Consider the following 144,179-nt stretch of genomic DNA (forward strand, 5'->3'; position numbering starts at 1 on the left):
CACATGGGCGACGCGACCAATCACAAGCCGTGACGTCACGGGAGGCAGGAAACGCGCGCATTTTAAAATTACGTCACATGCCTAATTCTGCATTCAGGACCTGAAAATTACATCACGGCTTGCTGTGATTGGTCGCATCGCGGTCACATGGGCGGCACGCAACCAATCACAAGCCGTGACGTAATTTTAAAATGCGCGCGCTTCCTGCCTCCCGTGACGTCACGGCTTGTGATTGGTCGCGTCGCCCATGTGACCGCGACGCGACCAATCACAAGCCGGAACGTAATTTTAAAATCCTGAATGCCTAGAATTAGGCATTCAGGACCTGAAAATTACGTCACGGCTTGCTGTGATTGGTCGCGTCGCGGCCACATGGGCGGCACGCGACCAATCACAAGCTGTGACGTCATTGAAGGAAGTAAACGCGCGCATTTTAAGCAAAGAACGCTGCCGGTTCCCTCGGTGAGGTCCAGGCTGCGTCGGAGAGGTGAGTATAGCAATATTTTTTATTTTAATTCTTTATTTTACACATAAATATGGATCCCAGGGCCTGAAGGAGAGTTTCCTTTCCTTCAGACCCTGGGAACCATCAGGGATACCGTCCGATACTTGAGTCCCATTGACTTGTATTGGTATTGGGTATCGGTATTGGATTAGATCCGATACTTTGCCGGTATCGGCCGATACTTTCCGATACCGATACTTTCAAGTATCGGACGGTATCGCTCAACACTAGTTAGAAGCAGTCTTTTCAAAACTTCTTTGTAAAACCAGTAAGAAGCACCTTTAAGAAGATGCAAACTATTTACACGACAGTTTGTGAATCATTCACCATCCATGACTCAAATGTCTTTAAAGCAAAATGCAAATCTGTAAACAGAGGAGCCCTTTAAGCGAGGGACCCCTTGAAGTAGAAACCTGGTCAGGTTTATTTAATTATTAAGCGGTAGCAGTCATTTTTGAAGCTTGCAGCAATGGGTAAACTTTTAACTATTTACAGTTATGTTTGAATTTTCACTTTACTTTAGCTGTGGCATTGTCCAAGGTAGCCCCTACGGATGTGGGTGGCTACTGGGTACCACACAGAGTGCATCCACGCTCCGAAAAGGAGTCTGAGTACTCACGGACTTTGGGTCAATGGTGACTTGGGTGGATCTTGGACCAATGGTGACGGGTGCTCTATCATACATGGGTGTGATTATCACCTGGCCAGGTGGAGGTGCTGGTGCGCAAGGCTCAGCTGCTTGGGATGGTGGTTTAAGGTCACGGGCTTGCGGTTTGGTGACCTTTGATGTACACTTATGGACATGCAAAGCATACCACCCTTTATCTCTCCAGTGCCTGGTATAGGTGACGCGGTCACCGGGAAAGAGGTCCCTGTCTGGGTGTCCCTCCTTCAGGTAGGCCTCCACATCACACCTAGTGACAAATACCTCTGGATAAAGATCAGGTTCTTTGATAAAGCCCCAGCCGGAGTTGAGGCGGAATGCCACCACAGTCCCACACCTCCACGGGCCCCTGTCCTCATGACCCACTTTCCTGGTCCGGGCTTTGGCCTGTAAGTCTCTCTCTCTTGCAGCCTGGCATTGGAGCTCCTGCCCCCTGTCTTCCCGTTCTTGTTGGTGTGCCTGCTGCCAACAGTACTCCTCCTGGCTAACAGTTTCCACCTGCTCCCCTTCAGCTTGGGCCTCCCTGGGGAACCCAATCAGGTTGGTGCTGGTGTGCTTCCACCGGGAGGTCACCCACTCCCCTTGCACGTCCAGGCCCTTCTGTGTCGGTTGCAGCGGGGCATCAGTGGTCTGTAGGGTCTCCCAGGGCCATTCCCATTCGGGGCTACACACCCGGCCAGGTGGTAGCGGTGGCCGGGAGTCTATGGGCACTAGCAGGGTGTCCTCAGCGATCGGGGCAGGTTTGGTTTGCTTACTTGCCGCCGCGGCGTCTCCGGTGCCAGTCTCCTCTGCTGCAGACTTGGGTTCCAGGAATTAGCTGTGCTGCTGCTCTCTGACATTGGCAGCTGTGTGGTACCATGACCGCCGGAGCTGATGGCATAGCTCCTCCACCTCTGCGCCCAAGAGCCTCCGGGTCCATCAGTGACGACCGGGTCCTTTGCTCCTCCAATTGGTCGGAATAGCTGCGGGCTTCCTCCCACTCCTCTGGTTGACCTCCGCTCACCATCTTGCCAACCAGGTTTGCTTCGGCGTCTTCCTGTTCTGGGCGGTCTCTTCTTATTCCCCCTCCATCCCCGTTTTTCCAAGCTCTGCCCACGACAACACGCCCCACTCCTCGTGCACGCCACATTGTGCTGTAATGGCGGCGGTTTTGGCGGTATTTCACAATACACCGTCTTTCATTAAAGCACAGTTCAGGCACAGTCTTTTAGGCGCACAAGATCTGATTTGCTGGGTCAGTCCATCCTGTTCGTGACGCCAAGATGAGTCACCCGCCAGGGCTGTGGGGTACTCGGTACCGGGTCCGGTGGTGTTCACAGGGGGATGTCATGGTGGTGACCTGGTCCGTGGCCCTGGGCGCCCACGTAAAGGGGAAAGGTCTTTAAAGGGAATAAAGTTTATGTTCGTGACGCCACCTGTGGTATTCGGTCAGTGGGGACCGACGCTGCTTTAAGGGGTCTTCTGGGGTAATGTTATGGCAGCTTGTGATTGGTCGCGTGCCGCCCATGTGACCGCGACGCAACCAGTCACAAGCCGTGACGTAATTTTCAAATCCTGAATGCCTGGAATTAGGCATCAGGACCTGAAAATTACGTCATGGCTTGTTGTGATTGGTCGCGTCGCGGTCACATGGGCGGCACGCGACCAATCAGAAGCCGTGACGTCATTGAAGGAAGTAAACGCGCACGCATTTTAAGCAAAGAAGGCTGCCGGTTCCCTCGGTAAGGTGCAGGCTGCGTCGGAGAGGTGAGTATATCAATATTTTTTATTTTAATTCTTTATTTTACACATTAATATGGATCCCAGGGCCTGAAGGAGAGTTTTCTCTCCTTCAGACCCTGGGAACCATCAGGGATACCGTCCGATACTTGAGTCCCATTGACTTGTATTGGTATCGGTATCGGATTAGATCCGATACTTTGCCGGTATCGGCCGATACTTTCCGATACCGATACTTTCAAGTATCAGACGGTATCGCTCAACACTACTCTCCACTCTACTCTCAAAATCGCATCTCACCACCTGTGCACTTGACCCGCTCCCATCCCACTTCATCCCAAACCTCACCACAGTCTTCATCCTAACCCTAACCCATTTCTTCAACCTATCACTAACAACTGGTGTTTTCCCCTCAAGCTTTAAACATGCCTCCATCACACCTATCCTCAAAAATCCCTCTCTAGACCCATACTCTGTATCTAGCTATTGCCCTATATCATTTCTCCCTTATGCCTCCAAACTACTGGGACAACACGTCTACCTTGAACTGTCCTCCCATCTCTCTTCATGCTCCCTCTTTGACCGCTTACAATCTGGCTTCCGGTCATACCATTCCACTGAAACTGCCCTAACTAAGGTCACCAACGACCTCTTAACTGCCACGAGCAAGCGACACTACTCTGTCCTCCTTCTCCTCGACCTGTCGGCTGCCTTTGACACAGTGGACCAATCCCTATTATTACAGACCATCTCATCCCTTGGCATCACAGACTTGGCCCTATCCTGGATCTCATCATACCTAACAGACCGGACATTCAGCATCTCCCACTCACACACCAACTCCTCACCTTGCCCCCTATCTGTCGGAGTCCCACAAGGTTCAGTCCTTGGGCCCCTGCTCTTCTCCATTTACACCTTTGGCCTGTTACAGCTCATAGAATCTCATGGCTTTCAGTATCACCTCTATGCTTACGAGACACAGATCTACATCTCTGGACCAGATATCACCTCCCTACAAACCAGAATCCCTCAATGTCTGTCCACTATTTCATCCTTCTTCTCCGCTAGATTTCTGAAACTTAACATGGACAAAACAGAATTCATCATCTTTCCCCCATCTCACACGACCCCCCAACGAACCTATCCATTACAGTAAACGGCTGCCCACTCTCCCCAGTCACACAAGCTCGCTGCCTCGGGGTAATCCTTGACGCTGATCTCTCCTTCAAACCACATATCCAAGCCCTTTCCACTTCCTGCCGACTTCAACTCAAAAATATTTCACAAATCCGTACATTCCTCAACCAAGAATCTGCAAAAACCCTAGTCCATGCCCTCATCATCTGTCACCTTGACTACTGCAACCTCTTGCTCCATGGCCTCCCCTCTAACACTCTCGCACCCCTCCAATCTATTCTAAACTCTGCTGCCCGACTAATCCACCTGTCCCCCCGCTATTCCCCGGCCTCTCCCCTCTGTCAATCCCTTCACTGGCTCGCCATTGCCCAGAGACTCCACTACAAAACGCTAATAATGACGTACAAAGCCATCCACAACCTGTCTCCTCCATACATCTGTGACCTCGTCTCCCAGTACTTACCTACACGCAACCTCCGATCCTCACAAGATCTCCTTCTCTACTCCCCTCTTATCTCCTCTTCCCACAATCGTATACAAGATTTCTCTCGCGTATCACCCCTACTCTGGAACCCTCTACCACAACACATCAGACTCTCGCCTACCATCGAAATCTTCAAAAAGAACCTGAAGACCCACCTCTTCCGACAAGCCTACAACCTGCAGTAACCACCGATTGACCAAACCGCTGCATGACCAGCTCTATCCTCACCTACTGTATTCTCACCCATCCCTTGTAGATTGTGAGCCTTCGCGGGCAGGGTCCTCTCTCCTCCTGTACCAGTTGTGACTTGTATTGTTTAAGATTATTGTACTTGTTTTTATTATGTATACCCCTCCTCTCTTGTAAAGCGCCATGGAATAAATGGTGCTATAACAATAAATAATAATAATAATAATAATCCTAATAACACACTGAGCTATTAGAGAATGTGAGAACATGTATTTTGTAGTAATCAGGAAGAAAAAGATTTTTTCACCACCTGGAGCAACACAGTAAGGGTACCGTCACACAGTGGCATTTTTATCGCTACGACGGCACGAATCGTGACGTTCTAGCGATATAGTTACGATCTCGCAGTGTCTGACACGCTACTGCGATCAGGCACCCAGCTGAGAATCGTACGTCGTAGCACATCGTTTGAAACTTTCTTTCGTCGCTGGATCTCCCGCTGTCATCGCTGGATCGTTGTGTGTGACAGCGATCCAGCGATGCGTACGCTGGTAACCAGGGTAAACATCAGGTTACTAAGCGCAGGGCCGCGCTTAGTAACCCGATGTTTACCGTGGTTACCAGCGTAAAAGTAAAAAAAAAAAAAACGTACATACTCACCATCTGATGTCCGTCAGGTCCCTTGCCGTCTGCTTTCCGCTCTGACTGTCTGCCAGCCGGAAAGTGAGAGCAGATCACAGCGGTGACGTCGCCGCTGTGATCTGCTTTCACTTTATGGCGGCACTCAGTCACAGCAGGAAGCAGACGGCAAGGGACCTGAAGGACATCAGATGGTGAGTATGTACGGTTTTTTTTTTTTTACTTTTACGCTGGTAACCACGGTAAACATCGGGTTACTAAGCGTGGCCCTGCGCTTAGTAACCCGATGTTTACCCTGGTTACCAGCGAACCTCGGCATCGTTGGTCGCTGGAGAGCGGTCTGTGTGACAGCTCCCCAGCGACCACACAACGACTTACCAACGATCACGGCCAGGTCGTATCGCTGGTCGTGATCGTTGGTAAATCGTTATGTGAGACGGTACCCTAACAATGCAGTGACACCACAAGAATCTGTATAATTAATGATATGCTAAATAGCTGCAAGTCACATTTATATATATGAGATATCCAAGATGATTGTCTATAAAATAATGGTGGTCTCACATTCAAAACTGTACTGGATGGTGAGATATGGAGCCTGAAAGTCAGAAATTCAAAACATTACCCTTTTGCTAGTCAGTATATCTAATACCTTGGAAATGATTTTTACTCTTCTGCTGATTGGTAGCATGTTGAAAAAGTAATCCAAAGGGTAAGAGTCTGGTCATGTATAGTGATTCAGGCTAACATCAAGACTCCACCCTATCCTGGATCTTCTCATACTTCACCAGCCGCACATTTAGCGTTTCCTACTCCCATACTACCTCTTCATCTCGCCCCCTCTCTGTTGGTCTCCCTCAAGGCTCTGTCCTAGGACCTCTTCTTTTCTCAATCTATACCCTTGGCCTGGGACAACTCATAAAGTTCTATGGCTTCCAGTATCACCTACACTCACTGGCCACTTTATTAGGTACACCTGTCCATCTTCTTGTTAACACTTAATTTCTAATCAGCCAATCACATGGCGGCAACTCAGTGCATTTAGGCATGTAGACATGGTCAAGACAATCTCCTGCAGTTCAAACCGAGCATCAGTATGGGGAAGAAAAGTGATTTGAGTGCCTTTGAACGTGGCATGGTTGTTGGTGCCAGAAGGGCTGGTCTGAGTATTTCAGAAACTGCTGATCTACTGGGATTTTCACGCACAACCATCTCTAGGGTTCACAGAGAATGGTCCGAAAAAGAAAAAAAATCCAGTGAGCGGCAGTTCTGTGGGCGGAAATGCCTTGTTTATGCCAGAGGTCAGAGGAGAATGGGCAGACTGGTTCGAGCTGATAGAAAGGCAACAGTGACTCAAATCGCCACCCGTTACAACCAAGGTAGGCCTAAGAGCATCTCTGAATGCACAGTGCGTCGAACTTTGAGGCAGATGGGCTACAGCAGCAGAAGACCACACCGGGTACCACTCCTTTCAGCTAAGAACAGGAAACTGAGGCTACAATTTGTACAAGCTCATCGAAATTGGACAGTAGAAGATTGGAAAAACGTTGCTTGGTCTGATGAGTCTCGATTTCTGCTGCGACATTCGGATGGTAGGGTCAGAGGGTCAGAATTTGGCGTAAACAACATGAAAGCATGGATCCATCCTGCCTTGTATGGAGCATCTTTGGGATGTGCAGCCGACAAATCTGCGGCAACTGCGTGATGCCATCATGTCAATATGGACCAATATCTCTGAGGAATGCTTCCAGCACCTTGTTGAATCTATGCCACGAAGAATTGAGGCAGTTCTGAAGGCAAAAGGGGGTCCAACCCGTTACTAGCATGGTGTACCTAATAAAGTGGCCGGTGAGTGTATATGCTGATGACACTCAGATCTACCTCTCTGGCCCAGATGTCACCTCTCTGCTCTCCAGAATCTCAGAGTGTCTATCAGCCATATCCTCCTTCTTCTTCGCTTGCTTCCTCAAACTCAATGTGGACAAAACCGAACTAATTATCTTTCCTCCATCTCGCACACCTTCCCTACCTGATCTATCTATCACAATAAATGAATTCACACTCTCCCCCGTCCCAGTAATCTGGTGCCTCGGAGTAACCCTTGACTCTGCCCTGTCCTTTAAACCGCACATCCAAGCTCTCACCACATACTGTCGCCTCCAACTCAAAAACATTTCCAGAATCTGTCCTTTCCTCAACCGTCACTCTACCAAAATCCTTGTGCATGCCCTAATCATCTCTCGCCTCGACTACTGCAACATCCTCCTTTGTGGCTTACCCTCTAACACTCTTGCACCTTTCCAGTCCATCCTTAATTTTGCTGCCCGATTAATTTATCTCTCTCCTCGCTACACTCCTGCTTCCCCTTTTTGCAAATCCCTTCACAGGCTCCCAATTTCCCAGCGTATCCAGTGTAAACTACTAACACTGACCTACAAAGCCATCCATAACCTTTCTCCTCCGTATATTTCCATACTAGTCTCTCAATATCTTCCCTCACGTAATCTCCGGTCCTCCCAAGACCTCCTCCTCTCCTCCACGCTTATTCGCTCCTCACCCAACTGCCTCCAAGACTTCTACCGAATATCCCCCATCATCTGGAATTCTGTGCCCCAACATGTCCGGTTATCCACCACATTTGGATCCTTCAAACGGAACCTGAAAACCCATCTCTTCAAAGAGGCTTACAGCCTGTAATATTCACATGACCACCTCAACACCATCGGAGCTAACGCAACCACTAACCTACTGTCTCCTTCACAACTATCCTGTAGAATGTAAGCCTGCAAGGGCAGGGTCATCTCCTCTCTGTATCAGTCTGTCATTGTTAGTTTTGTTTACTGTAAGTGATATTTGTATTTTGATGTAACCCCGTCTCATGTACAGCACCATGGAATTAATGGTGCTATATAAATAAGTAATAATAATAATAACATCTCCAACATTCACCTAGGATACGATGGCTGTGTACAATGACCTTAGAACATAGGCCTCTCAACCAATGTATAGAAAAAAAAACTGAGTCTAATTTCGGTGTTATCCATCTGTTATCAATATGAAGATTCCACCACAGGAATAAAATATTGATTTTGTATTATAACTGCATATTACTAATATCTTCTGTCCTTATAGCATGTCAAGCACTGATCTGACCCAGAAAAATAAGCCATATATTTAATCCAAATATACAATGCACACAAAATCCCACCACTGTGGAACATTCTTTAGAATGAGCATTAGTTATCTATCTTTGGTAAAATACAATTATTTTTTTTCATAGCTTCATCTGTTCAACTTTTCTCTCTTCCAGGGAATAATCAAGAGACATTGGTTAATGTTCTGTGCCAGGGAGAAATTTTACATGTCCCTTTACATTGGTCGAAATACACTGGAGGCAAACTGAACCTTTTGCCAAGATGACATAAATCCTAGCCATGCTTTGTATTTTTCTTCAAGAGAAATTCTCTAGAGTTCATCTTAGGTTTGAGCAATATGATGTAACATTTTGGAAAAAACATACAGATGACCAAAGCCCAACTGGAGGACAAGATGGCAAAGATCTCCATAGCCACTGTGTACTTGCCCTGAGCACTGAGCGAGGCAGGGACATAAGATATCCAGACACTAAGGAAGGCCAACATACTGAATGTAATGAACTGGGCTTCATTGAAGCTATCGGGAAGTCTTCGAGCCAGGAAGGCTACAACGAAACTGATTGTGGCCAGAAGAAAGAGATAACCCAACATCATCCAGAAGGTAATGGGTGAACCCTCATTACACTCAACAATTATTACACTAGGGTTTGCATGAGCATTATTTTGGGGAAAAGGAGGTGATTTAAACAACCAACTAATGCATAAAATGAACTGCAAAAAAGTACATAGCAGTATAATAATATAGGATATTTTAGGATTGGTCCATCTTCTTAAATTGCTTCCTGGCTTTGTCGCCATAAACGCTAATACCACCATGATAGTTTTTGCCAAGACACAAGAGATACAGAGGGTAAAAGCCAAACCAAATACAGCTTGACGCAGAAGACATGTCTCAAATTTTGGAAATCCTATAAAAAGCAAGGAGCAAAGGAAACAAAGGGACAAGGACACTAGTAAAAGGCAACTCAGGTAGTAGTTATTGGCTTTCACTATGGGAGTCATTTTAAACTTAATGTAGAGCTGCAAAATAAGAACAGGAATGAGGACAGATGCGGAATTTGTTGAAGCCAAAGTTACACCCAAGGTTTCCTCGTAGGACAGATATTCTAAGGGCTTCAGGAGACACTGGTCTTTTTGAATATTTGGCCATTGATTCCATGGACACTGAATGCAGTCAACTGAGTCTACAATATAAAATCTTCAATTAATATTACATTTCAAGTAAAAATATGCCCACATTTCTAAAATGAACTTTCTCTTTGAGTTCCAGCATTGAATCTTCTCTCTTGGCCATTTGAACTATGAGTCTAAAAATGGTGAATTTGGTAGAGTTGCCAGGCAGCACATCGTAAATGTGTGCATCAAAACAGCTATCCGAGTAAGTATTTCACTCAGCTCCTTACTGGTCTTTTTTCTTGTTTTTGTTTTGTTATATTGTTTTCATCCACAATTATAGCTTCTGATTTTGAACTGACCTATTGTGACCCTGTCCACTCTTTGGCTTTTCCATTCTACTGCCTGACCGCCGTTTGCTGACCCTAGGCTCAATTGACTACATTTACCTCTGTTTCCACTTGACCTCCATTATTGCCTAGCAGAGTTCAGTACATTTATCAGCTTGGAAATTAATTCTGCTCAAATGTTATAAAAATAAATTTTCTCTGGAATGCAGATATGTTTTGTTATTTGCTCCACACAAATTCAGCAAAATGGAATGAGGCTGGTTGTCATTTTGGTGAGCTGTAGAGGGCTGACTAAAGGTTAAAAAAACAAAAATAGCTAATAACTCATCGCCCTTCTACTCTGCTTACTTTCCCCTGTACAGCCCTTGGCATCTCTACTTGACTTCGCTGTGAACTGAAACCCCAGGCATCTTCACGCTACACAAGAACTTCCAGCCATGACTAGTCTCGGGATAGCCTTGCACATTCACGGTCTAGAGAGCTTGTTGTAAGGCCGTGGTGCACGCTGTGATGTCCTGGGATTAGTAGCATTTGGAAGTCTCTGCCTAGCATGAAGATGCTCAGAGTAGTCTCGAAAGCTTGCAATTTGTTAACATCTTTTCAGTTAGCCATTAAAAGGTATCACCCACTGAGAACTCTCAATGCTAAATATTTTTCCGAGGTACAGGACATTCTTCTGTGTGCATAGGGATGTCCCTGGTCAAGATACAGTTGGAGGTCCAGGCCTAGCATCTGGATGCCCAGAGTTCCAGTACATGGTTGTATTTAGAAGATACACCAAGGGGACATTGAGCAGCAGAGGTGAGTGATAAAGTGACTATTAGTTTTTTTTTATGCTTCTTACATTTATTAGTTTTTTTTTTCAGACCACAGAGCATAATAAGGAACATTCAATTTGCTGCAAATCATTTCACAGTAAAATCTGCATGATTTAGCTTATTGAAATTTTGCCGTTTCTACTGACCAGTGCTCTTTCAACTATAGTCATTTTTCTTTGACTCTTTCTGTATTCCCCACGGGTGGCTTGTGAAATTAACTGTCTTATGTAATTCCAACCCAAGTAAGTTGTGTCTGTCTGTGCATCTGCTAGATGTTACCTAAGGATTCACTATTTAAGACATTTTAAAGCCTCATGATCCCCCCAAAAAGTCTCAAAATGCAATTGTGGGAAAATAGAGATTGTTTTTTTCCGTTGACATCCAGGTACAGTATGTACTTTGCAATTGCAGTAAGTAGGTTGGATGAAAAATATTGGCTGCTGTATGATTTTAAAGTCTTTTTTTCTTTATGTATTGTGGTGATAATCAAATACGATTCCATAAATATGATCACAAGTGGAGATGACCACCATGGTTATTCATGGTCCATTCATGGAAGTTCTTATAGAGAATTACCATCTATAATGTAAATGTAGGTCATGTGAATTTCAGAAGATTACTAAATTCTTCTTGCCAAAGACAAGATCCTTCAGGAAACCTAGAATCTCTTAGTGATTCAATATCTATAGACAATGTTGGGCAGCAAATAATTTCGATTTCATGGTCAGTAGTTCCTGGGTAATTGGGAAATTCTGAATGTTACATGATGTTCTTTCCTTACCTGTTTGATTGGAGATCTCTCCTTGAGGACAAAGAATACATTGAAAACAGCAAATGGGTTGACCTCGTACAGGAGCTTTCCTGAAGCCTCTAGGACAGCTCTCACTGCAGATGGAAACCGGTGGCTGTAGGAAAAATAGAAAATCCTCCCTATAAACAATTTGATTAATAGAAAGCTATAGCAATGAATAACTTTTTGTTTCCTGTCCTGGCACAAACACCTGGCCTTTCTCTCTTCTCATACCTTTCTTTGCACTAGTACATGTCAGATTTCTCAGGTAACCCAATAAACTCCCTTGATATCATCACCCTATTCCTTTAAAGGGTAGCTTTGGCTGAGGCCAGGTGCTTGGGTATTAATTAGCATTGTTTCAGTAGCCTCACATTTATCAGGAGTGTGCTGCTTGTTCACCTTGTCCATGCTCAGCCAGGCGTCTGTCATCTTTTCAGCTTATCCTGAGATACCTCCAAATTCATTAGAGTTTACTTAGGTTTTGTCCACACAAACCTCTCATCAAGTTACCAATTTAACACAACTGTTCATACCTGGTCTCGGTAATCAAGGGAATACACCTCGTTAAGCAAATTTTCAGCTTTCCTATACTATATTGAATTCCTGCAATTAACCCCTTACTGACATCAGACGTACTAATTCACTGATGTCAGTATCCCCCGACTTGATGTGGGCTCCGGCGGTGAGCCCACATAAAAGCCAGGATATGTCAGCTGTTTTGAACAGCTGACATGTGCTCGCAATAGGCACAGGTGGTATTGCGATCCACCCGTGCCTATTGACTAGTTAAATGCCGCTGTCAAACTCTGACATTTAACAAGTGCTTCTGGCCATCCGGCTGGGAAATACGCACCGCGGTGACCTGCGTCACGTGATTGAGAGTCACCGGAGTGTTGGCATGAGAACCTGAAGTTTCTTTGAGACCTCTATGGTTGTTGATGCCGGATTTCTATGAGCACCACCCTGTGGTTGGCACTCATAGTAAATCTTTAATTCTACTACATAGAGGCGATCTGATCATCACCTCTATGCAGAAGAGCCCATTGAGCTATGGCAGCTTCTAGTCTCCCATGGAAGCTATTGAAGCATGCCAAAAGTAAAAAAGAAGTTTTTAAAAATATGAAAAAAATAAAAATAACATAAAAGTTCAAATCACCCCCACAAACCACAACCCACAAATCACCCCCACAAATCACAATAAAAAAAAAAGAAACATACACATACTTGGTATTGCCGCATTCAGAATCACCCGATCTATCAGTAAGAAAAAGGATTAACCTGATCGCTAAACGGCGTAGCGAAAAAAAAACAAAATGCCAGAATTACTTTTTTTTCGTCACCGTGACATTGCATTAAAATACAATAATGGGCGATCAAAAGAACGTGTCTGCATAAAAGTGGTATTAAAAAACGTCAGATCGGCACACAAAAAATAAGCCTTCACCCAACCCGAGATCACGAAAAATGGACACTATGGGTCTTGCAAAATGGCACAGTTTTTTTATTTATTTTTTTAGCAACTTTTAGAATTTTTTTCCCCACTCAGAAAAAAAAGAACCTAGACATGTTTGGTGTCTATGAACTCATAATGACCTGTAGAATCATAATGGCAGGCCAGTTTTAGCATTTAATGAGCCTAGCAGAAAAGCCAAACAAAAAACAAGTGTGAGATTGCACTTTTTTTCTGCAATTTTGGAATTTATTTCCTGTTTTCTAGTACATGATATAGTAAAACTAATGATATCATTCAAAAGTACAACTCGTCCCGTAAAAAATAAGCCCTCACATGGCCATATTGATGGAAAAATAAAAAAGTTATGGCTCTGGGAAGGAGTTTTTAACAATTGATCTGTGGGACGATGCTAGACTTCCTTAAGGCTAAGTTCACACGTTGCAGAATTTCCGCAGAAATCCGCGGGTATATCGCATGCAGAATTAGCATGCATATACCCGCAGAAAACTAGCATTTTGCAAGCATAATTAGCTTGCAGAATGCTAGAGTTTTCCAAGCGATCTGTAGCAACGCTTGGAAAACTGACTGACAGGTTGGTCACACTTGTCAAACATAGTGTTTGACAAGTGTGACCAACTTTTTACTATAGATGCAGCCTATGCAGCATCTATAGTAAAAGATAGAATGTTAAAAATAATAAAAAAAAATGGTTATACTCACCTGCAGACCTCAGCGGCGTCCGTTCCTATAGTTGTTGTGCGCTGAAGGGCCTGAGATGACGTCATTGGTCGCGTGAGCGGTCACATGCGGTCTCGCGACCAATCACAAGACACTGACGTCATTGCAGGTAATTCACCGCCCAGCAGCTATAGGAACCGAAGCGGCAGCATGCAGCGGAGAGGCCAGAAGACTGCGGGGGACATTGAGGGTGAGTATATCGCTATTTTTTATTTTTATTCTTTTATTTTTTACCAATTATATGGTGCCCAGTCCGTGGAGGAGAGTCTCCTCTCCTCCACCCTGGGTACCAACCGCACATGATCTGCTTGCTTCCCGCATGGTGTGCACAGCCCCGTGCGGGAAGTAAGCAGATCAATGCACTCCTATGGGTGCAGAATCGCCGCGATTCCGCAATTTTAATGAACATGCTGCGTTTTTTTCTGGAATGCGATTCCGCTCAGGAAAAAAATGCAGCATGTGCACAAAAAATGCGGAATGCATTCTATTACATAGGATGCTTAATGGTAGTGTTTTTTTTGCGGTTTTATCGCGTTTTTATAGCGAAAAACCGCGAAAAAAACGCGAAAAATATGCTACGTGTACACACAGCCTTACTTCTTGATCACTCTTGTGCTTATCTATTGTACTGCAGGAAGATACATGTGATTGACTGGCTCTTTTCTGAAAGAAATAATCTCCCTATACTTTGACTGTTACTGTTTATATTGACACACCCAGTTCTGCTTCATTCTGACTACTTACTCCTATTGTTTGATAACCTGGAGATCAGGTCATCATCACTGATGCATGAATTATCCATCAAGACCCGCTTCGCAGCATTTTCACCTCTGATCCATATTAGTCACCCTGACCTATTGTTTAGAGTACATGCCGCTTTTGTTTGTTATGTCATAGCAAATCTCTAATTTAAACATAATAGTCTAATCTCCTTTGTTGAAGGGAACCTGTCACCCCCAAAATTGTATGAGCTACAGCCACCAGCATCAGGGGCTTATCTACAGCATTCTGTAATGGTGTAGATAAGCCCCCGATGTATCCTGAAGGATGAGAAATAAGGCAGGATTCAGCTCTGCTCGCTGATTCCAACAGTCATCACATGGACACTTCACTCATATGCAACTTACTGTCACGTGACAACGAGTTTCTCTTCTGCTTCTCTCAGTTTTTCACAGAACATTGAAAGAATTAGGAAGAGCAGCTCCTCAGCACGTGACTAAGTGTGCAAACTGCATATGTGCTTGTGTGGGGTGTGCCAAACTGAATTCTTGCCCCTCACTGCCATGTTCCACAATACCCACAGAAAAAACTAGCTGCCTCCACCAATCATTTATTACAGACCGATTAGTCAGCCATTAGTCATAACGTTGAGCCTCACGAGGCTACAGGGATGCGGTTTATAGAGCAAGAGGAACAAAGCGATCACATTTTATTAAACTGAATCCAACAATAAGGCCATGCTTATAAAAATATACAAGAGATGTTACAAAAGGGACAAGATAACACAGTATGCACAGTCACATAATAAATTAAAGGAATAAACAAAAGAAAGTTACTGTTGGCATAGGAATGGCGCAGGACTGGCAAATGGGAGCACTCCATTTATAAAATGGTATGTCTTTACAGCACGCTATATCTCCCAGCACTGAACATGGGTTCTAGGCCAAAACATACTTATATCAGGTACCAGCCACTCCCACCTATCATCCCCCATTGACCTCAGAAGTGGACAGTAAATAAGATGCTGACTTACTTACAAAAAATTTTTGAGATTCTCAATCATAGGAATATCTGCCCTCCTGAAGCTCCCAGGTGGAAGATATTAATGTCATATTTCCTATAATAATTTTAGCTTTCTATAGATACAAGATATGGCACATACAACTTTATCAATCTGGCCGATATTAATTCTGACCTAATGGGCAGGCCCATCAGCAACGCAAGTAAAGGATTGTATTCGGCTTAGCGCAATGATGCAGAAATATGTCTCCCATATCTATAGAACCTACACCTGTCATTAAAACGCCAATATTCATGTGGCCCCGCAATGTCTGAGACAATGACCTTGTGGCTTTACTATTGCTTTGAAGTCAGGAAGAGCCGAATTACAAAGGGACTAAAAATTGTCACCACACAAACTTGATGTTTCATATTCTTACTCACCATGTCAAAGGAGGTGGCGAAATCACAGACCCTCTGCTCAGCGGTGGGTCATAGAACAAATGGAAGGAATAGATTAGCAGCTCTTTTTCCCATGGCCATTATTAACAATTCATATTGAAGCCTTCCTCCTACTCTCAACATGAATGTGATAAATAAGTTAAAGAAGTTAATTAGTTAATGAAGTTTAGAGTCTACTTACTGCTTCAGTTCCAACACTCCAAACTATAGCGCTTGTGTTGACGGTAAAGACTTTACCAAGAGAAGCTGTGGTATCGTAGCTGCCAATCTTAATATGTTGCATGACGCCCTCTGGGTTTAATTGCCAGTTTACAATGTCATAGACTGCCGGAGGATCTCCATTCTCATCAAAATAAAAGTTTCTCCCATCGCTTAAGGTGACCCTTGCCTTCTTCATATAGTACAGGAGCTGGAACGTGTTGGATAACATCAGTGTTATTGGGTGGGATTTTATCTACAGTAAGCCTATTAGCCCCTTCCATGGTGCTTAATTTAAGTCCAACCAGTTATAACACCAAGTCCTCTGGGAAAGGTGGTGTAATCTTTGGAAATACTTGAGGAAGAACTGCAGGTCCAAAGTTGGGTTGCCAGGTGGTGAACTGTTTAATAAGTTTCTTCAAAATTAAAATTGAAAAAAGTGACCACTTAAATTATGGCTCAATGAAAATATTTCACTTCCTATTGCAATTTAGGCTTATTAATAAAATGTACAAACTTTCTGCCATTTGCAATAAACCAATCAAGCAAGGACAATCTAAATAGTTAAGCCCAACTAATATAACAAGTGGTTTCTCTAAAGTCAACACAATATTTCACTTTTACTGACCACAGCAGTCTCAGAATTACTTACCCCTTAATAGATTCTCTTGTAAGAGTACACATTTATTAAATCAGACATTGACTGAAGCATGTCTGATGTACTGTAAATAATGAAGAAACTAATTAATCATAAGAAAAAATGCATCAAATACCTTGACTGGCTCAGCCTTTGTAACCAGTATTGATCAGCAGTGGGCAGGAATCCCTGGGACTAAGTCCTGCTTTTCTTCTTCTGAGCATGCCCAAGGGACAACCTATCATTGGAGGTCGGGGGTCACATGCTCAGGCCCTGTAGCAGCTCCTATTGAACCACTAAGAAGGTCCTGGAGAGCTTCCGCTATAAAAGGTTCATGTGCTGGTATAAACGTATTAATGTGTGTGTGTGGATGTATGCCTGTCGATGGATGAAAGCTCCAAATCATTCCCATCCGTAGTGTTGTTGACTGTTAGCGAATGGTGGAAGCTACCTAGCACCTGACAGTGCTATCCCGCACAGCTAGCACACGATACTGCGCCTGATAGCAGTGTCCACCAGTGCGGCGCCATGCGCTAATAGAGCGCTTTCCTGGCCCAAGTCTGGGTGGTTAGTGGCGTCCGCCAGAGCGGCACTGCATGCACTCTTGTGCATTAAATTATTTCTATTAATCTCTGACACCCCTGTAGTAGTGTCAAGCGCAAGAGGTCTAGAGGAACTCTTTCCCTGAGTCTTGGCACGGAGTTCTTTGACTCTTTGCTTGCGCTCTTTGTGCGGTACTGCGGCCCTGTGATGCAACAGGGTTCACTTCCTTCATACCGGGTGAAGCTAACCCATGTGTGTATCCACATTATACCACCTTATAGTCCGTCATTACTCAGCAGCAGGTTCCATCTCTGCACGGTGGACCCTGGGCTGTGAACGCACCTTATACCATCCTTCTAATTATTTGGTGCGTTCCACTAGCCCTAACAATTAGTGAACTAGAGGCCATTGAATAGTCAAAGGTACCTCAGGAACGCTGCAAGATGTTGGACTCTAGCTATTTATCACTATTGTAGTAAGTTTTTACAATCAAGGAAGCTCTACTAAGTAGTGAAGGCATTTGTCATGAAGGAGGTGAATAACTCTGAGACTGCAGCAGTCAGTAAATGTGGCATTTTGTTTTATTAGTCGCGTCAAGCTATTTCGATTAGTCACTTGATTGGTTTACTGCAAACAGCAGAAAGTTGATAAATTTTACTAATAATCCTAATTTGCAATGAAGGGGTGAATAATTGTGAGTTAAGCTGTATGGTTTAACAGTAAGATAATTAAGACAAACATTATGCAAAAGTCAATATGGCTATCATCAAACAAATGCTGGTTTCGAGATGCACATGAACCCATTACCAACATATGACTTAATAATGGTATGTCATATATCAGCGTCTTGTCTTTGATGTAAGCTCAGGAACTGAGCCCGCATCTGTGTCAGCAGATTATGGCTGTGTTATTCAGCCATCATCTGTGTGTGAGGTGGAGCTCAGTCCATGGATGCTAACCTACTAAATGCTGCTTTAAATCTTCGACATTGGCATGTACACTGTGGCACACTGTTCTAACCTCCCATCGCACAGTGATCGTGGTGTGCCGATACATCTCCATAATGGCTGGGTCTCCTGAAGGCCCCCAAACTTGTCATGACAGAACGCCTATGAAAGTTACCCCGTGACTAGAGTTCACAGGAGACTGAGATTTTTCCTATATGTAGCAATACTGTGTACTGTGTTACTGCTGAAAATAGCAAAAGTGATCAGATGATTGCAGATTCAAGTCCCCTAAGGAAACTGTAAAATACAATAAAACTAAAAAAAAATAAAAATCTGAAAAATCTAAAAAATATAAGAGCAAATCACCCACTCTTCCCCCGTTAAAAATAAAGAAATGTTTGTTTTTTAAAAAAACACATGTGTGGTATGTCTGCTTCTATAAAGGTCTGATCAATCAAAATATAAAATTAATACCCCATTACTAAATGCTGCCATAAAAGAAAAAAATGAGAATTGTGCCTCAGCACCAGAAAAAAATGCAATAAGAGACAATAAAAATATTGCATCCACCCCAATATTGTACAAATAAAATTGTTGGCTCAGGACCTCAATAAAAGACAAAACGATGCATGGTTTCTATCACCAAAATTGCATCATTTTTACCGTATAATGGATGCTGTAAAGACAAAACTACAAAAACTATTGTGAATTGAGTTTTTTTATGAAATTTTTCAGCACTTGGAATTTTTTTTCCTATTTTCTGGTATATCACATGATAAAATAGATGATGTTATTCCAAAGTACAACTTGTTGCAGACAAAAAAAGCCCTCTCATGGCTATATTGACGGAAACATAAAAAATTTTTATGTCTCTTGGAAGAAGGGGAAGAATAAGATAAAATGGAAAAGCATCTGGTCAGAATGAGGGTAAATTTGACTAGTGAACCAGTTATATGTCATACGTGTTCAGGGCCGTCAAATAATTATCGTAGAATCATAGAATGTTAGAGTTGGAAGGGACCTCCAGGGTCATTGTGTCCCACTCCCTGCTCAACTTTGAGTTATATTTTAGAAATATCCATCATCAAAGATATAGAAAAGTACCAGAACCTACTCACACAATGTTTTAGCTGACAAATATTTTTAGAGTTTCACATTTTGAATTTTTGACTAAAGAGAGTTCACAATATACTGGACCCCCTTATGCCACAAGATACAATTTAATATGACTTAAAGGGACAGCATTGATATTTTTGAAGGAATCCCGAGTCAACATGAAACATGAAAACCTTCCATAATGCCACATAGTATTGGACCCATCAAACCCTATAGTATGACAGACTTGTCAAAGGTAGAAAAATAAAAAAAAGAATCTAACATACATGCGACCCAATTCCTGATCCACTTCTCTTGTCACCGTGGATCTGTTTGGCCCTACATTGATACTGTATTTATAGCTCGATTTGGCCACATTATCTAATTACTGGTGTACGTTGTGATGGAACGTGATAGCAGAAGTTTGGTGGTAAGTATATTAGCAATGTAGAAAGGTCTCTAATGGAATTATAGACATTTTGTGCCTGAAATATTAATGAGATTCCAAACAAGGACTACGAGAAGAAAATTATCACATCTACAAATACTTGACATTCACTGGTCAAAAAGTTGATATAGATTCATACTACCTGCCAAGGTGTAAAAGTCGTAATGTTAGCACATGCTCCATGTAAAAAATGGGCTCCTTTTCCATTTGCACAGTCTTTTAAATTTTCTAAAGCTTTAGCCACAACATGAACTGCAATATAGACATTGTACGTTGCCCTTAAGTTGTAGACATCATTAAAGCTGTTCGTGATACTTTGCAGGTCTTCAGATCCATCACATTCTCTCACTGAAGCGTTTGAGGACCTTGCGGTATCTCCATCCAAAAACACGCAATTAAATGTCTGTTCCCATAGCAGATTTACCCATTCCCTTCCCAGTGTCACAGAAGGGCTGATCTTATTTAGGAATTCTCTAAATTTTGGAATAGTTCCACTATAGAAAGCGAATCCTATTGTCCCTGATAGTGACTCTGAAAACCTTCCCGTGGAGAAGAGGCTAGAAGTGGACCAAGCTTCACTTGCTACAAATATTTTCTTTGTTATGTTCTGTCTTAACATTTCATCCAAGATGGGAATCAAATTAATGGCTGGTGAAAAGACAACCACAATTCTAGCTGTTGAGGTCTTCAAAACTTTAACGATATGTGGAGCATTGTGGTCTGGCTGGCTTTTAATAATGGTCTCAGTGAAGGCCACACATGCTCCAGCTTTAACTAACTCTTGTTTCACCAAATTAATTCCTTGTTGTCCATAGTCATTATCGACAGCTAATAACCCTACCCATGTCCAGCCAAAATGTAACACCAGACGGGCAAGTCCACGGGACTGGAAAACATCATTAGATACAGTTCGGAAAAATGATGGAAACATAATCCGATCACTCAGTAGAGGACTTGTTGAAAAGTGGCTTATCTGTTGGAAAAAGACAGATTCATGACAATATATTAATGTCCTTCACATCTTTGTATCATTGGTTATAGTGCTACTGTATTTAAAACCCATAGAAAGTCTTTACCTGAGGGTACTTATATAGGCCCAAGATATGTGCTACAAGGATAGAGTGTGTAGAAATTGATGGACCGATGATAGCACTGAGTGGCACATTTTGAAGGCACCGGTAGTTGGGCAGAACTTTGTTGGACCCAGTCAGTATTTGCAAAGCTCCCTGAAGGTCCTGATGCAGAACATCACAGGAATCATAGGCTTGGAAACCTAATGTGACATTTGCAAGAATATTGGAATTTTCATTGATTTCTTTAACTGCAAAAATCATGGACTGAAGTTGTTGATAATTTTCTAGGTGGAATCTTTTGAGAAGAAAGGAAAAAAGCATAGTGTTCTACTTTTACATTTTACAATCATTGAAATCAGTGACATACAAAAAAATAAGATGACTCGGTAGCCTAAAATTAAACTTTCACCTCATTATAGTATCAAATTTATACAATCATTGACCACTGAGCCAAGAATCTTACCCTCTAGATCAAGAAGGAGAATTTTGGCTTATTCACCCAGGAAGAAGAGATAATTCTGTATTTACTCCTCCACCCCATTTCCAAGACTTATTGCAATATCTTGATATCTTGCAATGCTGGAAACAGGAAGTCCTACACAAATTTTCACCTACCAAGTCTAGACCACGATATAGCACCTGCAAGAATTTCATCCAGGTTATGTAGACCCTTGAAATAATTAGCCCAAAATTTAACTTTTCTATAACTAGAGTCTAGAGTCTGTGTAATGAGCTAAAGTGGCGGTGTTATCAACCAATGTGAATTTAAGTTTTCAAAATATATGAGAAATAAACATAAAACTCTTTATTATCACTAAGAATATTCACTCACGTTGAACAAAGAGTCTTACGTGGTCTTTCAGTGAAGGAAAGTTTTTGATACACAGTGTCCAAATGAAGAGGCAAAACGACTCCTAACATGATATTTCCAGGCTCAGTTATACCTTGAAGCTCTGGAACATGAAGGTGACAGGTCAAATCCGAGGAATGTAACACAACAATAAGGTCAGGCAGAAGGAGAATCCAGATCACTGTGTACAGGGTTTTCATTGTGCATTCATCTACCAGAGTGACTCTGCTGTTAATGACACAGAGAAATAACATTTAATATTATATATTATCACATCTATGAATTATAATGAATTCCAGACATGGCACCATTACAAATGTGAACCCTTCCTTCACAAATTCTGAAAATTAATCTCCTACAATATTCAGACCCTGGTCCTCTGGCTGTGTAATTCTATCTTTATGACCTTCATTTGTCTCCCTCATATCATGACAAAGCCTTTTCCTTACTAAAGGTGTCACATGAGTTGACAGGTCCGTTCCTCCTACAAGATCAATACATTCCTTTCCTGAAATTCTCTGTGCTATTAGCAAACTTTCTTTCTGTAATTTTCACATTGTGACCTTCATTGGTCTCTATGGTTCCCCTAACATCATTACAGTACATGACAAAACCTTTTCCTGACTACCAACATCACTTGATTTTGTAAGTCATTTTCACCTCCAAGATCAATGTATTCTTCTCTTTAAATTCAGCTCCTTTCACTATTTAACTCTTACTCTTTGACCTTCATTGTCCCCATGGTCCTCACTATGTGCATCCATTTTCACACGTCCAGTATCACATAAGTTGACATGTCATTTTTGCCATCAAGAACAACATATTCCATTTCTGAAATGCTTTGTTCTGCTAGGAACAATTCCAAGCCTATTACAAATTAATGAACAGGTCACTGTCCACTCAAAAGTAGAACCCGTCATGTACCGTTTTGCAACATTCCACATATCCGACGCTCTAGCTATAGGCTGTTCTAACTATGAAGAGAAAAATCATTTTCATGTCAAAAAATGTAGAAACTAAACTAACATGGCGTGATCCATCATAATTGTCCACTATACCTTATAGCTACTGATGTAGAAGAGGTAACATGGATTGAATAAAATAATTAAAACATAATGTCCTTGTAGTCAGATGCATCTTAAAGGAACATTATGAAAAGCCTTAAAAGTGTTGCCCTTGTTCACCCTTATCATGTTATTTATGATCCATCCTTTGCCTCCTTGGTTTATAAAGGGTTCCCATAGCTGTCCCTAATCAACAGGAATGGGTTAAAGTGACTAATGTTTCCTGTGGGGCCGTTCGGTCTACGCTGAGAGACTGGATGCTGCTACAGAACAATTATAGTAATAATTAAGAGATCCAGATGTTCTCCATAGACTCTGCAATGAAGAAATCTCTAAATCGAGAGGCACAAGGGTCACCTGAGAAAATATCCTGATAGACTTGAAGGTTTTAAACATATACAGCGCAGGTTTCAAACTCAAGTAAGTATGCAAGAATCTTTAAGACTGGAAAATGCCATGTCAGCATGGATCCATAAATCTTCCATATGATGATATATCCCAGACCTCCAGACAATAATTGGTGTTTTAGACAGAGATATAGGCCTTCTCTTATTCTGATAATTTCTAGCCCTAATCTAATAATCATAATTAGACAAGTCACTACTTCCCCCAAAGGCAGCACATTCCTCTTCTGGAATACTCTTTATAATTTGGGCATACTGGCCAACTGTTATGCCAACAGGGTGTGATAAAGTATAGTGGACTCGCTAGACCGACCACTGATGGTGCAGTTGCGGCTGTATACCCGATACTCAAAAGAAAGGAGAGAGAGGATCTCATAAACCAAAAGATATTTATTAACAAGGTTAAACAAACAGGGAAAAAGTGTCAGAGGGAAGGAACCTCTGGATCATGACACTGTACCATGTAGTAGAGCACCGGGCAAGGTGTACCCCTGTACAGGGATTTCCCCATCACAACACCAGGCGGTCTGAATGCAGCAAATCCAGGACCAGAGCACGACCCATATTCACAGACTAAAAACACTGTGGAATGCTTGGCTCTGCTGGTGGAGAGAATCCCGGAAACTCCATAAAATCCCAGAAAGGCTGATCCCGCTGATAGCAGTATCTGGAGGGTTCTGTGAGGAGAGGCTAAGTCAGCTTAGAGTGGGAACTGGAGAGACCAGAGGGATCCAGGATAGGAATTGCCAAAGAGGACTCTGTGAAAACAGAGATGTCAGTATGGTGCAGAGCACAGCAAAGCATGGCCTGAAGCTGAGGCAACAATCCCAGAGAATGAACACGTTGCCCAGGCACCTCCCTTAAGGGGAGGATGCCTTTCATGCACAGAGCATCATAGCGCAGACAGCCCTAATAGAGAACAGGTGACCTGCTGTTTTAAGTATGAGCAGGAAGCAGGGTGCTCCTCCTAAGAGCATTTCCAGGAGGCCTGCCAAGGGGATGCAGGTTCTTAGCAGAGAAAGGAGCAGCTGATCGTCTGGAGCCATGGAGAGGGTGAGTAAGGCTGTGTGATAGGCGCCGGTCTCCCTGCGCAGCGGAGACCGGGCCTGTGCCTGAGAGCATGACACCAACTCTCTTTAGGTGTCCAAGAAACTCCTATACACATGTGGTCAAAATTGTTGGTCGCCCTCATTTAACGACAGAAAAACCCACAATTGTCACAGAAATAACTTGAATCTGACAAAAGTAATAATAAATAAAAGATCTATGAAAATGAACAAATGAAAGTCAGACATTGCTTTTCAACCATGCTTCCACAGAATTAAAAAAAATAAAACTCATGAAATATGTGTGGACAGAAATGATGGTACCCTTAATATTTTATTGCACAACCTTTTGAGGCAATCAGTGCAATCAGACGATTCCTGTAACTGTCATTGAGACTTCAGCACCTCTCGACGGGTATTTTGGCCCACTCCTCAAGAGCAAACTGCTCCAGTTGTCTGGTGTTTGAAGGTTGCCTTTTCCAGAAGGCATGTTTCAGCTCTTCCAAAGATGCTCAATAGGATTTAGGTCAGGGCCAGGGCCGTATTTAGAGTTTCTGCTGCCCTAGGCACTTTTAGTGCTGCCTCCCCCATTGGTGAGTATGACACTATCTGCATAGACTTTTGGCAAGAATCGCTGTTGTGAAAGTCGCCTTTTGCAGCAGATTGGGCAGTTTTTCTGCATCTGCTGTGTAATGGATCACTTACGGCAAGACTGTGTTTGGTTTTGTTCATTCCCTATGGGATTTGCAGCACTTGCTGTGATCTGGGAACTGCGGTACCATACCTCCCAACTTTTGAAGAAGGGAAAAAGGACTAAAGGTTGCGGCGCACTACGTGCGCCACGGCAAATTTTAGGCCACGCCTATGACCACGCCCATTTCACAACTAATCACACCCATATCCAAGTCGCAACCACAGCCATTTAGCACTTCTGATCACACTGTTTCATATACAATAATTAAAACCCCCCAAAAATATGGCTACGCAGTGCTCCATACTGTATAATAGCTACGCAGGGCTCCACATACTGTATAATGGCCCTACATGATGTTCCATACTGTATAATGGCCACACAGTGCTCCATACTGTATAATGGCCACACATGATGCTCCATACTGTATAATGGCCACACATGATGCTCCATACTGTATAAGGGCCACACATGATGCTCAATACTGTATAATGGCCATTGGCCCCACATGATACTCCATACTCACCAGTGACGTCTCTAGGTGAAGTCCTTCATCTTTCATCCAGCACAGACTGCCATCATTTCTTCCAGCCAGGGCTCATTTCTGCAGAAAATAACACAGTTATCTCAAGCTCTGCTTGTAGAACACATTACTTAATTTTTCACAACTTCTACATTACACCACATGAAGAAAAAAAGGCGACATAGTGTCACTCTACACAGTAACAGGACGCCCCCCCCAATTTAAAACAGTATACTCAAAAAATAAAATAAATACATCACTGCAGTAATAATATCCCTTATTTAGCCCCTATGGTAAAAATATTCCCCATCCTGGCCCCGTTTATCTCATTCCTGGCTCCAGCCGTATGTTCTCGCATCCTGCCCTCATGAGTATCCATTCTAACCCATATGATCTCCCCATCCTGCCCCATCTGTCTCTATCATATCCATCCTGCCCCATGTCTTTCATTCTGCCCCGTGTCTCCAATCATGCCCCGTATCTACATTCTGTCCATGCCTCCAGTCCTGCCCCCAGTGTGTCCAGCAACCTGCCCCAGTATGTCAAGCATATTACCCCCAGTGTGTCCAGCAATCTGCCCCAGTATGTCCAGCATTGCCCCCAGACAGTGTGTCCAATCTGCCCCAGTATGTCAAGCATATTGCCCCAGTGTGTCCAGCAATCTGCCCCAGTGTGCAGCATTGCCCCCAGTGTGTCCAGCAATCTGCCCCAGTGTGCAGCATTGACCCAGTGTGTCCAGCAATCTGCCCCAGTGTGCATCATTGCCCCCAGTGTGTCCAGCATATTGCCCCCAGTATGTCCAGCATATTGCCCCCAGTGTGTCCAGCATATTGCCCCCAGTGTGTCCAGCATATTGCCCCCAGTGTGTCCAGCATATTGCCCCCAGTGTGTCCAGCATTCTGCCCCAGTGTGTCCAGCATATTGCCCCCAGTGTGTCCAGCATTCTGCCCCAGTGTGTCCAGCATATTGCCCCCAGTGTGTCCAGCATTCTGCCCCAGTGTGTCCAGCATATTGCCCCCAGTGTGTCCAGCATTCTGCCCCAGTGTGTCCAGCATATTGCCCCCAGTGTGTCCAGCAACCTGCCCCAGTATGTCAAGCATATTACCCCCAGTGTGTCCAGCAATCTGCCCCAGTATGTCCAGCATTGCCCCCAGACAGTGTGTCCAATCTGCCCCAGTATGTCAAGCATATTGCCCCAGTGTGTCCAGCAATCTGCCCCAGTGTGCAGCATTGCCCCCAGTGTGTCCAGCAATCTGCCCCAGTGTGCATCATTGCCCCCAGTGTGTCCAGCATATTGCCCCCAGTGTGTCCAGCATATTGCCCCCAGTGTGTCCAGCATATTGCCCCCAGTGTGTCCAGCATATTGCCCCCAGTGTGTCCAGCATTCTGCCCCAGTGTGTCCAGCATATTGCCCCCAGTGTGTCCAGCATTCTGCCCCAGTGTGTCCAGCATATTGCCCCCAGTGTGTCCAGCATTCTGCCCCAGTGTGTCCAGCATATTGCCCCCAGTGTGTCCAGCATTCTGCCCCAGTGTGTCCAGCATATTGCCCCCCAGTGTGTCCAGCATTCTGCCCCAGTGTGTCCAGCATATTGCCCCCAGTGTGTCCAGCAATCTGCCCCAGTGTGTCCAGCATTGCCCCAGTGTGTCCAGCAATCTGCCCCAGTGTCCAGCATTGCCCCAGGGTCTGTCAGACATAAAGAAAAAAAAAAGTAAAATCCTCACCTCTCCCATTCCCAGCGCAGGTCCGGTGGACTCAGCGTCTCTCCGGCTTTGCAACGCTCAGGACATAGAGGCTGAGTGCGCAGTGATGACGTCATCGCACCCTCTGCTCTGAGACGTTGCAGAGTCAGAGAGCGGTGAAGACGCTGCAGCTGCTGCAGGAACCAGGAGAGGTGAGTATTAGAAGGGGGGGCCCATACTCACCTGTCAGCTGTCCCACACACCGCGCGGCCGCGCCGACATCCCTCTGTCTCTGTCCCGCCGCAGCGCCATCTTCCTGAGTGAGTTGTCAGGTGGTATCGCTAATTAAAGGTCATGAATATGCACATATTCATGACCTTAATCAGCGGTGCCACATGACCGCTCACTCAGGACGCGCTACAGACGCTGAGACCAGGCACCACTGGAGCAGGGTGAGTATCGTCTTCAAGGAGGGTGGGACTCGGAGGCGGGGGGGGGGGGGCGGGGCGGTCGGTCGCGTTTTTTGACCTGGGACTTAAAAAAAAACCTTGCTCAGGTGCCACCCCCCGCAATGTCGCCGCCCTAGGCACCTGCCCTCGGGTGCCTAGTGGCAAATACGGCCCTGGTCAGGGCTCATTGAAGGCCACTTCAGAACAGTCCAATGCTTTCCTTTTAGCCATTCTTGGGTGTTTTTACCTGTGTGTTTTGGGTCATTATTATCCTGTTGCAAGACGGAGGACCTGCGACTGAGACTTTCTGACACTGGGCAGCACATTTCCCTTTAGAATCCCTTGATAGTCTTGAGATTTCATTGTACCCTGCACAGATTCTTGACACCTTGTGCCAGAATCAGCAAAGCAGCCCCAGAATCTAACAGAGCCTTCTCTGTAGGGACAGAGTTCGTTTCTTGATATGCTTCATTTTTCCATTTGTGAATATAGAGCTGATGAGCCTTGCTAAAAAGTTCCATTTTTGACTCATCTGTCCATATGACAGTCTCCCAGAAGCTGTGTGGTTTGTCAACATGTAGTTTTGCAAATTCCAGTCTGGCTTTTTTATGATTTTTTTCAACAATGGTGTCCCCTTTGGTCGTCTCCCACGAAGGCCACTTTGGCTCAGACAACGACGGATGGTGCGATCTGACACTGATGTTCCTAGAGCTTGAAGTTCACCTTTAATCTGTTTGGAAGTTTTTCTGGGCTCTTTTGTTACTATTCGTATTATCCGTCTCTTTGATTTGTCATCAATTTTCCTCCTGCGGCCACGTCCAGGGAGGTTGGCTACAGTCCCATGGATCTTACATTTCTGAATAATATGTGCAGTAGTGTTGAGCATTCCGATAACGCAAGTATCGGGTATCGGCCGATACTTGCGGGTATTGGAATTCCGATACCGAGATCCGATACTTTTGTGGTATCGGGTATCGGTATTGAAACAACATTAATGTAATAATGTGTAAAAGAGAGAATTAAAATAAAAAATATTGCTATACTCACCTCTCCGACGCAGCCTGGACCTCACCGAGGGAACCGGCAGCGTTGTTTGCTTAAAATTCGTTTACTTCCTTACGTGAAGTCCCAGCTTGTGATTGGTCACGTGCCGCCCATGTGGCCACGACGCGACCAATCACAGCAAGCCGTGACGTAATTTCAGGTCCTTCAGGATTTTAAAATTATGTTCTGGCTTGTGATTGGTCGCGTCGCGGTCACATGGGCGACGCGACCAATCACAAGCCGTGACGTCACGGGAGGCAGGACACACGCGCATTTTAAAATGCGCGCGTGTCCTGCCTCCCGTGACATCCCGGCTTGTGATTGGTCGCGTCGCCCATGTGGCCGCGACGCGACCAATCACAGCAAGCCGTGACGTAATTTCAGGTCCTTCAGGATTTTAAAATTACGTTTGGCTTGTGATTGGTCGCGTCGCGGTCACATGGTTCTGAGCCTCCTATATAAGTAGGCTTTATCCTGTTATTAGCCATAGGTAAGTGTTCACATTAGGCAGTCAGCTCAGATACCATAGGTAAGTGTTCACACCAGGCAGTCAGTGTAGTTACCCATTCGATCTGAGATTACCTTGACGTTTTGGTGAATGGGCTCACAACGTTTGCAAATCTTGTGCTAAAAATCTCATGTGTTTTTTCATAAAGTTCATAAGCCATTATGCTATTCACATTTCACATATTTCACATTTCCTTATTTTTAGCACAGATGAGTGCGGCCATTGATCTATTTTGTTTTGGACCTGAAATTACGTCACGGCTTGCTGTGATTGGTCGCGTCGCGGCCACATGGGCGGCACGCGACCAATCACAAGCCGGGACTTCACGTAAGGAAGTAAACGTGCGAATTTTAAGCAAACAACGCTGCCGGTTCCCTCGGTGAGGTGAGTATAGCAATATTTTTTATTTTAATTCTTTCTTTTACACATTAATATGGATCCCAGGGCCTGAAGGAGAGTTTCCTCTCCTTCAGACCCTGGGAACCATCAGGAATACCGTCCGATACTTGAGTCCCATTGACTTGTATTGGTATCGGGTATCGGTATCGGATTGGATCCGATACTTTGCCGGTATCGGCCGATACTTTCCGATACCGATACTTTCAAGTATCGGACGGTATCGCTCAACACTAATGTGCAGCTGTAGTCACAGGAACATCAAGCTGCTTGGAGATGGTCTTATAACTTTTACCTTTAACCTGTTTGTCTATCATTTTCTTTCTAATTTCCTGAGACAACTCTTTCCTTCGCTTCCTCTGGTCCATGTTGAGTGTGATACACACCATGTCACCACACAGCACAGTGAGTATCTGTAGCCCTATATACCGGCCACTTACTGATTCCAAGATTGTAGACACCTGTGATGATAGTTAGTGGACACACCGCAATTTAACACGTCCCTATTGTCATATTATTTTCAGGGGAACCATCATTTCTGTCCAGGCCGATTTCATGAGTTTTATTTTATTTTTTTTTAATTCTATGGAAGCATGGTTGAAAAGCAACGTCAGATTTTCATTTGTTCATTTACATAGATCTTTCATTAATTATTACTTTTGTCAGATTCAAGTTATTTCTGTGACCATTGTGAGTTTTTCTGTCATTAAACGAGGGGTCCCAACAATTTTGATCCCATGTGTACATTTATCAAAGCACACATATATTATATATGTATATACACTACCGTTCAAAAGTTTAGGGTCACCCAGACAATTTTGTGTTTTCCATGATAACTCATACTTTTATTAATCAAAAGAGTTGCCAAATGAATTTAAAATCTAGTCCAGACATTGAAGAGGTTCGAAAAAAAGATTTTTTTTTAATTAATAATTTTCTCCTTCAATCTTTGCTCCCTTTGCAGCAATTCCAGCATTGCTGCCCTTTGGCATTCTAGCAGTTCATTGGCTGAGATAATCTGGGGAAATTTCCCCCCATGCTTCCAGAAGCCCCTCCACAAGTGGATTTGGCTTGATGGGCACTTTTTTCCACCATACGGTCAGGCTGCTCCCACAACAGCTCAATGGGGCTGAGATCTGGTGACTGCGCTGGCCGCTCCATTACAGATAGAATACCAGCTGCTGCTTCTTCCCTAAAGAGTTCTTGCATAATTTGGAGGTATGTTTTGGGTCATTGTCCTGCTGTAGGATGAAATTGGCTCCAATCAAGCGCTGTCCACAAGGTATGGCATTGCAAAATGGAGTGATGGCCTTCCTTATTCAAAATCCCTATTACCTTGTACAAATCTCCCAATTTACCAGCACCAAAGCAACCCCAGACCCTCACATTACCTCCACCATGCTTGACAGATGGCGTCAGGCACTCTTGCAGCATCTTTTCAGTTGTTGTTCTGTGTGATCCAAACACTTCAAACTTGGATTCATCTGTCCATATCACTTTTTTCCAATCTTCCTCTGTCCAATGTCTGTGTTCTTTTGCCCATATTAAAATTTTCCTTTTATTAGCCAGTCTCAGATACGGCTTTTTCTTTGCCACTTTGCCCTGAAGGCCAGCATCCCGAAGTCGCCTCTTCACTGTAGACATTGACACTGGCGTTTTGCGTGTACTATTTAATGAAGCTGCCAGTTGAGGACCTGTGAGGCATCGATTTCTCAAACTACAGACTCTAATGTACTTGTTGCTCAGTTGGGCAGCGCGGCCTCCCACTTCTCTTTCTACTCTGGTTGGAGCCTGTTTGTGCTCTCCTCTGAAGGGAGTAGGACACACCATTGTAGGAAATCTTCAAGTTTCTTGGCAATTTCTCTCATGGAATAGCCTTCATTTCTAAGAACAAGAATAGACTGTCGAGTTTTACATGAAAGTTCTTTTTTTCTTGCCATTTTGAGAGTTTAATGGAACTAACAAATGTAATGCTCCAGATTCTCAACTAGCACAAAGGAAGGTCAGGTTTATAGCTTCTCTAATCAGCCAAACTGCTTTCAGCTGTGCTAACATACTTGCACAAGGGTTTTCAAGGGTATTCTAACCATCCATTAGCCTTCTTACACAGTTAGCAAACACAAAGTACCATAAGAACACTGGAGTGATGGTTGCTGGAAATGGGCCTCCAAACACCTGTGAAGATATTGCATTACAAACCAGACATTTGCAGCAAGAATAGTCATTTACCACATTAACAATGTATACAGTGTGTTCCTGAATCATTTCATGTTAGCTTGATTGGAAAACACTGCGCTTTGCTTTTAAAAATAAGGACATTTCTAAGTGACCCTAAACTTTTGAATGGTAGCGTAAATTTACAATCTACTATATAATTGTCTAAGGGGTTCTTCCGTCTTTCTGTCTGTCCTTCTGTCTGTCTGTCTTTCTTTCTGTCTGTCATGGATATTCATTGGTCGCGGCCTCTGTCTGTCATGGAATCTAAGTCGCTGATTGGTCTCGCCAGCTGCCTGTCATGGCTGCCACGACCAATCAGCGACGGGCACAGTCTGATTAGTCCCTCCCTACTCCCCTGCAGTCAGTGCCCGGCGTCCGCTCCATACTCCCCGCAGTCACCGCTCACACAGGGTTAATGCCAGCAGTAATGGACCCCGTTATGCCGTGGGTAACTCACTCCGTTACCGCCGCTATTAACCGTGTGTGACCACGTTTTTACTATTGATGTTGCCTACTATGCAGCGTCAATAGTAAAAACATCTAATGTTAAAAATAATTAAAAAAATAAAAAATCATATACTCACCATTTGCCACTTTTCCCGCTCCTCACGGTGCTCTGGTGACCGCTCCATGCAAGTGGCAGGTTCCGGTGGCAAGGATGGTCCGCAAGAAGGACCTGCGATGACGTCACAGTCATGTGACCGCAACATCATCACAGGTCCTGCGCGCCTGCGCGAGAAGGACCTGCCATGACGTAACGGTCATGTGACCGCGACATCATCACACCCTGGGACCGGAAGCTGCCACCTGCACCGCACACAGGTGACAGAACTACTACAAGGCGCCCTTTGGAAGGTGAGTATATGTTTATTTTTTATTTTTTAACCTGTGACATACGTGGCTGGGCAATATACTACGTAGCTGGGCAATATACTATGTGACTGGCCAGTATACTATGTGGCGGGGCAATATACTACGTGGCTCTGTGCTGTATACTACGTAACTGGGCACTATACTACGTGACTGGGAAATATACTATGTGGCTGGGCAATATACTACGTCACTGGGCAATATACTATGTAACTGGGCAATATATAACGTAACTGGGCAATATATAATGTAACTGGGCAATATATAACGTAACTGGGCAATATACTACGTGGCTGGGCAATATACTACGTAACTGGACAATATACTATGTGGCTGGGCAATATACTACGTAGGCTGTGCAATATACTACGTGGACATACATATTCTAGAATACCCGATTCGTTAGAATCGGGCCACCATCTAGTATATACTGTATATATACACTTTACAGTAATATTGATGTCAAAGAAGACTGGTGGTTTATGTTACATTGTTTATATATTTTAAATATTAAGAGCTTTATCAGTTTCAGAGAGAATAACTTAATGAAAGTTTTGTGAAGTATGTTTGATCCAAGGTTCCCATCTTTTATAATAAGTTTCATAATAATTATTGGAGATAGCTTGTCTTGTTTCATAAGAGTTGTGGAATGTGAATTTTTCTGTAATATCAGTAATGACAGGGATGGCATGTCCTTTCCAACATGTCAAAATGGCATTCTTTGTAAATATATGAACGATGATTGGTTTTTATATCGGAATAACAATGTCTAGTTCTAAAATTAGCAAAGTCATTTGTGGAGGCAAAATTATATTCTGTTGAGTTATTTGATTAAACTAATTTAGATATTTCCCTCCAACGAGAGTGTCATTTCTGGCACTTCTAAAACATGTGCAGTAAGTCGTTTTTGAGGCCACAACCTCTCCAGCAGATTGGGGATTTGTCTGAATCTGTTTTAGCCAATTTTGTGGTGGTGAAGTGCCATCTGGAAATTATTTCATAAAAAAGATTCATCCAAGGAGGTACATATATTTGAAGAATATGTTGATTTAAGGCAAGATCGCCATTCTTTTGAGGTGAAAGATTTTTTTAAGTCTTTTTCCCTTTTTGTCATGAATAAAATATTTTCAAAATCCAGATCCTGGTCTAGTAAACTCTAGCTGTTTATCCTATCGGACACGCCAAATAGACAAGCTGAAGGAAGTCCTACCTAACCCTGTAACAGATGAGAGGGATAGGATCACTTAACGTCTATCAGAGGGCAGTCACTATTTTTGTTGTAAAGTGATGGATGCCAATAGAAAGTGATGGATGATGTGAGAGCCAGGAGCATGGAAGATAAATATATAGTATAGTCTGCATCTGAATTAAGATGAGCGGCTTTTATATATGCTACTTACTTTGAAAAAGAACCAGAAACACATGGGCCACTTGCACATTGAACAAGTCTGTAGGAACCTGTTCACACCACCAGAAAACTTGAAGACACAAAAGAGCACAATGAGGTCAAAAATACTCTGTTGTAAAAAAAAAAAAAAAAAAAAAAAAAATCACAATAATCAGCAAGTGCTAGTCAAAAGATGTAAAGAAAACAGGGTATTTAGTTGATACGTTTTTTGCAAAAAAATGTATACTAAGCTGCTCCACCAAATCGTCAAGGTATACCCTTATAGAGCAGTCCTAACTAATGTATAGAATCCCTATCTGATGTATTTAAAACCTGATCATCTGTATAGTACCTGTATAAGCAGGGTTCAGAGAAGGACTATCCATGTGGACATGCAGGATGGAACAGCTTAAATGCAAATGACCCACTTACTTTGAAAAAGCCTACTTTGATAAAGCCACTCCAATTTTTGCTGGTGCTTGTATACCATCTGTCATGCTCCATTTTTGGATTTGTAACAGCTCTGGCTCTGATTTAATTTAAATATTGTTTTTGATTTTGTGCCAGCAAGAGTTAATGTCAGTTTCCTTGCTGGCAGCTTGCTGTGCTGCTAGGTCAGCTGATGTGGGTGATGACCACTCCCACCATCCTTTAAAGAGTCACATGACGCATCAGCTGACTGTTGGTAATAGAGTTTTCTATGTGTGCCAGCCTTGGAGTTGCAGCTCTCTGGTGTCAGCACTGAATCTGCTACTTCTGTGGAGTTTGCGGTCCTGTTTCCTTATCCTGTGCTTTGTGGAGCTTGGCAGGAGTAGCTTCATTATATACCTTGTCTGTCTCATGCTAGTCACAATCCCCTGTGGTTGTACTGTCTGCAGTGGTGAGGCTAGCATCCTTGCCATCAATTGCACTAGCCAGGGTTTAGTGAGGTGACAGCTAGGGACCAGATACGTGATGGCGGTGGGGACAAGGACCTGCATAGGGCATTATAGGAGCTTAGGGATAGGCACAAGCTGAGTTAGGAGGTCCCCATCCCTCATTCTCTACTATTAGGGCCTCTCTCCCCCTTTTCCCATCCCGCTGTTGGTGTTTGTTGTGCCATCCGCTGGACTGACCCTTGTGGTCATGACATCATTTTCCAATTTTCTGTAATCAGTAAAACAAGAGGTGGACAAATACGGTGTCAACCCAGATCTTTACACACTGTAATGTAGTCCTTATTGTGAACAATCCCACCTGAAAATGGTGGCAGACTTTACTTCTACTCCAGTAAGGTTGCGTTACTGCTTCCTCACAAGATCAGCACTCTCCTCTTCTGAAATACTGTATTCTGCCTGCACATACTTGAAATCTTTCTTGAAAAAAGTGATCTACCGGAATCGTGGAAGAGTAGGGATAGTCTTCCGTTTCCTGAAAAATGTTGTGCTATTTGAAGATCCTGCCTCTATTATTTCCAGTGTAGGGACCTTAATCTGTCTACATTGCGCTCCTTATATTACAACCTCTTTCACTTCCCAATATAAATTAACAGTTCATGGAAATCTGGTACTGGGAAACTATAAAGTATTTGATTGCCTGGTAGACACCAACTACAAAGCTTTATTGCGATAACATAGGCAATGAGATTTGCAGCACAAGTGAGTAAAGTTGCTTTACTTGTGCATTATTGTATTTTATAAATTTTTTCAAATTCTTTTTGCATGTGAGCCATCAGCATGGGGAACCTTCATGCATTAAATGTCTAAAGATACTGCATACAGATTTGGGTATATATACAGTATATATATATTTTTGTACAGAATTATCCTTATTTAAAGGAGTACTATGTCTAGCCCATTAACTGCATCTATTCGTAAGTAGCAAAACAGCACTATCAAGTATGATGAAGGACTATTTAGTCCAAAAAATTGTTTCATGCGACCTATAACAAGACTTGACTTAAAGAGAGCCTTGTCACCAGTGGACAATGTTTTGTCTTACGGTACTTTATTTAGCAATGAATTTAGCTTGGATGCTATTGCATATTGATATACATTATTACTTATTACATTTTGATTTGGGATTTTATGCAACTATCGTGGCTTGACTCTAGTGCTTGTTCCGGTGACCTCTGGTTTTGTGGTCATTTCCCTCTCTGTTGGACCACAGCCTGTGTTGTCTATGTCCAACTGCTGATAATGATCTTGTTTTTGCTTTGCTGTATAGCTTCTTTGCAGGTGTTTTCACTTAATCTGGTTTCCCCTATCACACCTTGGGATGGGCTACATATACTCTTCTGGCACATGTAGTCTTTGGTAACTCTATTTGAAGTTAGGTGGATGTCTGGAATCCCAGCTCCCTAGTCAAAGATTATCTTGCACAGGTTCAACATCTCCCGTGGTTTGTTCATTCCCGTATGAGTGTTAGGTCACAATCGTAACAGCAACGTTATTAATTGGAAATTCCAATATGAATACATTTTCCCTTTCTGAACTTCTAATTGAGTATTATTAATGGCCAGGGATGGGGTCAGACCTGAACAGATAACATGTGTGTCGGTCAAAAGAGAGGAGAAAAAGAAGGTCAACGATGACTGTGGCTCGAGAGCCTTCATGCAAAAATAGAAAAGTAGTTCCTGGTTCATTTACATTTTCTCACTAAAATAAATATATTTTTTTAAATATATATTTTATTTATTTATTATTTAGAGGCAATAGCCACATTTTTTTTCCATGCGTATATTTCAGATATGTATAAGTACACAGTTTTTGGATTAACACTAGGTTTCCATTTTAAGGGTATGATGCCTGGACCTTACCTGATCTGATGATTCTAATATTTTTGGTTAAAACTCATGTTCTTAGAGGGAATGTGTAATAGAAAATGGCCTACTGTGGAAATCAGGTTTTATGTAACATGTTTTAATTTTTCCTAATACAATCTATATTTCATAAATCCCCCATGTACACAGATGATCCTTTTCTGCCTGCACATTCCCTTTAAAGGGGCTGCTAAAACTTAGTAACTCCTGCACATATCAAGTTGAGTCTATCCCATGATACCACCCTCTTGGAACCAGAATAGATAGCCACAAACAACAAATCTACAGAGTGACTATCTATTCTTCCTCATAGATGAGGATGTCTATCCACTCTATAGTTTCTGATATGGCATATAGTGTGTAGTTGGTCTCATGGGACAAGCAATTTAAGCATTTATGCGTTATCAATGGTAAATTCTTTATCATTCTTTGTCTCTTCTCATTAGATGTCCTTTCGAGTTCATATCAGGCCTGAGCAGTATAATGAAGCACTTTGGAAAAAACATGCAGACCACTAAAGCCCAACTGGATATCAATATAGCAAAGATCTCCATGGCCACCTTATACTTGCCCTGAGCACTGAGGGAGGCAGGGATATATGAAATCCAGACACTGAGAAAGGCTAACATGCTGAATGTAATAAATTGGGCTTCATTGAAGCTGTCAGGAAGTTTTCGAGCCAGGAAGGCCACAATAAAACTGGTCATCGCCAGAAGGAAGAGGTAACCCAACATAGTCCAGAAGGCAATGGGTGAACCTTCATTGCATTCAATAATGATTAGTGTGGGCTGGCTTTTTATGTTATACTGTGGAAATGGAGGCGCTAAGGACAACCATGAGATACATAAGATAAATTGTAGCAAGGTACAACTAAAAATGATTGTGTAGGACACACGAGGATGAGTCCATTTCCTAATAACACTGCCTGGTCTTGTGGCCATAAAGGCAAACATAACCATGATAGTTTTAGCCAAAATGCATGAAACACAGATGGTGAAGACCAGTCCAAAAGTAGCTTGACGTAGCAGACACTTCTCAGTTTGGGGATAGCCAATAAAAGCGAGAGAACTTAGGAAGCAAAAAGACAAGGAGATGAGAAGAAGACAACTTAAGACATAGTTGTTTGCTTTTACTATGGGAGTTGATTTATGTTGGATAAAAAGCCTTAGCATGAGGTTAGGAATGAAAGACGAAAAGATTGTGGTGCCAGCTAAAGTTGCACCCAGTGGATCTTCATAGGAAAGGAAGTCTATGTGTTTTTGAAGGCATCTGGTTTTCTGGAAATTTGACCATTCGTTCCACTGACATTTGAGACAATCGTTAGAATCTGAAATTGAAGAGAATGGTAGAAATAATTTACAAGCTCAAGGGGCTGTCCACTATTGGGAAACAATTAATAATGAGCCTAGACAGATGAGAAGAGAAAGAAATTGTACTACACACACACTTTGTCCTCCATTCGTCTGTTGGTATCAACATCCAGTGGGCAAGTCAAATGATAGCTGATGCCAAACAGTGGCTGCTGGGTATGTCTGAATCACCAGTAAAACTGTGAAAAAGGCTTTGGAAAACTGTCAACGAGGCAGCTGATCAGTAGCCACTGATCTTCTGCAGAGCTCATATGACTTCTCTGATGGATGTTGATATGAGCAGACCAACAGGGACCGCAGCTCTGATTATGGGGGAAAGTCTTGAATTACTTATTGTATACAGATACATATACAATTGTGCTCAAAAGTTTTCATACCCCTGCAGAATTTTTGGTTTCTTGGCCTTTTTTCAGAGAATATAAATGATAACACCAAACCTTTTTCTTCACTCATGGTTAGTGATTGAGTGAAGCAATTTACAATCAACCTTCTGTGTTTTCTCTTTTTAAATCATAATGACAATGCAAAACATCCAAATGACCCTGATCAAAAGTTCACATACCCCATTTCTTAATACTGTGTATTGCCCCCTCTAACATCAATGACAGGTTGAGGTCTTTTGTGGTAGTTGTGGATGAGGTTCTTTATTTTCTCAGATGGTAAAGCTGTCCATTATTCTTGGCAAAAAGCCTCCAGTTCCTGTAAATTCCTGGGCTTTATAGCATGAACTGCACATTTGAGATCTCCCCAGAGTGGCTCAACAATATTGAGGTTAGGAGACTGAGATGGAAACTCCAGAACATTCACTTTGTTCTGATGTAGCCAATGACAGGTCAACTTGACCTTGCGTTTTGGATCATTGTCATGTTGGAACATCCAAGTACATCCCATGCGCAGATTCCGTACTGATGAGGGAAAATTTGCCTCTAGTATTTGCTGATAACGTGCTGCATTTATCTTTCCTTCAACTTTGACCAAGTTTCCTGTTGGTCTACCTGACCGTGGTTTTGTTTTTACAGAGCCCCTGATTTTCCATTTGTTAATCACAGTGTGAAAGCTGCTGACTGGCATTATCAGTTCCTTGGATATCTTTATGTATCCCTTTCCTGTTTTATACAGTTTAAGTACCTTATCCTGTAGATTCGTTGACAATTCTTTTGCTTTCCCGATGACTCACAATCCAGAAATATCAGTGGCTGGATGAAAGATGCAAGAGTCTGTCTGGATCCCAGAAACACACTCAGCTTTTATGCACACACACTGATTACAAGCAAACAGGTCACATGTGAGGATGTTACCTTTAGTTGCCATTCAAATCCATTTGTGTCAACTTCTGTGCATGTTATCAGGTCAAAATTACGAGGATTAGTAAACTTTTGATCAGGGTCATTTGGATGTTTTGGGTTGTCATTATGATTTCTGTTGCACTAGAAGAACCTCCATGAACATTATGACATCATTCTCTTGAATTTTTGTGACCCAAGAAATTGACCATTCAAATCCAATAATATGAAACAAACTCGGCTAAAGAAATCTGTGCCTCACAGCTGCTCATCTCACCAAACAGGGGAAATGTAACATATTAGACAGAAAACATAGCCTCCACAGCTCAGCTAATGTGCTCTGTCCCAATGAGGAGACAAAAATAAATGCAGTACAGTCAAAAAGCTAGAAAAAAAAATCAACTTTAATTTATTTGCTTTTTAATTTTAAAAATATGCTTGTAGGTGTATGAGCTGTTTTTGTCCTACAGAGAGCTCTACAGTATACCATCCTCTTCCCTTCTTACTGTGGTGCTTATAACTAGCACATAAGCACTTTTTCTTGAATGAAAACTTGCCAGTAATAGTCTAACATTTTAGCTGATTTCTCACCAGCTCTACATATTTCAAAACTTTATTCATCGGCAGCTGTATCATGTGATTTCCTGTCTGACCACCAATCCAGTACATATTGTTTTCTATGTTTTCAGGAAGTCAGTCTCTGATTTCATTTGAACTACAAGATGACATTATCATCTATCAAATTCCTCCTAGCAGGTCTCAGACCTCTTAATTCTTAGTACCTGTGTGATTAGATATTTCTCCTTGAGGACAGGTGACACATTGGAAGCAGCAGGAAGGTTGTCCTCTAATAGATGCCTTCCAAAATCCTGGAGGACAACTTTCCGAACAAGCTGAAGTAGGTACCTGCAATTAAAAGATACTCGAGTCATGAAAGAATCAGTATATAAAATGTGTATATCATTAAATATATGGAGAGCTTTATACTGAAGCTATTACAGTTCTGTTGACACAACGTCACTTTGCATCTGCTATGTATTGAATTGAATTAGAAAATGGGGAGGGAATGTTTAACATTTCTGTCAAATTCCTTTCCCTTGACTTTTATAGGGGCTTAAATAGAATATTGGTCCTGAAAACACAGATGACCTTACATAAATAACTCACAAGTCACAACTTCTTCCAACAGAATCCAATGGACTCAGCAACACAGTGTGTGTAAGAAAGTTTCCTCAAACGCCATCAGACTATTCAGAAAATGGTGATAACAAAAGCAAAGAATCCAACAAACAAAGAAGTAGTATTGATTAGACTCACGTCAACAGAAACAATGGAAAATCACCCAATAACACCCTAATCAATGTGGTCACAACAGCATCACGAGGAGTCACAAAGCTGATGAGATGAATGATTTACATAGAATTGATAATTGATACTGTTAGGTGTCGAGTTCCCACCTCTGCATCTGGGGAATTCTTTACCCCTTGATACTGTTAGGTGTCGCGTTCCCACCTCTGCATCAGGGGAATCTCGAATCAGCTCCACTGTGGTTTCCCATTCTTCTCCAGCCGCAGTGGAGCCTGCTCAGTAGAGATGTTGGTCGCAGGATCTAGCTCAGGCTGATACTGGGTGACTGGTCACTGCTGTTCTTCCAGGATATGCTCTAGTCTCCACCTCAGTTGTAGTCTATCTGAATGATATTCTCATCTACTCTCCAGATATTGACTACCATCGGAGAGATGTTTACAGAGTCCTTACCTTTCCTGGGCTATATCATCTCCACTCAGGGATTGGCTATGGATCCTACCAAACTACAGGCTGTGATGAACTGGCAAGAACCCCATTCTCTTAAAGTGGTGCAGCGCTTTATGGGGTTCATTAACTATTATCGCCAGTTCATCCCTCATTTCTCAACTTTGGTAGCTCCCTTGGTAGCCCTCAACAAGAAGGGAACAAATCCCAAATTGTGGTCTGAGGAGGTCTCCAAGGCCTTCACTTCTATTAAGTCTCATTTTGCTTGCGCTCCCATCCTACATCGCCCCGATGTAGATAAGCCGTTTATAATGGAGGTGGATGTCTCATCCATTGGTGCTGGAGCAGTCCTCTTTCAAACAGGATGCTCAAGGTCGGAAGCATCCTTGCTTCTTCTTTTCCAAGGTCTTCACACCAACGGAGAGGAATTATTCCATCGGGGACAGGGAGTTACTAGCAATGAAGTTGGCTTTCTCAGAGTGGAGACATCTTTTGGAGGGGGCTCGCTTTCCCTTCCAAGTTTTCACAGACCACAAAAATCTGGTCTACTTACAGACAGCCCAGCAGCTAAATTCTCTCCAGGTCAGATGGTCCCTGTTCTTCTCCCAGTTCCATTTCACCCTCCATTTTCTCTCTGGAGAGAAGAACATTCCTGCCGATGCTCTTTCTCGCTCCGTTGTATCATCTGAGGAGGAGGAAGAGGAGCCTCAGCTTATTGTCCCTTCTGAGAGCCTGAGAACTGTGGCTCTGGTTTCGCTATAGTCTCTGCCCCCAGCAAAGACTTTTCTACCAACTAATTTGCGTCCGTAGGTTCTCTCTTGGGCTCACTCATCCAGGGTGGGTGGACATTTTGGGACCAAAAGGACATCTGAGCTGCTGGCGAGGACATACTGGTGGCCGCATATGGCCCGTGATGTCAGAGACTATTTTCGGGCATGTGTCTCCTGCGCCACTAACAAGTTCCCTCGACAGCGGCCCTGGGAGATGGTCAGGATGGATTTTGTGGTGGGCCTACCCAAATCTCGCAGCTGCACCATTATTTGGGTGATCACAGACCATTTTTCCAAAATGGTGCACTTGGTGCCTCTTCCACGGTTACCTTCTGCATGGGCTCTGGCAGCGTTGTTTATTAAACATATCTTTCACTTACATGGTATGCCAGACAAAATTGTCAGTGACCGGGGTCCCCAGTTTGCGTCTCGGTTCTAAAGAGCGCTTTGTCGTCTATTAAGCATTGAGTTGAATCTCTCTTCAACATATCATCTGGAGATGAATGGGTTGGTAGAGAGGGCCAGCCAGACTCTGGTCACATATCTGCAACATTTTGTTTCAGCCAGGCAGGATGACTGGGCATCCTTGTTACCGTGGGTGGAGTTTGAGCTAAACAACGCCGTAGCTGACTCCACTGGTCAGACCCCATTCCTCCTTAATTACGGCCAGCATCCACGGGTTCCTGTGCCTATGCCCATGTCTTCTGCTTACTCCATGGTGGCAGACTGGGCTGTGGAGGCACGGGACATTTGGGACCGCACTCAGGATGCCATCCGAGCCTCCAAGGAGAGAATGAGGTCCTCCACCAATGCACATCGGCACCCTGCTCTGACCTTTGCTCCTGGCGACTTAGTGTGGCTCTCCGCCCATAACATCAGGCTGCGAGTTAAGTCCACTAAGTTTGCACCTCGCTACTTGGGTCCCTTCAAGGTCCTCAAACAGGTTAACCCTGTGCTCTACCGTCTGGCCCTGCCTCCTCGCCTTGGTATCACCGACACCTTTCATGTGTCCCTCTTAAAGCCCATACACATGTCGCGGTTTTCCGAGTCATCTGCCGGAACATCGGGTTTGTCTAAGGAAGATTATGATGTGAATGCTTTCTTGGGGTGTAAGGTGGTACGTCGTAAAAAATTTTATTTGGTAGGTTGATGGACAGGTCCTGGGAGGCTGCTGAGCACATTCAAGCTCCACAGCTCATTGCTGCCTTCAAGCATAGCGAGGTCCAAGTACGGGGGTAATGTTAGGTGTCGAGTTCCCGCCTCTGCACAGGGGGAATCTAGAACCAGCTCCACTTTGGTCTCCCATTTTTCTCCAGCCACAGTAGAGCCTGTTCAGCGGAGACGTCGGTCCCAGCATCTAGCTCAGGCTGATACTGGGCGAATGGTTACTACTGTCCTTCCAGGCTCTGCATTTGTAGCCAGCAGTGATCAGCAGCGAGCAGATCTTTCTGGGACTAAGTCCTGCTTTTCCCATACTGAGCATGCCCACGGGACGACCTCCCATTGGAGGTCGAGGGTCACATGCTCAGGTCCTGTTGTGAATCCTATTGGACCATCTGGAAGGTCTTGTAGCACTGCCGCTATAAAAAGTTAGCATGGCCGCTCGGCCGTGCGCTAGTGTACATTTGAAAATGTGTGTGTGTTGATGAGTGCAAGTCATTCTTTAATCATCCCCTCCCTTGTGTATGACTGCTCGCGTAAGGTTGATGTCTGCTATCTAGCGCCCGGCTGAGCTGTCAGCACAAAAACACACAAAACAGGCCCAGGGAACCACGATACTTTGTGGCGATTCTAACTGTATACTCAAACCTAATTTGTATAGGTCAATTAACGCACAATCCCCTGCTACCCCATCGCTGCCTACATCAGTGGACTCGACCTCCCTTAATAAACTCCTTTCCCAATATCACTGGGTGGACCTGTGGAGGGACTTGCACTCTTCATTTAGAGACTATACGTATTTTTCCCCAAGACATTTAGTCCATACTAGAATAGACCATATATTTGCCCACCCATCCTTTATTCCTAACATCTCTAATATTTCCATCCTTTCCACCCCATGGTCTGATCACTCCCCAATCATACTTATGTGTTCCACGCTACATCCTAAACCTCAATCATACAATTATATCTTGAACGACTCTCTGCTCTCCTACCCTGACATCGCTCTAAAATTAAAAAACCACCTCGAAGAATATTTTTCTTTAAATCTTCAATCAGCTTCTTCTCCAATTTCTTTATGGGAAGCTCATAAGGCAGTGATGAGAGGTCTTTGTATTCAAGTGGCCTCCCGCAAGAAGAAAGAAAGATGTGCGAGGGTGGCTGAATTGGAGGACAGGGTATCAGTGCTCGAGACTCAGTTGAAGAATTCGCATCCCCAGATATATACAAAAACCTCGCTCATGCTCGAACTGAACTCGATCTTTGCCTATCCGAAAATGCAGACCGAGCCCTACACTGGTCACAGAAACGGTTTTACGCCCTCAATAATAAAAACAATTCTAACCTGGCACGATGGTTAAAATGTTTACCCCAGCCCTGCCCCCCAGTAAGATTACATACTCCTTCAGGAATCACGTCCAACCCGCAAAGAATTACTCAACTGTTCCAACAGAAATTAAAACTATTATATAGCGCTAATACATCTGTGGATCCTGAGGAGCTAGACGCTTTTTTAGATTCCGTTCCTCTCCCAGCGTTGGGCCCAAATTTGATTGAATCACTAAACCAACCTATTTCCTCTAATGATATAGAGTTGGCTATCCAGCAATTGAAAGAGTCAATAAAAAGCCTGGCCCGGATGGATTTACAGCCCTATATTATAAAAAATATGCCCCACATCTGATTCCCCATCTTACCAATTACTTTAATTCCTTGAGGGACGGTAATAAACCTGGAGAGGCATCATTGATAGCGGCAGTGTCTATGATACCAAAGCCTAATTCTGATCAGTTAGTATGGTCCAATTATAGACCAATATCCCTAATCAATGTAGATCTTAAGATATTAGCTAAAATTGTATCTCAGCGCTTAAACTCGGGTCTGGGGACGTTGATATATAAAGATCAGGTGGGTTTTGTTCCTAGAAGACAAGCTTCCGATAATATAAGAAGGGTCTCTCATCTGTTGCATCACTGCAAACAGCGCAATATACCAAGCATGTTACTGTCGCTAGACATTAAAAAAGCCTTAGACTCCATTTCGTGGTTTGCGGTTTTGCGGAGATGGGGTTTCCCTGATCACTTCCTTACATGGATTCACGCCCTCTATAGCTCCCCTTCAGCATATGTACGATACAATGGCTTCTCTTCTACACGCTTTCCCATTCATAGAGGCACCCGCCAAGGCTGTCCCTTATCGCCCTTATTATTCCTTTTAGCTTTTGAGCCTCTGGCGATACATCTTCGACTCAACTCATCCATCCAAGGAGTTACCATAGCATCAGTCCCCAATAAACTTTTCTTATTCGCAGACGATATGCTGCTCCTCCTAATGTCTCCTCTGTCATCCCTCCCAGCCCTACTTCAGACTCTTAACAGTTTTGAGTACATTTCAGGTCTTCAACTTAATCCTTCTAAATCCTATGCCATGAATATAACGCTCCCTCCCTCTACTATTGCAATACTAAAACAAGATTTTCCGTTCCAGTGGACCTCCAACCACTTGGACTACTTGGGAGTGAAACTCACTCCAGAGTACAATGCATTATACGCAGCTAATTACCCTCATATGCTTCGTAAAATTAGATTAATGCTCCAGTCATGGAGCAAACTTCATCTTTCCTGGCTCGGCCGAGTGCGTGCATTAAAAATGACTATACTCCCTAAACTACTTTACCTATTTCGGGTTCTGCCAGTCTCGGTTCCTACTCAATACCTTAAAATAGCCCAGTGAGCGATTAATACCTTTGTTTGGAGGGGCAGTCTTCCCAGGGTTAATAGAGCCACTCTTTATCGTCACCGCCTAAAGGGTGGGTTGGGGGTCCCAAATCTCTCGAAATACTATCAAGCAGCCCAACTAGGCCAACTGACGTTATACCATGCCTACTCGGAATCCCCCTTGTGGCTAGCTCTAGAGGCCTCTGAACTCCATTCGAATACCCTTGATACAATACTCTGGACTCTCCCTTCGCAGCGTAGAGAAATTACGTACCCCATCATGATACATTCTCTTAGAATTTGGGACTCTTTAAAATATTCTGCACACTTAATATCACCATTTCTGCCTTTGGCCCCCCTGTGGAGTAATACCCAGTTCCTCCCGGGCGTGGAATCCCTCAGGGATTTCCGTCTATGGGTGGCAGCGGAAATAACGAGAGTCCACCATCTTTTCAACGAGGATGGGATAATCCCATTCTCTGTTTTGAGCGAAAAACACCATCTTCCACCTAGAGAAATATTTCGCTACCTACAACTTAAAAATTTTGTTCAATCTCTGCTAAGAAATTTCACCCCCTTACTCTTTCACCCCTTTTGAACAGAGATGCCGTCAAAATCCACATGCCCCAGGCATCATATCTCTTCTCTATTCACACATCAACTCACCAACTCACAGGTGGTGCCAAGGCTACACCTCTCGCTGGGAGTCCGATATTGGTTCTTCTCTGACGGACTCAGAGTGGGCTCAGATTTGGTCTTCCTCCACTGGTGGTATATTAAACACCCTCATGCTGGAAACTAATTATAAAGTACTAACCAGATGGTACCTGACCCCAGCCAGGGTAGCAAAGGCAGTCGCTAACTACTCCCCAAACTGTTTTCGTGGATGCAAATCCATAGGTGATATGATTCATATCTGGTGGCTATGCCCAATTGTACGAAGGTTCTGGACCAGGGTATACTTCTTAATTCTCTCTATAACGAATATCAATCTTTGGAAAAACCCCTGGGAAGCTCTACTAAATAAGCGTATCCCTAATTTGCCCAGACATTCCCGAGCCCTTATTGCAATGATATTTTTAGCAGCTAAACAAACTATAGCTTCGGCTTGGAAAAAAACAAACTTGGACCTCTCTGGAGTTAAATCTCGTCTATCGTGGTACATGGTAAACGAAAAACTATCTGCCATACTTACCGATAAGGTGGACAGATTTTAACTTATTTGGCTCCCATGGGCGGAGTATGCTTGCCATACTCCCTTCGCTATTCCGGTATCTCGGCTGTCCAACTCTAGTCCTCAGGCTTCTGATTAAATTACCCAATTATGTAAGGATTTAACATAATCTTTCCTCGGGTCTCCCATACCTTCCCTTCCCCCCAGACCCTCGACTCCCACCTTGATGTTTTTTTTTCTTTCTTTCTCTCTGTTGTTCCTGTGTTAAGATTACTGTTAGTTTTCTGGAACATAATTGAAGGACAGTTACCCCTTCTTCATGGTGCAATGTAATTGACGAAAATATCATTGTTCCTTCTTTTTTCTGTACTGTATTTGTGAATTTCAATAAAAATTTATTGTTCAAAAAAAAACCCCACACAAAACAGGGTGTAATTGCTGTGACCGCCAGCGCGGCACCGTACGCTATTAGAGCGTTTTCCTGACCCAAGTCTGGGTGGTTAGTGGCGTCCGCCAGAGTGGCACAGTACGCACTCTTGTGCATAAGTTACTTTTTCAGTTACTCTGATACCCCAATTGTGGTGTCGAGCGCAAGAGGTCTACACGAACTCTAATCCTGTGTACTGGGATAGAGTTCTCTGACTCCTTGCTTGCGCTCTTTGTGCAGTAATGCGACCCTGTGACGCCACAGGGTTCACTTCCTTCATACAGGGTGAAGTTAACCCATGTGTGTATCCACATTGTACCGCCATATTGTCCGTCTTTACTCAGCAGCAGGTTCCATCTCTGCACGGTGGACCCCGGGCTGCGAACACACCTCATACCTAGTGTTGAGAGATACCTTCCGATATCGGAAAGTATCGGTATCGGAAAGTATTGGCCGATACCGTCAAAGTATCAGATCTAATCCGATACCGATACCCGATCCCAATGCAAGTCAATGGGACGAAAATATCGGAATTAAAATAAACCCTTTCTTTCCTTGTAGGTTAATTCCACATGAAGGAAAACAACTAAGAAGGAGACATTAAAGGCACAGAGGTTTAGCCCAATCAAATAGAATAGCATGATTTTTATTTTTTTTTATGACGTTCGGCGTTAGAAAGATTTTGACTATGTTATTTTTTTTTTTATTTTGTCAGATATTGATGTTTCACTACTTCCACGCCCTTCACCTTCTTTTTTACTTCTCCCACACTTTCTTCTTCATTATCCTCATCATCAGCTTCTTTGACATCAACTTCTTCACCTTATTCATCTTCTTCTTCATCTTCTACCTATTATTTTTTTTCTTACATTGTTCATATTCTTTTTATTTAACTATTATCTTCTTCGTATTCAACTTCTTCATCATATTCTTATTTGTGACAGGCATTCCCGTAGTTGTTATCTATAAAAGTTTGAAGATTACACCTTCCGTTCTGCCTGTCACAAAAGAGTTACATTTGTCCGCGTTCAGTTTGGCCTGCAGCATCAGGCTTTATCCAGGGGCACCACGAGGAGGAACGGACTCACCCCCATACACTGCTTAGTCTTCTTCTGCTTATAATTTAGATAATATCTTTTGCTCTGATATTTAGTCTTATGCTTAATGTTCTTCTGCTCTTTGTTCTGCAGCCTCTTGTTCTTCTGCTTCTCGGTCTTCCAGGTCGTCGTAGTCTCCAGGGTCGTCGTCTCCGGGGTCGTCGTCATCGGGGTGGTCTTCAGGGTCATCGTCTCCAGGGTCGTCGTCATCTCAGTGGTTGTCGTCTCTGGTGTCGTCGTCATCTTAGGGGTGGTCTTCCGGGTCATCGTCTTTAGTCTCTTGAACTTGGAAATGTAGCAAAAGGTACAAGAGGGCTGAGAAAATGCCGAGAAACAGCTGATGGAACTGGAACTCGGATGGCTACCCGAAGGTCCAAGAGCCAATGGAACTACCGAGGACCAGCTGACGTTACTGGAACCCGGTTACTAAGCAGGAGGTACCCGTGCCTGAAAGCACTACCAAGGACCACCTGACGTTGGTGGAACTCGGATACCCAGAGGGAGGCACCTAAGCCAAAGGCTCTGCCCGGAACCAGCTGACGGTACTGGAACCAGGATGGGGAGCAGAAGGTACAAGAGCAAAAGACACTGCCGAGAACCAGCTGACGGTACTGGAACCCGGATGGGTAGCCGAAGGTCCAAGAGCCAATGGAACTACCGAGGACCAGCTGACGTTACTGGAACCCGGTTACTAAGCAGGAGGTACCCGTGCCTGAAAGCACTACCAAGGACCACCTGAAGTTGGTGGAACTCGGATACCCAGAAGGAGGCACCTAAGCCAAAGGCTCTACCCGGAACCAGCTGACGGTGCTGGAACCAGGATGGGGACCTATTCAAGCTTGTCTTCCTAGAGCCCCAACTAGTGTTGTTGGAGCAAAGGGTCAGCAGGGGGAGCAGAGTGTAGGCCGAAGCCTGCACTGGCGGCAGCTTTGGGTCTGTTGTGTCTGCGTGGCTGTTGCAGGACACGTTGCCGGCTACACAGCAGGGGAACAGCTGGCGGTGCTGAACCCCACTGACACATTGGCGAGGTGTTTGACTCTGTGCAGCTAGCACATCTGGGCCCCAACTGGCGTTGTTAGAGCCCAGGGTCAGCAGGAGGAGTAGAGGGAGCAGAGTGTAGGCCGAAGCCTGCACTGGCAGCAGCTTTGGGTCTGTTGTGTCTGCGTGGCTGTTGCAGGACACGTTGCCGGCTACACAGCAGGGGAACAGCTGGCGGTGCTGAACCCCACTGACACATTGGCGAGGTGTTTGGCTCTGTGCAGCCAGCACATCTGGGCGCCAACTGGCATTGTTAGAGCCCAGGGTCAGCAGGAGGAGTAGAGGGAGCGGAGTGTAGGCCGAAGCCTGCACTGGTGGCAGCTTTGTGTCTGCGTGGCTGTTGCAGGACACGATGCCGGCTACACAGCAGGGGAACAGCTGGCGGTGCTGAACCCCACTGACAGAGTGGCGGGTGTTTTGCTCTGTGCAGCCAGCACAGCACTAGCGTTGTTGGAGCCCGGGCTCTGCAGGTGGAGCAGAGTGTAGTCCGAAGCCTAATTGAACCGATTTCAAAGGTAACCTTTAACCCCCCCTCAGGGGTTACAAACTACAAGAGCCACAGCTTGGGCAGCAGTAATCCTGCACAAGTCTAAGGTTGCTCTTTTAATTTTGCTCCTTGCACACGCAGAAAGAAACACGTCTAACATTTAGGCCCTTAAGCAGTCAAACTGTTTTGGAGGCGTGAGTTCCCTTCGTAATGAGATGCAGCACAGCTGTCAAAAATCCCACCTTGGTGCTGGGCGCAGCCTCCTGAGCATCGTTATTTGCTGCACAGGAGTCTGCGCTGTCGTGTTATCCCTTGGCCTTGCGCTGTAAGCGCTGCCTATCTTCTGACATCACTTAATGTCGGCCGGTGCGGTTCACGATGACCATGAATCCCAGCCCCGCAGTGTCTTAACATTGTTAAAACACTGTGGGGCTGGGATTCATGGCCTGGCGCAGTACATATGTTCGCCTCTCACACTCGGGTCCTTACACCTGCTTCAGACTGTGCGGCGTCAGCTGATCCCTTATCGCATGCCACGGCCATGAAGCCGCACAGTCTGAAGAAGGCGGAAGGAGATGAGGGACAGGCGAACATATGCACTGCTCATGCCCATCAATCACACCCTCGCAGTCAAAATAAATAAGACACCGAGGGGCGTTGTGTGGGGCAGGGTGGCCGCAGAGGCGCAGCCAGCCAAACAATGATGCCAGAAGACAGGCAGCGCTACCAAGGGGGTTGCAGCGTGTCATTACAAAGGAAAGTCACACCTCAGGGACGGTTTAATGGTCACAGAGGACACATTTTAGACGTGTTCAGTTCCACATGTGCAAGGGGAATAAGTTTATGAGCCACCTTGCACACATGCAGCATTACTGCTGTACAAGGTGGCTGTAAAACATACAAACGCCTGGGGGAGGGGGGACAGGTTCCCTTCAATTTCAGTTCTTGTGTCTGCGTGGCTGTTGCAGGACACGTTGCCGGCTACACAGCAGGGGAACAGCTGGTGGTGCTGAACCCCACTGACACATTGGCGGGTGTTTTTCTCTGTGCAGCTAGCACATCTGGGCCCCAACTGGCGTTGTTAGAGCCCAGGGTCAGCAGGAGGAGCAGGGGGAGCAGAGTGTAGGCCGAAGCCTGCACTGGTGGCAGCTTTAGGTTTGTTGTGTCTGCGTGGCTGTTGCAGGACACGTTGCCGGCTACACAGCAGGGGAACAGCTGGCGGTGCTGAACACCACTGACACATTGGCGAGGTGTTTGGCTCTGTGCAGCCAGCACATCTGGGCGCCAACTGGCGTTGTTAGAGCCCAGGGTCAGCAGGAGGAGTAGAGGGAGCGGAGTGTAGGCCGAAGCCTGCACTGGTGGCAGCTTTGTGTCTGCGTGGCTGTTGCAGGACACGATGCCGGCTACACAGCAGGAGAACAGCTGGCGGTGCTGAACCCCACTGACAGAGTGGCGGGTGTTTTGCTCTGTGCAGCCAGCACTTCCGGACAGCAACTAGCGTTGTTGGAGCCCGGGCTCTGCAGGTGGAGCAGAGTGTAGGCCAAAGCCTAATTGAACCGATTTCAAAGGTAACCTTTAACCCCCCCTCAGGGGTTACAAACTACAAGAGCCACAGCTTGGGCAGCAGTAATGCTGCACAAGTCTAATGTTGCTCTTTTAATTTTGCTCCTTGCACACGCAGAAAGAAACACGTCTAACATTTAGGCCCTTAAGCAGTCAAACTGTTTTGGAGGCGTGAGTTCCCTTCGTAATGAGATGCAGCACAGCTGTCAAAAATCCCACCTTGGTGCTGGGCGCGGCCTCCTGAGCGTCGTTATTTGCTGCACAGGAGTCTGCGCTGTCGTGTTATCTCTTGGACTTGCGCTGTAAGCACTGCCCATCTTCTGACATCATTTAATGTCGGCCGGTGTGGTTCACGATGACCATGAATCCCAGCCCCGCAGTGTCTTAACATTGTTAAAACACTGCGGGGCTGGGATTCATGGCCTGGCGCAGTACATATGTTCGCCTCTCACACTCGGGTCCTTACACCTGCTTCAGACTGTGCGGCGTCAGCTGATCCCTTATCGCATGCCATGGCCATGAAGCCGCACAGTCTGAAGAAGGCGGAAGGAGATTAGGGACAGGCGAACATACAGGTCCTTCTCAAAAAATTAGCATATAGTGTTAAATTTCATTATTTACCATAATGTAATGATTACAATTAAACTTTCATATATTATAGATTCATTATCCACCAACTGAAATTTGTCAGGTCTTTTATTGTTTTAATACTGATGATTTTGGCCTACAACTCCTGATAACCCAAAAAACCTGTCTCAATAAATTAGCATATCAAGAAAAGGTTCTCTAAACGACCTATTACCCTAATCTTCTGAATCAACTAATTAACTCTAAACACATGCAAAAGATACCTGAGGCTTTTAAAAACTCCCTGCCTGGTTCATTACTCAAAACCCCCATCATGGGTAAGAGTAGCGACCTGACAGATGTCAAGAAGGCCATCATTGACACCCTCAAGCAAGAGGGTAAGACCCAGAAAGAAATTTCTCAACAAATAGGCTGTTCCCAGAGTGCTGTATCAAGGCACCTCAATGGTAAGTCTGTTGGAAGGAAACAATGTGGCAGAAAACGCTGTACAACGAGAAGAGGTGACCGGACCCTGAGGAAGATTGTGGAGAAGGACCGATTCCAGGCCTTGGGGAACCTGAGGAAGCAGTGGACTGAGTCTGGTGTGGAAACATCCAGAGCCACCGTGCACAGGCGTGTGCAGGAAATGGGCTACAGGTGCCGCATTCCCCAGGTAAACAGCGGCAGAAGCGCCTGACCTGGGCTACAGAGAAGCAGCACTGGACTGTTGCTAAGTGGTCCCAAGTACTTTTTTCTGATGAAAGCAAATTTTGCATGTCATTCGGAAATCAAGGTGCCAGAGTCTGGAGGAAGACTGGGGAGAAGGAAATGCCAAAATGCCTGAAGTCCAGTGTCAAGTACCCACAGTCAGTGGTGTGGGGTGCCATGTCAGCTGCTGGTGTTGGTCCACTGTGTTTCATCAAGGGCAGGGTCAATGCAGCTAGCTATCAGGAGATTTTGGAGCACTTCATGCTTCCTGGCACCTGCTCACAGTGCCAAAACCACTGGTAAATGGTTTACTGACCATGGTATTACTGTGCTCAATTGGCCTGCCAGCTCTCCTGACCTGAACCCCATAGAGAATCTGTGGGATATTGTGAAGAGAAAGTTGAGAGACGCAAGACCCAACACTCTGGATGAGCTTAAGGCCGCTATTGAAGCATCCTGGGCCTCCATAACATCTCAGCAGTGTCACAGGCTGATTGCCTCCATGCCACGCCGCATTGAAGCAGTCATTTCTGCCAAAGGATTCCCGACCAAGTATTGAGTGCATAAATGAACATTATTATTTGATGGTTTTTTTGTTTGTTATTAAAAAACACTTTTATTTGATTGGACGGGTGAAATATGCTAATTTATTGAGACAGGTTTTTTGGGTTATCAGGAGTTGTATGCCAAAATCATCAGTATTAAAACAATAAAAGACCTGACAAATTTCAGTTGGTGGATAATGAATCTATAATATATGAAAGTTTAATTGTAATCATTACATTATGGTAAATAATGAAATTTAACACTATATGCTAATTTTTTGAGAAGGACCTGTATGCACTGCTCATGCCCATCAATCACACCCTCGCAGTCAAAATAAATAAGACACCGAGGGGCGTTGTGTGGGTCAGGGTGGCCGCAGAGGCGCAGCCAGCCAAACAATGATGCCAGAAGACAGGCAGCGCTACCAAGGGGGTTGCAGCGTGTCATTACAAAGGAAAGTCACACCTCAGGGACGGTTTAATGGTCACAGAGGACACATTTTAGACGTGTTCAGTTCCACATGTGCAAGGGGAATAAGTTTCCGAGCCACCTTGCACACATGCAGCATTACTGCTGTAAGGTGGCTGTAAAACATACAAACGCCTGGGGGAGGGGGGACAGGTTCCCTTCAATTTCAGTTCTTGTGTCTGCGTGGCTGTTGCAGGACACGTTGCCGGCTACACAGCAGGGGAACAGCTGGCGGTGCTGAACCCCACTGACACATTGGCTGGTGTTTTTCTCTGTGCAGCCAGCACTTCCGGACAGCAACTAGCGTTGTTGGAGCCCGGGCTCTGCAGTTGGAGCAGAGTGTAGGCCGCAGCCTGCACTGTAGCAAGTTGAAAGGGAACCTTTAACCCCCCCCCAGGCGCTTGTAGCTGAAAGAGCCATCTTGTACAGCACTAATGCTGGAAAAGGTAAACTTAGCTCTTTTAATTATGGTCCTTGCACATGCTGAACCTAACACTTTTGAAATGTGTCCCCTCACACGGTTAAACTGTCCGGTCGGTGGAACTTTCCTTTGTCATATGACGCAGCACAGCCGTCATTCTTACCCCCTTTGCGCCGTGCGCCTCCTCCTCAGCGTTGTTTGAATCTGTCCCGGAGTCTGCGCTGTTATGTTATCCCTTGGCCAGGCACACTTAGCGCTGCCCGTCTTCTGACATCATTTGGTGTCAGGCTGGCTGCGCCTGTGCGGCCGCGCTGGGCAAGATCCCGCCTCGCTGTGTCATCTAATGTAATCACTCTGCGGACCTGTGATCCATGGGCATGAGCAGTGCATATCCTCGCCTCTCACTCCCCTCCCTACGGCTTCTTCAGACTGTGCGGCGTCACGGCCGTGGCATGCTATTAGGGATCAGCTGACGGCGCACAGTCTGAAGAAGGCGTAGGGAGATGAGTGAGAGGCGGAGGTTAAGATATGCACTGCTCATGTCCATGGATCACAGGTCCGCAGTGGGATTAAATCAGAAGACACTACGAGGCGGGATCTCGTCCAGCGCGGCCGCACAGGCGCAGCCATCCTGACACCAAATGATGTCAGAAGACGGGCAGCGCTAAGTGTGCCTGGCCAAGGGATAACATAACAGCGCAGACTCCGGGACTGATTCAAACAACGCTGAGGAGGAGGCGCACGGCGCCAAGGGGGTAAGAATGACGGCTGTGCTGCGTCACATGACAAAGGAAAGTTCCACCGACCGGACGGTTTAACCGTGTGAGGGGACACATGTCATAAGTGTTAGGTTCAGCATGTGCAAGCAGCACCACGAAAAGAGGCACTTTTTCCCTTTGCATCATTACTGCTGCACAAGGTGGCTCCTTCAGTAACAAACGCCTGGGGGGGGGGACAGGTTCCCTTTAATTTAACTTGTTGTGCCTGCGTGGCGGTCGCAGGACACGTTGCCGTATACACAGCAGGGGAGCAGCAGGCATTACTGAACCCCAATAACACATTGGCGAGGTGTTTGGCTCTGTGCGGACAGCACTTCTGGATGGCAACTAGCGGTGTTGGAGCCCAGGGACAGCAGCAGGAGGAGGAGGTGGAGGAGATAGGAGGGATTTCCACACACACAGCTGGGGAACAGCTGACGTTACTGAACCCCAATAACAGAGGAGCGACTGTTGGGACTGTGCGGACAGCACTTCTGGACGGCAAATAGCGGTGTTGGAGCCCAGGGACAGCAGCAGGAGGAGGAGGTGGAGGAGATAGGAGGGATTGCCACACACACAGCTGGGGAACAGCTGACGTTACTGAACCCCAATAACAGAGGAGCGACTGTTGGGACTGTGCGGACAGCACTTCTGGACGGCAACTAGCGGTGTTGGAGCCCAGAGACAGCAGCAGGAGGAGGAGGTGGAGGAGATAGGAGGGATTGCCACACACACAGCTGGGGAACAGCTGACGTTACTGAACCCCAATAACAGAAGAGGGACTGTTGGGACTGTGCGGACAGCACTTCTGGATGGCAACTAGCGGTGTTGGAGCCCAGGGACAGCAGCAGGAGGAGGAGGTGGAGGAGATAGGAGGGATTGCCACACACACAGCTGGGGAACAGCTGACGTTACTGAACCCCAATAACAGAGGAGGGACTGTTGGGACTGTGCGGACAGCACTTCTGGACGGCATCTAGTGGTGTTGGAGCCCAGGGACAGCAATAGGAGGAGGAGGTGGAGGAGATAGGAGGGATTGCCACACACACAGCTGGGGAACAGCTGACGTTACTGAACCCCAATAACAGAGGAGCGACTGTTGGGACTGTGCGGACAGCACTTCTGGATGGCAACTAGCGGTGTTGGAGCCCAGGGACAGCAGCAGGAGGAGGAGGTGGAGGAGATAGGAGGGATTGCCACACACACAGCTGGGGAACAGCTGACGTTACTGAACCCCAATAACAGAGGAGGGACTGTTGGGACTGTGCGGACGGCACTTCTGGATGGCAACTAGCGGTGTTGGAGCCCAGGGACAGCAGCAGGAGGAGGAGGTGGAGGAGATAGGAGGGATTGCCACACACACAGCTGGGGAACAGCTGACGTTACTGAACCCCAATAACAGAGGAGCGACTGTTGGGACTGTGCGGACAGCACTTCTGGACGGCAAGTAGCGGTGTTGGAGCCCAGGGACAGCAGCAGGAGGAGGAGGTGAACACAGTGTAGGCCGAAGCCTGATTGGAGAAAGTCTAAAGGGAACCTTTAACCCCCCCCCCAAGGCGTTTGTAGCTGAAAGAGCCAGCTTGTGCAGCACAAAGGATGCAAAAGGAAAAGGTGGCTCTTTTCATTATGCTCCTTGCAAACACAGAACTAACACTTATAAAATGTGTCCCCTGATACCGTGAGACCATCCCGGAGGTGGGACATTCCTTCGTAATATGACGCAGCACAGCCGTCATTCTTACCCCCCGGCGCCGTGCCCAGGGTCCTCAGCGTTGTTTGATTCTGTCTCGAAGCCTGTGCTGTTATGTTATCCCTTGGCCAGGCACACTTAGCGCTGCCCATCTTCTGACATCATTTGGTGTCAGGCTGGCTGCGCCTGTGCGGCCGCGCTGGCCGAGAGCCCGCCTCGCAGTGTCATCTAATGTAATCCCACCGTGGGCCTGGGATCCGTGGCCATGCGCAGTGCATATCCTCGCCTCTCACTCCCCTCCCTACGGCTTCTTCAGACCGTGCGGCGTCACAGCCGTGGCATGCTATTAGGGATCAGCTGACGGCGCACAGTCTGAAGAAGGCGTAGGGAGATGAGTGAGAGGCGGAGGTTGAGATATGCACTGCGCATGTCCATGGATCTCAGGCCCGCAGTGGGATTAAATCAGAAGACACTGCGAGGCGGGCTCTCGGCCAGCGCGGCCGCACAGGCGCAGCCAGCCTGACACCAAATGATGTCAGAAGAGGGGCAGCGCTAAGTGTGCCTGGCCAAGGGATAACATAACAGCACAGGCTTCGAGACAGAATCAAACAACGCTGAGGAGCCGGCGCACGGCGCCGGGGGGGTAAGAATGACGGCTGTGCTGCGTCACATTACGAAGGAAAGTCCCACCTCCGGGACGGTTTTACGGTATCAGTGGACACATTTTATAAGTGTTAAGTTCTGCGTGTGCAAGGAGCTAAACAAAAATAGCTACCTTTTCCTTGTGCATCATTACTGCTGCACAAGGTGGCTCTTTCAGTAACAAACGCCTTGGGGGGGGGACAGGTTCCCTTACATTTCAGTTGTTGTGTCAGCGTGGCGGTCGCAGGACACATTGCCGGCTACACAGCTGGGGATCAGCTGACGTTACTGAAACCCAATAACACTGGGTCGTATGTTTTGACTGTGCAGACGGCACTTCTGAGCCTCAACTGGTGGTGTTGGAGCCCAGGAATTAAAGTTCAGGTGGTAGAAAGATGAACACAACAGGAGACCTGGATACTGTAGACAGTCACCTAATTATTTAATCAGGAAGAGGAGTGGCAAATTCCTGCGAGATCCAGGCCTTGTTCATTTTCAGGAAAGTAAGCCGGTCAACATTATCGGAGGATAGTCGCATGCGACGGTCAGTTAGTACACCACCTGCAGCACTAAAGACGCGTTCCGATAATACACTAGCCGCAGGGCAAGCCAGCACCTCCAATGCATACTGGCTTAGCTCTGGCCATGTATCCAGCTTTGAGACCCAAAACTTGAAAGGGGAAGAGCCGTCTGGGAGTACAGCAAGAGGGCAAGACATGTAGTCTGTCACCATCTGACGGAACCGTTGCCTCCTGCTGACTGGAGCCGTCTGTGATGGTGTAGACTTTTGTGGCGGGCACAAAAAACTGTGCCACAGTTGGGCCATACTGGTCTTGCCTTGGGCAGAGGCACTGCTTCTGCTCCCTCTTTGTGCAGAGCCTCCTCCACTGCCTGGACGCACTGAGCTGCTTTGTAATGCACTAGCAGCACTTCCCTCAGTTGGAATGGAGAAGATGATGGAATTCACCAGTGTGTCTTGGTACTCCCGCATTTTTCGCTCCTGGTTCAACGGTGTGATGAGGCTTTCTACGTTGTCCCGGTAGCGAGGATCGAGGAGGGTGAACACCCAATAATCAGACATGTTGAGAATGTGGGCGATGCGGCGGTCGTTTCTCAGGCACTGCAGCATGTAATCCACCATGTGCTGCAGACTGCCAACTGGCCAAGAAACGCTGTCCCTTGCTGGAGGCGTGATCTCTGCCCGCTCGTCATCACCCCACCCTCGCTGTACACACTGAGTACTGGACAATTGTGTAACTCCCTCCTCTGGACGGATGTCTTCCTCCTCCATTGACTCCTCCTCATCCTCCTCACAAACTGTCCCCTGCCTGCGCGTTTGTGAGGAACCACGTGGCGCTGACTGTCCAGAAGGTGATGGAAATGGTGAATCCTCATCCTCCACCGCTTCCATAACATCATCCCTTAGCCCTTGCAGTGATTTTTCAAGCAGGCAGATAAGGGGGACAGTCATGCTGACTAGTGCATCATCTGCACTCGCCATCCGCGTGGAATAATCGAAGGGACGCAAAACCTGGCAGACGTCCTTCATAGTGGCCCACTCTGTGGTTGTGAACGGCTCGGAGTGCGACTTCTTTGCGCATGATGCAGCTGGTACTCCATTACAGCTTGCTGCTGCTCACACAACCGCTCCAACATATGTAACGTGGAATTCCACCTGGTAGGTAGGTCACATATGATGCGATGTTCCGGCAGGTGGTGTCGGCGCTGCAGAGCCGCAATGCGCGCTTTTGCCGTGCTGGAACGCCGCAAGTGAGCACACTCTAGGCGGACCTTGTGCAGCAGTGCATCAAGATCCGGATAGTCTTTCAAAAAACTCTGCAGGACCAAATTGAGCACATGTGCCAGACATGGGATGTGAGTGAGGTTGCCGAGGCCCAGAGCTGCCACCAGATTTCGGCCATTATCACACACTACCATGCCTGGCTGGAGATTCGCTGGCACAAACCACACATCGCTCTCCTGCTTGATGGCATTCCAGAGCTCCTGCGCTGTGTGGCTTCGATTCCCCAAAGAAATTAATTTCAAGACGGCCTGTTGACGTTTGGCCACGGCTGTGCTCATGTCGGTCGTAACAGGTAAACGTTCATCACGGGTCCATGTGGAGGTGGACTGTGACGGCTCCTGCAGCGATGATTCTGAGGAACTGGTGTAAGAGGAGGAGTCAATGCGTACAGAATGGATTCCTGCAATCCTTGGAGTGGGCAGGACACGTCCTGCGCCACTCGCACGATCTGTACCCGGCTCAACAACATTAACCCACTGGGCAATGAGGGAAAGGTATCGCCCCTGTCCATGTTGACTGGTCCACGCATCGGTGGTGAGGTGGACCTTGCTACTGACGGCATTCAGTAGTGCGTGTTTTATGTGTCCCTCCACATGCTTGTGTAGGGCAGGGACAGCTTGCCTGCTGAAGTAAAAGCGGCTGGGCACATTGTACTGTGGGACTGCCAATGACATCAAGTCACGGAAGCTGTCAGTCTCCACCAGCCTGAATGACAGCATTTCCAGTGACAGAAGTTTGGCAATGCCTGCAGTCAGAGCCTGTGCTCATGGGTGGTTTGACGAGAAAGGCCGCCTTTTCTCCCATGCCTGTACTACCGATGGCTGTAGACTGGGCTGGGAGTGTGTGGATGACTGGGAAAGTGGTGCTGCGGGTGGAATTACAGCGGGTCTCTGGACAACAGGGCCAGAGGTTCTTCCACGGCGATCCTGGGAGGAAGCCGAACCAGCTGCGTGTGAGCTGGAGGAAGAGGCAACACGAGCTGAAGAGGTGGTAGCTGCTACTGTTGGGTGGCCTAGCTCTTCAGTGTGTTTTTCTAACTCCGCCGCGTGCCTGTTGCGCACATGTTTCCACATGTTGGAGGTATTGAGGTTGCTGACATTTCGACCTCTTTTGACTTTGTGATGACACACCTTGCATTTGACATAGCAAATGTCATCTGCAACTGTGTCAAAAAAGGGCCAGACACTGCAAGTCTTGGGAGCGCCCTTTTTGGCTTTTGGAACAGACATGCTCCTAACGGGTGCCAAAGTGGAGGCTACAGGCTGCGCAGTCTTCCCCCTCCCTCTACCTCTTTGGCCCGTTCTAGGAATCTCTTCCTCGGAGCTGCTCCCACCACCTTCCTGTCCCTCACGCCACGATGGGTCAAGGACCTCATCATCTACACTACCCTCTGCCACCAACTGCTCCTCCTGGGTAGTCTCAGCAGCAGAGCACGCACCAGAAAGTGGCACCTGAGTGTCATCATCAGCGGATGCGGCCTGCGATGTGGTGACCGGAGGCACTGGCCCACCCGCCCCTTCAGAGGAAGAGAGAAAAAGCTGTTGGGCATCACTGCACCCTGCCTCTTCTTCCATTTCTCCAATGCTGCTTGGCTGGCCCCCTGTTTCCAAGCCAAGAGATTCAGAGAACAGAAGTAGAGACGGCTCCTGTCCTGGGCTCTCTGTCTGCCTGGGCAATTTGGCAGGTGGTGAAGAGACAGATGGCTGCTCTCCAGTGCTCTGTGTCTGAGAGGATGTGGCACTAATTAAAGTCGATGCGTTAGCTGCCATCCAACCGACAACGGCTTCAATTTGTTCTTCACGCAGCAGCGGTGTACGGCGCTCTACGACAAAGCTGCGCATGAAGGACTGTTCCCTGGTGAAACTGGGTGCTGGTGAGTCACCGGTGCCCGCAGCAGGCACAGAATCCCCACGTCCTCTCCCTGCTCCGCGCCCACGCCCACGTGCCTTACTCACTGCCTTCTTCATCTTGGTTGACTGATAAAGATAAGCAGAAAAGTACTAACGGCTTTGTGTGCTTATTCCTGAACAGCTCCTAACAGGTATAAGAAACACTAATTTTCTAAAGTGTGGACTAGACTTTGATATGAGCTAATGTGGCCTACACAAATGTAAAGTGGTGTCACTGGTGTGTTTGGTGAACTTTATTATTTATTTATTTTTTGGGGGCTGAACTGACAACAGAGAGAGCTGCAGTCACACGGAGACCGTGCAGACAGCCGTAAACGGCGCTGCAAGGCCCAAAAACCCTCCTCTACGTTATCCTATGTAGTGTTTTTCCACAAGTTAGCTGGAGACGGGTGGAAAGACACTAATAGGAATTTTTTGAAAAAATGTGCAGCAGCCTGCACTACTTAAAACAAAAGGAAAATTGATTTTACGGTATGACGCAGTGAAGAACCCTGAGCTGGAGACAGCCAGGCTTTGGCTGCTCACAGACTACAGGGCGAGCTGCAGTCACACGGAGACCGTGCAGACAGCCGTAAACGGCGCTGCAAGGCCCAAAAACACTCCTCTACGTTATCCTATGTAGTGTTTTTCCACAAGTTAGCTGGATACGGGTGGAAAGACACTAATAGGATTTTTTTGAAAAAATGAGCAGCATACTACACTACTTGAAAAAAAAAAAAAAAGAACAGTATGAGGCAATGAACCACCCTCCCTGAACTGAATACAACCAGCTATGGATGGCCTATGGCTGCACTCAGACTAGAGAGTGGGCTGCACTCACACACACACACACACAGACCTTGCAGATCGCTGTGAAAACAGCGCTACAAGGCAAAAGCAAGGTGATTAGTAGGTGAACACAGCGGTTGCTAAATTAGCCTTTGAAAAGCACAAAGAAGCAAATCGCTATCTCTAAACTGGCCCTCAGTCAGCACACAGCGTCCTGTCACTAACTGAATTCACAGCAGAGTGAGCGCAAAATGGCGCCAGCGACTTTTAAACTGCATCATGACATCATTTCAGCAGCCAATCACAGCCTTGCCAGTAGTTTCAGGCCCTCCATGCTGAACAGGATGTGCCCACACTTGGAATCATTCTCATTGGCTGATTTCGTACAAATTTGTGCAGTTTGAATCCTGGGAAGTTCCGATTCCGGTATCCGATACGCGGCAAGTATCGGATCTCGGTATCGGAATTCCTATACCGCTAAGTATCGGCCGATACCCGATACTTGCGGTATCGGAATGCTCAACACTACTCATACCTTCTTTCTAATTATTTGGTGCGTTCCGCTAGCCCTAACAGATACATTTTACTTTGTTGTGTTACACTTTGCATTTTTTGTAAAAAAATTCTAGATTTTTACCTACACTTTTTTTAACAGGATTTTAGCTTCAGTTTTAAACCTTAATTTATTTTCGTATATCATATGAAAAAAAAAAGCCTTAAGGGTCTGAAAACGGTTTTTGCCAAGGACATTTACTGTTTAGTATATCCATTGCATATTTAGTGGAGTCTTCCACTCTACTTCTAGGTGTTGAAGACCCAAAAACTCATGGAATGGTATGAATTCTAATAGGACTTCATAATTACATAATGGCGATTTTTAGGATTCCTCCCACACTCAGATATGAAGTTATCACACTTTGAATACGTTTGTCACATAGGAATGGTAGATCATACCCTCGGTCATTGGTCGCATAATATATACATCTTTTTTCCCCATGATCTACAAAAAAATAATAGTATAGTTGTATGAAATCTAGCTGTGAGAAGAGTCTTGGGACACAAACTGTTCTTCCTTGTGCACTTCTGGTAATGGATAATATTGTAACTTGTTTTTAGAACCGTACCTTGTTGTTTTCAGTAGCCCAAAGCAGTAGGCTTGAGTTGATGGTAAAAAGTTGCCCATCAGGAACTGTGGTATCGTAACTCCCAAATTTGACGTGACGTATAGTATTGTTTAAACTTAGTTGCCAATTAACAATATCGTAGACTGCAGGCGGATCTCCATTTTTATCAAAGTATATTTCTCTCTCATCATTTACAGGGACCCTTACCGCCTTCATGTAGTGCAAGATCTATGGTGAAGAGATGATTGAAGCATGAAAATATAGGAAGTTAATTTACGCACATTCCATCTCAATGCTTTGCCTCAAATCTTACATTACTTCATTTCTCAAAAAGAAACAGATAGAAAGAATTAAGGAACTTGCTGGTGTTCATACTGCTTTACGCAACAAATCATTGCTCTCAATTACTTGGGTGAGTCTAGAACTAGTATTGTAAGACAGCACAAAGTGATCATCATTCACTGACAAGTACAATAATAATTTCTCTATGTACAAGAATATAACTACTATAATACTGCTCCTATGTACAAGAATATAACTACTATAATACTGCTCCTATGTACAAGAATATAACTACTATAATACTGCCCCTATGCACAAGAATATAACTACTATAATACTGCTCCTATGTACAAGAATATAGCTACTATAATACTGCTCCTATGTACAAGAATATAACTACTATAATACTCATCCTATGTACAAAAATATAACTACTATAATACTGTCCCTATGTACAAGAATATAACTACTATAACACTGCTCCTATGTACAAGAATATAACCACTATAATACTGCCCCTATGTACAAGAATATAACTACTATAATACTGCTCCTATGTACAAGAATATAACTATGATAATACTGCCACTATGTACAAGAATATAGCTACTATAATACTGCTCCTATGTACAAGAATATAACCACTATAATACTGCCTCCTATGTACAAGAATATAACTACTATAATACTGCTCCTATGTACAAGAATATAACCACTATAATACTGCCTCCTATGTACAAGAATATAACCACTATAATACTGCCTCCTATGTACAAGAATATAACTACTATAATACTGCTCCTATGTACAAGAATATAACTATGATAATACTGCCACTATGTACAAGAATATAGCTACTATAATACTGCTCCTATGTACAAGAATATAACCACTATAATACTGCCTCCTATGTACAAGAATATAACTACTATAATACTGCTCCTATGTACAAGAATATAACTACTATAATACTGCTCCTATGTACAAGAATATAACTACTATAATACTCCTCCTATGTACAAGAATATAACTACTATAATACTGTCCCTATGTACAAGAATATAACTACTATAACACTGCTCCTATGTGCAAGAATATAACCACTATAATACTGCCCCTATGTACAAGAATATAACTACTATAATACTGCTCCTATGTACAAGAATATAACTATGATAATACTGCCACTATGTACAAGAATATAGCTACTATAATACTGCTCCTATGTACAAGAATATAACCACTATAATACTGCCTCCTATGTACAAGAATATAACTACTATAATACTGCTCCTATGTACAAGAATATAACCACTATAATACTGCCTCCTATGTACAAGAATATAACTACTATAATACTGCCCCCTATGTACAAGAATATAACTACTATAATACTGCTCCTATGTGCAAGAATATAACTACTATAATACTGCCCTCTATGTACAAGAATATACTATAATACTGCCCCCTATGTACAAGAATATAACTACTATAATACTGCCCCCTATGTACAAGAATATAACTACTATAATACTGCACCTATGTACAAGAATATAACTACTATAATACTGCTCCTATGTACAAGAATATAACTACCATAATACTGCCCACTATGTAGAAGAATATACTATAATACTGCCCCCTATGTACAAGAATATAACTACTATAATACTGCCCCTATGTACAAGAATATAACTACTATAATGCTGCCCCCTATGTACAAGAATATAACTACTATAATACTGCTCCTATGTACAAGAATGTAACTACTATAGTACTGCTCCAATGTACAAGAATATAACTACTATAATACTGCCCCTATGAACAAGAATATAACTACTATAATACTGCCTCCTATGTACAAGAATATAAATACTATAATACTGCTCCTATGTACAAGAATATAACTACTATAATACTGCACCTATGTACAAGAATATAACTACTATAATACTGCCCCCTATATACAAGAATATAACTACTATAATATTGCCCCATGCACAAGAATATAACTACTATAATACTGCCCCTATGTACAAGAATATAACTACTATAATACTGCCCCCTATGTACAAGAATATAACTACTATAATACTGCACCTATGTACAAGAATATAACTACTATAATACTGCCCCTATGTACAAGAATATACCTACTATAATACTGCCCCTATGTACAAGAATATAACTACTATAATACTGCCCCTATGTACAAGAATATACCTACTATAATACTGCCCCCTATGTACAAGAATATAACTACTATAATACTGCCCCTATGTACAAGAATATACCTACTATAATACTGCCCCTATGTACAAGAATATACCTACTATAATACTGCCCCTATGTACAAGAATATAACTACTATAATACTGCCCCTATGTACAAGAATATACCTACTATAATACTGCCCCTATGTACAAGAATATAACTACTATAATACTGCCCCTATGTACAAGAATATACCTACTATAATACTGCCCCCTATGTACAAGAATATAACTACTATAATACTGCCCCTATGTACAAGAATATAACTACTATAATACTGCCCCCTATATATAAGAATATAACTACTATAATATTGCCCTATGTACAAGAATATAACTACTATAATGCTGCCCCCTATGTACAAGAATATAACTACTATAATACTGCTCCTATGTACAAGAATGTAACTACTATAGTACTACTCCAATGTACAAGAATATAACTACTATAATACTGCCCCTATGAACAAGAATATAACTACTATAATACTGCCTCCTATGTACAAGAATATAAATACTATAATACTGCTCCTATGTACAAGAATATAACTACTATAATACTGCACCTATGTACAAGAATATAACTACTATAATACTGCCCCCTATATACAAGAATATAACTACTATAATATTGCCCCATGTACAAGAATATAACTACTATAATACTGCCCCTATGTACAAGAATATACCTACTATAATACTGCCCCCTATGTACAAGAATATAACTACTATAATACTGCACCTATGTACAAGAATATAACTACTATGATATTGCTTCCATGTCCAAGAAAATAACCTCTTTAGTATTGTCTCTTTTGTACATGGATATTCCCTCCAGAAGTAAAAAGTATGGTAGCACTCACTGGTCAGTAAAATAATACATTTTTAGATCATGTTAAAAACATCATATACTAAATGGATTTATATGAGGAACTGCCAATTTATAACAGCTAGAGACAGAAAAAAGCCCCTGAAAAGGGAGTTGTAAATCTGGAACTGTTTTTTTTTTATGTGGTTGACCAACACCAAATGTCTGATGCCCACATACTAGGGTGTAGGCCTTGTCTGGAATGACCACCAATTACAGTAACAATATATAGAAGAAAACAGCTACTACTGCATTGCCCTTTATCTACAAGACTGATTTTATTTTACCTGCCACGGAGAGAAATTTTGAATTCGTGCACATCTTCCATAAAGAAATGGACCATTGTTCTCAATGCATTTTCTAAGATCTTCCAAAGCTTTGGCGAGAACATGTACTGCAGTGTAGATGTTGTAAGACACCCTTAAATTGGAGACATCATTGTAGCTGTTCCGTATTCCGTCCAGCCTCTCTTCCCCTGTGCACACCTTTCCTTGGGGACCCAAATACCCCACAGTTAGAAACGTACAATTAAAGGCTTCTTCCCAAAACGTCATCACTAAGTTGTCTGGTAAAGTCATGTTTGGATGGAGCTTGTTGAGGAATTCTTGAAATCCCGGTATTATCCCGTTGAAGAAAGCTAAACCAACTGTGCCAAATAAGAGATGTGAAAAGCTAGCCATCTTTTGCAGACTAGTCACAGACCATCCTTCACTAGCCACAAATACTTTATCTCTGATATTCTCTCTCATCATCTCAGTCATTATAGGGACCAAGTCGAGCCCAGTAGCGAAAGTGATTACCACTCTTGCTGTTGACTTTTTCATGACTTTAATTATTTTTGGAGCGTTCCGATCTTGTCTGCTTGTCAAAATATTCTCGGTGAAGGCTACACAGGCCCCAGCCCTGACAATCTCTTGTTTGACCAACTGAATCCCTTGTTGTCCATAGTCATTGTCCACTCCAAGTAGCCCGACCCATGACCAATTAAAGTGTAGAACAAGCTTTGCAAGTCCTTTAGACTGGAAGGCATCACTGGGAACAGTCCTGAAGAAGGAAGGAAACTTATTCCGGTCACTCAAGACAGAACTGGTAGAGTAATAACTGACCTGATTGTAAAAAAAAAATGTAAACAGAAAAGAACGTTTTATAAAAAAAAGATGTTTACTTATGTCCAGCCTTCCATTATAAAGTATAATTACTATCTTCACCATCAATGTTTCCTTTTTATGAATTGTAAAATTAATTTGTAATTTCTGCTAATTACCGTTTTACATTTAAAGTCATATGTTTGTTTATAGTTTCACAGTGGTTCACTAGTAAGTGGATAGACAGTTTATCTGTTTTTTCTATGGACAAACAATTTTTATGCCATATAAGGTTTTGTGAACTAATTAAGGAATCCATAGTTATAATAACCTACATTGCCTACAATAGAAAAGCATTATAGCAATATCCTCTTTTACTTCCTCCATTTTTTCTTTTCCATTTTCTTCTTTTCCATTTTTTTCCCGCTTTATTTTTTAAAATTTTTCCCCTTTCCTTCCCTTTGCTGTTTTTTCTCTGCGTTCTTACTTTTTACCCTTGTCTCTTTTCCTTCCAATGCTTTGATCATCGCTTCCTTACTTCCTTTTCTAACTTTCTTTCTTTCCTTTATTTTCTTTTTGCTCTTTTCTTTAATTTTTACCTTATTCCCTTTTCCTTCCTCTCTTCCCTTCCTTTATAATTTGTTTCCTGTTCATTTTACAGTTTCCCTCTCCCATTTTTCCTTCCTTTCTTCATTCCCTTTATATTCTACTCTCTTTCATAGTTTCTCTTGCTCTTCACTCTTTCTTTCTTCCTTTCTACTTTCTACTTTGCCCTTACTCCAGTCCTTTTTTCCCTTTGTTCTGCTTCTCTCCCTTCCTTCCTTATTCCATCTTTCTCGTTCTTTCTTTCTTGTTTTCTTTCAATCCTCCCTCCATCCCTTCCATCTTCCTTCCCTCATGCTCTTCTTTTCTTCTTCCTTTATTTCCTTTTCTCCTTCAGCTAAAATAGTACTTAAAAGGGTCACTCTTTATTTATATATGGGAAAATAGGCACAATGTGGGTCTTGGTGCTAGGACACTAATTTCAGGAATAAGGGGATGGGGGTCACAACTTCCATTAGCATTACTTGGTTCACTCTGAACTCATTGGGTGAGAATTATACTGTTTATCCCTCAAATGCAACTGTGTAGAGATCTCAAATGAGGCAAAAAAGCATGATACTGTCACGCAGTGAGTGTACATGATTAGGGAAAGGGGCCCTGAACCGTCCCTAGGACTGGAGCCTAACTATCCCTGCTCCCAAAAGTACCTCTAAAGGTGAGGAGGTTTGGGCCACCAGACTCACTGTTCTCCTGTTATTCCCTAAGCTGTCCCCTTTCCCAGGAGGTCTGGGACAGAAATGCTAGTGTTAACACATAAGACAGACAGGGATAACAAAAAGCAGCAAACATACAAAAACACTCACCAAAGGTTGAGAGGTATATAGGGAGGAATAGGAATGTACCAACCAAATGGAAATAGGACAATAAAAATCAGCATGCAAAAATCTCCAGAAGCAACGATCTCCAATTCAGCACAGTGTCTCCAAGGAGCTAGGAAGCAAAGCTTTGAATTGCATGGAAGAGAAGGTCTGACCAAATTTTATAGTGAGAAGAAATGACCAGGTTAGGAACAGTTGTGAGATGCAGCTGCAAGTTTCTAACCAGCATAGAAAGGGTCCATTTAATATGAAGCACAAACATATCAGCTAAGTAGAACATCAACGATTCACAATAAGTAGTGACTTTCTAAACCCTAATCCACCAGGAGGATATGACCCACTCGTGAAAGTACTCCCCCTTCTACGAGGGGCCTCAGGACCCTCTGAACCAAGTTTATCCAGATGGGCCAAATGAAAGAACCATATCAACCTACCAGCATTAACATCAGATGCCGGCACCCACATCATCTTCTCTGTATCATACACATGCCAATGCACCAGGTACTGTACAGAGCAATGAACCATATGGGAATCAATGATTTTCACTGCCTGAAATTCTAACTTGCCATCAATAATACTGGGTGGCGGTGGTAACAGTGATGGTTCCACAGGTGCAAAAAATTTTTGGAGCAAAGACCTGTAGAAAACATTATGAATCTTGAAGGTCAGAGGAAGCTTCAAGATAAAAAACTACCTTACAAGGGCCAAGAAACTTAGGACCTAATTTCCAAGAAGGAACTTTCAGTTTAATATTTTTGGTGGACAGCCATACTAACTCATTCATCCCCAGGCCCAAACCTGACAATTGTTTCTTATCAGGATTTTGTATTTGTACCCCAAAATATTTAAATTATTCTGAACACCTTCCCACATATATGTGAGTGAATAAGAAAATTCTTCCACCCCAGGAACCCCTGAAGACTCATCTTTAGTGAAGGTACAGAATTGTGGATGGCAGCCATATGCATAAAAAAATTGCTGCTTACAAGTGGACTCACTATGACGATTGTTTAAAGAAAACTGAGCCAGTGGTAAAAAAGAAGACAAAATCCTCCTGGTTATCTGACACAAAACATTAAAGGTATGTCTCTAAACTTTGGTTTAGGCGTTCAGTCTGACCATTACTTTAAGGATGGAACGCCGAGGAAAAGGATAGATGCATCCCTAAATGGGAACAAAACACCCTCCAAAGTTTAAATACAAATTTGGTCCCACGATCTGACACCACATCGGCAGGAACCTGTGAAGCTTCACGCGTAAGTGAGAGCAGGTAAGGCAATAAAGTGTGCCATTTTGCTAAACTTGTGCACAACAACTAAGATAACCTTTTAATCAGAAATTGATATAAGATCCATAATGGATAAATGAGCCCATGGATGGTCAGGAATGGTTGATGGTCAAAGAGCTCCAGACAGACAAGTATGCAGGGTCTTGGAACATGCACAGACACTACAAGAGGACACAAAGTCAACTACACACTTACGCAACCTTGGCCACCAAGATCGACAAGAAAGGAGGTCCAAGGTCATTTTACTCTCTGGGTGACCAGCTAGAGCCGAGTTATGATGTGCTTCCAAAATCTTAAGATGCAGATGTACAGGTACAAACAATTTCCCTGAAGAACTAGCAGGGACATCCCCCTGAGCCTTCAGTACCTCACCCTCAAGTTCAGAACACACTGCAGAGACCACCACCCATTTTTATAAAATAGGGACAGCATAATCAGTATTCCCATCCCTAGGAAAACTCAGAGACAAAGTATCCACTTTGGCATTCTTAATCCCAGGCTGGTAAGTGACCACAAAATTACACCTGGTGAAAAACAAAGAACATCTAGCTTGCTTCTCTAGGGAGAGGAAATGACCAGCTCAGTAACAGCTGTGAGATGGAGCGGCAATTTTTTAACCAACATATAAAGGATTGTTAACCTCTTCAGCACCAAAGGAAACTAAATCCATTAAATATAAAATACAAACACATCAGCTAAATGGAAGATCTTCGACTTACAATACATAGTGACTTTCTAACCCCAGATCTCCCAAGAGGGCATGACCCGCTCAATAAAGATACTCAACAGATCAGCATATCTCCACTATTCTAGGAAATGGTTAGGATTTCAGCTGAGATGTCCAACTGAAATCACCTTATGATACATTTTTTGAGAGTAGGTCTGTGATTTACTAAAGATAGTGGTGGATTAATTACCTGAGGGTACTTGTAAAGCCCAAGGATGTGTGCAACTGCAATAGACAATGTGGATGATGAAGAGCCTATGAATCCACTTAGAGGAACATTGTGAAGGCATCGATAATTAGGGATGGCGATCTTATCTCCTGATAAAACTTGTAACATTGCGGCTATGTTTAAAGAAATTATCCCACAAGAATCATACCAGTGAAATCCCAGGGTAATGTTGGGTAAGAAGTTCTCATTTCTGTTGATCTCTTCTACAGCAAATAAGAGAGCTTGAAGTTGCTGAAAGTAACCAAAGTGGAGCCTTGAAGAGACAGAAAATGTCTTAGTCAAAGAACACCGCAGATCTGACAATCTATAAGCCCAATTTAACTAATCCATGCCTTTGAAGCTTATGAGAAGGTTTCAATGATCTTCTAAATGGCCTTCGAAAAGACCATCCACATTGTTATCAATGCTAACCAAGTATGGTCTCTTTCATAAGAAAAATGAAAATTGACGCTTTCTATACTCAATTCTGCTTTACTCCTGTCACGAGGGCCTCTTCCCCATGTTTAGGTTTTTAGAAAGATGGGCTATCATTTATTCTTAGAGATAAACAAATATCATGGAGATGCATACACCCTACACGACCCCCTGTACAGATCCTAATATATATATATATATATATTTATATATATACATATATATATATATATATATATATATATATATATGGAAAATTTGGATTGAACACAACATCTTGTAGACATATTCACTTACGTTGTGCAAGTTGTTCTTGGGGGTGGTTCAGTAAAAGAAATTTCTTTGAAATTATCCACCACACGCACTGGTAGCACTGCCCCAATAATTATATCTCCAGGATGTTGAATCCCCTCAAGTGATATAGATGCCAATTTACATTGGTTGTCGTCATTGTAGGATGTTGGTACGAGGGAGGTAAGGATGAAAATCCAGATCAGGCAGTAGAGTGTTAGCATTATGGATGTGAAAACTAAACGTGGCAGAAAAATACGTGATAAGATATAATAATATACGATATACTGTAAACATTACAATAAGGCCATAGATCACTGAAAAAAAACATACAGAATACATGAATTCAAGAATGGGTAACAGCTGTATGTATCAGGGAAGAGCAAACCGAGATGTCGAAGTCAAGACCTACACAGGAGCTAGTCTACTCTATCTATCTATCTATCTATCTATCTATCTATCTATCTATCTATCTATCTATCTATCTATCTATCCGTTCATCCATAATAATCAGGGCAGCCATCTGAGCCACTCTGTTTACTGCATTCACAGGTATATGCTAAAGACAAGCTGATGGACAACAGTATCGTGGAGATGACTCGTTGACTTCTTTGGGATGGTGGGATGGTGTTGTGAGCATGGTGTGTGATCTGTGCTAAGAATGTTTTGTAGGAAGATGGAAGAGGTAATCTGTGACCTTTGTCTATTGTGAACCGTGTATCCTGAGTTATCTATATACTGTATAGGTGATGCCATCCATTGCAGTGATTATGACTACTGAGAGAAGATCTCTGCAGAACAGCAAATGCCTATTATAAGTAAAAATTGCAAACTTTGAGGATTTTTTTTTTAAATAAATTGATCCAATGGGTAAACGGCATAATGAGAAAAGAAATCGAAACTCCAGAATTATTTTTTGTTTTTTGGGTCTCCACAACATTGTAATAAATGCAATAAGAGGCGATCAAAACAGCGTATCTACCTCAAAATGGTATAATAAAAATATCAACCCAGGGCACAAAAAAATATCCCTGACACAGCCCCATATCCCAAAAATGTAAAATGTCACGGAACTTGAAAAAATGGTGACACAAGGAAAATGTTATTTTGTTTTTTACAATTTTGAGATTTGTTTTTCATCACTTAAAACCAAACTATACATATGTGGTATCTGTGCAATCGTACTGACCTGGAGGATCATATTTCTAGGTCACTTTTACCGCATAGTGAACATGATAAATATAAAACCCCAAAAACAATTGCAAAATTACCCTATTTTTTGCAATTTCAGCGCCCTTGAATTTTTTTCCCATTTCCAGTACATTACATGACAAAATGAATGGTGTCATTCAAAAGTACAACTTTTCCCACAAAAAAATGTGGACAGAAAAAAGTGGTATGGCTCTTGGACGAAGGGGACGAAAAAACAAAATAGAAAAAAAACGGAAATGATCTGCGGCGTGAAGGGTAAAGATACATCTGGTCTTCCTCAAATGGAATTCTATAGTTACTTGTGCTCAGTGCATCAGAACTACAGGGGGTCGCCATTATAATTTAATTTGGACATTAGATACCTGTAGGTATCTTACATATATTTTGTGCAATCTTTATTTTTTAAGTAAAAATACTACAGATTAGAAAAAAATTAATTAACCATAAAAATATTATTCCAAAATTTTTGAGAAGAATTCTGGAAAGGCTCACAATCTACAAGACATTATAAAGAAAAATGATTAAAAAAAAACCCTTCAAAATTATTTAGCAATATTTTTTTCAATATTACATTTTTTAGTAAAATATAAAAAACATACATTATAAAAGCAGCGATGATAATTTCCAATGCTCTGTACTCACTGTCTTATAATGTATTCTCTCTGGATCATGTGTGATATTTCCTCTTTATATAGATGCTGCCGTGTAACACATAACATACATTAACCCTCTATGCTCCGAATTCTTCGTCACGCGGTAACTTGTGGATGAGTCTTTTGATTTTTTTAAATGGTTAATATACAGATTCTCCGTAGACTAATTTAGCGTGTGACCCGTGATCCTTCATTTCCTGGGAGAACTAGAGCCGGAGGTGCAGATGCTGATTCCCATGTGTGGTACTGACACTCAATAATTATATAATAAGGAATATTCTAGATACCTGTATCTTACGCTATAAGAATGGTGCACACAATACTGAAATCACAAAATAAGAACATTTTATTTTTTTCCTCTGTTGTTGTAGTGGCGTATCCCCAATGATGATAGAGCACATGGCCCACAAGTTCACATCATAGTACCATATACTGTACAACTACATAGTAGAGTGGAGGACATTTTTCAAAATTATGTTCCGATTATGACTGGTGGCAAATATAGTTTTTGCAATATTCGCCGAACATAGCCAAATGTCATTGAAGTCGAGGAAAGTAGAAATGGCCGAATCTGTTCCAAACTGATCATCAAACATAAATATAGCACGAATATGGAAAATTCAACTTCGGCGACCGATTCCGAACATATTCTCTGAATTCTACTACATAGTACCAGTACAACATGCACTCCGTAATATATCCCCATAATAGCTAAATAATAGGCGTTCAAGTAATACTCCCAAAAAGATACCACCAGTGTCAGACTGGATTAGCAAACACCCACCAGTAACATTGATTCTTGGGGCCTATTGTTGAATGACATGCAAAAATAACCTGACTCTAGTACACAAATTTATTTTTGCCTCTAAGTAATATTAATTTGTTTAAACTTGCTTAATAAATGATTAGATTACAGCCTTTTCTGCAAATTGTGAATCAAGTGTAATAGCACTACTCATCAGCAGTCCTACAGAGGGGCGGCCTACCAGAGGATTCTCCTGTTCTGCTGTGGGCCAGTCCGAGCCTGGATACCACAGTATAGTGTTCACGTGCATCTGCAGTATATGGCATAAAGTTACCTTGCCAAGTTTCTGCATTACTCATCATCTCTGTTGGTTTCTGCCAATTTCTTCATCTTTACCCGACATGGTGATGTGGACTGTGGTGGGAATAAAGATCCTTGTGCCAATGGTAAAGCACTGGTTGTAACACTTCTCCTTCAGTTGCACCTCACGCCCCATGTATAAATCCTCCTATATTACAATTTGTTTTCTTTTTAACTATTTATTACTCCTTTTGTCCTCCTGTTTCTCCATCTTGGTCAAATGTTCCAAGCTACTTAATAGCTCTACACACTCACACTCTACCATTTATTAATTTCTTATTCTCCCTCACCCTGGTTCTCGTCCCTTTTTTCCAAAAATATACTCCTACCACAGTTTAACCCTTTTTTCATGTTTTTCCTCATTCTTTTTATTTTGGAATATTTTTCCCTCCTCACATAAAACTTTCCTTTCTTTCTCTATTCCTTTTTTTTCTTGTTCTTTTCTGACATCTTTTCCATGTCATGTACCTCCTTCTTCACTTCCCTCTTTCCCTCCCACAAGTTCAACCCCTACTCCTCGACCTTTTTCAAAATTCTCCAGAGGGAGGACATTTTTAGGTTAAACTTGGAGCCCATTTCAGGCTTTTTGAGCCTCACTGCCTTACCGTTCAATGTGCACTTGGTTTTACAACTGAGACAGATGCCAGTCCGGCATCGAAATTCGTCATGGACTAAAAACCTAGAAAAGGTTAGGTAAAGTGGTAAGGAAAGAAAAGTGTGCACACCCATAATTAACAATATACATTTTACTAAAGTCTGTGTTGACATTTTTTATGCCATTGTCTTTAATAAAAATTACATTATTAATTATAAATGTGCACACATTTCTTTCCTTAAAACTTTACCTAACATTTTCTGTGCTACTAGTTTGCATAAGGTTTGTTTAGCACCACTCCCCATTTTTGGCTGTGCCCACTTTCTCTCATCTACCACATGGAGTAAAAACCATTAGTTTACCATTGATATGAGAATCTTTATTTCAGCAGCACATCTCAAATCACCGAGAATCGTTCATTGTGGTCAAATTTCCTGAAGGCCTTTGTCTTCCAGCCATGAAGCAGCAGCAGCTAACATCACATTTTGTCAGGAGTTGCGCCTTACATCAGTCGCTCAGGCGAGTGCAAACTGTTGCTTACATACTCTCCTCCATCAGGGTACCACTTAATGTTCTTGTGCACGCAGTTTTGGTCTCACTTTCACCATTTTGTCAGTGCAGGAAGAGATGCGGGGCAGCACGATTGACCACCAAGTCTGATTGAAAGGTTACTTTTAGAATCAGTCCAAGCATCCAGCTGACTGGCCTATTGGGGCAACATATTGTAGGTGGTCCGGAACAGTCATCATATTCTCTTTGTCATAGCTGGTCAACTTAACTAGACTATCTACTACTGGTTTCACCTGGCTGGTTCTCAGCTAATCTTCTGGATTAACCCATGGGTCCTTTTTTGGATTGACTTCAGAATTTTGACCCATTTTGTTTCCTGCTGCTGTTACTTTGACAAGACTACTTCACACCATGCTTGTTGAATTGAAGCTGTAATATGTTTGTGTGCATGAGCCCTAACTCATATTTTGTATTCACATTGAGTGACATTGGTTATGGAATAGATCTTGGGATCAGGACAATAACCAAGATGAATGTGAGCCGAGGGTCTTCAGATATGTCTCTTCTAGTGATGAGCGAGCACTAAAATGCTCGGGTGCTCGTTGCTCAGGTCGAGCAGATTGGTATACTTGGGTACTTGGACAGAACAACGAGCCCAATATAAGACTATGGGAGACCCGAGCATTTTTACTGCGATACCCCCCCGGGGGTCCTTTTAAAGTCTAAAAATGTCTGAAAATGATGGACATTGCTCAAATGACACAGGAACCTCATGGGGATTGCCCCTGGAAGCATTCCTGACTCCTAGGTTACAGCTGTAAACATTTTTTTCTGAGATTCATGCCATTTTTAGCGGTGCAACAAAAACACATTAAAACGAAACCAAAACAGGTTTTACTGGGAAATATGTTAAGGTACATCCTTTGCAGGCTAATGACTTGCCTGTAAGGCCAAATTATTAACTTCAGACCGAAATGTTCGTCCCCCACTTGGGCTTAGTTCAGACGCAGCGTTTGTTAAGGGTTTTTCAACTTTAACATTGCTTTCAACCACTACAAATGCATTCACTGTGAAATGTTATTGTAACATTTAACACCCCTAGCTGGCCATGTGGTGTGTTACACATAAGCAGACCCATCTTGTTTCATTTACGAAGGAGGGACTCTTAAAGTCACAGAGCCTATTTTTACTGGTGCATCAGGTGGTATTAATCTTCTTAAAGGGCCATTATTAAACAGTGGGTCTCCTAAACTGTTGTAGCCTATGCTGTGAGTGGCTGCCAATTATGACGCACCACAATACCCCTTTCATAAGATGTCCAGGGGGGACTCCTGAAAAAGTATTACATTGAATTCAAGGCCTGCCCTGCTACCAATTCATATGCACCCCAATAAACCTTTGAACCCACATACTGGATGAGCCCAGGAAAATCCACTTCACAGTATGCATTTTGTGCTCCGTACTCCTTTGTTTTACACATTAGCAGCAAAGCCAACCCTGCTGCATAGTCAGTCATATGCACCCCAATAAGCCTTTGAACTCACATAGTGGATGGGCCCATGAAAATCCACTTAACAATATGCATTTTGTACTCCCGTACTCCTTTCTTTACACAGTGACAGCAATGTCTGCCCTGCTGTATAGTCATATGCACCCCATTACGTCTTGGAACCCACACTGTTATGAGCTGGTGGTTTAGGAGCAACATGGGACGTGCACTGGAGGAGGTGGTACCTGTACTGACCGCAGTTCCTGAGCTTAACTGTTACGGACCTGGTGGTTAGGAACACCCGGAATGACCTGATGGTTAAAACGTAGAACCTGGGACAAGCTCTGAGGAGGTGGTAACTCTACTGACCGCAATCCCTAATCCTATCACACACACTAGAAATAGCCGTGGAGCGTACCTAACTCTCCCTAGACGCCTCTTCACAGCCTAAGAGCTAACTACCCCTAAAGATAGAAATAGGAGCCTACCTTGCCTCAGAGAAATTCCCCAAAGTAAAAGGTAGCCCCCACAAATATTGACTGTGAGTTAAGAGGGAAGTGACAAACACAGGAATGAAACAGATTTTAGCAAAGGAGGCCGAATCTTCTCTAGAAAGACAGAGGATAGGAAAGGGAACTGTGCGGTCAGTATTAAAAACTACAAAAACCACGCAGAGTGTGCAAAAAGACCTCCACACCGACTCACGGTGTGGAGGTGCCACTCTGCACCCCCAGAGCTTCCAGCTAGCAAGGAAATATCATAATAGCAAGCTGGACTAGAAACATAGCATGTACTGAGAAATATATTCAAAAACCAATGAACAGCAAATGAACTAGCAGGGACTTAGCTTCTGCTGGAGTAGACAGGTCATCAGAGAAATCCAAGAGACATCTGAACCAGTACTGAGACATTGACAGCTGGCATGAACTAACGATCTAAGCAGAGTTAAATAGGAAAGCCAGCAGAAGCAATAAGCGAGGGCAGCTGAGAAAGCCAACCTCAAAGATCAGCAGTTCCACTCAAAGCCACCAGAGGGTGTCCAAGGACAGAACTCACCAAAATACCATTCACGACCACAGGAGGGAGCCCGAGAACGGAATTCACAACAGTACCCCCCCCTTGAGGAGGGGTCACCGAACCCTCACCAGAGCCCCCAGGCCGATCAGGACGAGCCAAATGAAAGGCACGAACCAAATCGGCAGCATGGACATCGGAGGCAGCAACCCAGGAATTATCCTCCTCACCATAACCCTTCCACTTAACTAGGTACTGAAGCTTCCGTCTCGAAATACGAGAATCCAAAATCTTCTCCACCACATACTCCAACTCCCCCTCAACCAACACTGGAGCAGGAGGATCAACGGAAGGAACCATAGGCGCCACATATCTCCGCAACAATGACCTATGGAACACATTATGGATGGCAAAAGAAGCTGGAAGGGCCAAACGAAACAACACAGGATTGATAATTTCAGAAATCTTATAAGGACCAATGAAACGAGGCTTGAACTTAGGAGAAGAAACCTTCATAGGAACATAACGAGAAGACAACCAAACCAAATCCCCAACACGAAGTCGGGGACCAACACAGCGACGGCGGTTAGCAAAACGTTGCACCTTCTCCTGAGACAACGTCAAGTTGTCCACCACGTGAGTCCAAATTTGCTGCAACCTGTCCACCACAGAATCCACACCAGGACAGTCAGAAGGCTCAACCTGCCCTGAAGAAAAACGAGGATGAAAACCAGAATTACAAAAAAAAGGCGAAATCAAAGTGGCCGAACTAGCCCGATTATTAAGGGCGAACTCGGCCAATGGCAAGAAGGTAACCCAATCATCCTGATCAGCAAAAAACAAAGCATCTCAGATAGGTTTCCAAGGTCTAATTGGTTCGTTTGGTTTGGCCATTTGTCTGAGGATGGAATGCTGAAGAAAAAGACAAATCAATGCCCATCTTAGCACAAAAGGACCGCCAAAACCTAGAAACAAACTGGGAACCTCTGTCAGACACAATGTTCTCCGGAATGCCATGCAAACGAACCACATGCTGAAAAAATAATGGAACCAAATCAGAGGAGGAAGGCAATTTAGGCAAGGGTACCAAATGGACCATCTTAGAAAACTGATCACAAACCACCCAGATGACGGACATCCTTTGAGAGACAGGAAGATCAGAAATAAAATCCATGGAAATATGCGTCCAGGGCCTCTTCGGGACAGGCAACGGCAAAAGCAACCCACTGGCACGAGAACAGCAAGGCTTGGCCCGAGCACAAGTCCCACAGGACTGCACAAAAGAACGCACATCCCGTGACAAGGAAGGCCACCAAAAGGACCTAGCAACCAAATCTCTGGTACCAAAAATCCCAGGATGACCAGCCAATACTGAACAATGAACCTCAGAAATAACTTTACTAGTCCATCTATCAGGGACAAACAGTATCCTCACTGGATAGGGGTCCGGTCTATCAGCCTGAAACTCCTGCAGCACCCACCGCAAATCAGGGGAGATGGCAGACAGAATCACCCCCTCTTTGAGAATACCAGCCGGCTCAGGGACTCCCGGAGAATCAGGCAAAAAACTCCTAGAAAGGGAATCAGCCTTCACATTCTTAGATCCCGGAAGGTAAGAGACCACAAAATTGAAACGGGAGAAAAACAGCGACCATCGAGCCTGTCTAGGATTCAATCGCTTGGCAGACTCGAGGTAAGTCAGATTCTTGTGATCAGTCAAGACCACCACGCGATGTTTGGCTCCCTCTAGCCAATGTCGCCACTCCTCGAATGCCCACTTCATAGCCAACAACTCCCGATTGCCGACATCATAATTACGCTCAGCAGGCGAAAACTTTCTAGAAAAGAAAGCACATGGCTTCATCAAAGAGCCATCAGAACTTCTCTGAGACAAAACAGCCCCTGCCCCAATCTCAGAAGCATCAACCTCGACCTAAAAAGGAAGCAAAACATCTGGCTGATGCAACACAGGGGCCGAAGTAAAACGACGTTTAAGCTCCTGAAAAGCCTCAACGGCCGCAGGGGGCCAATTCACCACATCAGCGCCTTTCTTCGTCAAATCAGTCAAAGGCTTAACCACACTAGAAAAATTAGCGATGAAGCAACGGTAAAAATTAGCAAAGCCCAGAAACTTCTGAAGACTCTTCACAGATGTAGGTTGAGTCCAATCATAAATGGCCTGAACTTTAACAGGGTCCATCTCGATAGTAGAAGGGGAAAAAATGAAGCCCAAAAAGGAAACCTTCTGAACTCCAAAGAGGCATTTAGACCCCTTCACAAATAATGCATTAGCACGAAGGACCTGGAACACCATCCTGACCTGCCTCACATGAGACTCCCAATCATCCGAAAAGACCAAAATATCATCCAAATATACAATCATGAACCTATCCAGATACTTCCGGAAGATGTCGTGCATAAAGGACTGAAACACAGATGGAGCATTAGAAAGCCCGATTGGCATCACCAGGTACTCAAAATGGCCCTCGGGCGTATTAAATGCTGTTTTCCATTCATCGCCCTGTTTAATACGCACAAGATTATACGCCCCTCGAAGGTCAATCTTGGTAAACCAACTAGCCCCCTTAATCCGAGCAAACAAATCAGACAGCAGAGGCAAGGGGTACTGAAATTTGACCGTGATTTTATTGAGAAGGCGGTAATCTATACAGGGTCTCAGAGAACCATCCTTCTTGGCCACAAAAAAGAACCCTGCTCCCAACGATGACGAAGACAGGCGAATATGCCTTTTCTCCAAGGACTCCTTTACATAACTCCGCATAGCGGCATGTTCTGGCACAGATAAATTGAAAAGTCGGCCCTTAGGGAACTTACTACCAGGAATCAAATTAATAGCGCAATCACAGTCCCTATGAGGAGGTAGGGCACTTGACTTGGGCTCATCAAATACATCCTGGTAATCCGACAAAAACTCAGGGACTTCAGAAGGAGTAGAAGAAGAAATTGTCATCAAAGGAACATCACTATGTATCCCTTGACAACCCCAACTAGACACCTACATTGATTTCCAATCCAGCACTGGATTATGAACCTGTAACCATGGCAAACCCAACACGACAACATCATGCAAATTATGCAACACCAAAAAATGAATATTTTCCTGATGTGCGGGAGCCATGCACATGGTCAGCTGAGTCCAGTACTGAGGTATATTCTTGGCCAATGGCGTAGCATCAATCCCCCTTAAGGGAATAGGACTCTGCAAAGGCTCTAAGGAAAAACCACAGCGCCTGGCAAACTCCAAGTCCATCAAGTTCAGGGCAGCGCCCGAATCCACAAATGCCATAACAGAGTAGGATGACAATGAGCAAATCAGAGTAACAGACAAGAGAAATTTAGGCTGTACAGTACTAACGGTGACAGACCCAGCGAACCTCCTAGTGCGCTTAGGACAATCAGAAATAGCATGAGTGGAGTCACCACAGTAAAAACACAGCCCATTCTGACGTCTCTGTTCTTGCCGTTCAGCTCTGGTCAAAGTACTATCACATTGCATAGGCTCAGGCCTCTGCTCAGAGAACACCGCCAAATGGTGCACAACTTTGCGCTCGCGCAAATGCCGATCAATCTGAATGGCCAAAGACATTGATTCATTCAGACCAGCAGGCGTGGGGAACCCCACCATAACATCTTTAAGGGCTTCAGAAAGACCCTTTCTAAAAATTGCTGCCAGGGCACACTCATTCCATTGTGTAAGCACAGACCACTTTCTAAACTTCTGGCAATATACTTCTGCTTCATCCTGACCCTGACATAGAGCCAGCAAGATCTTTTCTGCCTGATCCACAGAATTTGGTTCATCATAAAGCAATCCGAGCGCTAGAAAAAATGCATCCACATTAAGCAATGCAGGATTTCCTGGCTCAAGGGAGAATGCCCAGTCCTGCGGGTCACCACGCAACAAAGAAATAACAATCTTTACTTGCTGAATGGGGTCACCAGAGGAGCGGGGTTTCAGAGCAAGAAACAGTCAGCAATTATTTTTGAAATTCAAAAATTTAGATCTATCCCCAGAAAACAAATCAGGAATTGGAATTCTAGGCTCTAACTTCGGATTCTGAACTACATAATCTTGAATAACTTGTACCCTTGCAGCGAGTTGATCCACACAAGAGGACAAACCTTGAATATCCATATCTACACCTGAGTCCTGAACCCCCCAGAGGTTAAGGGGAAAAGAAAGGCAAAACAAGCTGCAAAGAAAAAAAAATTGACTCAGAACTTCTCTTATCCCTCTTTTGAGATGCATTAACACTTTGTGGGCCAGCTGTACTGTTACGGACCTGGTGGTTAGGAGCACCCGGAATGACCTGATGGTTAAAACGTAGAACCTGGGACAAGCTCTGAGGAGGTGGTAACTCTACTGACCGCAATCCCTAATCCTATCACACACACTAGAAATAGCTGTGGAGCGTACCTAACTCTGACGCCTCTTCACAGCCTAAGAGCTAACTACCCCTAAAGATAGAAATAGGAGCCTACCTTGCCTCAGAGAAATTCCCCAAAGTAAAAGGTAGCCCCCACAAATATTGACTGTGAGTTAAGAGGGAAGTGACAAACACAGGAATGAAACAGATTTTAGCAAAGGAGGCCAAATCTTCTCTAGAAAGACAGAGGATAGGAAAGGGAACTGTTCGGTCAGTATTAAAAACTACAAAAACCACAAATATTGACTGTGAGTGGAGAGGGAAATGACATACGCAGAATGAAACCAGGATGTAGCAAAGGAGGCCAGTCTAGCTAGATAGATAGAACAGGACAGAATACTGTGCGGTCAGTATTAAAAACTAGAAAAATCCACCACAGAGTTTACAAAAATCTCCACACCTGACTAAAGGTGTGGAGGGTAAATCTGCTTCCCAGAGCTTCCAGCTTAACTGAATAAATCCATACTGACAAGCTGGACTAGAAAAAACATAGAAAGTGCAGAAAGATTAAGTCCACAACAAGTGGACTGCAAAATAACAAAGCAAGGACTTATCTTTGCTGAAGTGGTCCGAATATCAGGGAAATCCAAGCAGAGATGTGAATCCAACCAGGAACCATTGACAACTGGCACAGGCTGAAGGATAGAACCAGGCTAAATAGCCAAGCCAGAAAGACAATCAGTGGAAGCAGCTGCTGACTACTAAATCCAAGGAGCAGCAGTACCACTTAAAACCACCGGAGGGAGCCCAAGAGCAGAACTCACAAAAGTGCCACTTACAACCACCGGAGGGAGCCCAAGAGCGGAATTCACAACAGTACCCCCCCCCCTTGAGGAGGGGTCACCGAACCCTCACCAGAGCCCCCAGGCTGATCAGGACGAACCAAGTGAAAAGCACAAACCAAATCGGCGGCATGGACATCGGAGGCAACAACCCAAGAATTATCCTCCTGGCCATAACCCTTCCACTTGACAAGATACTGAAGCCTCCGCCTCGAAAAACGAGAATCCAAAATTTTCTCCACCACATATTCCAACTCCCCATCAACCAACACCGGGGCAGGAGGATCAACAGAGGGAACAACGGGCACCACATATCTCCGCAACAAAGATCTATGGAAAACATTATGGATGGCAAAAGAGGCTGGAAGGGCCAAACGAAAAGATACCGGATTGATAATCTCAGAAATCTTATAAGGACCAATAAACCGAGGCTTGAACTTAGGGGAAGAAACCTTCATAGGAACATGACGAGAAGATAACCAGACAAAATCCCCCACCCGAAGCCGGGGACCAACACACCGACGGCGGTTAGCAAAATGTTGAGCCTTTTCCTGAGACAACGTCAAATTGTCTACCACATGAGTCCAAATCTGCTGTAACCTGTCCATTACAGAATCCACACCAGGACAATCAGAAGGCTCAACCTGCCCCGAAGAAAAACGAGGATGAAAACCAAAATGACAAAAGAAAGGCGATACCAAAGTAGCCGAACTAGCCCGATTATTAAGGGCAAACTCGGCCAACGGCAAGAAAGCCATCCAATCATCCTGGTCAGCAGACACAAACCATCTCAAATAGGTTTCCAAGGTCTGATTAGTTCGCTCAGTTTGGCCATTTGTCTGAGGATGAAATGCCGAAGAAAAAGACAAATCAATGCCCATCCTAGCACAAAAGGCCCGCCAAAACCTAGAAACAAACTGGGAACCTCTGTCAGACACAATATTCTCCGGAATGCCATGCAAACAAACCACATGCTGAAAAAACAATGGAACCAAATCAGAGGAGGAAGGCAATTTATGCAAAGGTACCAAATGGACCATTTTAGAGAACCGGTCACAAACCACCCAGATAACAGACATCTTCTGGGAAACAGGAAGATCCGAAATAAAATCCATGGAAATATGCGTCCAGGGCCTCTCAGGGACCGGCAAAGGCAAAAGCAACCCACTAGCGCGGGAACAGCAAGGCTTGGCCCGGGCACAAGTCCCACAGTACTGCACAAAAGAACGCACATCCCGCGACAAGGAAGGCCACCAAAAGGACCTAGCAACCAAATCTCTGGTACCAAAAATCCCAGGATGACCAGCCAACACCGAACAATGAACCTCAGAAATTACCTTACTTGTCCATCTATCAGGAACAAACAGCTTCCCCACAGGACAGCGGTCAGGTTTATCAGCCTGAAATTCCTGAAGCACCCGCCGTAAATCAGGGAGATGGCAGAAAGAATCACCCCTTCCTTAAGAATGCCAACTGGCTCAAGGACTCAAGGAGAATCAGGCAAAAAACTCCTAGAGAGGGCATCAGCCTTAACATTCTTAGATCCTGGAAGATACGAGACCACAAAATCAAAACGGGAGAAAAACAGGGACCATCGAGCCTGTCTAGGGTTCAGCCGCTTGGCCGACTCGAGGTAAATCAGATTCTTATGATCGGTCAAGACCACAACGCGGTGCTTGGCTCCCTCAAGCCAATGTCGCCACTCCTCAAATGCCCACTTCATGGCCAACAACTCCCGATTACCGACATCATAATTGCGCTCCGCAGGCGAAAACTTTCTGGAAAAAAAAGGCACACGGTTTCATCAAAGAACCATCAGAACTCCTCTGAGACAACACAGCCCCTGCCCCAATCTCAGAAGCGTCAACCTCAACCTGAAAAGGAAGAGAAACATCCGGCTGACACAACACAGGGGCAGAAGTAAATCAGCGTTTAAGCTCCTGAAAGGCCTCAACAGCCGCAGAGGACCAATTCGTCACATCAGGGGCTTAACCACACTGGAAAAGTTGGCAATGAAACGGCGATAAAAATTAGCAAAGCCCAAAAATTTCTGAAGACTCTTCACAGATGTGGGTTGAATCCAGTCCTGAATGGCTTGGACCTTAACAGGATCCATTTCTATAGACGAGGGAGAAAAAATAAAACCCAAAAAAGAGACCTTCTGAACTCCAAATTGGCACTTAGACCCCTTCACAAATAAAGCATTATCACGAATCATCTGGAATACGATCCTGACCTGCTTCACATGAGACTCCCAATCATCGGAAAAAATCAAAATATCATCCAAATACACAATCATGAATTTATCAAGATAATTGCGGAAAATATCATGCAAGAAGGACTGAAATACAGAAGGAGCATTAGAGAGCCCGAAAGGCATCACAAGGTATTCAAAATGGCCTTCGGGCGTATTAAATGCAGTTTTTCATTCGTCACCCTGTTTAATACGAACAAGATTATATGCCCCTCGAAGGTCAATCTTGGTAAACCAACTAGCCCCCTTAATCCGAGCAAACAAATCAGAAAGCAAAGGTAAAGGGTATTGGAATTTGACCGTGATCTTATTAAGAAGGCGAAAATCAATACAGGGTCTCAAGGAGCCATCCTTCTTGGCAACAAAAAAGAATCCCGCTCCCAATGGTGATGAAGACGGCCGAATATGCCCCTTCTCCAAAGACTCCTTAACATAGCTCCGCATGGCGGCATGCTCTGGCACAGACAGATTGAAAAGTCGGCCCTTAGGGAACTTACAGCCCGGAATCAAGTCAGTAGCACCATCACAGTCCCTATGTGGAGGAAGCGAACTGGACTTGGGCTCATCAAATACATCCTGGAAATCTGACAAAAATTCAGGAACATCAGAAGAGGGGGAAGAGGAAATTGACATCAAAGGAACGTCACTATGTACCCCTTGACAACCCCAACTAGTCACAGACATAGATTTCCAATCCAGCACTGGATTGTGTACTTGTAACCATGTAAAACCCAGTACAACAACATCATGCAAATTATGCAACACCAGAAAACGGCAATCTTCCTGATGTGCTGGAGCCATGCACATGGTCAGCTGAGTCCAATACTGAGGTTTATCCTCGGCCAACGGTGTAGCATCAATGCCCCTCAAAGGAATAGGGCTCTGCAAAGGCTGAAAGGAAAAACCACAGCGCCTGGCGAATTCCAAGTCCATCAAGTTCAGGGCAGAGCCTGAATCCACAAATGCCATGACAGAAAAGGACGATAATGAGCAAATCAGGGTCACAGATAAGAGAAATTTAAGCTGTACAGTACTGATGGTAACAGACCTAGCGACCCTCTTAGTGCGCTTAGGGCAATCAGAAATAACATGAACAGAATCACCACAGTAAAAACACAGCCTATTCTGAATCCCTGCCGTTCTGCTCTAGTCAAAATCCTATCACATTGCATAGGCTCAGGACTCTGCTCAGAGGATACTGCCATATGGTGCACAACTTTGCGCTCGCGCAGGCGCCGATCAATCTGAATGGCTAGAGACATAGATTCGCTCAAACCAGCAGGCGTGGGGAACCCCACCATAACATCTTTAAGGGCTTCAGAAAGACCCTTTCTGAAAATTGCTGCCAGAGCCTCCTCATTCCATTTAGTGAGCACAGACCATTTTCTAAATTTCTGGCAGTATACTTCTGCCGCTTCCTGACCCTGACACAGGGCCAACAAGGTCTTTTCTGCATGATCCACAGAATTAGGTTTGTCATACAATAATCCGAGCGCTTGAAAAAATGCGTCTACATTAAGCAATGCCGGATCCCCTGATTCAAGGGAGAATGCCCAGTCCTGAGGGTCACCACGCAGCAGAGAGATGACAATTTTAACCTGCTGAATGGAATCACCAGAGGAACGGGGTGTCAAGGCAAAAAACAATTTGCAGTTATTTTTAAAGTTCAAAAACTTGGATTTGTCCCCAAAAAACAAATCAGGGGTTGGAATTCTAGGCTCTAAAGCCGGAGTCTGGACAACATAATCTTGGATACTCTGTACTCTTGCAGCAAGTTGATCCACACGAGAAAACAAACCCTGAACATCCATGCCAGCGCCAAAATCCTGAACCACCCAGAGATTAAGAAGAAAAAAAAGACAAAACAGACTGCAGAAAAAAAAATGGCTCAGAACTTCCTTTTCCTTCTTTTGAGATGCATTTAATTCATTTTTGGCCAGTTGTACTGTTATGAGCTGGTGGTTTAGGAGTAACATGGGACGTGGTCTGGAGGAGGTGATACCTGTACTGACCGCAGTTCCTGAGCTTAACACAATACTAGAAGTAGCCGTGGGATGTTCCTGTCACTCCCTAGACACCTCGTCACAGCCGGAGGACTAACTACCCCTAAAGATAGAAACAGGAAAGCTATCTTGCCTCAGAGAAAATCCCCAAAGGATAGGACAGCCCCCACAAATATTGACTGTGAGTGGAGAGGGAAATGACATCGCACAGTATTCTGTCCTGTTCTATCTATCTAGCTACACTGGCCTCCTTTGCTACATCCTGGTTTCATTCTGCGTGTCAGTATTAAAAACTAGAAAAATCCACCACAGAGTTTACAAAAATCTCCACACCTGACTAAAGGTGTGGAGGGTAAATCTGCTTCCCAGAGCTTCCAGCTTAACTGAATAAATCCATACTGACAAGCTGGACTAGAAAAAACATAGAAAGTGCAGAAAGATTAAGTCCACAACAAGTGGACTGAAAAAGAACAAAGCAAGGACTTATCTTTGCTGAAATGGTCCTAATATCAGGGAAATCCAAGCAGAGATGTGAATCCAACCAGGAACCATTGACAACTGGCACAGGCTGAAGGATAGAACCAGGCTAAATAGCTGAGCCAGAAAGACAATCAGTGGAAGCAGCTGCTGACTACTAAATCCAAGGAGCAGCAGTACCACTTAAAACGACCGGAGGGAGCCCAAGAGCAGAACTCACAAAAGTGCCACTTACAACCACCGGAGGGAGCCCAAGAGCGGAATTCACAACACCACACACTGGATGGGCCCATGAAAATCCAATTGTATTTTTTAATGGTATGATGTTTCCCTCTTTGCAGAATTTCTTACAGGAGGATTTGGCAATTTTATTTGCCAGGTTTTAATACTAAAGTTCAGATATGGATTTAAAGAATGCTAATACTTGCAATGCAGTGCGATTTTATTGCAAAGTCCAACATTCAAGGAATAGTATGATTGAATAGTATGAGTGTGAACATTTTTGTATATGTTAACATACAAATGTTAAGCACATATTTGGATTAAATACATATAATGATTAAGTATATATAAAGATTAACTACTTACAGTATACTTACGTCATCACCAAGAGGCTTTTAAACATCATCCGTCTGGAATATCAGAGAAGCAACACCAAGACAGAGAACCCCTGGGAGATTACCTACACTGCATGGACATCCCCAATTATGCAGGTATGAGCACACTGTACATGTACAGGTACCCCAGTTTTTACATATGTCTTAGTCATGTTTCTCTGGTCTTATATAGTATTATACTATGTAGTAACTCTAGTTTCACCCACACCTTCAAGTGGCCACTTTTCAAGGTTGGATTAAACTGAGATATCATGGATTCATCAGACGAGGGGCCATAAACCCCTAGAATATAAAAGCCTCAAGGATTTAGATCAAACCACCACAGGCAGAGTTTCAGTAAACCTTAATGTTTTATAAAGACAAACAGCAAACATATAGAGGCTTAGAACTGTTTGTGAAGTGAATAAACAAACATTTCTCAAGATTGTGTCACTATGAACATTGTCTGTCACATCTGTAAATGTTTTACAAGAAATGCATCTATATAATTGTCTGAATGCATTCGGTATTGTTACGGTCGCCACTCACCGCTCCGCTCCTGGCTCCCGGCGTGCTGCTCCCGCTGCTGCTCCTGCTTGCCTCACTCGCTCCTCTTCCGGGTCCCGGCACGCTGTTCCTCCTTCCTCTTGGGCAGCGTCACCTTCCTCCGTCGCCACTCGTCCTCGCGCTCCTGCTTCCGGTGAGTGGCATGCTCGTCCTCAGCGCGCTCCCCCTCCTCGTCGTGGGATGTCAGCTTCTGTGCAGGCGCGCAGGGTTCGGCGCTAACGCACCTCCCGGTCCCGGATTCCTGGCTCCGGATGTTTGCTCCACGTGGACTTCTGCAGCCTATCCCTGAGGGGGGCACAGTATTTCAGGCCACCTCCCCTGCTATGAGGTGCCTGAGTGTCTTTAGCCATTTGCTTTTGTCTCCGGCCACCTATGTCTCTGAGATCTGAACCTCTGTACTGGTTCTGCGCTTGTCCCTCCCTGTCTTGCACTTTTTGTGCCAGCACCTACTTTGTTAATCTTCTCCTCCTTTCTCCCTACAGTTCCGTCCCCGCCTCTGGTCTTCTTCAGCTCGTTCCATTTCCCGTTTCCCCTGGTTATATCTTCTTCGTTCCTGGATTTCTGTTTTGTCCCCTCTGTTATGATCCCAGTGGCTGAGGATCCGAAAACCAGGCCTGCTAAGTACTAAGCAATAGACCAGCTCTGGGAGGTGGTAACTGGACTGACCGCATACCTGATCCTAACCACACACAACTATAAGTAGCCGTGGAACGTGCCTGAAATCCTAGACGTCTCGTCACGGCCTGAGAAACTGACTACTCCTAGAGAGAAAGCAAGACCTCCCTTGCCTCAGGGAAATGACCCCAAAGATATAGAAAGCCCCCCACAGATAATAACGGTGAGTTAAGGGGAAAGTACAAACACAGAGATGAATCAGATTTAGCAAAGGAGGCCCGCTAATGCTAGATAGCAGAAAATAGAAAGGGATCTATGCGGTCAGTAAAAAACCCTCTAAAAATCCACTCAGAGAATGCGCAAGTCCCTCACACCAACTAACGGTGTGAGGGGAGCAAGTCTGAACCCCAGAGCTACCAGCAAGCAGAAAATCACATGTTAGCGAGCTGGATTAAACTCATCATACACAGAACACATATTGATAACTGATGAGTAAAAAACTGAAAAGCAAAACTTAGCTTGTCTTGGAAAGACTGAGACCAAACATAGTCAGATGAAATCAGAATAGGTCTGAACACATTGACAGCAGGCAACAAGTGAAGTTGCAGCTGAGCTAAATAGAAAACCTCACTGGTGGATAACGAGGCAGCTGATCCAGCCACAAACCCGCAGGAGAACAAACAAAACCACCAGAGGGAGCCCAAAGACAACACTCACACAGTACCAGTTGTGACCACAAGAGGGAGCCTGCTAACAGAGTTCACAACAGTACCCCCCCCTTGAGGAGGGGTCACCGAACCCTCATCAAAACCCCCATGGCGATCAGGATGAGCTACATGGAAGGCACGAACCAGATCGGCCGCATGAACATCAGAGGCGACAACCCAGGAATTATCTTCCTGACCATAGCCCTTCCACTTAACCAAATACTGAAGCCTCCGTCTTGAAATACGAGAATCCAAGATCTTCTCCACCACGTATTCCAATTCTCCCTCAACCAGCACCGGGGCAGAAGGCTCAACCGAAGGAACCACAGGCACCACATACCTCCGCAACAATGACCTATGGAACACATTATGAATGGCAAACGATACTGGGAGGTCCAAACGAAATGACACAGGGTTAATAACTTCCAAAATCTTATAAGGACCGATGAACCGAGGCTTGAACTTAGGAGAAGAAACCTTCATCGGGACAAAACGAGAAGACAACCACACCAAATCCCCAACACAAAGTCGGGGACCCACACAGCGACTGCGGTTGGCAAAGCGTTGAGCCTTCTCTTGTGACAACTTCAAGTTGTCCACCACATGGTTCCAAATCCGCTGCAACCTATCCACCACAGAATCCACCCCAGGGCAGTCAGAAGACTCCACCTGACCCGAGGAAAAACGAGGATGAAAACCAGAATTACAAAAAAAAGGCGAAACCAAAGTAGCAGAACTAGCCCGATAGTTAAGGGCAAACTCGGCCAATGGCAAAAAGGTCACCCAATCATCCTGATCAGCAGAAACAAAACATCTCAAATAGGTTTCCAAGGTCTGATTCGTTCGCTCAGTTTGGCCATTCGTCTGAGGATGGAAGGCTGTCGAGAAAGACAAATCAATGCCCATCTTAGCACAAAAGGTCCGCCAAAACCTGGACACAAACTGGGATCCTCTGTCAGACACAATGTTTTCAGGAATCCCGTGCAAACGAACCACATTCTGAAAAAACAGCGGAACCAAATCAGAAGATGAAGGCAACTTAGGCAAGGGCACCAAATGGACCATTTTAGAGAAACGATCACAAACAACCCAGATGACAGTCATTCTCTGAGAGACAGGAAGGTCCGAAATAAAATCCATGGAAATGTGCGTCCAAGGCCTCTTAGGAACAGGCAAGGGCAAAAGCAACCCACTGGCACGAGAACAGCAAGGCTCAGCCCGAGCACAAATTCCACAGGACTGTACAAAGGAACGCACATCCCGCGACAAAGAAGGCCACTAAAAGGACCTGGCCACCAACTCTCTGGTACCAAAAATCCCAGGATGACCTGCCAACACTGAGGAATGAACCTCGGAGATAACTCTGCCGGTCCATCTATCTGGGACAAACAGTCTCCCCGGTGGGCACCGATCAGGTCTGTCTGCCTGAAACTCCTGCAGCACACGTCGCAAATCTGGGGAAATAGCAGACACAATCACCCCCTCTCTGAGAATACCAGCCGGCTCAGAATCTCCAGGGGAGTCAGGCACAAAACTCCTAGAAAGAGCATCAGCCTTCACATTCTTCGAACCAGGCAGGTACGAGACCACAAAGTTGAAGCGAGAGAAAAACAACGACCAACGAGCCTGTCTAGGATTCAGGCGCTTGGCAGACTCAAGATAAATCAGATTCTTGTGATCAGTCAAGACCACCACACGATGCCTAGCTCCTCGAGCCAATGTCTCCATTCCTCAAATGCCCACTTCATTGCCAACAACTCCCGATTACCAACATCATAATTCTGCTCAGCAGGCGAAAACTTTCTTGAAAAGAAAGCACATGGCCTCATCACAGAGCCATCAGAGCTTCTCTGCGACAAAACAGCTCCTGCTCCAATCTCCGAAGCATCCACCTCGACCTGGAAAGGAAGAGAGACATCTGGCTGACACAAAACTGGAGCAGAAGAAAACCGGCACTTCAGCTCCTGAAAGGCCTCCACAGCCGCAGGAGACGAATTAGCCACATTAGAACCCTTCTTGGTCAAATCCGTCAAAGGTTTAACAACACCAGAAAAATTGGCGATGAAGCGACGGTAAAAATTAGCAAAACCCAAGAACTTCTGAAGACTCTTAACAGATGTAGGCTGAGTCCAGTCATGAATAGCCTTGACCTTATCTGGGTCCATCTCAATAGCAGAAGGAGAAAAAATGAAACCCAAAAAAGAAACCTTCTGGACTCCAAAAAGACATTTTGAGCCCTTCACAAATAAGGCATTAGCCCGCAGGACCTGAAATACCATCCTGACATGCTTCACATGGGACTCCCAGTCATCAGAAAAGACCAAAATATCATCCAGATACACAATCATGAACTTATCTGGATATTCACGGAAGATGTCATGCATAAATGATTGAAACACAGAAGGAGCATTAGAGAGTCCAAAAGGCATCACCAAGTACTCGAAATGGCCTTCGGGCGTATTAAATGCTGTTTTCCATTCATCGCCCTGCTTGATACGCACAAGGTTATACGCACCACGAAGATCTATCTTGGTGAACCAACTAGAACCCCTAATCCGGGCAAACAAATCAGACAACAAAGGCAAAGGATACTGAAATTTGACCGTGATTTTATTTAGAAGGCGATAATCAATACAAGGTCTCAGCGAACCATCCTTCTTAGCCACAAAAAAGATCCCCGCACCAAGAGGAGAAGAGGACGGGCGAATAAGTCCCTTCTCAAGAGACTCTGTTATATAACTCCGTATAGCAGCATGTTCTGGCACAGACAAATTAAAAAGTCGTCCCTTAGGGAACTTACTACCAGGAATCAAATTTATAGCACAATCACAATCCCTATGAGGAGGTAGGGAACTGAGCTTGGGCTCATCAAATACATCCTGGTAGTCTGACAAAAACGCAGGGACTTCAGAAGGAGTGGAAGAAGCAATAGACACCAAAGGAGCATCATCATGAATACCCTGGCAACCCCAACTTAACACAGACATTGCTTTCCAATCCAGTACTGGATTATGAGTCTGTAACCATGGCAGACCCAAAACTACGACATCATGCAAATTATGCAACACAAGAAAGCGAATTACCTCCTGATGCACAGGAGTCATGCACATGGTCACCTGAGTCCAGTACTGAGGTTTATTCTTGGCCAATGGTGTAGCATCAATTCCCCTCAGTGGAATAGGGAATTTTAATGGCTCCGAGACAAAACCACAGCGCTTGGCTAGGGTTGAGCGAAACGGGTCGATCATTTTCAAAAGTCGCCGACTTTTGGCTAAGTCGGCGTCTCATGAAACCCGATCCGACCCCTGTGCTTGTCGGCCATGCGGTACGCGACTTTCGCGCCAAAGTCGCGTTTCAATGACGCGAAAAGCGCCATTTCTCAGCCAATGAAGGTGAACGCAGAGTGTGGGCAGCGTGATGACATAGATCCTGGTCCCCACCATCTTAGAGAAGGGCATTGCAGTGATTGGCTTGCTGTCTGCGGCGTCACAGGGGCTATAAAGGGGCGTTCCCGCCGACCGCCATCTTACTGCTGCTGATCTGAGCTTAGGGACAGGTTGCTGCCGCTTCGTCAGAAGCAGGGAGAGCGTTAGGCAGGGTCCACTAACCACCAAACCGCTTGTGCTGCAGCGATTTCCACTGTCCAACACCACCTTCGGTGTGCAGGAACAGTGGAAGCTATTTTTTTTTTTTTTTCCCCTCAGCGCTGTAGCTCATTGGGCTGCCCTAGAAGGCTCCGTGATAGCTGTATTGCTGTGTGTACGCCACTGTGGAAACCAACTGCTTTTTTCAAAGCACATATCCTCTTGTTCCTTCCTTTCTGCACAGCTATCTTTTTTGTTTGTCCACACTTTTTATTTAATTTGTGCATCAGTCCACTCCTATTGCTGCCTGCCATACCTGGCTTACATTACTGCAGGGAGATAGTAATTGTAGGACAGTTTTTTTTTTTTTTTGTTTTTTTTTTGTGGGAGATTAAGATTGGCATTTCTGCTACAGTGCCATCCCTGTGTGTGCCATCTCTCACTGAGTGGGCCATAGAAAGCCTATTTATTTTTTCCGTGATTTGTGTTCTAAAATCTACCTCAACACAGAAACACTACATCAATCAGTGGGAGAAAAATATTGGCCTCAGTCAGGGCTTGTGTGCCACTGCTGTGTGTGCGCTATCATTCAGTGGGCTATAGCAAGCCTATATTTTTTTTTTTTTTTTTTTTTTAATATTATTTGGTTTCAAAAGTCTCCCTGAAAAAAAAAAAAAACCTAAAAAAACAGTGGGAGAGTAATATTGCCCTTTCAGCTTGTGTGCCAGTCTTGACTCCTGGGTGTGCCACCTCTCTCCCTCTCATTCAGTGGGCCATAGAAAGCCTATTTATTTTTTTTTTTAAATATTATTGGGTTTCTAAAGTCTCCCTGAAAAAAACAAAAAATACATAAAAAAACAGTGGGAGAGTAATATTGCCCTTTCAGCTTGTGTGCCAGTCTTGACTCCTGGGTGTGCCACCTCTCTCCCTTTCATTCAGTGGGCCATAGAAAGCCTATTTTTTTTTTTTTAATATTATTTGGTTTCTAATTCTCCCTGAAAAAAAAAAAAAAACCTAAAAAAACAGTGGGAGAGTAATATTGCCCTTTCAGCTTGTGTGCCAGTCTTGACTCCTGGGTGTGCCACCTCTCTCCCTCTCATTCAGTGGGCCATAGAAAGCCTATTTATTTTTTTTTTTAAATATTATTGGGTTTCTAAAGTCTCCCTGAAAAAACAAAAAATACATAAAAAAACAGTGGGAGAGTAATATTGCCCTTTCAGCTTGTGTGCCAGTCTTGACTCCTGGGTGTGCCACCTCTCTCCCTTTCATTCAGTGGGCCATAGAAAGCCTATTTATTTTTTCCGTGATTTGTGTTCTAAATTCTACCTCAACACAAAAACACTACATCAATCAGTGGGAGAAAAATATTGGCCTCAGTAAGGGCTTGTGTGCCACTGCTGTGTGTGCTATCTCTCATTCAGTGGGCTATAGCAAGCCTATTTTTTTTTTTTTTTTTTTTTTTTTTAATATTATTTGGTTTCTAAAGTCTCCCTGAAAAAAAAAAAAAACCTAAAAAAACAGTGGGAGAGTAATATTGCCCTTTCAGCTTGTGTGCCAGTCTTGACTCCTGGGTGTGCCACCTCTCTCCCTCTCATTCAGTGGGCCATAGAAAGCCTATTTATTTTTTTTTTTAAATATTATTGGGTTTCTAAAGTCTCCCTGAAAAAAACAAAAAATACATAAAAAAACAGTGGGAGAGTAATATTGCCCTTTCAGCTTGTGTGCCAGTCTTGACTCCTGGGTGTGCCACCTCTCTCCCTCTCATTCAGTGGGCCATAGAAAGCCTATTTATTTTTTTTTTTAAATATTATTGGGTTTCTAAAGTCTCCCTGAAAAAAACAAAAAATACATAAAAAAACAGTGGGAGAGTAATATTGCCCTTTCAGCTTGTGTGCCAGTCTTGACTCCTGGGTGTGCCACCTCTCTCCCTTTCATTCAGTGGGCCATAGAAAGCCTATTTTTTTTTTTTTAATATTATTTGGTTTCTAATTCTCCCTGAAAAAAAAAAAAAAACCTAAAAAAACAGTGGGAGAGTAATATTGCCCTTTCAGCTTGTGTGCCAGTCTTGACTCCTGGGTGTGCCACCTCTCTCCCTCTCATTCAGTGGGCCATAGAAAGCCTATTTATTTTTTTTTTTAAATATTATTGGGTTTCTAAAGTCTCCCTGAAAAAACAAAAAATACATAAAAAAACAGTGGGAGAGTAATATTGCCCTTTCAGCTTGTGTGCCAGTCTTGACTCCTGGGTGTGCCACCTCTCTCCCTTTCATTCAGTGGGCCATAGAAAGCCTATTTATTTTTTCCGTGATTTGTGTTCTAAATTCTACCTCAACACAAAAACACTACATCAATCAGTGGGAGAAAAATATTGGCCTCAGTAAGGGCTTGTGTGCCACTGCTGTGTGTGCTATCTCTCATTCAGTGGGCTATAGCAAGCCTATTTTTTTTTTTTTTTTTTTTTTTTTTAATATTATTTGGTTTCTAATTCTCCCTGAAAAAAAAAAAAAAACCTAAAAAAACAGTGGGAGAGTAATATTGCCCTTTCAGCTTGTGTGCCAGTCTTGACTCCTGGGTGTGCCACCTCTCTCCCTCTCATTCAGTGGGCCATAGAAAGCCTATTTATTTTTTTTTTAAAATATTATTGGGTTTCTAAAGTCTCCCTGAAAAAACAAAAAATACATAAAAAAACAGTGGGAGAGTAATATTGCCCTTTCAGCTTGTGTGCCAGTCTTGACTCCTGGGTGTGCCACCTCTCTCCCTTTCATTCAGTGGGCCATAGAAAGCCTATTTTTTTTTTTTTTAATATTATTTGGTTTCTAATTCTCCCTGAAAAAAAAAAAAAAACCTAAAAAAACAGTGGGAGAGTAATATTGCCCTTTCAGCTTGTGTGCCAGTCTTGACTCCTGGGTGTGCCACCTCTCTCCCTTTCATTCAGTGGGCCATAGAAAGCCTATTTTTTTTTTTTTTAATATTATTTGGTTTCTAATTCTCCCTGAAAAAAAAAAAAAAACCTAAAAAAACAGTGGGAGAGTAATATTGCCCTTTCAGCTTGTGTGCCAGTCTTGACTCCTGGTTGTGCCACCTCTCTCTCTCTAATTGTGGGCCATAGAAAGCCTTTTTTTTTTTTTTTTAATATTATTTGGTTTCTAAAGTCTCCCTGAGAAAAAAAAATAAATAAATTAGGTGGGAGATTAATATTGACATTAGTGCTTGAGTGACAGTCCTGCGTGTGTGTCATCTCTGTGATTTTGTGCCACAGAAAACAGAGTGTGTAACATTGTGCCTGATTTTCCTTGTGGTCTCACCAACCTGTTAAGGGATATTGAAATCATACTGAAGTTATAGCTCACCGTGTAAGTTGTTTGATAGCAACAAATAAAGTTACTTTGGTTAAGATTTTAAAACAATGAGGAAGTCTGGTGCAAGAGGTCGTCGTGGGCGTTCATTGTCAGCTGGTAATGATGGTAGTGGTAGTGGAGCATCAGGTGGTCGTGGGGATAAAAATATTCCACCTAAGTCTGGAGCTGTGGAGCCAGTTTCGTCGTCAGGCTACACAAGGCCTCGAACGCTCTCTTTTCTGGGAGTAGGAAAACCGCTTTTAAAGGCGGAGCAGCAACAGCAAGTTTTGGCTTACATTGCAGACTCAGCCTCTAGCTCTTTTGCCTCCTCTTCCGAAACTGGTAAATGTAAAAGCAGCGCGTCGCTTGTGGATGTTCACGGTCAGGGACAAGTCGCTTCCTTGTCCTCCTCAGCAAAAACTACAACAAGAGAGAAGGATGCAGCAGGCGACACAACGGGTCACTCCATGGAGCTCTTTACACATACCGTCCCTGGCTTAGAAAGTGAAACATTTAACAGGCCATGCCCATTACAAGTATATTCTGACATGGAGTGCACTGATGCACAGCCACAGCCAGAGTACTATGCTGCTCCTTTGACTCAGACCACCACATTGCCCTCTCAGGGTACAGATCCACAATCAGACCCTGATGAGACTATGTTGCCCCGCCACGAACGCTATACCACCGACCGACACAGTGACACAGACGAAGTTGCACACGAGCTCGAAGAGGAGGTAATAGATGACCCAGTTATTGACCCCGATTGGCAGCCATTGGGGGAACAGGGTGCAGGCGGCAGTAGTTCAGAAGCGGAGGTGGAGGAGGGGCCGCAGCAGGCATCAACATCGCAACAGGTTCCATCTGCCGGGCCCGTATCTGGACCAAAACGCGTGTCAAAGCCAAAACCTGTTGGAGCACAGCGTTGCCATCCGGTTAAAGCTCAGTCTGCAATCCCTGAAAAGGGATCAGAGTCTAGGAAGAGTGCAGTCTGGCATTTTTTTAAACAACATCCAACTGATCAGCGCAAAGTCATCTGTCAAAAATGTTCAACTAGCTTAAGCAGAGGTCAGAATCTGAAAAGTCTAAATACTAGTTGCATGCATAGACACTTAACCACCATGCATTCTCAAGCCTGGACTAACTACCAAACGTCCCTCAAGGTTGTAGCACCCTCGGCCAATGAAGCTAGTCAGCAACGCAACATCCCTTCCGTCACTGTAAGGCCACCATTTTCCGCACCACCGGCAGTATCTGTGCAGGTTTCTTTGCCAGCCAAAAGCAGTCAGGGTCAGGGAATCACCAGTTTTGTAGGAGGAAATATTGCATGTAGGGCACCGGCGGAAACAATACCGTCTCCAACCGTCTCTCAGTCTGCCATGTCCACCGGCACACCCGAAAGTTCCACGATCTACAGCTCTCCAGTCCAGCTCACCCTACATGAGACTCTGGTTAGAAAAAGGAAGTACTTATCCTCGCATCCGCGTACACAGGGTTTTAACGCCCACATAGCTAGACTAATCTCGTTAGAGATGATGCCCTACCGGTTAGTTGAAAGCGAAGCTTTCAAAGCCCTGATGGAGTACGCTGAACCACGATACGAGCTACCCAGTCGACACTTTTTTTCCAGAAAAGCCATCCCAGCCCTGCACCAGCATGTTAAACAGCGCATCGTCCATGCACTCAGGCAATCTGTGAGTACAAAGGTGCACCTGACTACAGATGCATGGACCAGTAGGCATGGCCAGGGACGTTATGTGTCCATCACGGCACACTGGGTGAATGTGGTGGATGCAGGGTCCACAGGCGACATCAATTTAGGGACAGTTGTGCCTAGCCCACGGTCTAGGAAACAGTTGGCTGTAGGCGTTCGCACCCCCTCCTCCTCCTCCTCGTCCTCCTGCAGAAGCTACAGCTCTTCCACAGAACGCAGTCGGCCAACCACTCCATCGGCAGATGACACTGTTGCACACCAGTTGTCCCATTATGGGCCAGCTACTGCCAAGCGTCAGCAGGCTGTATTGGCTATGAAGTGTTTGGGCGACAACAGACACACCGCGGAAGTTCTGTCCGAGTTCTTGCAACAAGAAACGCAGTCGTGGCTGGGCACAGTAGATCTTGAGGCAGGCAAGGTAGTGAGTGATAACGGAAGGAATTTCATGGCTGCCATCTCCCTTTCCCAACTGAAACACATTCCTTGCCTGGCTCACACCTTAAACCTGGTGGTGCAGTGCTTATTGAAAACTTATCCTGGGTTCTCCGACCTGCTCCTCAAAGTGCGTGCACTTTGCTCACATATCCGACGTTCGCCTGTACACGCCAGCCGTATGCAGACCTATCAGCGGTCTTTGAACCTTCCCCAGCATCGCCTAATCATAGACGTTGCAACAAGGTGGAACTCAACACTGCACATGCTTCAGAGACTGTGCGAACAGAGGCGTGCTGTTATTTATTTGTGGGAGGATACACGGGCAGGCAGTAGGATGGCAGACATGGAGTTGTCAGGTGTGCAGTGGTCGAAGATACAAGACATGTGTCAAGTCCTTCAGTGTTTTGAGGAATGCACACGGCTGGTTAGTGCAGACAACGCCGTAATAAGCATGAGCATCCCCCTAATGCGTCTGCTGATGCAAAGTTTGACGCACATAAAGGAGCAGGCGTCTGCACCAGAGGAAGAGGGAAGCCTTGATGACAGTCAGCCATTGTCTGGTCAGGGCAGTGTACAGGACGAGGTAGCGGGCGAAGAGGAGGTGGAGGACGAGGAGGATGATGGGGATGAGTATATTTTTAATGCGGAAACTTTCACGGGGGCACAGGAAATTGGTTGCGTGTCACGGCCGGGTTCTGGTTTTTTGAGGGACACAAGTGACGTAGATTTGCCTGCAACTGCCCCTCAACCAATCACAACCGGAGATTTGACAAGTGGAACTTTGGCCCACATGGCGGATTATGCCTTACGTATCCTACAAAGGGACACACGCATTACGAAAATGATGAACGATGACGATTACTGGTTGGCCTGCCTCCTTGATCCACGCTATAAAGGCAAATTGCAAAATGTTATGCCACATGAGAACTTGGAACTAATATTAGCAACCAAACAATCAACTCTTGTTGACCGTTTGCTTCAGGCATTCCCAGCACACAGCGCACGTGATCGTTCTCACACGAGCTCCAGGGGGCAGCAGACTAGGAGTGTTAGGGGTGCACACATCAGAAGTGGCGTTGGACAGAGGGGTTTTCTGACCAGGTTGTGGAGTGATTTTGCTATGACCGCAGACAGGACAGGTACTGCTGCATCAATTGAAAGTGACAGGAGACAACATTTGTCCAGTATGGTTACTAACTATTTTTCATCCCTTATCGATGTTCTCCCTCAACCGTCATTCCCATTTGATTACTGGGCCTCCAAATTAGACACCTGGCCAGAATTGGCAGAATATGCATTGCAGGAGCTTGCTTGCCCGGCAGCAAGTGTCCTATCAGAAAGAGTATTCAGTGCTGCAGGGTCAATATTAACCGAAAAAAGGACTCGTCTGGCTACCCAAAATGTTGACGATCTAACATTCATTAAAATGAACCACAACTGGATTTCAAAATCTTTTGCCCCACCTTGCCCGGCCGACACCTAGCTTTCCTATGAAAAGCTCTTGCCTGTGAATTACTTTTCTAATGTCTAATTTGCTGCTGCAGATTGTACAGCATACGACATGTTTACACCTCCCTAAATGGCCAAACTCCCCACACGGGGCCGTGGTATCGCGACTTGGCGCAAGCACCCGTGAGACTGCTGTTTGTCTGAAGAGGTGGGTGTGCTCGCTTTTGGTTGACGGCATTGCTACTGGGTCCCTCATAGTACAATGTAGTGTCTCTGGCGGTGGTGGTGCGCACCCAACGTCAGACACACCGTTGTAACATGAGTGGCCCTGGGGCGGTCCCGCCGGCCTCAAGAGAGTTCCCCCCTACCCCAGCTCAAACTGGGCTGTACTACGTGCAAAATTATGTCGCACAGCTCCACCAATCTTTAGTCTATTCGCTGACATCATTCAATGTCTGGCACTGACAATACAAATTTGTAGACATCTATGATGCAACTTAAAGTAGTCTGTGTCTGTGTCCTATATTGGCACCATTAAATAGTTACTGCCAAATTACTATGTCAGAAACACAGCAGATGAGCCCACCCCTGTACCTAAGTATGCCATCTTTTTTTTTGTTTTGGTTGTTTTGCGAGACATTAACATCTATTTATATTTTGGGAGTACTGGGACAGACACTCCTTGCACTACTCCTCCACTCAGCACCAAGCTGCCTGCCCGTGTATCCATGTAACCGCTGTAAAACTGCCATGAGCCTATTGTTTGTTATTTTAGGCCTTTGATAGCCTGTCTGCGGTCCCTACTCCTCCACTGACCACCAAGCTGCCTGCCCGTGTATCCATGTAACCGCTGTAAAACTGCCATGAGCCTATTGTTTGTTATTTTAGGCCTTTGAAGCCTTTCTGCGCTCCCTCCTTCCACTAGTCCTCCACTGACCAGACCACTGCTGCCCGTGTACCCCTGGAACCAATTTTAAAGTGCCTACAGCCAGCCCATTTTATTGTGTTAGGCCTTCGAAGCCTGTCTGCGGTCCATACTTCCACTAGGCCTCCACTGACCAGACCACTGCTGCCCGTGTACCCCTGGAACCAATTTTAAAGTGCCTACAGCCAGCCCATTTTATTGTGTTAGGCCTTCGAAGCCTGTCTGCGGTCCCTCCTTCCACTAGGCCTCCACTGACCAGACCACTGCTGCCCGTGTACCCCTGGAACCAATTTTAAAGTGCCTACAGCCAGCCCATTTTATTGTGTTAGGCCTTCGAAGCCTGTCTGCGGTCCCTCCTTCCACTAGGCCTCCACTGACCAGACCACTGCTGCCCGTGTACCCCTGGAACCAATTTTAAAGTGCCTACAGCCAGCCCATTTTATTGTGTTAGGCCTTCGAAGCCTGTCTGCGGTCCATACTTCCACTAGGCCTCCACTGACCAGACCACTGCTGCCCGTGTACCCCTGGAACCAATTTTAAAGTGCCTACAGCCAGCCCATTTTATTGTGTTAGGCCTTCGAAGCCTGTCTGCGGTCCCTCCTTCCACTAGGCCTCCACTGACCAGACCACTGCTGCCCGTGTACCCCTGGAACCAATTTTAAAGTGCCTACAGCCAGCCCATTTTATTGTGTTAGGCCTTCGAAGCCTGTCTGCGGTCCCTCCTTCCACTAGGCCTCCACTGACCAGACCACTGCTGCCCGTGTACCCCTGGAACCAATTTTAAAGTGCCTACAGCCAGCCCATTTTATTGTGTTAGGCCTTCGAAGCCTGTCTGCGGTCCATACTTCCACTAGGCCTCCACTGACCAGACCACTGCTGCCCGTGTACCCCTGGAACCAATTTTAAAGTGCCTACAGCCAGCCCATTTTATTGTGTTAGGCCTTCGAAGCCTGTCTGCGGTCCATACTTCCACTAGGCCTCCACTGACCAGACCACTGCTGCCCGTGTACCCCTGGAACCAATTTTAAAGTGCCTACAGCCAGCCCATTTTATTGTGTTAGGCCTTCGAAGCCTGTCTGCGGTCCATACTTCCACTAGTCCTCCACTGACCAGACCACTGCTGCCCGTGTACCCCTGGAACCAATTTTAAAGTGCCTACAGCCAGCCCATTTTATTGTGTTAGGCCTTCGAAGCCTGTCTGCGGTCCATACTTTAAATACTCCTCCACTCACCACCAAGCTGCCTGCCCGTGTATCCATGTAACCGCTGTAAAACTGCCATGAGCCTATTGTTTGTTATGTTAGGCCTTTGATAGCCTGTCTGCGGTCCTTACTTTAAATACTCCTCCACTCACCACCTAGCTGCCTGTGTATCCATGTAACCGATGTAAAACTGCCATGACTGCCTACTGTTTGTTATTTTAGGCCTTTGATAGCCTGTCTGCGGCCCCTACTTGCAATACTCCTCCACTGACCACAATGCTGCCTGGAGTGCCTGCCTGTGTATCCATGTAACCGATGTAAAACTGCCATGACTGCCTACTGTTTGTTATTTTAGGCCTTTGATAGCCTGTCTGCGGCCCCTACTTGCAATACTCCTCCACTGAGCACAATGCTGCCTGGAGTGCCTGCCTGTGTATCCATGTAACCGATGTAAAACTGCCATGACTGCCTACTGTTTGTTATTTTAGGCCTTTGATAGCCTGTCTGCAGCCCCTACTTGCAATACTCCTCCACTGACCACACCAATGCTGCCCGTGTACCCCTGGAACCTATTTAAAAGTTCATAGAGCCTAGTTATATATTTTATTTACTATTAATAAGGCCATGATGGACTACGCTGTACCACGCTACAAGCTAACCAGTCGACACTTCTTTTGCGAGAAAAGCCATCCCAACCCTCCACCAGCATGTAGAAGACCGCATTGTCCATGCACTCTGGCAATCTGTGAGTACAAAGGTGCACCTGACAACAGACGCATGGACCTGTAGGCATGGCCACGGAAGATTACGTGTCCATTACGGCGCAATGGGTTAATGTGGTGGATGCATGGTCCACAGGGGACAGCCTACTAAGTCTGTCTGCAGTCCCTAATTCAAATTGTCCTCCACTGTCTAAATCGGAACTTCCACCTTCTGGCTTTCGGCCTATAGTATCAGAAATTAAACTGCATTTGGCCTTCAACTTTGGTTAGGGCCTACTAACGGCTTCTGCCCCTCCCTGGTGTTGTCCTCAACTAAATAAAGCTGAGCTTCAACCTTCCGGCTCTCATTAAGTGGTTTTAAAAAAAAAAAAATTGGTGGTTAGGGCCTACTAACGGCTTCTGCCCCTCCCTGGTGTTGTCCTCAACTAAATAAAGCTGAGCTTCAACCTTCCAGCTCTCATTATGTGGTTTAAAAAAAAAAAATGGTGGTTAGGGCCTACTAACGGCTTCTGCCCCTCCCTGGTGTTGTCCTCAACTAAATAAAGCTGAGCTTCAACCTTCCGGCTCTCATTAAGTGGTTTTAAAAAAAAAATGGTGGTTAGGGCCTACTAACGGCTTCTGCCCCTCCCTGGTGTTGTCCTCAACTAAATAAAGCTGAGCTTCAACCTTCCGGCTCTCATTAAGTGGTTTTAAAAAAAAAATGGTGGTTAGGGCCTACTAACGGCTTCTGCCCCTCCCTGGTGTTGTCCTCAACTAAATAAAGCTGAGCTTCAACCTTCCGGCTCTCATTAAGTGGTTTTTAAAAAAAAATGGTGGTTAGGGCCTACTAACGGCTTCTGCCCCTCCCTGGTGTTGTCCTCAACTAAATAAAGCTGAGCTTCAACCTTCCGGCTCTCATTAAGTGGTTTTAAAAAAAAAAAAAATGGTGGTTAGGGCCTACTAACGGCTTCTGCCCCTCCCTGGTGTTGTCCTCAACTAAATAAAGCTGAGCTTCAACCTTCCGGCTCTCATTATGTGGTTTTAAAAAAAAAAATGGTGGTTAGGGCCTACTAACGGCTTCTGCCCCTCCCTGGTGTTGTCCTCAACTAAATAAAGCTGAGCTTCAACCTTCCGGCTCTCATTAAGTGGTTTTTAAAAAAAAATGGTGGTTAGGGCCTACTAACGGCTTCTGCCCCTCCCTGGTGTTGTCCTCAACTAAATAAAGCTGAGCTTCAACCTTCCGGCTCTCATTAAGTGGTTTTAAAAAAAAAAAAATTGGTGGTTAGGGCCTACTAACGGCTTCTGCCCCTCCCTGGTGTTGTCCTCAACTAAATAAAGCTGAGCTTCAACCTTCCGGCTCTCATTATGTGGTTTAAAAAAAAAAAATGGTGGTTAGGGCCTACTAACGGCTTCTGCCCCTCCCTGGTGTTGTCCTCAACTAAATAAAGCTGAGCTTCAACCTTCCGGCTCTCATTAAGTGGTTTTAAAAAAAAAATGGTGGTTAGGGCCTACTAACGGCTTCTGCCCCTCCCTGGTGTTGTCCTCAACTAAATAAAGCTGAGCTTCAACCTTCCGGCTCTCATTATGTGGTTTTAAAAAAAAAAAAAATGGTGGTTAGGGCCTACTAACGGCTTCTGCCCCTCCCTGGTGTTGTCCTCAACTAAATAAAGCTGAGCTTCAACCTTCCGGCTCTCATTAAGTGGTTTTAAAAAAAAAATGGTGGTTAGGGCCTACTAACGGCTTCTGCCCCTCCCTGGTGTTGTCCTCAACTAAATAAAGCTGAGCTTCAACCTTCCGGCTCTCATTATGTGGTTTTAAAAAAAAAATGGTGGTTAGGGCCTACTAACGGCTTCTGCCCCTCCCTGGTGTTGTCCTCAACTAAATAAAGCTGAGCTTCAACCTTCCGGCTCTCATTAAGTGGTTTTAAAAAAAAAAAAAATGGTGGTTAGGGCCTACTAACGGCTTCTGCCCCTCCCTGGTGTTGCCCTCAACTAAATAAAGCTGAGCTTCAACCTTCTGCTCCAAATTACCATTTTAAAAAATGCAATAGGCTTTTCCGGCCTACTAAAGGTGTCTGCCCCTCCCTGGTGTTGTCCTCAACTGAACAAAGCTGAGCTTCCACATTCTGGCTTTCGCCCTATACTATCAGATATTAAACTGCATTTGGCCTACTAGTGTGGTTAGGCCCTTGAAACAGTGTCTGCTGCTCTTGGGTTTGCTACTCCACTGAACAAAGCAATGCCGCCTGTTTAGTCCTGTTACCAATTTTGAACTGCATGTAGCCTACTTTATTCTTTGGCCCTATATCTGTTTCCTCCTCATCCTGCCCATTGCCCAGCCACTGCTAAATGAGTCTGCTGGTACATTGACCTAGACCACTACATTCCCCTTGTACTCTACACAGCCAGAATCTGACCCTGCTGAAAGTAAGGTTCCCCTTCCCGCATGTTATACCACCTTACACAGGGACAAAGAGGAAGGTGCAGATGAAAGTGCAGGTTCCTTCATCAGGTGGGGGGGCATACTCGTTGGCGACGTCACTGGCACAGGGCCCCTCAGAGTACGCAAAAGTGTCGCTGCTGGTGGGAGGCGCCCCCGCCATGCAAACACACCGCCGTACTTTGAGGGGCCCTGTGCCAGTGGCAATGCGAACGAGTGGGCCCCCCCTGCTTGCTCAGGATCACAGCACTTGCAACTTTTAAATACTTACCTTTCCCTGCAACACCGCCGTGACGTAGTCCGCATTTCCTGGGCCCACGAAAAACTTGAGCCAGCCCTACTCCCCCCACAACTTTCCCCCAATTCCTTATGCCCAACTATTATTATACAGTTAATTAAGATTGGCAAGCTTCAGAAACAAGAATGGATGTTTTTGGCATTAAAATGGGCACTGTAGGTGTTTTCCTGGCCTCCACTCACTGCCGACTATGCTTCCCCATTGACTTGCATTGGGTTTCGTGTTTCGGTCGATCCCCGACTTTTAGCGATAATCGGCCGACTGCACTCGACTCGACTCTGGACAAAATCGGGTTTCCCAAAACCCTACTCGATCTTAAAAAAATGAAAGTCGCTCAACCCTACGCTTGGCAAATGACAAATCCATTAGACTCAGGAGAGCACCCGAGTCCACAAAAGCCATAACCAGGTAGGAAGACAGGGAACAAATCAAGGTAACAGACAAAATGAACTTAGGCTGTAAAGTACCGATGGTGACAGATTTATCGATCTTTTTTGTGCGTTTAGAGCATGCTGAGATAACATGAGTAGAGTCACCACAGTAAAAACACAACCCATTTTGACGTCTATAATTTTGCCGTTCATTTCTGGTCAGAATTCTATCACATTGCATAGATTCAGGTCTCTGCTCAGAAAACACCGCCAAATGGTGCGCTGGTTTGCGCTCCCGCAAACACCGATCAATCCGAACGGCCAAAGTCATGGAATCATTCAGACTAACAGGCGTGGGGAACCCCACCATGACATCTTTAATGGCTTCAGAAAGACCTTTTCTGAAATTTGCAGCCAGAGCACACTCATTCCATTGAGTAACATAGTAACATAGTAACATAGTAACATAGTGTTGTGAATTTGGATTCTGGGCTCCCCCGGTGGCTACTGGTGGAATTGAACTGGTGTCTTCATCTTCTCTGTTCACCTGTTCCCATCAAGATGTGGGAGTCGCTATATAACCTTGCTGCTCTGTTAGTTGCTTGCCGGTCAACAATGTTATCAGAAGCCTCTCTGTGCTTGTTCCTGCTCCTAGACAACTACTAGATAAGTTGGACTCTTGTCCATGTTTGTTTTTGCATTTTGTTCCAGTTCACAGCTGTAGTTTCGTTACTGTGTCTGGAAAGCTCTTGTGAACGGGAATTGCCACTCTGGTGTTATGAGTTAATGCCAGAGTTTTAAAGTAATTTCTGGATGGTGTTTTTTGATAGGGTTTTCAGCTGACCATGAAAGTGTCCTTTCTGTCTTCTGCTATGTAGTAAGTGGACCTCAAATTTGCTAAACCTATTTTCATACTACGTTTGTTATTTCATCTCAACTCACCGCCAATACATGTGGGGGGCCTCTGTCTCCTTTCGGGGTATTTCTCTAGAGGTGAGCTAGGACTAATATTTTCCTCTGCTAGCTTTATTTAGTCCTCCGGCTGGGCTGGGCATCTAGAATCAACGTAGGCATGCTACCCGGCCACTGCTAGTTGTGCGTTAGGTTTAGTTCATGGTCAGCTCAGTTCCCATCTTCCAAGAGCTAGTTTCTATATATGCTTATGCTATGTTCTCTTGCCATTGAGATCATGACAGTTTGACCGGCCAACAAAGTGTTAATTGTTTGGGCTGAAGCAGGAGAAAAAGAAGAGTTGAAGGGAAATTTTTTTTTTTTTTTTTCTTTCCCCCCAGAGTTTTGCTGCCTAGCCCTTAATTGCTGTCTAGCTGCTTCTTACCTCCTCTTAACCCTTGAATGGCTCTGTGTCCACCTGTTTGTAATGGATCTTCAGAGTGTAACTGCAGGTTTGAATAATCTCGCCACGAAGGTACAAAATTTGCAAGATTTTGTTTGTCATGCACCTGTATCTGAGCCGAGAATTCCTTTGCCGGAATTTTTCTCGGGGAATAGATCCGGGTTTCAGAATTTTCGAAATAATTGCAAATTATTTTTGTCTCTGAAATCTCGCTCTGCCGGAGACCCTGCACAGCAGGTCAGGATTGTGATTTCCTTGCTCCGGGGCGACCCTCAAGACTGGGCTTTTTCATTGACACCAGGAGATCCTGCGTTGCTCAATGTGGATGCGTTTTTTCTGGCCTTGGGGTTGCTTTATGACGAACCTCATTTGGAGCTTCAGGCAGAAAAAACTTTGATGTCCCTATCTCAGGGGCAAGATGAAGCGGAAATTTACTGCCAAAGATTCCGTAAATGGTCTGTGCTTACTCAGTGGAATGAGTGCGCCCTGGCGGTGACTTTCAGAGAGGGTCTCTCTGATGCCATTAAGGATGTTATGGTGGGGTTCCCTGTGCCTGCGGGTCTGAATGAGTCCATGACAATGGCTATTCAGATCGATAGGCGTTTGCGGGAGCGCAAACCAGTGCACCATCTGGCGGTGTCCACTGAGAAGTCGCCAGAGAGTATGCAGTGTGATAGAATTCTGTCCCGAAGCGAGCGGCAGAATTTTAGACGGAAAAATGGGTTGTGTTTCTATTGTGGTGATTCTACTCATGTTATATCAGCATGCTCTAAGCGCACTAAAAAGCTTGGTAAATCTGTTTCCATTTGCACCTTACCGTCTAAATTTATTCTATCTGTGACCCTGATTTGTTCTTTGTCATCTATTACCACGGACGCCTATGTCGACTCTGGCGCCGCTTTGAGTCTTATGGATTGGTCCTTTGCCAAACGCTGTGGGTATGATTTAGAGCCTTTGGAGACTCCTATTCCTCTGAAGGGGATTGACTCCACCCCATTGGCTAATAATAAACCACAATACTGGACACAAGTAACTATGCGTATTAATCCGGATCACCAGGAGATTATTCGCTTTCTGGTGCTGTATAATCTACATGATGATTTGGTGCTAGGATTGCCTTGGCTGCAATCTCACAACCCAGTCCTCGACTGGAGAGCTATGTCTGTGTTGAGCTGGGGATGTAAGGGGGCTCATGGGGATGTACCTGTGGTTTCCATTTCATCATCCATTCCCTCTGAAATTCCTGAGTTCCTGTCTGACTATCGTGACGTCTTTGAAGAATCCAAGCTTGGTTCGTTACCTCCGCACCGAGAGTGCGATTGTGCCATAGATTTAATCCCGGGTAGTAAATACCCAAAGGGTCGTTTATTTAATCTGTCTGTGCCTGAACATGCTGCTATGCGAGAATATATAAAGGAGTCCTTGGAAAAGGGACATATTCGTCCATCGTCATCTCCCTTAGGAGCCGGTTTTTTCTTTGTGTCAAAAAAAGACGGCTCTTTGAGACCATGTATTGATTATCGGCTTTTGAATAAAATCACTGTTAAATATCAATACCCATTGCCGTTGCTGACTGATTTGTTTGCTCGCATAAAGGGGGCCAAGTGGTTCTCTAAGATTGACCTTCGTGGGGCGTATAATTTGGTGCGAATCAGGCAGGGGGATGAATGGAAAACCGCATTTAATACGCCCGAGGGCCACTTTGAGTATTTAGTGATGCCTTTTGGTCTTTCTAATGCTCCGTCAGTTTTCCAGTCCTTTATGCATGATATTTTTCGCGATTATTTGGATAAATTTATGATTGTGTATCTGGATGATATTCTGATTTTTTCGGATGACTGGGACTCTCATGTCCAGCAAGTCAGGAGGGTTTTTCAGGTTTTGCGGTCTAATTCTTTGTGTGTGAAGGGTTCTAAGTGTGTTTTTGGGGTACAGAGGATTTCCTTTTTGGGATATATTTTTTCCCCCTCTTCCATTGAAATGGATCCTGTCAAGGTTCAAGCTATTTGTGATTGGACGCAGCCCTCTTCTCTTAAGAGTCTTCAGAAATTTTTGGGCTTTGCTAACTTTTATCGTCGATTTATTGCTGGTTTTTCGGATATTGCTAAGCCATTGACCGATTTGACTAAGAAGGGTGCTGATGTTGCTGATTGGTCCCCTGATGCTGTGGAGGCCTTTCGGGAGCTTAAGCGCCGTTTTTCCTCTGCCCCTGTGTTGCGTCAGCCTGATGTTGCTCTACCTTTTCAGGTTGAGGTCGACGCTTCTGAGATCGGAGCTGGGGCAGTGTTGTCGCAGAAAAGTTCTGACTGCTCCGTGATGAGGCCTTGTGCCTTCTTTTCCCGTAAATTTTCGCCCGCTGAGCGGAATTATGATGTTGGGAATCGGGAGCTTTTGGCCATGAAGTGGGCTTTTGAGGAGTGGCGCCATTGGCTTGAGGGGGCCAGACATCAGGTGGTGGTATTGACTGACCACAAAAATTTGATTTATCTTGAGACCGCCAGGCGCCTGAATCCTAGACAGGCGCGCTGGTCATTATTTTTCTCTCGGTTTAATTTTGTGGTGTCATACCTACCGGGTTCTAAGAATGTTAAGGCGGATGCCCTTTCTAGGAGTTTTGAGCCGGACTCGCCTGGTAACTCTGAGCCCACAGGTATCCTTAAGGATGGAGTGGTATTGTCAGCCGTTTCTCCAGACCTGCGGCGGGCCTTGCAGGAGTTTCAGGCGGAGAGACCTGATCGTTGCCCACCTGATAAACTGTTTGTTCCTGATGATTGGACCAGTAGAGTCATCTCTGAGGTTCATTCTTCTGCGTTGGCAGGTCATCCTGGCATTTTTGGTACCAGGGATTTGGTGGCAAGGTCCTTCTGGTGGCCTTCCCTGTCACGAGATGTGCGAGGCTTTGTGCAGTCTTGTGACGTTTGTGCTCGGGCCAAGCCTTGTTGTTCTCGGGCTAGTGGATTATTGTTGCCCTTGCCTATTCCTAAGAGGCCTTGGACGCACATCTCGATGGATTTTATTTCAGATCTGCCTGTTTCTCAGAAGATGTCTGTCATCTGGGTGGTGTGTGACCGTTTTTCTAAGATGGTCCATTTGGTTCCTCTGCCCAAGTTACCTTCTTCTTCCGAGTTGGTTCCTCTGTTTTTTCAAAATGTTGTTCGTTTGCATGGTATTCCTGAGAATATCGTTTCTGACAGAGGGACCCAATTCGTGTCTAGATTTTGGCGGGCATTCTGTGCTAGGATGGGCATAGATTTATCTTTTTCGTCCGCTTTCCATCCTCAGACGAATGGCCAGACCGAGCGGATTAATCAGACCCTGGAGACATATCTGAGGTGTTTTGTGTCTGCTGACCAGGATGATTGGGTTGCTTTTTTGCCATTGGCGGAGTTCGCTCTCAATAATCGGGCCAGCTCTGCCACTTTGGTGTCCCCGTTTTTCTGTAATTCGGGGTTTCATCCTCGATTTTCCTCTGGTCAGGTGGAATCTTCGGATTGTCCTGGAGTGGATGCTGTGGTGGAGAGATTGCATCAGATCTGGGGGCAGGTGGTGGACAATTTGAGGTTGTCCCAGGAGAAGACTCAGCTTTTTGCCAACCGCCACCGTCGTGTTGGTCCTCGGCTTTCTGTTGGGGATTTGGTGTGGTTGTCTTCTCGTTTTGTCCCTATGAGGGTCTCTTCTCCTAAGTTTAAGCCTCGGTTTATCGGCCCGTATAAGATATTGGAGATTCTTAACCCTGTTTCCTTCCGTTTGGACCTCCCTGCATCCTTTTCTATTCATAACGTTTTTCATCGGTCATTATTGCGCAGGTATGAGGTACCGGTTGTGCCTTCCGTTGAGCCTCCTGCTCCGGTGTTGGTTGAGGGTGAGTTGGAGTACGTTGTGGAGAAAATCTTGGACTCTCGTGTTTCCAGACGGAGACTCCAGTATCTGGTCAAGTGGAAGGGATACGGCCAGGAGGATAATTCTTGGGTGAATGCATCTGATGTTCATGCCTCCGATCTGGTTCGTGCCTTTCATAGGGCCCATCCTGATCGCCCTGGTGGTTCTGGTGAGGGTTCGGTGCCCCCTCCTTGAGGGGGGGGTACTGTTGTGAATTTGGATTCTGGGCTCCCCCGGTGGCTACTGGTGGAATTGAACTGGTGTCTTCATCTTCTCTGTTCACCTGTTCCCATCAAGATGTGGGAGTCGCTATATAACCTTGCTGCTCTGTTAGTTGCTTGCCGGTCAACAATGTTATCAGAAGCCTCTCTGTGCTTGTTCCTGCTCCTAGACAACTACTAGATAAGTTGGACTCTTGTCCATGTTTGTTTTTGCATTTTGTTCCAGTTCACAGCTGTAGTTTCGTTACTGTGTCTGGAAAGCTCTTGTGAACGGGAATTGCCACTCTGGTGTTATGAGTTAATGCCAGAGTTTTAAAGTAATTTCTGGATGGTGTTTTTTGATAGGGTTTTCAGCTGACCATGAAAGTGTCCTTTCTGTCTTCTGCTATGTAGTAAGTGGACCTCAAATTTGCTAAACCTATTTTCATACTACGTTTGTTATTTCATCTCAACTCACCGCCAATACATGTGGGGGGCCTCTGTCTCCTTTCGGGGTATTTCTCTAGAGGTGAGCTAGGACTAATATTTTCCTCTGCTAGCTTTATTTAGTCCTCCGGCTGGGCTGGGCATCTAGAATCAACGTAGGCATGCTACCCGGCCACTGCTAGTTGTGCGTTAGGTTTAGTTCATGGTCAGCTCAGTTCCCATCTTCCAAGAGCTAGTTTCTATATATGCTTATGCTATGTTCTCTTGCCATTGAGATCATGACACATAGTTAGTAAGGCCGAAAAAAGACATTTGTCCATCCAGTTCAGCCTATATTCCTATATTCCATCATAATAAATCCCCAGATCTATATCCTTCTACAGAACCTAATAATTGTATGATACAATATTGTTCTGCTCCAGGAAGACATCCAGGCCTCTCTTGAACCCCTCGACTGAGTTCGCCATCACCACCTCCTCAGGCAAGCAATTCCAGATTCTCACTGCCCTAACAGTAAAGAATCCTCTTCTATGTTGGTGGAAAAACCTTCTCTCCTCCAGACGCAAAGAATGCCCCCTTGTGCCCGTCACCTTCCTTGGTATAAACAGATCCTCAGCGAGATATTTGTATTGTCCCCTTATATACTTATACATGGTTATTAGATCGCCCCTCAGTCGTCTTTTTTCTAGACTAAATAATCCTAATTTCGCTAATCTATCTGGGTATTGTAGTTCTCCCATCCCCTTTATTAACTTTGTTGCCCTCCTTTGTACTCTCTCTAGTTCCATTATATCCTTCCTGAGCACCGGTGCCCAAAACTGGACACAGTACTCCATGTGCGGTCTAACTAGGGATTTGTACAGAGGCAGTATAATGCTCTCATCATGTGTATCCAGACCTCTTTTAATGCACCCCATGATCCTGTTTGCCTTGGCAGCTGCTGCCTGGCACTGGCTGCTCCAGGTAAGTTTATCATTAACTAGGATCCCCAAGTCCTTCTCCCTGTCAGATTTACCCAGTGGTTTCCCGTTCAGTGTGTAATGGTGATATTGATTCCTTCTTCCCATGTGTATAACCTTACATTTATTATTGTTAAACCTCATCTGCCACCTTTCAGCCCAAGTTTCCAACTTATCCAGATCCATCTGTAGCAGAATACTATCTTCTCTTGTATTAACTGCTTTACATAGTTTTGTATCATCTGCAAATATCAATATTTTACTGTGTAAACCTTCTACCAGATCATTAATGAATATGTGGAAGAGAACAGGTCCCAATACCGACCCCTGCGGTACCCCACTGGTCACAGTGACCCAGTTAGAGACTATACCATTTATAACCACCCTCTGCTTTCTATCACTAAGCCAGTTACTAACCCATTTACACACATTTTCCCCCAGACCAAGCATTCTCATTTTGTGTACCAACCTCTTGTGCGGCATGGTATCAAACGCTTTGGAAAAATCGAGATATACCACGTCCAATGACTCACCGTGGTCTAGCCTATAGCTTACCTCTTCATAAAAACTGATTAGATTGGTTTGACATGAGCGATTTCTCATAAACCCATGCTGATATGGAGTTAAACAGTTATTCTCATTGAGATAATCCAGAATAACATCCTTCAGAAACCCTTCAAATATTTTACCAACAGTAGAGGTTAGACTTACTGGCCTATAATTTCCAGGTTCACTTTTAGAGCCCTTTTTGAATATTGGCACCACATTTGCTATGCGCCAGTCCTGCGGAACAGACCCCGTCGCTATAGAGTCCCTAAAAATAAGAAATAATGGTTTATCTATTACATTACTTAGTTCTCTTAGTACTTGTGGGTGTATGCCATCCGGACCCGGAGATTTATCTATTTTAATCTTATTTAGCCGGTTTCGCACCTATTCTTGGGTTAGATTGGTGACCCTTAATATAGGGTTTTCATTGTTTCTTGGGATTTCACCTAGCATTTCATTTTCCACCGTGAATACCGTGGAGAAGAAGGTGTTTAATATGTTAGCCTTTTCCTCATCATCTACAACCATTCTTTCCTCACTGTTTTTTAAGGGGCCTACATTTTCAGTTTTTATTCTTTTACTATTGATATAGTTGAAGAACAGTTTGGGATTAGTTTTACTCTCCTTAACAATGTGCTTCTCTGTTTGCTTTTTGGCAGCTTTAATTAGTTTTTTAGATAAAGTATTTTTCTCCCTATAGTTTTTTAGAGCTTCAATGGTGCCATCCTGCTTTAGTAGTGCAAATGCTTTCTTTTTACTGTTAATTGCCTGTCTTACTTCTTTGTTTAGCCACATTGGGTTTTTCCTATTTCTAGTCCTTTTATTCCCACAAGGTATAAACCGCTTACAGTGCCTATTTAGGATGTTCTTAAACATTTTCCATTTATTATCTGTATTCTTATTTCTGAGGATATTGTCCCAGTCTACCAGATTAAGGGCATCTCTAAGCTGGTCAAACTTTGCCTTCCTAAAGTTCAGTGTTTTTGTGACTCCCTGACAAGTCCCCCTAGTGAAAGACAGGTGAAACTGTACAATATTGTGGTCGCTATTTCCTAGATGCCCGACCACCTGCAGATTTGTTATTCTGTCAGGTCTATTAGATAGTATTAGGTCTAAAAGTGCTGCTCCTCTGGTTGGATTCTGCACCAATTGTGAAAGATAATTTTTCAGTAAGCACTGACCACTTCCGAAATTTCTGACAATACACCTCTACTTCTTCTTTACCCTAAGAGAGAGCCAACAAGGCCTTTTCTGCCTGGCTCTCAAGATTAGGTTCCTCATAGAGCATTCCAAGCGCCAGAAAAAACGCATCCACATTAAGCAATGCAGGATCTCCTGGCGCCAGTGCGAAGGCCCAATCCTGAGGGTCGCCACGCAAGAAGGTAATAACAATTTTAACCTGCTGAGCGGAATCACCAGAGGAACGAGGTTTCAAAGAGAGAAACAACTTACAATTGTTCTTAAAATTCAGAAACTTAGATCTATCTCCAGAAAATAACTCAGGAATAGGTATTTTCGGCTCTGACATAGGACTGTGAACAGCAAAATCCTGAATACTCTGTACCCTTGCAGCAAGATGATCAATACTAGAAGTCAAACTTTGAATATCTGTTGTGGATTCTGTTTGTGGGCTCCCTCTGGTGGTTATTGCTGGTACTGGGTGACTTTGGTGGGTTGCGGCCTTTGGTTTCCACCTGTCCATCAGAGGCTGGGTGTTTCCTATTTTACCTGGCCTTTCTGTCATTCCCTTGCCGGCTATCAATGTATTCAGATGTGCTCTGTTTGGTTCCTGCCTACCTGCTCCCAGATCTTTCAGGATAAGCTAAGTGCTGATTTTCAGTTGTTGGTTTTTTTGTCCAGCTTGCTTATTATGTCTCTATGCTAGCTGGTAGCTCTAGTGGACTGAGGTTCTCCCCATGTGCCATGAGTTGGCACATGGGTTCTTGTAATCTCAGGATGGTTTTTTGATTAGGGTTTTTTGCTGACCGCTCAGACCCCTTTTGTATCGTTCTGCTTTCTAGTTTACAGCGGGCCTCAATTTGCTGAACCTATATATATCATCTCTATGTGTGTGCCTTCCTCTCATTTCACCGTCAATACATGTGGGGGGCAGCTATACCTTTTGGGGTTCATTCCTCTGGAGGCAAGTGAGGTCTTTATTTTCTCTGCAGTACTAGTTAGCTCTTAGGCTGGTGCGTGGCGTCTAGAACCAACGTAGGCACGCTCCCTGGCTATCTCTAGTTGCGTTTGTCAGGCGTAGGGCAGCGGTCAGCCCAGGTTCCATCACCCTAGAGCTCGTCCGATATTTTGTATTACTTTGCTTGTCCCTTGCTATCCCTAGCCATTGGGATTCATGACAGTATAGCCGGCCCACAAAGTGTTAATTGTTTGGGCTGAAGCAGGAGAAAAAGAAGTGTTTAAGGGAAATTTTTTTTTTTTTTTTCCTTCAGAGTTTTGCTGCCTAGCCCTTAATTGCTGTCTAGCTGCTTCTTACCTCCTCTTAACCCTTGAATGGCTCTGATTTTAGCTGTTTAACATGGATGTCCAGAGTTTGGTTTCCAGCCTGAGTAATCTCGCGGCAAAAGTTCAAAACATACAGGATTTTGTTGTTCACACTCCCATGTCTGAACCTAGAATTCCTATTCCAGAGTTCTTTTCTGGAGATAGATCTACCTTCCTGAATTTCAGGAACAATTGTAAATTGTTTCTTTCTTTAAAATCTCGCTCCTCTGGAGACCCTGCTCAACAGGTCAAGATTGTAATGTCTTTCCTGCGAGGCGACCCTCAGAATTGGGCATTTGCATTGGCACCAGGGGATCCTGCATTGCTCAATGTGGATGCGTTTTTTCTGGCATTGGGATTGCTCTATGAGGAACCCAACCTGGAGATTCAGGCTGAAAAGGCTTTATTAGCCCTCTCTCAGGGGTATGATGAAGCGGAAATATATTGTCAAAAATTTCTGAAATGGTCGGTGCTTACTCAGTGGAATGAGTGCGCCCTGGCTGCAAACTTCAGAAATGGTCTTTCCGAGGCCATTAAGGATATTATGGTGGGGTTCCCTACGCCTACAGGTCTGAATGAGTCGATGGCTATGGCCATTCAGATTGATCGGCGTTTACGGGAGCGCAAACCCGTGCACCAGTTGGCGGTGTCTTTTGAACAGGCACCTGAGACTATGCAATGTGATAGAATTCAGTCCAGAAGTGAACGGCAAAATTATAGGCGGAAAAATGGATTGTGTTTTTATTGTGGTGATTCAGCTCATGTTATATCAGCATGCTCTAAACGCAAAAAAAGGGTTGATAAATCTTTTGCCATTGGTACTCTGCAGCCTAAGTTCATTTTGTCTGTGACTCTGATTTTTTCACTGTCTTCCATTTCCGTCGATGCCTATGTGGATTCGGGCGCTGCCCTGAGTCTTATGGATTGGTCATTTGCTAAACGCTGCGGTTTTAGTCTGGAACCTCTGGAAGTTCCTATTCCTCTGAAGGGAATTGACTCTACACCATTGGCTATGAATAAACCGCAGTATTGGACACAAGTGACCATGCGCATGACTCCCGTTCATCAGGAGGTGATTCGCTTCCTTGTACTGTATAATTTACATGATGTACTAGTGCTTGGTCTGCCATGGTTACAAACTCATAATCATGTCCTGGACTGGAAAACAATGTCTGTGTTAAGCTGGGGATGTCAGGGGGTTCATGATTATGCACCTCCGATTTCAATCGCTTCATCTACTCCTTCTGAGATCCCTGCGTTTTTGTCTGACTATAGGGATGTTTTTGAGGAGCCTAAGCTCAATTCGCTCCCTCCGCATAGAGATTGTGACTGTGCTATAGAATTGATTCCTGGCAGTAAGTTCCCTAAGGGTCGTTTATTTAATCTGTCACTGCCAGAGCATACTGCTATGCGGAATTATATTAAGGAGTCCTTGGAAAAGGGACATATTCGTCCATCTTCGTCCCCTCTGGGAGCAGGTTTTTTTTTGTGGCAAAAAAAGATGGTTCCCTGAGGCCTTGTATAGATTATCGCCTTCTGAATAAGATTACAGTCAAGTATCAGTATCCATTGCCATTATTGACTGATTTGTTTGCTCGCATTAAGGGGGCTAGGTGGTTCACTAAGATAGATCTTCGCGGTGCGTATAATCTGGTGCGGATAAAACAGGGTGATGAGTGGAAAACCACATTTAATACGCCTGAGGGCCATTTTGAGTATTTGGTAATGCCTTTTGGACTCTCCAATGCTCCGTCAGTCTTTCAGTCCTTTATGCACAATATTTTCCGTGAATATCTGGATAAGTTTATGATTGTGTATTTGGATGATATTTTGGTGTTTTCTGATGACTGGGAGTCTCATGTTCTACAGGTCAGGAAGGTGTTTCAGGTTCTGTGGGCCAATTCTCTGTTTGTGAAGGGCTCAAAGTGTCTCTTCGGAGTCCAGAAGATTTCTTTTTTGGGGTACATTTTTTCTCCTTCTACTATTGAGATGGATCCCGTCAAGGTTCAGGCGATTTGTGACTGGACACAACCTACATCTGTTAAGAGCCTTCAGAAGTTCTTGGGGTTTGCTAATTTTTATCGTCGGTTCATTGCTAATTTTTCCAGTATTGTTAAACCTTTGACTGATTTGACTAAAAAGGGTGCTGATGTTGCTGATTGGTCTCCTGCGGCCGTGGAGGCCTTTCAGGAACTTAAGCGCCGGTTTTCTTCTGCTCCTGTGTTGTGTCAACCAGATGTTTCACTTCCTTTTCAGGTTGAGGTTGATGCTTCCGAGATTGGAGCGGGGGCGGTTTTGTCACAGAGAAGTTCTAATGGCTCGGTGATGAAGCCATGTGCATTCTTCTCTAGAAAATTCTCGCCCGCCGAGCGCAATTATGATGTGGGTAATCGGGAGCTTTTGGCCATGAAGTGGGCATTTGAGGAGTGGCGTCATTGGCTTGAGGGTGCTAAACATCGTGTGGTGGTCTTGACTGATCACAAGAATCTCATTTACCTTGAGTCTGCCAGGCGTTTGAATCCTAGACAGGCTCGTTGGTCGTTGTTTTTTTCTCGTTTCAATTTCGTGGTTTCATACCTGCCAGGTTCAAAGAATGTGAAGGCAGATGCTCTTTCCAGGAGTTTTGTGCCTGACTCTCCTGGAGACTCTGGGCCTACTGGTATCCTTAGGGATGGGGTAATATTGTCCGCCGTATCCCCAGACTTGCGACGTGCATTGCAGGAGTTTCAGGTGGATAAACCGGATCGTTGTCCACCAGAAAGACTGTTTGTTCCGGATGATTGGACCAGTAGAGTCATCTCCGAGGTCCATTCTTCTGTGTTGGCTGGTCATCCTGGAATATTTGGTACTAGAGACTTGGTGGCCAGGTCTTTTTGGTGGCCTTCCTTGTCTAGGGATGTGTGTACCTTTGTGCAGTCTTGTGAAGTGTGTGCTCGAGCTAAGCCTTGCTGTTCTCGGGCCAGTGGGTTGTTGTTATCCTTGCCCATCCCGAAGAGGCCTTGGACGCACATTTCCATGGATTTAATTTCTGATCTCCCGGTTTCACAGAAAATGTCCGTTATCTGGGTTGTGTGTGACCGCTTTTCTAAGATGGTTCATTTGGTGCCCTTGCCTAAGTTGCCTTCCTCCTCTGAGTTGGTCCCTTTATTTTTTCAGAACGTGGTTCGTTTGCATGGGGTTCCGGAGAATATCGTTTCTGACAGGGGATCCCAGTTTGTGTCTAGATTTTGGCGGACGTTTTGTGCCAAGATGGGCATTGATTTGTCTTTCTCGTCTGCATTCCATCCTCAGACGAATGGCCAGACGGAGCGAACTAATCAGACCTTGGAAACTTATTTGAGGTGTTTTGTTTCTGCTGATCAAGATGACTGGGTTGCTTTTTTGCCACTGGCCGAATTTGCTCTTAATAATCGGGCTAGTTCTGCCACGTTGGTCTCTCCTTTTTTTTGTAATTCAGGGTTTCATCCTCGTTTTTCCTCTGGTCAGGTGGAGTCTTCGGATTGTCCTGGAGTGGACGAGGTGGTGGACAGGCTGCATCAGATTTGGAACCAGGTGGTGGACAATTTGAAGTTATCTCAGGAGAAGACTCAGCAGTTTGCTAATCGCCGTCGCCGCGTGGGTCCCCGACTTCTTGTTGGGGATTTGGTGTGGTTGTCTTCTCGTTTTGTCCCTATGAAGGTCTCTTCTCCTAAGTTCAAGCCTCGGTTCATCGGTCCTTATAGGATCTCGGAGATTCTTAACCCTGTATCTTTTCGTTTGGATCTCCCAGCATCGTTTGCTATTCATAATGTGTTCCATCGGTCGTTGTTGCGGAGGTATGAGGTGCCCGTTGTTCCTTCGGTTGAGCCTCCTGCTCCGGTGCTGGTGGAGGGAGAATTGGAGTATGTTGTTGAGAAGATCTTGGATTCTCGTGTTTCCAGACGCAAACTCCAGTATTTGGTTAAGTGGAAGGGTTATGGTCAGGAGGATAATTCCTGGGTGGTCGCCTCCGATGTTCATGCGACTGATTTGGTCCGCGCCTTCCATAGAGCTCACCCTGATTGCCCTGGGGGTTCTCGTGAGGGTTCGGTGACCCCTCCTCAAGGGGGGGGTACTGTTGTGGATTCTGTTTGTGGGCTCCCTCTGGTGGTTATTGCTGGTACTGGGTGACTTTGGTGGGTTGCGGCCTTTGGTTTCCACCTGTCCATCAGAGGCTGGGTGTTTCCTATTTTACCTGGCCTTTCTGTCATTCACTTGCCGGCTATCAATGTATTCAGATGTGCTCTGTTTGGTTCCTGCCTACCTGCTCCCAGATCTTTCAGGATAAGCTAAGTGCTGATTTTCAGTTGTTGGTTTTTTTGTCCAGCTTGCTTATTATGTCTCTATGCTAGCTGGTAGCTCTAGTGGACTGAGGTTCTCCCCATGTGCCATGAGTTGGCACATGGGTTCTTGTAATCTCAGGATGGTTTTTTGATTAGGGTTTTTTGCTGACCGCTCAGACCCCTTTTGTATCGTTCTGCTTTCTAGTTTACAGCGGGCCTCAATTTGCTGAACCTATATATATCATCTCTATGTGTGTGCCTTCCTCTCATTTCACCATCAATACATGTGGGGGGCAGCTATACCTTTTGGGGTTCATTCCTCTGGAGGCAAGTGAGGTCTTTATTTTCTCTGCAGTACTAGTTAGCTCTTAGGCTGGTGCGTGGCGTCTAGAACCAACGTAGGCACGCTCCCTGGCTATCTCTAGTTGCGTTTGTCAGGCATAGGGCAGCGGTCAGCCCAGGTTCCATCACCCTAGAGCTCGTCCGATATTTTGTATTACTTTGCTTGTCCCTTGCTATCCCTAGCCATTGGGATTCATGACAAATATCCATGTCTGCAGCTGAATTCAAAGCCACACAAAGATTAAGGGGAGGAGAGAAGCTAGACAAGCTAGACACACTGCAGCAGAGGAGGAGAAAAAGAAAAAAAAAACTCCAGGCTTCTCTTTATCCCGCTTCTGCAATGCATTAACACCTGGCCTGCTGTACTGTTGTGATCCCAGTGGCTTAGGATCCGAAAACCAGACCTGCTAAGTACTAAACAATAGACCAGCTCTGGGAGGTGGTAACTGGACTGACCGCATACCTGATCCTAACCACACACAACTATAAGTAGCCGTGGAACGTGCCTAAAATCCTAGACGTCTCGTCACGGCCTGAGAAACTGACTACTCCTAGAGAGAAAGCAAGACCTCCCTTGCCTCAGGGAAATGACCCCAAAGATATAGAAAGCCCCCCACAGATAATAACAGTGAGTTAAGGGGAAAGTACAAACACAGAGATGAATCAGATTTAGCAAAGGAGGCCCGCTAATACTAGATAGCAGAAAATAGAAAGGGATCTATGCAGTCAGTAAAAAACCCTCTAAAATCCACTCAGAGAATGCGCAAGTCCCTCACACCAACTAACGGTGTGAGGGGAGCAAGTCTGAACCCCAGAGCTACCAGCAAGCAGAAAATCACATGTTAGCGAGCTGGATTAAACTCATCATACACAGAACACATATTGATAACTGATGAGTAAAAAACTGAAAAGCAAAACTTAGCTTGTCTTGGAAAGACTGAGACCAAATGTAGTCAGATGAAATCAGAATAGGTCTGAACACATTGACAGCAGGCAACAAGTGAAGTTGCAGCTGAGCTAAATAGAAAACCTCACTGGTGGATAACGAGGCAGCTGATCCAGCCACAAACCCGCAGGAGAACAAACAAAACCACCAGAGGGAGCCCAAAGACAACACTCACACAGTACCAGTTGTGACCACAAGAGGGAGCCTGCTAACAGAGTTCACAACACCCCTCCTCCGGTTTTTCCTCTACCAGAGCCGTCCCTCTTGGTATCTGCTACCGTGGCTAGGTAACCTCTGGGCCTGCTCCTAAACAGTCCCTGTATAGGGGTTGGTTAACACCGGGCCTGCTCACCCAGAGGGTGGCCTTCCACGGTCCAGAGGGTCCACTCTTGTTCCTGCCTCAGTAACCATAACAGTACACTCAGGCCATGGACCCCGCAGGTGCCACGTTCTCTGCTCAGAAGGAATTGGCGCACTTGCACGACATTCAACAGCGCATCATGTCCTTCATGAAAAACATGGAGTCTCGCCTGACCTCTTTTCAGACCGCCGATCCAGTTAATGCTAATCAGATTGCAGGTCTGCAGCAAGAACTCTCCCAACAGCGCGATACGGAGGCGCGTATGCTGTCTTATATGGCTTCCATAGACGACCGTTTATTTAATTTGCAGTCTGTCTCCGCGGCTTCCGCTCAGGTCCCATCCGCCGCCTCGCCTTGGCAAACCTCCTAGGTTTAGCGGGGATCCCAAACTCTGTAGGGGATTCCTGAACCAATGCCATCTCCACTTTGAGCTCCTTCCCCAACAATATCCTACTGACCGGGCCAAGGTGGCTTTTATAGTGTCACATTTGGAGGGGGAGGCTTTGGCCTGGGTCAATCCCCTGTGGGAGCGGGATGATCCAATAGTCTCCCAACTATCTTCTTTCTTAGAAACTTTCTGCAGGGTTTTTGACGAGCCCGGATGCTTAGCCTCCACAACTGAGTCGCTTTTCAATCTTCAGCAAGGCTCTCTATCTGTTGGCCAATATGCCATTCGCTTCCGTACCCTAGCCTCTGAGTTAGGGTGGAACAACGAGGCCCTGGTTGGCGCCTTCTGGCGAGGTCTGTCCAGTCGAATTAAGGATGAGTTGGCTGGACGAGATACCCCAAACTCATTAGAGGACCTCATATCCCTGTCTACGCGCATTGACCTACGCTTTCAAGAGCGAACACGTGAGCCCGCTAGAGAGAGGAGGCCTGTCTGCTCTCTACCACCCATCCGCAGGTCAGGGAGTCCACGGTCCTTGTCGTCTCCTACAGCATCCTTGCCGGAGCCAATGCAAGTTGATCGAGTCAAGATGGCAGAGCAACGTCGCCGGGAGAGACGTTCCCAGGGACTCTGCTTTTACTGCGGTAGCGCTTCACATTTACTACGGGCATTATTGTGAATTCCGTTCTCAGGCTCCCTCCTGTGGTCATGAGTGGTACTGTGTGAATTTGTTCTTGGGATCCCTCTGGTGGCCTTTAGCGATATGGCTGGTCTTGGCTGGGCTCAGCTGATTCATTTCCTGCCTATGCTGGGCCTATTTAATTCACCTGGCCCTTCATTTGTTGCCTGCTGTCGGTGTATTCAGTCTGGATTCTGAACTCTCCTGAATATTCCTTGTGACCAGTCTCCTGTTTGTGAAGCTAAGTTTTGCGTGTTCATTTTTGCTCATTATCTCCTTGAAAACGTTTCTCAGTATATAATGAGTTCAGTCCAGCTTGCTTTTATGTGATTTTTTCGCTTGCTGGTTAGTTCTGGGGTGCAGAGTGCGCCCCCCACATCGTGAGTCAGTGTGGGGGTTCTTGCATTTTCTGCGTGGCTTGTGTTTGATAGCTTTTATACTGACCGCACAGACTCCTGCCTTTTTTCTGTCTATCTAGTATTAGCGGGCCTCATTTGCTAAACCTGTTTCATTTCTACGTTTGTGTTTTCCCCTTAACTCACCGTTATAATTTGTGGGGGGCTTTCTAAAACTTTGGGGTTATTTCTCTGAGGCAAGTGAGGTCTTTGCTTTCTCTCTTGGGGTAGACAGTTTCTCAGGCTGTGATCGAGGCGTCTAGGTTTTCAGGTAACGCTCCATGGCTACCTTTAGTGTGTGTGGATAGGATCAGGATTGCGGTCAGTATAGCTTCCACATCCCCAGAGCTTGTCCTATTTATTCAGGTGATATTTGCCTGGTCAGTTTGGAGATCCTGCCACCGGATCCATAACAGTACAGCAGGCCCAAAAGTGTTAATGCAGCAGAAGAGGGAGAAGAGAAATTCTGAGGTCATTTTTTTTTTTCCTCTGCACTGTGTTTAGCCTCTCTCCTCCCCTTAATCTCTGGGTGGCTTTGAACTCAGCTGCAGATATGGACATTCAGAGTCTGTCTTCTAGTGTGGATCATCTCACTGCAAGGGTACAGGGCATTCAGGATTATGTAGTCCGCAGTCCTATGTCAGAGCCTAAAATACCTATTCCTGAGCTGTTTTCCGGAGATAGATCTAGGTTTTTGAACTTTAAGAATACTTGTAAGTTATTTCTTTCTCTGAGACCTCGCTCCTCTGGTGATTCTGTTCAGCAAGTTAAAATTATTATCTCTTTGTTACGCGGTGACCCTCAAGATTGGGCATTCGCTCTGGCGCCAGGAGATCCTGCATTGCTAAATGTGGATGCGTTTTTTCTGGCGCTTGGACTGCTTTATGAGGAACCAAATCTGGTAGACCAAGCAGAGAAAGCTTTGCTGGCTCTCTCTCAGGGTCAAGATGAAGCAGAGGTTTACTGTCAGAAGTTTAGGAAGTGGTCTGTGCTCACTCAATGGAATGAGTGCGCCCTGGCGGCGATTTTCAGAAAGGGTCTCTCTGAAGCCCTTAAAGATGTTATGGTGGGGTTCCCCACGCCTGCGGGTCTGAATGAGTCAATGTCTTTGGCCATTCAGATTGATCGGCGTTTGCGGGAGCGCAAACCTGTGCACCATCTGGCGGTATTTTCTGAGCAGAAATCTGAGCCTATGCAATGCAACAGGATTTTGACTAGAGTTGAATGGCAAAACTACAGACGTCAGAATGGGTTGTGCTTTTACTGTGGTGATTCTGCTCATGTTATCTCAGCATGCTCTAAGTGCACAAGGGGGTTTGCCAAGTCTGTCACCATTGGTACTGTACAACCTAAATTCATTTTGTCTGTTACTTTGATTTGCTCTCTGTCATCCTACTCTGTTATGGCTTTTGTGGATTCAGGTGCCGCCCTGAATCTGATGGATTTGTCATTTGCCAGGCGCTGTGGTTTTATCTTGGAGCCTTTACAATTCCCTATTCCACTAAGGGGAATTGACGCTACGCCATTGGCCAAGAATAAACCTCAGTACTGGACTCAAGTGACCATGTGTATGGCACCTGCACATCAGGAGGTGATTCGCTTTCTAGTGCTACATAATTTGCATGATGTTGTAGTGTTGGGTCTGCCATGGCTGCAGGCTCATAATCCAGTCCTGGATTGGAAAGCAATGTCTGTGTCAAGTTGGGGTTGCCAGGGAATTCATGGCGATGCCCCTTTGGTGTCAATTGCTTCTTCTACTCCTTCTGAAGTCCCTGAATTTTTGTCAGACTACCAGGATGTATTTGATGAGCCCAAATCCAGTGCCCAACCTCCTCATAGGGATTGTGATTGTGCTATAAATTTGATTCCTGGTAGTAAGTTCCCTAAGGGACGACTTTTCAATTTATCTGTACCAGAGCATGCCGCTATGCGGAGTTATATAAAGGAGTCCTTGGAGAAGGGGTATATTCGTCCATCCTCGTCCCCTTTGGGTGCGGGGTTCTTTTTTGTGGCCAAGAAGGATGGTTCTCTGAGACCCTGTATAGATTATCGCCTTCTAAATAACATCACGGTCAAATTTCAGTACCCCTTGCCACTGTTGTCCAATCTGTTTGCCCGGATTAAGGGGGCCAGTTGGTTCACCAAGATAGATCTTCGAGGAGCGTATAATCTTGTGCGCATAAAACAGGGCGATGAATGGAAAACAGCATTTAATACGCCCGAAGGTCATTTTGCGTACTTGGTGATGCCTTTTGGGCTTTCTAATGCCCCCTCTGTGTTTCAGTCTTTCATGCACGACATCTTCCGAGAGTATCTGGATAGATTTATGATTGTGTACCTGGATGATATTTTGGTCTTTTCTGATGATTGGGACTCTCATGTGAAGCAGATCAGGATGGTATTTCAGGTCCTGCGTGCCAATGCCTTGTTTGTGATGGGCTCTAAATGTCTCTTCGGAGTCCAGAAGGTTTCCTTTTTGGGCTTTATTTTTTCTCCTTCTACTATTGAGATGGATCCAGTCAAGGTTCAGGCTATTCATGACTGGACTCAACCTACATCTGTGAAGAGTCTTCAAAAGTTCTTGGGTTTTGCTAATTTTTACCGTCGCTTCATCACTAATTTTTCTAGTGTGGTTAAGCCTTTGACGGATTTGACCAAGAAGGGTTCTGATGTTACGAATTGGTCTCCTGCGGCCGTGGAGGCCTTTCAGGAGCTGAAACGTCAGTTTTCTTCGGCTCCTGTCTTGCGCCAGCCCGATGTCTCTCTTCCCTTTCAGGTCCAGGTTGATGCTTCTGAGATTGGAGCAGGGGCTGTCTTGTCGCAGAAAAGCTCTGATGGCTCTGTGATGAGACCATGTGCTTTCTTTTCAAGAAAGTTTTCGCCTGCCGAGCGGAATTATGATGTTGGTAATCGTGAGTTGTTGGCGATGAAGTGGGCATTTGAGGAGTGGCGTTATTGGCTTGAGGGAGCCAAGCATCGTGTGGTGGTCTTGACGGATCACAAGAATTTGACTTATCTCGAGTCTGCCAAGCAGTTGAATCCGAGACAGGCTCGATGGTCGCTGTTTTTCTCTCGTTTCAATTTTGTGGTCTCATATCTTCTGGGTTCGAAAAACGTGAAGGCTGATGCCCTTTCTAGGAGATTTGTGCCTGACTCCCCGGAAGTTTCTGAACCGACTGGTGTCCTCAAAGAGGGGGTGATTTTGTCTGCCATCTCTCCTGATCTGCGACGGGTGTTGCAGGAATTTCAGGCCAATAGACCTGATCGTTGTCCACCGGAGAGACTGTTTGTCCCGGACAGATGGACCAGTAGAGTTATTTCTGAGGTCCATTCTTCAGTGTTGGCGGGTCATCCTGGGATTTTTGGTACCAGGGATTTGATGGCGATGTCCTTTTGGTGGCCTTCCTTGTCGCGGGATGTGCGTTCCTTTGTGCAGTCCTGTGGGATTCGTGCTCGGGCCAAGCCTTGCTGTTCTCGTGCCAGTGGATTGATTTTGCCTTTGCCTGTCCCGAAGAGGCCTTGGACGCATATTTCCATGGATTTTATTTCGGATCTTCCTGTCTCTCAGAGGATGTCTGTCATCTGGGTGGTTTGTGATCATTTTAATAGGATGGTCCATTTGGTACCCTTGCCTAAGCTGCCTTCTTCCTCCGATTTGGTGCCACTGTTTTTTCAGAATGTGGTTCGTTTACATGGTATTCCGGAGAACATTGTGTCTGACAGAGGATCCCAGTTTGTATCCAGATTTTGGCGGTCCTTTTGTGCTAAGATGGGCATTGAATTGTCTTTTTCGTCGGCCTTCCATCCTCAGACGAACGGCCAAACCGAACGAACTAATCAGACCTTGGAAACTTATTTGAGATGTTTTGTTTCTGCTGATCAGGATGATTGGGTGACCTTTTTGCCTTTGGCTGAGTTTGCCCTCAATAATCGGGCTAGTTCTGCTACTTTGGTTTCACCTTTCTTTTGCAATTCTGGTTTTCATCCTCGTTTTTCCTCGGGTCAGGTTGAGTCCTCTGACTGTCCTGGGGTGGATTCTGTGGTGGATAGGTTGCAGCAGATTTGGAACCATGTGGTGGACAATTTGACGTTGTCCCAGGAGAAGGCTCAGCGCTTTGTCAACCGCCGTCGCTGTGTGGGTCCCCGACTGGCGTTCGGGTGATGTGCTCCGTTGGGGATCTACGTGTCAAAAACAATGTCTTCTGCCCGTCTGTCCTGTAGTTCCGCTTCCGACTGATTCCGTTCTCTCTGGACTACCTACTCCATACTGGTCCTACATTGATGTTTTTGATAAAAAAAGAAGCCGAAAGCCTTCCTCCGCACCGAGCCTACGATTGCCCGATCAAGCTTCTTCCCGGTTCCACTCCACCTAGAGGGAGAATTTACCCATTATCTCCCGCTGAGACCAAAGCTATGTCCGAATATGTCCAAGAGAATTTGTCTAGAGGATTCATCCGAAAATCTTCTTCCCCCACAGGTGCTGGATTCTTCTTCGTCAAGAAGAAGGATGGATCTCTTCGACCCTGCATTGATTACAGGGGTTTGAACAACATTACGGTCAAGAACAAGTACCCGCTGCCTCTTATTCCTGAGCTCTTCGATCGACTAAGAGGGGTGCGAATCTTTACGAAGCTAGATCTTCGAGGTGCTTACAATCTTGTTCGAATCCGCGCTGGCGATGAATGGAAGACTGCCTTTAACACTCGGGACGGGCATTATGAATACCTAGTCATGCCGTTCGGCCTCTGCAATGCTCCCGCAGTCTTCCAAGGATTCGTTAATGACATTTTCCGAGACCTTCTTTACTCCTGTGTTGTGGTGTATTTAGACGACATCCTAATTTTTTCAGCAGACCTACCGTCTCACAGAACGAGCGTCCGTTTGGTTTTGCAACGTTTGAGGGAGAATAGTCTTTATGCCAAGTATGAGAAGTGCCTCTTCGAACAAGCTTCCTTGCCCTTTCTGGGATACATCATTTCGGATACTGGTCTCAAGATGGATCCTGACAAGGTGAGAACCATTCTCAATTGGCCGTGTCCCTATGGAACAAAAGCCATCCAACGGTTTCTAGGGTTCGCCAACTACTACAGGCAATTTATTTCACATTTTTCCTCTGTAGTTCGGCCTCTTACTGCTCTCACCCATAAAGGTTCTAACCCGAAGACATGGACCCTGGAGGCCGAAAAAGCCTTTGAGCTTCTGAAGCAGTCCTTTTCCTCCGCCCCGGTATTACACCATCCAGAGATCAATAAACCATTCATTCTCGAGGTGGATGCCTCATCCACAGGTGCCGGAGCGGTGCTTTCCCAAAGGTCCCCTATGGGTCGTCTGGTTCCCTGCGGCTTCTTCTCCAAGACGTTCTCTGCTTCCGAACGTAATTATACCATTGGGGACCGAGAACTCTTAGCCATAAAGCTGGCTCTGGGGGAGTGGAGTCATCTTCTTGAAGGAGCCGTTCATCCTTTTGTAATTTTTTCTGACCACAAGAATTTGGCCTATCTTCAAACCGCGCACAGACTTAATCCTCGGCAGGCTCGATGGTCCCTGTTTTTTGCCCGCTTTGACTTTGAGCTTCGTTTTCGGCCTGGTGACAAAAATGTCAAGGCAGATGCTCTGTCCAGACTATCGCAGCCAGAGAACTTCGACGAAGAGCCGGCGCATATCATGGATCCCAGTAAGATCGTTACTGTAGCTCCTTTAAGAATGATCAGTCCACCTCCGTGTAAGACTTTAGTCACTGAGAATGACAGAGAAACAGTGCTGCATTGGGGACATTCCTCTAAAATGGCAGGCCATGCTGGGATTAAGAAAACTTTCCTTCTCATCTCCCGCTACTATTGGTGGCCTTCGTTACGTCAAGATATCGAAGAGTTTGTCGCCTCCTGTCCCTCTTGTGCTAAGTGCAAAGTGCCAAGACAGTTACCTCGTGGAAGTTTGCTCCCTCTTCCGGTGCCTTCTAGTCCGTGGCAACACATCGCCATGGATTTCATTACCGATTTACCAAAATCCTCAAGTTGTACAGTCATCCTTACGGTAGTAGATCGGTTCTCCAAGATGGCCCATTTCGTTCCCTTGCCTGGACTTCCCTCAGCTCCAGAGTTGGCGAAGATCTTCATTTCAAATATCTTCAAACTTCATGGTTTTCCTCAAAACATTGTGTCTGACCGAGGAGTTCAATTTACGTCACATTTTTGGAGGGCGTTATGCAAGCTTCTGAAGGTGTCTCTGGATTTTTCTTCTGCTTATCACCCTCAAACTAATGGTCAAGCTGAACGAACGAATCAGATTGTGGCTGCCTATCTTCGACACTTCACCAATTCCCACCAAGATGATTGGGTAAGCCTTCTGCCTTGGGCCGAATTCGCCTATAACAATCACTCTAATGAGTCCTCAGCTAAGTCTCCTTTTTTTGTCATCTTTGGGCAACATCCGAATATGCCTCTCCCGATTTCTTCCAAAACAGGAGTTCCTTCAGCAGACTCTTTGACTTTAAATTTCTCTACAATATGGGGTGAGGTTAAAAAAGCACTCGAGATGGCGTCTGTTAAGATGAAGAGACATGTGTTATGATCCTTAGTGGCTGAGGATCACAAAAACGGACTAGCTAAGTTACTGAACATAGAAACAAGCTCTAGGGAGGTGGTAACTGGACTGACCGCAAACCTGATCCTAACCAAACACACTAAAGGTAGCCGGTGAACGTGCCTAAAATCCTGGATGTCTCGACGCAGCCTGAGAAACTAGCTACCCCTAGAGGGAAAGTAAGACCTCACTTGCCTCAGAGAAATAACCCCAAAGATATAGAAAGCCCCCAACAAATAATAACGGTGAGGTAAGGGGAAAATACAAACGTAGAAATGAAACAGATTCAGCAAATGAGGCCCGCTAATAGTAGATAGCAGAAGATAGATAGGAAACTGTGCGGTCAGTAGAAAACCCTATACAAAATATCCACGCTGAGAATTCAAGAACCCCCACACCAACTAACGATGTGAGGGGAGAAACTCAGCCCCCTAGTGCTACCAGCAAGCGAGGAAATCACATACTAGCAAGCTGGACAAAGACTAATAATAAACCAAGAAACATATTGAACACTGATGAGCAAAAAATGAACAAACAGAAACTTAGCTTCTCTTGGAGAGACTGATAACGAAGGTAGTCAGGAGAGATCAAAATAGCACTGAATACATCGACAGCAGGCAACAACTAAAAGTCCAGGTGAGCTAAATAGGAAACCAACTAGCAGATAACGAGACAGCTGATCCCAGCCACAGACCCGCAGAATGACAAAAAGAGCCACCAGAGGGAGCCCAAATATAGCACTCACACAGTACCACTTGGGACCACAAGAGGGAGCCCAAAAACAGAGTTCACAACAGGTACCCTTGCCTAAATTACCTTCCTCCTCTGATTTGGTGCCATTATTTTTTCAGCATGTGGTTCGTTTGCATGGCATTCCGGAGAACATTGTGTCGGACAGAGGTTCCCAGTTTGTCTCTAGGTTTTGGCGGTCCTTTTGTGCTAAGATGGGCATTGATTTGTCTTTTTCTTCGGCTTTCCATCCTCAGACCAATGGCCAAACCGAACGAACCAACCAGACTTTGGAAACCTATCTGAGATGCTTTGTTTCTGCTGATCAGGATGATTGGGTGACCTTCTTGCCATTGGCTGAGTTCGCCCTTAATAATCGGGCTAGTTCGGCTACTTTGGTTTCGCCTTTTTTTTGCAATTCTGGTTTTCATCCTCGTTTTTCTTCAGGGCAGGTTGAGCCTTCTGACTGTCCTGGTGTGGATTCTGTGGTGGACAGGTTGCAGCAAATTTGGACTCACGTAGTGGACAATCTGACGTTGTCCCAGGAGAAGGCTCAACCTTTCGCTTACCGCCGTCGTTGTGTTGGTCGCCGACTTCGTGTTGGGGATTTGGTTTGGTTGTCTTCTCATTATGTTCCTATGAAGGTTTCTTCTCCTAAGTTTAAGCCTTGTTTCATTGGTCCTTATAAGATTTCTGAAATTCTCAACCCTGTGTCATTTCGTTTGGTCCTTCCAGCTTCTTTTGCCATCCATAATGTGTTCCATAGGTCGTTGTTGCGGAGGTACGTGGCGCCTATGGTTCCCTCCGTTGATCCTCCTGCTCCAGTGTTGGTTGAGGGGGAGTTGGAGTATGTGGTGGAAAAAATTTGGGATTCTCGCATTTCGAGATGGAAACTTCAGTACCTGGGTAAGTGGAAGGGCTATGGTCAGGAGGATAATTCCTGGGTTGTTGCCTCCGATGTCCATGCTGCCGTTTTGGTTCGTGCCTTTCATTTGGCTCATCCTGATCGGCCTGGGGGCCCTGGTGAGGGTTCGGTTACCCCTCCTCAAGGGGGGTACTGTTGTGAATTCCGTTCTCGGACTCCCTCCTGTGGTCATGAATGGTACTTTGGTTGATTCTGCTCTTGGACTCCCTCTGGTGGCTTTGAGCGGAACTGCTGGTCACTGAGGTTGACTTCCTCAGCTGCCCTCGTTTATTGTATGCTGGCTTCCCTATTTAACTCCACTCAGATCGTTACTTCATGCCAGCTGTCAATGTCTCAGTATTGGTTCAGATCTCTCTTGGACTTCTCTGAGGACCTGTCTACTCCAGCAGAAGCTAAGTCATTGCTAGTTCATTTGTTGTTACTGCTTCCTGAATATATTTCTTAGTACTGCTTATTTCTAGTCCACCTTGCTAACATGATATTCTCTTGCTAGCTGGAAGCTCTGGGGTGCAGAGTTGCACCTCCACGCCGTGAGTCGGTGTGGGGGTCTTTTTGCATACTCTGCGTGGTTTTTGTAGTCTTTTGTGCTGACCGCATAGATCTCTTTTCTATCCTCTGACTATTTAGTGAAGTCTGGCCTCCTTTGCTAAAACCTGTTTCATTTCTGTGTTTGTGACTTTCCTCTTAACTCACAGTCAGTATATGTGGTGGGCTGCCTTTTCCTTTGGGGAATTTCTCTGAGGCAAGGTAAGGCTTTTATTTCTATCTTTAGGGGTAGTTAGCTCTTAGGCTGTGAAGAGGCGTCTAGGGAGAGTTAGGTACGCTCCACGGCTATTTCTAGTGTGTATGATAGGAGTAGGGTTTGCGGTCAGCAGAGTTCCCACTTTCCCAGAGCTTGTCCCGATTTCTAGTTTACTCATCAGGTCATTTCGGGTGCTCCTAACCACCAGGTCCATAACAGAACTGGCGATAATAATTAATGAACCCCATAAATCGCTGCACCGCTTTAAGAGAATGGGGTTCCTGCCAGTCCATCACAGCCTGTAGTTTGGCAGGATCCATAGCCAATCCCTGAGCGGAGATGATATAGCCTAGGAAAGGTAAGGACTCCTGCTCGAACATACACTTCTCCAACTTGGCATAGAGGGAGTTTGCCCATAGGAGGTCGAAGACTTTGCAAACATCTCTCCGGTGGGAGTCAATATCTGGAGAGTAGATGAAAATATCATCCAGATAGACTATGACCGAGGTGGAGAGCATATCCTGGAAGATGTCATTCACAAAGTTTTGGAAAATGGCTGGCGCATTACAGAGCCCGAAGGGCATCACCAGATATTCATAGTGCCCATCCCTGGTGTTAAAAGCCGTCTTCCATTCGTCCCCCTCACGGATGCGAATCAGGTTGTAAGCACCCCGCAGATCTAATTTAGTAAATACCCTTGCTCCCCGAAGCCTATCGAAGAGCTCAGATATCAAGGGCAAAGGATACTTATTCTTAATGGTGATGGCGTTAAGACCCCTGTAATCTATGCATGGACGCAGTTCCCCATTCTTCTTCTGCATGAAGAAGAACCCAGCCTCAGCAGGTGACAATGACTTCCTGATGAACCCTCTTGCCAGATTCTCTTGAATGTACTGAGACATTGCCTCCGTCTCCGGGAGAGATAATGGATAGACTCGACCCCAGGGAGGCTCAGCACCAGGCAAGAGGTCAATAGAACAGTCATAGGGGCGATGGGGCGGAAGGGTCTCCGTCGCCTTTTTGGAGAACACGTCCGCATAAGACCAATATTGCTTGGGGAGAGAGGATAGATCTGCGGGTACCTCTGTAGTAGCAATCTGAACACACTCCCTCTGACACCTACCCCCACAAGATTCACCCCAACCCTGAGGACCACTCGATATGAGGAGAGTGGTACCGTAGCCAAGGTATCCCCAACAGGACTTCATCAATTCCCTCAGGAATGATGAGCAGAGATATAATCTCCTGATGGGATGGTGACATGGACAGAGTAAAAGGGATGGTCTGCCGTGTTATCTGTGAGGGCAGTGTTGACCCATTCACCACTCGTACCGTTACTGGTTGAGCTAGCATAACCAGGGTTATTGCATGATGTTGGGCGAAGGCAGAAGACATAAAATTGCCCTCCGCCCCAGAATCCACGCAGAGGTCTACCGAGTGGGAGGATGAGCCTATAATAATTGTCCCCTTAAAGGACAATTTGGAGGCAAACGTCACCGTGTCTAGTGTACCTCCACCTAATACCACTAGACGCTGATGTTTCCTCGACCACTGGGAACATCTGGTGGCAAGATGTCCTGACTGCTGACAAACATGACAGACCTTGAGTGCACAAGCGGTCTGGAACTTAGATCCCGCTCGTGACACTTCCATGGCCTCATGTGACTCAGCAACCAGGACCGGAGATTCTAGAGGTTTGGCGAAGGTGGGAGCCAGCCGAAACCTCTGCCTACAGTGGGCTCGCTCTAACCGCCGCACGTTAAAACGGAGGTCAATACGAGTAGAGACAGTTATTATTTCCTCCAGTGTGGCAGGAATCTCCCTAGTGGCCAGAGCGTCCTTCACGTGATCAGCTAGCCCCCTCCAAAATATGGGGATAAGGGCTTCATCCGACCACTCCAGCTCAGAAGCTAAAGTATGGAAGTGGACGGCAAAATGGCTGACCAAGGACGTTCCCTGAGTTAATGCCAGCAGTTGGAGCGCCATTTTATGAGTGACTCGAGGTCCTAAAAAGACCTGTTTCAGAGTGCTCAGGAACAGCGCAGCACTCTGCACCACATGATCGCCACGCTCCCACAGCGGCGTAGCCCATTCCAACGCCCTGTCCAACAAGAGAGACACAATAAATCCCACCTTAGCCTGCTCTGTTGGAAAACGTGCAACCAGGAGCTCGAGGTAAATAGAGCACCGACTCACGAATCCCCTACAAGATTTGCTATCTCCAGAAAATTTTTCTGGCAGCGGGAGGCGAATGTCGGAACAGGGGTGGCAGTGGACAAGGTTGCTGCAGCCACGCTAGCAGCCTGTACAGCAACTGCGGTAACATCCACAGCTGAGGTTGAGCTCTCGAGAGCCGCCAACCTACCCTCCAGCTGCTGGATATACCGCAAGGATTGCTGAATGTCCACCATTTACTAGCCAGACCCTGGCGCTAGTATTATATTAGGGCTAGCGGAACGCACCGAGTAAATATAGAGGTTTTATTATAATTGATGTGTTCGCAGCCTGTGGTCCACCGTGCAGGAGAACCTGCTGCTAGCAAACGACGGAACTATATGGCGGTATGAGCTAACTGTTACTTCACAGAGTAGCCGTGAACTCAAAGCACTGCGCCCTGTTTGACTTCACAGTGGCACAGGCTAACTACCCAACTGAGAGCATTCAATGGTCATGCATGCACACAAACTCCTCGCCGGAGGTGCCAGCATTCTAGGGGCTTATTTCAGCCAGGTCCCTGAATACATTCACACAAAATCTCCTCGCCGGAGGTGCCAGCATTCTAGGGACTTATTTCAGCCGGGTCCCTGAACACAAACTCACATGACCACACTGGCACAAAGCACATAACATAGAACAATACTAGCGCATGGCCATGCGGCTATGCGAGCCTTAAATAGTTGCAGCACGTACAGGACCTTCCTAGGAGGACCAATGAGAGGCTGCCACAGAGCGTGAGCACGTACAGGACCTTCCTGAAGGACCAATGGCCTTAGCTGCAGTGTCTGATCATGTGACCCTCGATCTCCACTGAGAGATCTTACTCTGGGCATGCTCAGAACGAGAAAAGCAGGACTTAGTCCCAGAAGCGTCTGCTCGCCGCTGCCCAGCACTGACTTCAATGGCAGAAGCAGGAAAAGCAGCAGTAACTCTTTGTACAGAGTCAGACTGAGCGAGATGCTGGGACCGACGTCTCCGCTGAGCAGGCTCCACTGCGGCAGGAGAAGAGTGGGAGACCGCAGTGGATGTGGCCCGAGAATCCCCTTGTGCAGAGGTGGGAACTTGACCCTAACATTTTTATTAACTTTTTTTGTGTGATATGTCTCTGATTTAAGGGCATAAAAATTAAAAGTTTGAAAATGGCATAATTTTCGCTACATTTCTATTTTTTCACATATAAACGCAATTCATATTGAAGAAATTTTACCACTATCATGAAGTACAGTATGTCACTAGAAAATAATCTCAGAATAAGTGGGATCCGCTGAAGCTTTCCAGTGTTAATAATATCACATAAATTGACAGTTGTCAGAATTGTAAAATTTGGTCTGGTCAGGATGGTGAAAACAGACTCAGGGGTGAAGGGGTTAAATAAGAGTCATTTTGTGAATGTACAGATTCTAGAATACAAGCAGGGAGGCCACATCTGCTTAGTTATTAAGCAATTATATTCCTAGAGATTAAAAATAACCAAATCCCCAAACTATTTCTTAGCAACCATTTTAATTATGTTGTCATAATCACATTCAATTACCATAATTACATTACAGATCTCCAGTATATAAGACTATTCTATATATAAAATATTGGCTATGTACAGACAGGAGTGGACTGGAGAACCGTGGGAATTGTGAGTAGAAATGAAACATTCTTCTTAGTGAGTCCATCTGGTCATACTGTATGACAATAATCATATATATATATCTATATATATATATATATATTTATAATCTTACTGTTTCTACACTGACATTCACATAAAGAAATTTATTATTCAATTTATATTTTTTCAAATTATTTTAAATAAAAGCATTTTTTTTCATTTACCAATTAAAACAATTGCATAATTAAATGTTTATTGCTATAAACGTAAACCTGTTACAATCTTTTTATACCCCATACTTTATAATAGTTGTAGATAGGAAATATAAGTTCTACACATTTCCACTTTTTCCGTGGTCTACGGGTTAACGTTACTTCTTTCTTAGAGTGACCAATCGGCTCTGGCATGCCAAAGTAAGGAGTCGTGATGAGCCAACGATAAGGTGTTATCCACCATGCTCGGGTGCTCACCGAGTGTCTTCAGCATACTCGAAAAATATTTTAAGGGTCCCCTTGGCTGCATGTCTCAAGGATATTTGACAGCCGCAAAACACATGCAGGGATTGCCTAACAAACAGGCAATCCACGTACGTGTTTTGGCTGTCTAACTGCCCATTTATTGTCTCCAATTCCTTGCCTCCTAATCTTACCCTCTCTCTAATGGTGTCCCTCAAAGCACTGTATAGGAACACCTAACCTTCTTCATCTATATCTTTGGCCTGGAGCAACTGATAAAGTCTCATGGCTTCCGGTACCATTTACACGTTGATGATACTCAGATCTACGTCTCAAGCGAAGACATCACCACTGTTGTCCAGATTCCCATACTGTCTATCAGCCATATACTTCTTCTACTCCTCTCTCTTTCTAAAACTCAACTTGCAGAAATCAGAACTTATCATCTTTCCTCCATTTCGCCTAACCCCCAATCTATCTATTATAATGAATGACACCACCCTTTCCACAGCACCAAAAGTCTGATGCCTCAAAGTTAATCTCAACATTGCCCTATCCTTCAAACCAGCTCTTGTCACTTCCTGACAGCTCCAACAGAAATATATTTCCAGAATCCATCCTTTCCAGTGATAAGTGAATATACTCGTTACTCGAGATTTCTCAAGCACGCTCAGGTGTCCTCCGAGTATTTGTTAGTGCTCGGAGATTTAGTTTTTCTTTCCGCAGGTGAATGATTTACATCTTTTAGCCAGCAACCGTACATGTGGGGGTTGCCTGGTTGCTAGGGAATCCCCACATGTACTTATGCTGGCTAACAGATGTAAATCATTCAGCTGTGGCAAGAAAAACTAAATCTCCAAGCACTAAAAAATACTCGGAGGACCCCCGAGCGTGCTCGAGAAATCTCGATTAATGAGTATATTCGCTCATCACTAATCCTTTCCTCAACGCTGAATCTACTAAAATGTTACTACATGCCCTCATCATCTCCCACCTCAACCACTACAATATCTTCCTCTGTGGCCTCCCTGCTAACACTCTCATACCTCTCCAATCCATAATCAACTCTAAGAAAAGGAAAGGAAAATAAAAGGTCCTCCAAATGCAAAATGGTGTCAAAAAAGTATTGGTTTCATTTAACAATTATTTTAAAACCGAACATAATTCAAAAAGGAGATGGCAACACATACAAACAGAAAATGAAAAATACACTGTGCAGAGTGTTGTGAATTTGGATTCTGGGCTCCCCCGGTGGCTACTGGTGGAATTGAACTTGTGACATCATCTTCCCTGTTCACCTGTTCTGATTAGATCTGGGTGTCGCTATATAACCTGGCTTCTCTGTTAGATGCTTGCCGGTCAACAATGTTATCAGAAGCCTCTCTGTGCTTGTTCCTGCTCCCAGACATCTACTAGATAAGTTGGACATTCGTCCATGTTTTGTTTTTGTATTTTGGTTCCAGTTCACAGCTGCAGTTTCGTTACTGTGTCTGGAAAGCTCTTGTTGATCAGGAATTGCCACTCTGGTATTATGAGTTAATGCCAGAGTCCTAAAGTAATTTCTGGATGTGTTTTGTTAGGGTTTTCTACTGACCATGAAAGTATGCTTTCTGTCTTCTGCTATCTAGAAAGCGGACCTCAAATTTGCTAAAACTACTTTCCTGCTGCGTTTGTTGTTTCATCTCATATCACCGCCAATATATGTGGGGGGCCTCTGTCTCCTTTTTGGGCATTTCTCTAGAGGTGAGTCAGGTCTTATATTTCCCTCTGCTAGCATTATTTAGTTCTCCGGCCGGCGCTGGGCATATAGGGATAAAAAGTAGGACATGCTACCTGGCTACTTCTAGATGATGCGGTAGGTTTAGTTCATGGTCAGTATAGTTACATCTTCCAAGAGCTTGTTCCTATTGAGGCTTATGCTAGTTCTCTGGCCATGGAGATCATGACAGTTTGACCGGCCCACTAAAGGGTTAAGATCCTTGGCTGAGAAAGGAGAGAAATAAGAAGTCTGCTGAAAATTTTTTTTTTTTTTTTTTTCTCTAGTAGTTAGTGTGCTCTTAATTGGATCACTTGCCAGTCTGTCTATGCTGCAGTCTTTCTTTTTTTTCTCTCTCCTTCTAATCTTTGAATGGCTCTATGTTCACCTGTCTATAATGGATCTACAGAGTGTAACTGCAGGTTTGAATAATCTCGCCACGAAAGTACAAAGTTTGCAAGATTTTGTTGTTCATGCTCCGGTATCAGAGCCGAGAATTCCTTTGCCGGAATTCTTCTCAGGGAATAGATCTAGCTTTCAGAATTTTAGAAATAATTGTAAGTTATTTTTGTCCCTGAAATCTCGTTCTGCTGGAGACCCTGCACAGCAGGTTGGGATTGTGATTTCCTTGCTCCGCGGCGACCCTCAAGATTGGGCTTTTGCATTGGCACCAGGGGATCCTGCGTTGCGCAATGTGGATGCGTTTTTTCTGGCCTTGGGCTTGCTGTATGAGGAACCTCATTTGGAACTTCAGGCAGAAAAAACTTTGATGTCCCTATCGCAGGGGCAAGATGAAGCTGAAATTTACTGCCAAAAATTCCGTAAATGGTCTGTGCTTACTCAGTGGAATGAGTGTGCCTTGGCGGCTACTTTCAGAGAGGGTCTTTCTGATGCCATTAAGGATGTTATGGTGGGGTTCCCTGTGCCTGCAAGTCTGAATGAGTCCATGACAATGGCCATTCAGATCGATAGGCGTCTGCGGGAGCGCAAACCAGTGCACCATCTGGCGGTGTCCACTGAGAAGACGCCAGAAAACATGCAGTGTGATAGAATTCTGTCCAGAAGCGAGCGGCAGAATTTTAGACGGAAAAATGGGTTGTGTTTCTATTGTGGGGATTCTACTCATGTTATATCAGCATGCTCTAAGCGTACTAAAAAGCTTGATAAATCCGTTCCCATTGGCACTTTACAGTCTAAATTTATTTTGTCTGTGACCCTGATTTGCTCTTTGTCATCTATTACTACGGACGCCTATATCGACTCTGGCGCCGCTTTGAGTCTTATGGATTGGTCCTTTGCCAATCGTTGTGGGTATGATTTAGAGCCTTTGGAGACTCTTATTCCTCTGAAGGGGATTGACTCCACCCCATTGGCTAATAATAAACCACAATACTGGACACAAGTGACTATGTGTATTAATCCGGATCACCAGGAGACTATTCGTTTTCTGGTGCTGTATAATCTACATGATGATTTGGTGCTGGGATTGCCATGGCTGCAGTCTCACAACCCAGTCCTTGACTGGAGAGCTATGTCTGTGTTGAGCTGGGGATGTAAGGGGACTCATGGGGACGTACCTTTGGTGTCCATTTCATCATCTATTCCCTCTGAAATCCCTGAGTTCCTGTCTGATTATCGTGACGTCTTTGAAGAACCCAAGCTGGGTTCACTACCTCCGCACCGTGAGTGCGATTGTGCTATAGATTTAATTCCGGGTAGTAAATACCCAAAGGGTCGTTTATTTAATCTGTCTGTGCCTGAACATACTGCTATGCGAGAATATATAAAGGAGTCCTTGGAAAAGGGACATATTCGTCCATCGTCATCTCCCTTAGGAGCCGGTTTTTTCTTTGTGTCAAAAAAAGACGGCTCTTTGAGACCATGTATTGATTATCGGCTTTTGAATAAAATCACGGTTAAATATCAATACCCATTGCCGTTGCTGACTGATTTGTTTGCTCGCATAAAGGGGGCCAAGTGGTTCTCTAAGATTGATCTCCGTGGGGCGTATAATTTGGTGCGGATCAGGCAGGGGGATGAGTGGAAAACCGCATTTAATACGCCCGAGGGCCACTTTGAGTATTTGGTGATGCCTTTTGGTCTTTCTAATGCCCCTTCAGTCTTCCAGTCCTTTATGCATGATATTTTCCGCGATTTTTTGGATAAATTTATGATAGTGTATCTGGATGATATTCTGATTTTTTCGGATGATTGGGACTCTCATGTCCGGCAAGTTAAGAGGGTTTTTCAGGTTTTGCGGTCTAATTCTCTGTGTGTCAAGGGTTCTAAGTGCGTTTTTGGGGTTCAGAGAATTTCCTTTTTGGGATATATTTTTTCTCCCTCTTCCATTGAGATGGATCCTGTCAAGGTTCAAGCTATTTGTGATTGGACGCAGCCCTCTTCTCTTAAAAGTCTTCAGAAATTTTTGGGCTTTGCCAACTTTTATCGTCGATTTATTTCTGGTTTTTCGGATGTCGTTAAGCCATTGACCGATTTGACTAGACAGGGTGCTGATGTTGCTAATTGGTCCCCTGATGCTGTGGAGGCCTTTCAGGAGCTTAAGCGCCGTTTTTCTTCTGCCCCTGTGTTGCGTCAGCCTGATGTGACTCTTCCTTTTCAGGTTGAGGTCGACGCTTCTGAGATCGGGGCTGGGGCAGTGTTGTCGCAGAAAAGTTCTGACTGCGCCGTGATGAGGCCTTGTGCCTTCTTTTCCCGTAAATTTTCGCCCGCTGAGCGGAATTATGATGTTGGGAATCGGGAGCTTTTGGCCATGAAGTGGGCGTTTGAGGAGTGGCGCCATTGGCTCGAGGGGGCCAGACATCAGGTGGTGGTATTGACTGACCACAAAAATTTGATCTATCTTGAGACCGCCAGGCGCCTGAATCCTAGACAGGCGCGCTGGTCATTATTTTTCTCTCGGTTTAATTTTGTGGTATCGTACCTACCGGGTTCTAAGAATGTTAAGGCGGATGCCCTTTCTAGGAGTTTTGAGCCTGATTCACCCGGCAACTCTGACCCCACAGGTATTCTTAAGGAGGGAGTTATCTTGTCAGCCGTTTCTCCAGACCTGCGGCGGGCCTTGCAGGAGTTTCAGGCGGATAGACCGGATCGTTGTCCGCCTGATAGGTTGTTTGTTCCTGATGATTGGACCAGTAGAGTCATCTCTGAGGTACATTCTTCTGCATTGGCAGGTCATCCTGGAATTTTTGGTACCAGGGATTTGGTGGCAAGATCCTTCTGGTGGCCTTCCCTGTCACGAGATGTGCGAGGCTTTGTGCAGTCTTGTGACGTTTGTGCTCGGGCCAAGCCTTGTTGTTCTCGGGCTAGTGGATTATTGTTGCCCTTGCCTATTCCTAAGAGGCCTTGGACACACATCTCGATGGATTTTATTTCAGATCTGCCTGTGTCTCAGAAGATGTCTGTCATCTGGGTGGTGTGTGACCGTTTTTCTAAGATGGTCCATTTGGTTCCCCTGCCCAAATTGCCTTCTTCTTCCGAGTTGGTGCCCCTGTTTTTTCAAAATGTTGTTCGTTTGCATGGTATTCCTGAGAATATCGTTTCTGACAGAGGAACCCAATTTGTGTCTAGATTTTGGCGGGCATTCTGTGCTAGGATGGGCATAGATTTGTCTTTTTCGTCTGCTTTTCACCCTCAGACTAATGGCCAGACCGAGCGGACTAATCAGACCCTGGAGACATATCTGAGGTGTTTTGTGTCTGCTGACCAGGATGATTGGGTTGCTTTTTTGCCATTGGCGGAGTTCGCCCTCAATAATCGGGCCAGCTCTGCCACTTTGGTGTCCCCGTTTTTCTGTAATTCGGGGTTCCACCCTCGATTTTCCTCCGGTCAGATGGAATCCTCGGATTGTCCTGGAGTGGATGCGGTGGTGGAGAGATTGCATCATATCTGGGGGCAGGTGATGGACAATTTAAAGTTGTCCCAGGAGAAGACTCAGCTTTTTGCCAACCGTCACCGTCGTGTTGGTCCTCGGCTTTGTGTTGGAGATTTGGTGTGGTTGTCTTCTCGTTTTGTCCCTATGAGGGTCTCATCTCCTAAGTTTAAGCCTCGGTTCATCGGTCCGTATAAAATATTGGAGATTCTTAACCCTGTTTCCTTCCGTTTGGACCTCCCTGCATCCTTTTCTATTCATAACGTTTTTCATCGGTCGTTATTGCGCAGGTATGAGGCACCGGTTGTGCCTTCCGTTGAGCCTCCTGCTCCGGTGTTGGTTGAGGGTGAGTTGGAGTACGTTGTGGAAAAAATCCTAGACTCCCGTGTTTCCAGACGGAGACTCCAGTATCTGGTCAAGTGGAAGGGATACGGCCAGGAGGATAATTCTTGGGTCACTGCATCTGATGTTCATGCCTCTGATCTGGTTCGTGCCTTTCATAGGGCCCATCCTGATCGCCCTGGTGGTTCTGGTGAGGGTTCGGTGCCCCCTCCTTGAGGGGGGGG

General features: G+C 44.9%; 3 protein-coding genes across 3 annotated transcripts; all 3 read right to left on the reverse strand.

Moving 5' to 3' along the window:
• Positions 1 to 8,765: 8,765 nt before the first annotated feature.
• Positions 8,766 to 22,471, reverse strand: LOC143774798 (extracellular calcium-sensing receptor-like). The gene is made up of 8 exons (XM_077262566.1): positions 22,449 to 22,471; positions 21,712 to 21,957; positions 20,883 to 21,174; positions 20,648 to 20,779; positions 16,454 to 16,552; positions 16,120 to 16,347; positions 11,555 to 11,678; positions 8,766 to 9,676 (listed from the first exon to the last, which is right to left on the reverse strand). Exons 1-8 carry the CDS (start codon positions 22,469 to 22,471, stop codon positions 8,766 to 8,768), a joined length of 2,055 nt encoding a protein of 684 aa, XP_077118681.1.
• A 14,759-nt stretch (positions 22,472 to 37,230) lies between these two features.
• Positions 37,231 to 63,269, reverse strand: LOC143774799 (vomeronasal type-2 receptor 26-like). Its single transcript, XM_077262568.1, has 3 exons — positions 63,054 to 63,269; positions 40,244 to 40,367; positions 37,231 to 38,135 (listed from the first exon to the last, which is right to left on the reverse strand). The coding sequence occupies exons 1-3, from the start codon at positions 63,267 to 63,269 to the stop codon at positions 37,231 to 37,233; spliced, it is 1,245 nt and encodes a 414-aa protein (XP_077118683.1).
• A 3,485-nt stretch (positions 63,270 to 66,754) lies between these two features.
• Positions 66,755 to 75,037, reverse strand: LOC143774800 (extracellular calcium-sensing receptor-like). The gene is made up of 4 exons (XM_077262569.1): positions 74,938 to 75,037; positions 71,938 to 72,169; positions 71,188 to 71,479; positions 66,755 to 67,582 (listed from the first exon to the last, which is right to left on the reverse strand). Exons 1-4 carry the CDS (start codon positions 75,035 to 75,037, stop codon positions 66,755 to 66,757), a joined length of 1,452 nt encoding a protein of 483 aa, XP_077118684.1.
• Between the last annotated feature and the right edge of the window lie 69,142 nt (positions 75,038 to 144,179).

The sequence above is a fragment of the Ranitomeya variabilis genome, chromosome 5 (genome assembly GCF_051348905.1).
Source record: "Ranitomeya variabilis isolate aRanVar5 chromosome 5, aRanVar5.hap1, whole genome shotgun sequence".
NCBI lineage: Eukaryota > Metazoa > Chordata > Amphibia > Anura > Dendrobatidae > Ranitomeya > Ranitomeya variabilis.

Coding starts and splice junctions, on each gene's coding strand:
- LOC143774798 (XM_077262566.1), bottom strand. CDS start 22,471: ATGGGGACAATGAAGGTCAAAGA. Junction 16,553..20,647: donor TACATTTTGGCTGGACATGG/GTAGGGTTATTA, acceptor TTAATTTTGAAG/AAACTTATTAAACAGTTCAC. Junction 9,677..11,554: donor AGAGATCTCCAATCAAACAG/GTAAGGAAAGAA, acceptor TTTATATTGTAG/ACTCAGTTGACTGCATTCAG.
- LOC143774799 (XM_077262568.1), bottom strand. CDS start 63,269: ATGAAGGCGGTAAGGGTCCCTGTAAATGATGAGAGAGAAATATACTTT. Junction 40,368..63,053: donor GGGCTACTGAAAACAACAAG/GTACGGTTCTAA, acceptor TTTTAATTGCAG/GTACCTACTTCAGCTTGTTC. Junction 38,136..40,243: donor AGAAATATCTAATCACACAG/GTACTAAGAATT, acceptor CTTCAATTTCAG/ATTCTAACGATTGTCTCAAA.
- LOC143774800 (XM_077262569.1), bottom strand. CDS start 75,037: ATGGGGCGTGAGGTGCAACTGAAGGAGAAGTGTTACAACCAGTGCTTT. Junction 71,480..71,937: donor CCAAGAACAACTTGCACAAC/GTAAGTGAATAT, acceptor TGTCTCTTCAAG/GCTCCACTTTGGTTACTTTC. Junction 67,583..71,187: donor GGCTTTACAAGTACCCTCAG/GTAATTAATCCA, acceptor TTTTACAATCAG/GTCAGTTATTACTCTACCAG.